Below are 144,179 nucleotides of genomic sequence, written 5' to 3'. Positions count from 1 at the left end.
ATATCTCATAATCATAGTATGCGGCAATTGCTAACATGATTCAGACGGACTTCAGCTTCGCTACGGGAGAGAAAGTCTCGTCATAGTCAATCCCTTGAACTTGTCGATAACCCTTAGCGACAAGTCGAGCCTTATAGATTGTAACATTACCATCCGCGTCCGTCTTCTTCTTAAAAATCCATTTGTTTTCTATCGCTCGCCGGGGCGCAAGGGTGGGACATGGCGTGGGATCCGAGGAGGGGTGGGGCGGGTGGCGCAGTGTGGTTGAGCCGATCCGCGCGGATCCCGCGGAGGATCGCGGGTGGGGCTGGTACGAGGTAGGTACGGCGCGGGGCTCGGGAAGGATTTCCATGCCAGGATTTGCTGCGAAGGGACGAGGTGAGGGCCGAGGTGTGGCAGCAGCTGGGAAATAAGGAAATTGCGTCTCATCGAACGTGACGTGACGAGAAATAATGACCTTGCGGGTAGCGAGATTAAGGCAGCGATAGCCTTTGTGCTCGAGGGGGTAGCCGAGGAATACACAACCGGAGGACCGAGGGGAGAGTTTGTGTGGACTGGTGGCTAAGCTATTAGGAAAACATAGGCACCCCAAAACTCGTAGATGGTCATAGGTCGGGGTTTGGCCTAGGAGACGGCAGTGCGGGGTTCCGGAGTTAATGGTCGTGGAAGGGCGCCAGTTAAGGAGATGGGTTGCTGTATGAAGGGCCTCGACCTAGAATGGTGGTGGGAGATTGGCGTGGAGGAGAAGAACACGAAGGATGTCGTTCGTGGTGCGTATGAGGCGCTCGGCCTTGCCGTTTTGCGCAGATGTATGAGGGCAGGACAATCTAAAGGAAGCGCCATATCTAGAAAGGAGATCGCGGAGAGAGGTGGTAAGGAACTCACCACCGTTGTCACATTGTACGCATTGTATGCGGATGTGAAATTGCGTATAAACGTACATGTGAAAGCGGTGTAAGACATCCGCGGTGTCGGACTTGTGGCGTAGCGGGAAGGTCCAGGAGTAGTGGGTGTAGTCATCGAGTATGGCGAGATAGTATTGAAAACCCAAGAAACTACTAACGGGAGAAGTCCATAAATCACAATGAATCAATTGAAATGGTGCATTAGTTTTTGAATGCGAAGAAGAAAAAGGCAGCCGGGGCTGCTTGCCTAATTGGCACGAGGAACAAACGTGGCTCGTGGCCGTGCCTTTATTACATGATGGAAGGAAATCACGAGCTAAAACAGAAGTAGTCTTGGCGCTCGGGTGTCCCAAACGCTGATGCCAAACGTCACCGACCACCGAGAGAGCTGCTTGGATGTTGGAGCTGTTGAAGAACAAGTACAAGTCGCCGTGGCTACTGGACCTCATGATGATCCGTCGAGTGGCTAGGGCCTTCACGGTAAAACCAAAGGGGTCAAACTCGATACTACAAGAATTATCAATTGTAAAACGACGGACGGGTATTAAGTTTTTGATGATGGTGGGAGAGATGAGAACATCATTGAGGGAGAAGGAAGAAAGAGAGGTTGAGCCGACGACTGTAACAGGGAGACGGGAACCATCGCCAACAACTATGCCCTGAGATTGATGCCAAGACGGAGAGCAAAACTTAGTGAGAAGGTATGTCTTACCAGCCACGTGAGAAGAGGCGCCGGTGTCCAGGAACCAGTCCTGGCTGCCGCCGGCGTTGTGCTGCTGCGTCGACAAGTTCTAGAGGACGGCGTAGAGCTGGTTGTACTGCTCCCACGTGGGCCCGCTGCTTTGTGGTGAAGGAGTGGCGACGGGGTACGCCTGATGGGCGGGTGGTGGCCGCGGCCCGAGGACGCCGGCTGCGTTCGGCGCGGTCCAGGGCGCCCGTGGGTGGTGGAGCGTCGGGGCGGGAATCATGGCGCTGTAGGGGGCGAAGTAGCCCGCCTGGAGCGTCGGGGCGGGCAACTGTGGTCCAACACGGCCGATGGAGGAGCTACCGGCGTTGGAGGAGGAACCGCGACCACGACCACGCCCGCGCCCACGCCCGCGGCCACCTCTGTCGCCAGCACCGGGGGCGTCGGGGTCTTGCCCCGGTCGGAAGAGAGGCGATCGGGGGGTGCAGAGCCACCGCCAGCGCCCGTGGTGATGGTGAGAGCGGTGGCGGTGGCCTCTGGGCGCCCATCCAGATGGGCCCGCTCGTTGAGGGAGATCTCCTCCATGAGGAGCCGAGAGCGGGCCTGGACGAAGCTGGGGAACGGCGACTGCATCGGAAGCAGTGTCACCATGACATGGAATTTGCGGCCGAGTCCGCGGATGAGCTGCAGGGTTAGGGTTTGATCGGAGATGCGCTCACCCACGTCTTCGAGCGCGTCCGCCAGCGTTTTGAGGCGCCGGCTGTACTCAGCGATCGTGAGGTCGCCCTGGACGAGGTTTCGAAACTCGGCTCCGAGGACAACCGCGCGCCCGGGCAGGTTGTCCATGAAGAGGACGTAGAGCTGGGACCAGATGTCGTACGCGGAGCTGTCGGGGGACGCGACCACGTCCATGAGGTCCTCGTCGACCACACCATGCAGCCACAGGACGACGGTGAGGTCGTCGTTGCGCCACACGGCACTCTGCGCGAGCGGCTCGGTGGCGGCGTCGAGGTGGTGCTGCACTTCATGCTTGCAGGCGATAACATAAAAGAGCTGACGCCATCGAGAGTAATTACCGGACTCGAGCTGCAGCTTGGCGGAGAAGTAGTGCGCGACGGAGGGCGGCAGCCCGGCCGTGGAGGAGGGGCCGGCGTCGGAGGAGCCGGGACCGAGGCGAGGGACGATGGCGCCGCCCGCGCCGCCGAGCGCAAGGCGGCGAACGGGAGTGCTACCCGCGGTGCGGAGGATCCCCGCGGCAGGCGGAGGGTTGGGGAGGACCGTGCGCGGGGCCGAGGACGAGGAAGGAGTTGCGGCCATCTCGGGAACGTTGGCCTTGCCGCGGTCGGCGGCAGATGGACGGCGAGGCGCAGGCGGGGCGGAGATCGGGGTCGCGGCGGCCGGTGTGGTGGGCACGACGCGAGCAGGGTTCGGGGCGAAGGGGTTCGACTTCGGGGAGTCGAGATCCGCCGAGCGGGTGCGGCGGAGCAGGTGGTTCATAGCGGAAGCAGAGAGAGGATCGGAAGATGCGTCTGATACCAAGCTAGGTTTGGCAACTCTCACCCTAATTGTATGCACTGTGTGGGCGTGCTTATATACATGCACGAGAGAGAGTACAAGAGGGAGGGAGAGAGATTATAGCGGCACGATGGCCATGATCAGCTATACGTGCGGAACAAACGTGTACATGCAGTTGGCGATCCTAGAGACCAGGACGTGGAGAGTTATCCTCCTGTACGTGACGTGGCTCGTGGCGTGTTCCAACAAGATGTATGCTAGTACTAGTTTTTCATCTTTTCACGAAAACGCATTGCTCCGTGTTTGCTATAGTTAGTTTTTCCTTGAATTTTTGGAAGACACTAACAAGCCTCAAACGAGAAGTAGGACGGCAAGCAAATCGCCTCCAAGAGAGACGTTCAAGTTCGATCAAGCCAATGGTGTGCCATCTAACCTTGCTACCGGCCTACCGCAACCACGATTTTCACTAAATTCTGGAAGAACATTGTTAACACTGACACACTATGAGTTTATCGTGATATAACATTTTAAGCTTGCATCTTATGTACATGAAAGGTTTTGAATTCATGCTCCAACAATTTATCCCAAAGTATGAACTGGTGGAGAGAGACGGACAATATATTTCAACACTGTTCCTCTCGAGTGTTGTATTTTGAGTTAAAATCTTAGCATTACAAAATATATCAGTTTAAAGAATATCAGTTACATGTTTCAATTTGAAATTTTATGGTATGACAAGTGATGTATTATAATTCAAACTTTTGCAGTAGTTTGCTATAGTTAATTGGACCTCAGTTTTTTTTTTTGGAAAAACAAACAAGTCTCAAACAAGGAACAAGACGACAAGCAAATCGCCTCCAAGGAGAGACGTAAGTTCGATCAGCCACCAAAATCTTATCTGAATGTCTAGAAGAACATTGCTAGCGCTGACACAATATGTGTTTATCATGTCTTACATTTTAAGTTTGCATTTTAGTACAACTTTTAGTATTACAAAATATATCAGTTTAAAGAATGTCAGTAACATGTTTTGAATTGAACTTTTATAGCACACCAAGTGATGTGTTTTAATACGAACTTTTATATCTGGTGAACTTTTATAATAGATCCGAGTTTTTTTCATAAGAAAATCATGTTATAATCTCTCTAGAATCAGATGTTTCGACAATCTTAGTAGCTATCATGCGCTTGGTACTATGCATCACCTAAATACGTGCTACAACTAGAACTTCACTCCGTCACTAAGGGTGCCAGTAATGGGGATATCATAAACTAGTATTACCTCTATCAGGAATTATTAGTCCTCATCATATTTTGGTCCAAAGTTTGATCATATATTTGACTAGAAAAATGTTAATGTATGTAACCAAAACTATATTATTGGATGATTCGTATTTGAATGTTGTTTCCAAAGATATTATTTTTACCACATATAACCAATATTTTACTATTTAAGTTTCGGAATCAATAACGTCGCAAGTGGAAGCAGTGGTGCGCTTCCGGAAAAGTAGGATCGCACGAGGCGATCAAAGGAGGCGACGAGGGTTCTCTTGCGTGCCGCCGGTTCCCTTTCTCTCCATCGGCCGTTCCGGCGGCGGGAGGGAGGGGGAACCCCGGGTCCGTCTGTCTAGGATCGAAAGTATGTCTAGAGAGGGGTTGATTAGACTACTTGACCAAATAAAAACCTAGCCTTTTTCTAATTTTAATTCTTGGCAGATTTTAGCAACTTAGCACTAGTCAAACAATCAATCTACACATGCAATTCTAAGAATATAGCAGTGAAATGTAAATCATTGCATATGAAGGTAAAGGGGAGGAGTTTGGAGGGAACAAACGCAATGTTGACACGGAGATTTTTGGCGTGGTTTCGATAGGTGGTGCTATCGTACATCCACGTTGATGGAGACTTCAACCCACGAAGGATAACAGCTGCGCGAGTCCATGGAGGGCTCCACCCACGAAGGGTCCACGAAGAAGCAACCTTGTCTATCCCACCATGGCCATCGCCCATGAAGGACTTGCCTCACTTGGGTAGATCTTCACGAAGTAGGCGATCTTCTTGCCCTTACAAACTCCTTGGTTCAACTCCACAATCTTGACGGAGGCTCCTAAGTGACACCTAACCAATCTAGGAGACACCACTCTCCAAAAGGTAATAAATGGTGTGTTGATGATGAACTCCTTGCTCTTGTGTTTCAAATGATAGTCTCCCCAACACTCAACTCTCTCTCTCAGATTTGGCTATGATGGAAAGATGATTTGAGTGGAAAGCAACTTGGGGAAGGCTAGAGATCAAGATTCTTGTGGTTGGAATGTAATGTCTTGGTCTCAACACATGAGTAGGTGGTTCTCTCTTAGAAAATGAATGTTGGAAGTGTAGGCATGTTCTGATGGCTCTCTCAATGAATGAAGAGTGGGTGGAGGGGTATATACAACCTCCACACAAAACCTAGCCGTTACACACAGATTTCCAAACTTGATGAGACCGAATGGTGAAACTCGGTCAGACCGATCCAGTTCAAAATGTGGACGTTAGGCTTTTTGGTGGGACCGATATGATCAACTCGGTGGGACCGATGTACTAGGGTTAGGGCATAACTTTATCTCGGTGAGACCGATCACATGAACTCGATGTGACCGATTTCAGTAATAGGCAAACATAGATTTGGTTAGCCAAACTCGGTGAGACCGATCGCTCATTTCGGTGAGACTGAAACATTACGAAAAGGAAACAGGGAGTTTGCATTGCGAACTTGGTGGGACCTTTCGCTCATTTCGGTGAGACCAAAACGTTACGAAGGGAAATAGGGAGTTTGCAATCCCATCTCGGTGAGACCGAGATCCCTATCGGTGAAACCGAACTGATTAGGGTTTGTGGCAGTGGCTATGTCAAATGAACTCGGTGGCGCCGGATGGATCAAATCAGTGGGGCCGAGTTAGACTTTTAGGTTTAGGACATATGTGAAAATGAGAAAGTGGCCGAGGGTTTTGGAGCATATCACTAAGCATTTTGAGCAAGTAAGCCATTAAGCAACAACTCATCCCCTTTTAATAGTATTGGCTTTCCTATGGACTCAATGTGATCTTGGATCACTAAAATGAGAATGTAGAGTCTTGAGCTTGTTGCCAATATGTGTCCTTAGCATTTTGAGGGGTCCACATCTCTAGTCCATGCCATGCCAATCATTCAACTTCCTGAAATGATCATCTTGAAAGAGTATTAGTTCAATGAGCTATATGTTCTTAAGAATTACCAAAACCACCCAGGGATTAGTTGCACTTTCAATCTCTCCCTTTTTGGTAATTGATGACAACATATAGATCAAAGCTTCGACAAATGATAATAAGAATGAAATACATCATCGCTTTGAGAAGTATGTAATAAGCAAGAGCTCCCCTAAATTTGTGCATTATTTAAGATATGCTTTTGAATGCAAATGAACAAACAATTAGGATCATGGGTTACTCTTCCACGTCACATACATCTTGGTGGAGCGCTCAAAATGATAGAAAGAGGAACATGCACTCATCACCAAGGCAAAGTGAATGATCATACAAAAGAGATAGAGAATATCATTTGATTCTAGAAACTTTTGTAGTAGTTTGCTCTATGTTTGCTATAGTTAATTGGACCTCAATTTTTTTTGGAAAAAGAAACAAATCTCAAACAAGGAAAAGGACGACAAGCAAATCACCTCCAAGGAGACACGTAAGATCGATCAAGACAATGACACTACCGTAAGCTTGGTAGAGCTACCAGAATCTTACCTAAATTTCTAGAAGAACTTTGCTAGCGCTGACACAATATGTGTTTATCATGCCTTACATTTTAAGTTTGCATTTTAGTACAACTTTTAGTATTACAAAATATATCAGTTTAAAGAATGTCAGTAACATGTTTTGATTTGAACTTTTATAGCACAACAAGTGATGTGTTTTAATACGAACTTTTATAATAGATCTGAGTCTTTTCCATAGGAAAATCATGTTATAATCTCTCTAGAATCAGATGTTTCAACAATCTTAGTAGCTATCATGCGCTCGGCATCATGTTACAACTAGAACTTCACTCCGTCACCAAGGCTGCTAGTAATGGGGAGTATCATAAACTAGTATTACCTCCGTCCGTAATTATTAGTCCTCATCATATTTTGGGTCAAAGTTTGATCATATATTTGACTAGAAAAATGTTAATGTATGTCACCAAAACTTATATTATTGGATTCATATTTGAATGTTGTTTCAAATGATATTATTTTTACCACATATAACCTATATTTTACTATTTAAGTTTATGTTCAACATATGACCCAAAATACGAGGGGGGCTAGTAAATTCGTACGGAGGTAATACTAGTATATAGTAATATACTACTTTCATAGTGCATAGTGTCATAAGTTAGTATTCCCTCATTTTTATTTACTCAATATATTAGCTTTGACTAAGTCAATATTTATTAAATTTGATCAAGTTTATAGAAAAAAATTCTAAACTTTCACAATAACAAATATACATGATACAAAAATATATTCTTTTTTGCGAAAATAGGGAGATTTGTTCCAAAATACTAGTGTCGCAATCAAGAGGCAAACAATCATCAATACACAGGGGTCTGTGGTTGAGCCACACTGTCATGACACAATGAAAGCACAAGTGCTCCCTGGGTGATTTTGGTAATTAATGTCAACATATCTCTTCTTGGACTAATGCTGAAAGAAATATGCCCTAGAGGCAATAATAAAGTTGTTATTTATATTTCCTTATATCATGATAAATGTTTATTATTGATGCTAGAATTGTATTAAACGGAAACTTAGTACATGTGTGAATACATAGACAAACATAATGTCAGTAGAATGCCTCTACTTGACTAGCTCGTTGAATCAAAGATGGTTAAGTTTCCTAGCCATAGACATGCGTTGTCATTTGATTAACAGGATCACATCATAAGAGAATGATGTCATTGACTTGACCCATTTCGTTAGCTTAACACTTGATCGTTTAGTTTGTTGCTATTGCTTTCTTCATGACTTATACATGTTCCTATGACTATGAGATTATGCAACTCCCGAATACCGGAGGAACACTTTCTGTGCTACCAAACGTCACAACATAACTGGGTGATTATAAAGATGCTCTACAGATGTCTCCAATGGTACTTGTTGAGTTGGCATAGATCGAGATTAGGATTTGTCACTCCGATTGTCGGAGAGGTATCTCTGGGCCCTCTCGGTAATGCACATCACTATAAGCCTTGCAAGCAATGTGACTAAGGAGTTAGTTAAGGGATGATGCATTACGGAATGAGTAAAGAGACTTGCCGGTAATGAGATTGAACTAGGTATGGTGATACCGACGATCGAATCTCGGGCAAGTAACATACCGATGACAAAGGGAACAACGTATGTTGTTATGCGGTTTGACCGATAAAGATCTTCGTAGAATATGTAGGAGCCAATATGAGCATCCAGGTTCCGCTATTGGTTATTGACCGGAGACGTGTCTCGGTCATGTCTACATAGTTCTCGAACCCGTAGGGTCCGCACGCTTAACGTTCGGTGACGATTTATATTATGAGTTATGTGATTTGATGAACGAAGTTTGTTCGGAGCCCCGGATGAGATCGGGGACATGACGAGGAGTCTCGAAATGATCGAGCCGTAAAGATCAATATATTGGAAGGCTATATACGGACATCGGAAAGGTTCCGAGTGATTCGGGTATTTTTCGGAGTACCAAAGAGTTACGGGAATTCATATCGGGCCTTAATGGGCCATACGGGAAAGGAGAGAAAAGGCCTCAAGGGTGGTCGCGCCCCTCCCCATGGACTGGTCCGAATTGGACTAGGGAGGGGGGGCACCCCCTTCCTTCCTTCTCCTTCTCCCTTCCCCTTTTCCTACTCCATGTGGGAGGTGGAATCCTACTAGGACTAGGGAGTCCTAGTAGGACTCCACACTTTGGGTGCACCCTATGAGGGCCGGCCGCCTCCTTCCTCCCTCCTTTATATACATGGGCAAGGGGGCACCCTAGGAGACACAAGTTGATCATTGATCTATTAGCCGTGTGCGGTGCCCTCCTCCATCATAATCCACCTCGGTCATATCATAGCGGTGCTTAGGTGAAGCCCTGTGTCGGTAGCTTCATCAACACCGTCATCATGCCGTCGTGCTGACAGAACTCTCCCTCTAAGCTCTACAAGATCGTGAGTTCGTGGGATGTCACCGAGCTGAACGTGTGCAGATCGCGAAGGTGATGTACATTTGGTACTAGGATCGGTCGATCGTGAAGACGTACGACTACATCAACCGCGTTGTCATAACACTTCCACTTACGGTCTACGAGGGTACGTGGACGACACTCTTCCCTCTCGTTGCTATGCATCACCATGATCTTGCGTGTTCGTAGGATTTTTTTTGAAATTACTACGTTCCCAACAGTGGCATCAGAGCTAGGTTTATGCGTAGATGTTATATGCACGAGTAAAACACAAGTGAGTTGTGGGCGATACTAGTCATACTGCTTACCAGCATGTCATACTTTGATTCAGCGGTATTGTTGGATGAAGCGGTCCGGACTGACATCACGCGTACACTTACGCGAGACTAGTTCTACCGATGTGCTTCGCACACGGGTGGCTGGCGGGTGCCAGTTTCTCCAACTTTAGTTGAATCGAGTGTGGCTATGCCTGGTCCTTGTGAAGGTTAAAGCAGCACATACTTGACGAAATATCGTTGTGGTTTTGATGCATAGGTAAGAACGGTTCTTGCTTAGCCCATAGCGGCCACGTAAAACTTGCAACAACAAAGTAGAGGACGTCTAACTTGTTTTTGCAGGGCATGTTGTGATGTGATACTATCAAGACATGATGCTATATTTTATTGTATGAGATGTTCATGTTTTATAACGGAGTTATCGGCAACTGGCAGGAGCCATATGGTTGTCGCTTTATTGTATGAAATGCAATCGCCATGTAATTGCTTTACTTTATCACTAAGCGGTAGCAATAGTCGTAGAAGCAATAGTTGGCGAGACGACAACGATGCTACGATGAAGATCAAGGTGTCGCGTCGGTGACGATGGTGATCATGATGGTGCTTTGGAGATGGAGATCAAAGGCACAAGATGATGATGGCCATATCATATCACTTATAATGATTGCATGTGATGTTTATCTTTTATGCATCTTATTTTGCTTTGATTGACGGTAGCATTATAAGATGATCACTCACTAAATTTCAAGGTATAAGTGTTCTCCTTGAGTATGCACCGTTGCCAAAGTTTGTCGTGCTGAGACACCACGTGATGATCGGGTGTGATAGGCTCTACGTTCACATACAACGGGTGCAAGCCAGTTTTGCACATGCAGAAATACTCGGGTTAAACTTGACGAGCCTAGCATATGCAGATATGGCCTTGGAACACTGAGACCGAAAGGTCAAGCATAAATCATATAGTAGATATGATCAACATAGTGATGTTCACCATTGAAAACTACTCCATTTCATGTGATGATCGGACATGGTTTAGTTGATTTGGATCACGTGATCACTTAAATGATTAGAGGGATGTCTATCTAAGTGGGAGTTCTTAAGTAATTTGATTAATTGAACTTTAATTTATCATGAACTTAGTACCTGATAGTATTTTGCTTGTCTATGTTGTTGTAGATAGATGTCCCGTGCTATTGTTCCGTTGAATTTTATGTGTTCCTAGAGAAAACTAAGTTGAAAGATGATAGTAGCAATGATGCGGACCGGGTGCGTGATCTGAGATTTATCCTCATTGCTGCACAAAAGAATTATGTCCTTGATGCACCGCTAGGTGACAGACCTATTGCAGGAGCAGATGCAGGCGTATAAACATTTGGATAGCTCAATATGATGACTACTTGATAGTTTAGTGCACCATGCTTAACGGCTTAGAATCGGGACTTCAAAGATGTTTTGAACGTCATGGACCATATGAGATGTTCCAGGAGTTGAAGTTAATATTTAAAGCAAATACCTGAGTTGAGAGATATGAAGTCTCCAACAAGTTCTATAGCTAAAAGATGGAGGAGAATAGCTCAAGCAGTGAGCATGTGTTCAGATTGTCTGGGTACTACAATCGCTTGAATCAAGTGGGAGTTAATCTTCCAAATAAGATAGTATCACGCCCAATATGCGACCCTATCCAAAAGGAACTCGAAGGTCCCACCAAGGATAGACCCACATATTGAAACGCTTTTGCAAGGTGGATATCATTACATCAACATTACATAATAGATGGGGATACATACAAGAGGCATACAATGCCACACGAATACAACATCACAATACATAAGACCACCATCCGACTACGGATGAAACACCAACCGAAACTCAAACGACATCCACCCTGCTAGCCCAGGCTGCCGACCTAGAACCTATCCCCTGATCGAAGAAGAAGCAGAAGAAGTACTCCAAAACAAGCAAACATCGCTCTCGCGTCACGATCATCGCAAAACCTGTACCTGCAACTGTTGTTGTAGTAATCTGTGAGCCACGAGGACTCAGCAATCCCATTACCATGGGTATCAAGACTAGAAAAGCTTAAAGGGGAAGGAAGGGGTAAAGTGGTGAGGTTGCAGCAGCGACTAAGCATATATGGTGGCTAACATACGCAAATAAGAGCGAGAAGAGAGCAAAAGGAACGGTCATGAAGCTAGCAATGATCAAGAAGTGATCCTGAACTCCTACTTACGTCAAACATAACCCAAAGACCGTGTTCACTTTCCGGACTCCGCCGAAAAGAGACCATCACGGCTACACACACAGTTGATGCGTTTTAGTTCGTATCTGGTGTCAAGTTATCTACAACCGGACATTAACAAATTCCCATCTGCCTATAACCGCAGGAACGGCTTTCGAAAGATTATACCCTGCAGGGGTGTCCCATCTTAGCCCATGATAAGCTCTCGCGATCAACGAAGGATATACCTTCTCCCAGGAAGACCCGATCAGACTCGGAATCCCGGTTTACAAGACATTTCAACAATGGTAAAACAAGACCAGCAAAGCCTCCCGCTGTGCTGACAAATCCCGATAGGAGCTGCACATATCTCGTTCTCAGGGCACACCGGATGAGCCAGACATCGGGTTGGCATAGACCCTGGTTGCCCAGGGGGCGCCGGACATCGCTCGGTTTGGACCAACACTTAGACAAGCATTGGCCCAGGGGGAGGGGGCTAAAATAAAGATGACCCTCGAGAGGGTGACTCCCAAGGGAAAAGTAGGTGGTGGTGAGGCAAATGGTAAAAACCAAAGTTGGGCCTTGCTGGGGGAGTTATATTCAAAGCGAACTGTCAAGGGGGTCCCATAAATCACCCAATCGCGTAAGGAACGCAAAATCCGGGAATATAACACCGGTACGAGGGAAACTAGGGCGACAAGAGTGGAACAAAACACCAGGCATAAGTCCGAGTCTTCCACCCTTTACCAAGTATATAGATGCATTAATAATATAAGAGATATTGTGATATCCCAACCAAAATCCTGTCCACCATGGAGCAATCTTCAACTTCACCTGCAACTAGCAACGCTATAAGAGGGCTGAGCAAAGCGGTAACATAGCCAAGCAATGGTTTGCTAGGAAGGGTGTCAAAGGTTGGAGGTTCATGGCAATTTGGGAGGCTTGAAGAGCAAAAGATAGGTAACGCAGTAAAGCGATAGAACGAAGCAACTAGCATAGCAATGATAGTATTGAGATCCAGGGTAGTGGTCATCTTGCCTGAAATCCCGCAAGTAAGAAGAACGAGTCCATGAAGAAGATGAATCCAGGAAGACGAACCAAGCATAGACGAACGAATCCTCACGATCGCAACGGAAACAGGAACTATCGAAAAGAAGCACACAACATAGTAAACACACCACACATAGACAAGACATGATGCACAACCAAGCATGATGCATGACCAGGCTACATGAAGCTACTCATGGCAAGAGATGATGCAAACAAGAGCAACACATCAAGGCAAGTTTAAATGAGGCCGGGAACAACATATAACAATTCCGGTAAGTCCTCATATGCAAATTTCGAAATTGGTCCAGATCTGAATAAACATTATGTTCAAGTTGTTAAATAGCAAGTTAAGATGCACCAAGATGATCTACACGAGAGTCTAGTCAAGTTAAATGTAAACTTCATTTAATTCGGAGCTACGGCCTAGAAGATATGAGCAAAACAAGTTAAACATGGCATTGATGCAAAATGCATACAAACATCAAGCAAACATGTCAAAACATGGATGCAACATGATAATATGAAACTACATGCAAAACTAAGCAAGTTTCATATAGAGCACACTCAAAACGGAGCAACGGTTCAACACACACACTCTATGCAAGTTATAACAACAATCTGCCCAAAATAGCAACTAGGCATCTTGCACGCATCAAAACAACATGCTATAGGACCTCAACAAGAAAACAAAAGGCATGGGAATGATGTAAAGGTAAAGCATAACAAAACATGAACACTGAGCTATCTCCAGAAACTACTAGAACATGATCAAACACACATGGCAAGATTGCAAATAATAACAGTTCAGACTTTGCAGAAAATAACATCAGGTTGCAATGTTTAGAGCTATCAAACAACATGTTACAGGAACTTATCATGGCAAAAACAGGCATGGCATGAATCTACTAATTGCATAGAACAAAAGTCCCTTACTGACCATGAGCCAAAAACGATCAGAAGATATGATGGCACCCATGTAAACATAGCAAGTTATATTACAGATTCGTACATGGCAGGAACAACAATAAGTAGGCATGTAGATATGCTTGTACCACTCACCACAGAGCAATAAATGGCATGGCAAGGCAACCAACAGTAAGAAGGCATGTTTATGAAGCTAAGCATGGCAATAGCAAGTTCATAGGGTACATGTAACACTAGCAACAATCATGGCAACAAATGAACTTAATGTTAACAGGCTGACAGCAACATTACTTAGCAACTTTGGAGCAAGATTACAACAAACTACAGCAGGCTATAAATACAACCAGGGACATGGATGGATAGAGCATGACATGTATAACAAAACACCCTTAGTGAACATCTCCAGATTATGCATAGAATGACTAGTAGCATCAGGTTTACATAGCATCACGAAATAACAGATTCAGCCTAGCAAAACAGCAACATCAAGTACACTACTTAACAAGCTCGATTCACTCACCACAAGTCATTGCATGACAAGATAAGCATAGCATCAGCAAGAAGACATGTTTATGAAACAAACCAAGGCAAGAACAAGTTCATAGCATGCAAGGATCAACTACAACAACCTTGGCAAAATTGAATAACATGTAAACAATCTGCCAAGATGTGACGCCCGGATAATTAGGCTACAGTAATCTCGCGTTAACAATGCCACGTTACCTCGGTTACTGTTGCTAACCTCGTGTTAGTTCAAAACCAATTCAATTCAAATTCAAAATCAATCTAACAATAAAAGTTTTCAAAAATTAAAACAAAAATGTTCGGTGGTTGCCGAATATTACAAAGGTAATTGTAGTGAAGTAAACACATTTTTAGAAAATGCCTAAGTAATTTAAAGTGATTTAAAACAGAAAAGAAAATAAATAAAAGAAGAAAAGAAAAAGGACCCCCCGGGCCAGCCGACCCAACAGGCCGGCCCATTCGGCCACCGGCCCAACCAGGCAAAGGCCCAGCCGGCCACTCCCCCTCCATATCCCCCACCCCGAAACCTTATCCACCCCCACTCCACCGACACTCCCCCCCGCCCCCAAAATATCTCCTCCCTCCTCTGCCCGATTGGATCGAGATCGAGGAGGAGGTCGTCGACGCCGACGCCGGCGCCCGGAGCTCCCCGCCACGGGACTGCTTCGCCCTCCCCCGCCGGACTGCCCCCCTACGCACGTCGTCCCCCTCGTCCCCCTCGATCGTCCCCGAGCCCGCTGCCAGTTTCCCTACCCCCCCGACGTGAGCTCCCTCCTCTCCCCCTTTCCCTCTGTCGCCGGCGCCGTCCGCACCCAGCCGCGGCCCCGCACAGCGGTCGCCACGCCCGACGGCGCGCGCCGTGCGCCCCTCGCGCGTCCGGCCACCGCACTCGCCCCGCGCGACGCGCCATCGTGCGCGAGCACGCGCCCGCCTTCCCTGCGTCGGCCGCGCTCACCGCGACCCAGGGCCGCCCTGGCCACGTCCACCGCTTGCCCTGGCCGCGTACGCACACGCCGGCCGCGTCCATGGAGCGCCCCCCCCCCCCCCCCCCCCCCCCCCCCGCGCTCCCTCTCGTCCTCTCCCCGCGCCCGACCACGCCTCCCGACGCCGTTGGTCACCGCGCCCGGCCCCATGGCGTCCCAGTTCGCCCCTCTCCGCCCTGCACGTCGTCGCCGGCCCCGTCCACCATACCCCCCTCGTCGCCGGCCCGGCCTCCAACCACGGCCCCGCCGTGCCGCTGCTCCGGCCAGGGTCGCCGTGCGCCCGCGCTGCACCCCTGGGGGCTTCGCCCGCATCCACGCCCAGCGCCCGTTCGGGCATGCGCCCGTTCGGGCGACAACCGTCGCCTGCGCCCGAAACCCGCAAGGCCCCCCTGTGGGCCAATGATAGTGGGGGCCCACGCCCAGAACATTAAAAAAAAGAGAAGGAGAATTAAAAATAAAAATAATAAATAAAAATAAAAATTATTTAATAAAATTAATTATTAATTAATTAATTATCTAATGAATTAATTAAGTTAAATTAATCCGGTTTAATTAATTCAATTAACTAGTTAGGTTAATTAAATAGTAATTAAATGAACTAATCTCTAGTTAATCTAAACAGTGTATGACATGTAGGTTCCACTGGACCCACTGGTCAGGTTGACCAAGTCAACTCTGTTGACTGCTGATGTCAGCATGACATCATACTGATGTCATAATTCCATTTTCGAATTAATTTAAATAAATAATTAAATTCCAGGAATTAATAAAATCTTTAGAAAATCATATCTTTTAATCCGTAACTCGGATTAAAATATTTTCAACATGAAAGTTGCTTAGAATGATGAGACGAATCCGGATACGCAGCCCGTTCGTCCGTCACACACCCCTAACATATCAAACTCGCAACTTTCCCCCTCCGGCTCCTCAGCTCGAAAACACGCAACACCGGGAATACTTTCCCGGATGTTTTCCCCCTTCGCTGGCATCACCTCATACTGCGTTAGGACACACCTAGCACCGCTCTTTGTCATGTCTTGCGTCGTCTTGCTTATCTTTGCACTGTATTTATTGTTTCTTCCCCCTCTTCTCTTCGGTAGACTACAAGACCGACGCTGCTGCTGCCTAGTTCGACTACGGAGTTGACGACCCCTCTCTCTTGCTAGAGCAACCAGGCAAGCCCCCCCTTTGATCACCAGATATCGCCTATTCTTCTCTATACTGCTTGCATTAGAGTAGTGTAGCATGTTACTGTTCGGTTACTCCTATTCTGTTGCATAGCCTGTCATTGTTGCTACAGTCATTGATACCTTACCCGCAATCCTAAATGCTTAGTATAGGATGCTAGTTTATCATCATTGGCCCTACATTCTTGTCAGTCTGCCTCGCTATACTATTGGCCCGTGATCACTCGGGAGGTGATAATGGGTATATACTATACATACATACATACTATACAGATGGTGACTAAAGTCGGGTAAGCTCGATGAGTACCCGCAAGTGATTCTGATGAGGGGGCTGAAAGGACAGGTGGCTCCATCCCGGTAGAGGTGGGCCTGGGTTCCCGATGGCCCCCGACTATTACTTTGTGGCGGAGCGACAGGGCAGGTTGAGTCCACCTAGGAGACAGGTGGGCCTGGCCCTGTTCGGCGTTCGCGGATACTTAACACGCTTAACGAGATCTTGGTATTTGATCTGAGTCTGGCCATTTGGTCTATACGCACTAACCATCTACGCGGGAGTAGTTATGGGTATCCGGGCGTCGTGGTATCAGCCGAAGCCTTCGTGACGTCAGCGACTGAGCGGTGCACGCCGGGTTGGACTGCGTTAACGCAACTTCCTTTGTAATGGAGGTTGCTAGGTCTGCTCACCGGCCGCGTACGCAACATGCAGGTGTGCTAAGGGCGATGGGCCCAGACCCCTGTGTGCTTAGGTTTAGACCGGCGTGCTGACCTCTCTGTTGTGCCTAGGTGGGGCTGCGACGTGCTGATCTTCCGAGGCCGGGCATGACCCAGGAAAGTGTGTCCGGCCAAATGGGATCGAGCGTGTTGGGTTATGTGGTGCACCCCTGCAGGGAAGTTAATCTATTCGAATAGCCGTGATCTTCGGTAACAGGATGACTTGGAGTTGTACCTTGACCTTATGACAACTAGAACCGGATACTTAATAAAACACACCCTTCCAAGTTCCACAGACAACCCGGTGATCGCTTTTCCACAGGGCAACGAGGGGAGGATCGCCGGGTAGTATTATGCTATGCGATGCTACTGGAGATGCTACTTGGAGATGCTACTTGGAGGACTTCAATCTACTCTCTTCTACATGCTGCAAGACGGAGGCTGCCAGAAGCGTAGTCTTCGATAGGACTAGCTATTCCCCTCTTATTCTGGCATTCTGCAGTTCAGTCCACTGATATGGCCTCCTTACACATATACCCATGCATATGTAGTGTAGCTCCTTGCTTGCAAGTACTTTGGATGAGTACTCACGGTTGCTTTCTCCCCCCTTTTCCCCCCTTTCCTTTCTTTCTGGTTGTCGCAACCAGATGCTGGAGTCCAGGAGCCAGACGCCACCGTTGACGACGACTCCTACTACACCGGAGGTGCCTACTACTACGTGCAGCCCGCTGACGATGACCAGGAGTAGTTAGGAGGATCCCAGGCAGGAGGCCTACGCCTCTTTCGATCTGTATCCTAGTTTGTGCTTGCCTTCTTAAGGCAAACTTGTTTAACTTATGTCTGTACTCAGATATTGTTGCTTCCGCTGACTCGTCTATGATCGAGCACTTGTATTCGAGCCCTCGAGGCCCCTGGCTTGTATTATGATGCTTGTATGACTTATTTATGTTTTAGAGTTGTGTTGTGATATCTTCCCGTGAGTCCCTGATTTTGATCGTACACATTTGCGTGCATGATTAGTGTACGATTGAATCGGGGGCGTCACAAGTTGGTATCAGAGCCAACTGCCTGTAGGAATCCCCTTCGACACTCCCTGGCCGAAGTTGAGTCTAGTCGATGAAAACTGTTTTACTAACATGGCTGTGCGGCCCATGGGCCCATGTCGCCATTGGGTGGTATTAGGATCTTTTACTCCTCGATCTGTACTCTGGGAATCTGATCTCTCTTCTATTCGGGTTAAACAATTTTTACTAACTCTGACTCTAGGTTCTCGATAATACTTTCTCCCGGAGAGCCTCTTCAGTCCAGATGATTACCTTGTGCACCGAAGGATTCCGAAGATACCTTTCGATATTCTCTCGAGACCTTGTGCCCGTTGCTTTTTCAATTCCCTACCATTGCAATATCCCTATGGATAAATACTTACACCCGTCGTTCTTACTTTATACCCAGTCAATCTTGTTATTACAAGATACCTCGAAATTCTATCTAGTGTTCCGAGAATACTTTATGACTATTGCCTTGCAGTTCTTTGTTACATGAATACCCCTACAGATAATTTCTCGCACTTACCAAGTATCCACTCATCCCTAGTTGATTCATTTATGTCACCAATCCTCGAAATACCATTCGATCTTCCGAAAATCCTGAGCATCCTATTGCTCTTGAAATTCTTGATTGCTTGCATTATGGTTAATCCCATAAGTCTAGTAATCTTGTTGACATCCATTGTCATTGTCATTTTGAGTCCGTTGTTTCGATTTGTTGCAAATGCTCGCAATCCTCAAACAGATCCTAGAATTCATCCTTCCGGCTCAGACGTTGTTTTAATCATGAACTGGTTCTCGCCAATTAAATTGTCGTCGATTGTGCCCCTAAGTCTATTGAATTTATCCATCCTTGATCATAGCATCCGCTTCTGATCCTTCGCTTTGTAAATCATAATTCCTTAGCAATTGAGCTCTAAGTTATTCAGTTGTTTCTATAATCCAATTTCTTGCATTGTTACTTCCTCTGATTGTGTGCCGATGCTCACATCAGCTCTGTTATGGACCGACAGATCCTTTAATGGATTTTATCCGACATTGTCCTTCATATTCAATAACCTTGTGAGCATTCCCTTGGATACATAATGCCTTTGGTAAATTGTATCATCTACTTTCTCAACCTTGCTCTAGTTTCGAGCTTGTGATATTTACTCTTGAAACTTGTGGTATATGTTTCGAAGAAGCCCCTATGGGTTGAACCTATACCTTCCTTAAAAACCATATGAACCGGAAGGTTTTGACAAGTCAAACTTTCTAGTGTTTAGCAGATAATTTTCTACCATACAACTTCTTTGAGAACGAGAAGTGAATGGAAGGTTATGCATTATGGAAGTGGGAGTCGACCTTGAACTTTGTGTTCATGCCCATGGACACGATGTAGATCTTATCATTAAAGCTTCTCTTAAATTAATTATTCCCTTGGTATAAGTACATCTTATATCTGGGATCTGGCCTTTTGCAATCGTGGTTCCGACCATGATCTCTTTTAAATACCATTTCTCGTGCATGTTTAAGCACTTATCTTCTTTATAGCAATACCCCAGTCCAAGCTCTACTTTGGACTGTCGTCGACTATTACCCCCTGGTATCTCGAGATTATCTTGGAACTGCATAACTCCTTATGAGTTCTTCATCAAGTACTACATTCTCATTGATTCCAACTTTTCACAGGCTCTGAGTTATTTAACACTCAAAGACACCGATAACTGAACCGAGTCCGCATCGCAATTAAGCAACTCTTGGTAACCTTCATTTCTTACAAGTTTAATACTCCATCACGTAACTCCTAGCCTGATCGGCTATACCATTATCATGCTAAACCTTAACTGTGCTACCTGGTCCTTAATCTCGGAGCACAACTTTCGATGATGAGCTAAGCTTACGTCGAGCTTCCTCGCCCTATCAATTCTCCTTGAACAACAAACTTGATTCCAAGTTTGTGTCGTACCCTTGGTTCCAATAACCTTTCGCTTCACCATTCATTTGACTTGATGTCATCGCCGAGCGATTATATCTTCATGAAACCTCTCTACAAATGTGTCATGATCATCATCAACATTTTGAGCTCTTCCAGGATATCGATTGAATTCATGAAGAGAAATACCATCCTTGCCCTCGATGATTTGTGTTATATCGACCACTTTATTGCCTTTCGTTCAACACAATCTTGTTAGTGTTTCGTGTTATACCTTGACATCCATGCTATCCAGCAATTGATCTTCTTTACCTTGGAGTATTACCATCTTTTATGTCAATAATGTCATGAGAATTTCACCACCTCTTATGCATTCTTGGTACAATTGATACTTCCTGCCATCTTCGTTCATTCCTTGGTCCCTGTGTTGTTTCTAAACGGAAAACCGACAATTGAACTATGATGTGTGAATTCAAAACTTCTAGCGACCCTATTGCTTTCAAGTAAATGGTCAACCGTTCATTCTTAGACTATTGTTTATTGGATCACCATTCTAACTTGATCATGCACCCGAAGCCCATATTTCGGGTGCAACTTTCAAACAAATGTTTAGGTGTATATGTTTTTCCTCGAGAATACATCATTATATCATTTGATATGACAAATGTTATCTCCTTGTTCAAATAACTGTGGAAATCCATCTTTTGAAAATCTCAATGAATTCTCGCTAAGTCAATCAGCCACCTCCTCACCTCTCCTTGGTTTAATGATGAACTATTGTTTCAGGAAACCGCTTCCATAGTTCATTTCCCAAGAATCTTGCAATGCCATTTGAACGATTTGTGTTGCACCTTTTCTTCTCGGACATCCTGAGTCTGAGGTATCGTGACACCAATTGGATCTGAATCTCGGTCAGATATGATGGTTGGGACAACTTTCCAGGAGTTATGTTGTTGGTCCTTTGATGACCCGGTAATATGATGTCATGCCTAGCACCCCCCCTAGCTGGAGGACCTATCATTATAATTTCTTTTGCAAGGATAACCATTCCTCCTGGAGGAAATTGTAGGACTTATTTTATAAGTTACTCCTGACGGATCATTGGTGTATCCAAAGTCTGGCCCCTGATTGAAACGCCATGTCAGTGCTATCTTGAAGCATGTCTATGGTACTCCGATTATCAATAAAAACATTTGAAGCCCAATGCTAAATGTTTTCTTGCTCAATTATCCAAACACCGTTCTATGGGTAATGTCATAAAATTTCTCTCCCCTTACCTAAAGAGTCTTCTACATTATATCCTGTCATGGATATCATGCTCTGTTTGTCTTTGGGAAGGATATACCCCTGAAATATGTGTTTAAACACATTTTTCCTTTCCATTGTTCTGTTTAAACCTGATAATCACTTTTCCTTCCCATTGGTTTGTTTAAACCTTCTTGTGATTTTATATAATAAAAGAAGTAATATTCCCTGCTTATGTAAACACCTCGTTGTACCACTCTGTCAGTAAGACCCTGTTACTATTGTTGCTGACATTCCGGTAGCCACCGATGGACGAGAACCTTGCCTATTGGTCCGCCTCGTTCAACGAGCAAGAAAATGGTTCTCTTCGTCCCTCGCCCTTGGTACTGATGTTGTGGCCGACATAACTGATAGGCTATCCTCTGGCATGCCTTGCTATCATAACCGTGCAAGATGTCACCGCTCTTTCAACGTTTAACCCACATGGTGGGCCCATAACCCATAGTTTCACAGGATCAAAACCTAACTCTCCTGTACACCCTAGTGTCAAAGTTATTCCTCACACTTGGCTTCATATGTAATTCACGGGTCACCTTCCTAATGCTCTATTCTGGTATCAGACGCACTACTTACTCTCGTTGCTCTGAACCCCTTTCTCACTCCGGTTCAGACTTCGAGCAACTATCTATCCGCTTGGAACCTCTTATTGAACCTTCGTACCTTACTCTCGACATATTTTATTGGTTCAACTCGAGAGGTACTCTTATGCTCATTCATGGGTTAACCCCAGATTGTTTCCCTCATAAGCATTCTGTCGTAGCCGAGTTCCCCCTTACCTACCCATAAGTACGTTGGAGTTCCCGAAGAAAAGGACGACTTCGCCATGATGACCTGAAGCAGAGAAATAAAGACGTCAATGTAACGGATTGACCTCTTCGAGAAGAGCAACCAAAGACAAGAAGAACCGTTAGAATTTCGTAACCAAAACTTTCCCCCTTACACCCCTCTTAAATCTCGGGACGAGATTTCTTGTAGTGGAGGAGAATTGTGACGCCCAGATAATTAGGCTACAGTAATCTCGCGTTAACGATGCCATGTTACCTCGGTTACTGTTGCTAACCTCGTGTTAGTTCAAAACCGATTCAATTCAAATTCAAAATCAATCTAACAATAAAAGTTTTCAAAAATTAAAACAAAAATATTCGGTGGTTGCCGAATATTACAAAGGTAATTGTAGTGAAGTAAACACATTTTTAGAAAATGCCTAAGTAATTTAAAGTGATTTAAAACAGAAAAGAAAATAAATAAAAGAAGAAAAGGAAAAGGACCCCCCGGGCCAGCCGACCCAACAGGCCGGCCCATTCGGCCACCGGCCCAACCGGGCAAAGGCCCAGCCGGCCAATCCCCCTCCATATCCCCCCACCCCGAAACCTTATCCACCCCCACTCCACCGACACTCCCCCCCGCCCCCAAAATATCTCATCCCTCCTCTCCCCGATTGGATCGGGATCGAGGAGGAGGTCATCAATGCCGACGCCGGTGCCCGGAGCTCCCCGCCACCGGACTGCTTCGCCCTTCCCCGCCGGACTGCCCCCCTACGCACGTCGTCCCCGTCGTCCCCCCCGACCGTCCCCGAGCCCGCTGCCAGTTTCCCTACCCCCCGATGTGAGCTCCCTCCTCTCCCCCTTTCCCTCTGTCGCCGGCGCCGTCCGCAACCAGCCGTGGCCCCGCACAGCGGTTGCCACGCCCGACGGCGCGCGCCGTGTGCCCCTCGCGCGTCCGACCACCGCACTCGCCCCGCGCGACGCGCCATCGTGCGCGAGCACGCGCCCGCCTCCCCTACGTCGGCCGCGCTCACCGCGACCCAGGGCCGCCCTGGCCACGTCCACCGCTTGCCCTGGCCGCGTACGCACGCGCCGGCCGCGTCCATGGAGCGCCCCCCCCCCCCGCTCCCTCTCGTCCTCTCCCCGCGCCCGACCACGCCTCCCGACGCCCTTGGTCACCGCGCCCGGCCCCGTGGCGCCCCTGTTCGCCCCTCTCCGCTCTGCACGTCGTCGCCGGCCCCCTCCACCGTACCCCCTTCGTCGCCGGCCCGGCCTCCTACCACGGCCCCGCCGTGCCGCTGCTTCGGCCACGGTCGCCGTGCGCCCGTGCCGCACCCCTGGGGGCTTCGCCCGCATCCACGCCCAGCGCCTGTTCGGGCGACAACCGTTGCCTGCGCCCGAAACCCGCAAGGCCCCCCTGTGGGCCAATGACAGTGGGGGCCCACGCCCAGAACGTTAAAAAAAGAGAAGGAGAATTAAAAATAAAAATAATAAATAAAAATAAAAATGATTTAATAAAATTAATTATTAATTAATAAATTATCTAATGAATTAATTAAGTTAATTAATCCGGTTTAATTAATTTAGTTAACTAGTTAGGTTAATTAAATAGTAATTAAATGAACTAATCTCTAGTTAATCTAAAAAGTGTATGACAGGTAGGTTCCACTGGACCCACTGGTCAGGTTGACCAAGTCAACTCTGTTGACTGCTGATGTCAGCATGACATCATGCTGATGTCATAATTCCATTTTCGAATTAATTTAAATAATTAATTAAATTCCAGGAATTAATAAAATCTTTAGAAAATCATATCTTTTAATCCGTAACTCGGATTAAAATATTTTCAACATGAAAGTTACTTAGAACGACAAGACGAATCCGGATACGCAGCCCGTTCGTCCGCCACACACCCCTAACATATCAAACTCGCAACTTTCCCCCTCCGGCTCCTCTGCCCGAAAACACGGAACACCGGGAATACTTTCCCGGATGTTTTCCCCCTTCGCCGACATCACCTCATACTGCGTTAGGACACACCTAGCACCGCTCTTTGTCATGTCTTGCGTCGTCTTGCTTATCTTTGCACTGTATTTATTGTTTCTTCCCCCTCTTCTCTTCGGTAAACTACGAGACCGACGCTGCCGCTGCCCAGTTCGACTACGGAGTTGACGACCCCTCTCTCTTGCCAGAGCAACCAGGCAAGCCCCCCCTTTGATCACCAGATATCGCCTATTCTTCTCTATACTGCTTGCATTAGAGTAGTGTAGCATGTTACTGTTCGGTTACTCCTATTCTGTTGCATAGCCTGTCATTGTTGCTACAGTCATTGATACCTTACCCGCAATCCTAAATGCTTAGTATAGGATGCTACTTTATCATCATTGGCCCTACATTCTTGTCAGTCTGCCTCGCTATACTATTGGATCGTGATCACTCGGGAGGTGATCACGGGTATATACTATACATACATACATACTATACAGATGGTGACTAAAGTCGGGTCAGCTCGATGAGTACCCGCAAGTGATTCTGATGAGGGGCTGAAAGGACAGGTGGCTCCATCCCGGTAGAGGTGGGCCTGGGTTCCCGACGGCCCCCGACTGTTACTTTGTGGTGGAGCGACAGGGCAGGTTGAGTCCACCTAGGAGACAGGTGGGCCTGGCCCTGTTCGGCGTTCGCGGATACTTAACACGCTTAACGAGATCTTGGTATTTGATCCGAGTCTGGCCATTTGGTCTATACGCACTAACCATCTACGCGGGAGTAGTTATGGGTATCCCGGCGTCGTGGTATCAGCCGAAGCCTTCGTGACGTCAGCGACTGAGCGGCGCGCGCCGGGTTGGACTGCGTTAACGCAACTTCCTTTGTAATGGAGGTTGCTAGGTCTGCTCACCGGCCGCGTATGTAACGTGCAGGTGTGCTAAGGGCGATGGGCCCAGACCCCTGTGCGCTTAGGTTTAGACCGGCATGCTGACCTCTCTGTTGTGCCTAGGTGGGGCTGCGACGTGTTGATCTTCCGAGGCCGGGCATGACCCAGGAAAGTGTGTCCGGCCAAATGGGATCGAGCGTGTTGGGTTATGTGGTGCACCCCTGCAGGGAAGTTAATCTATTCTAATAGCCGTGATCTTCGGTAACAGGACGACTTGGAGTTGTACCTTGACCTTATGACAACTAGAACCGGATACTTAATAAAACACACCCTTCCAAGTTCCACAGACAACCCGGTGATCGCTTTTCCACAGGGCGACGAGGGGAGGATCGCCGGGTAGGATTATGCTATGCGATGCTACTGGAGATGCTACTTGGAGATGCTACTTGGAGGACTTCAATCTACTCTCTTCTACATGCTGCAAGACGGAGGCTGCCAGAAGCGTAGTCTTCGATAGGACTAGCTATTCCCCTCTTATTCTGGCATTCTGCAGTTCAGTCCACTGATATGGCCTCCTTACACATATACCCATGCATATGTAGTGTAGCTCCTTGCTTGCGAGTACTTTGGATGAGTACTCACGGTTGCTTTCTCCCCCCCTTTTCCCCCTTTCCTTTCTTTCTGGTTGTCGCAACCAGATGCTGGAGTCCAGGAGCCAGACGCCACCGTTGACGACGACTCCTACTACACCGGAGGTGCCTACTACTACGTGCAGCCCGCTGACGATGACCAGGAGTAGTTAGGAGGATCCCAGGCAGGAGGCCTACGCCTCTTTCGATCTGTATCCTAGTTTGTGCTTGCCTTCTTAAGGCAAACTTGTTTAACTTATGTCTGTACTCAGATATTGTTGCTTCCGCTGACTCGTCTATGATCGAGCACTTGTATTCGAGCCCTCGAGGCCCCTGGCTTGTATTATGATGCTTATATGACTTATTTATGTTTTAGAGTTGTGTTGTGATATCTTCCCGTGAGTCCCTGATTTTGATCGTACACATTTGCGTGCATGATTAGTGTACGATTGAATCGGGGGCGTCACACAGGAAACATTTTGTAGCCAAAGTAGAGCACTAAAATGACATGCTAGACTACTCCATAATTGCAACCAGGGGCATTAATGGATAGACAATAACCATATGTTCAAAACATCCTTACTAAAGTATCTCAAAATATGCATGGATCTCTCTGTAGCATCAAGTTTACATGGCATCAAAATAACAGCAGAACAGGGACTAAAATCAGCAACATCACGAAGCCTAGTTTACATGCTTGTGCTAGTCACCACATTGATCACAAAAATACATGGCATACACCACTGTAAAGATGGCATGACATAGATCAAAACACATGGAGACATCAACCTCATAAGATGCACACGTCAAACATGGCAAAAATGACAAATGAGCATGTTCTGTTAACAAACAGCAGACAACATCACCTAGCACTCTTGCAACAAAGATTCACGCATCAAGATGGACTCAAATGAATATGATGCAATGGAATGAAATGAAGTACTCGTTGAGACGAACAATTGACATATTACATGCACGAAACGGAGCAGTATGCATGGAGATATGATGCGATGAACAGGGCAACAAAATGCACAAACCTTAGGGACTTAGCAGAAAATCACCTCCGGGCAAAGTCAACCCGGGACGGAGGCGTGCGGGACGAGGAGATCTAGGGCAGGGACGGTGTTTGGTTGGATGGGTGGGTGGATCTCATCCACCCCGGCTGGATCCGGCCGGAGGGAGCTCTGGCGAGCGGTGGTGCGTACTTCGGCGAGGCGGAGGAGGACTGCGGCGGCCGGCGGCGGAGGCGAGCGTGGAGGCGCTCGGGCCGCAGGACCGACGGCGGCGGCACGGGGCCGCACCGGTGCGGTGGCGGGGCGGCGCCGGTGGAGGATGGCGCCGGCGGGAGGTGACATGCGGCGGCGGGGCAGCGGGCGCGGCGGCGGCGAACTCGTTGGCGGGAGGCGGCGCGAGGCTCCGCGAGGCGCGGGAGCCCGCAGGAGGCGGCGGGGCGACGAACCGGGCCGGGCGGGCCGCGCCTGGGCCCGGCGGGCCAGGGCGGCGGTGGGCGGCAGAGCGCCACATGGCGGCTTGCGGTAGGGCGACGGGCGGCGGCGGACATGTCCGGGCGCGGTGGGAAGAACGTCCGGCGGCGCGAGGGGAAGGAGGCTAGGGTTAGGGGGATTCATCCGCGAATTCGGGGGAGGGGGCTATTTAAATAGGTAGAGGGAGCTAGGAGAGTCCAAATGAGGCACGGTTTTCGCCCACATGATCGTGATCGAACGACCAAGAGCATGGAGGGGAGTTAGATGGGTTTTGGGCCACTTTGGAGGGGTGTTGGGCTGCAAATAGAAAGGGGGTTTCGGGTTACGCGGTTAACTGTTGGAGTATCAAACGAACTCCAAGTGGCACGAAACTTGACAGGCGGTCTACCGGTGCTATACCGAGGCCGCTTGGCAAGCCTCGGTCCATTCTGAGAATGTTTAACACCCGCTCACAACGAGAGACAAAAGGGGGACGCCGGAGGGCATAGGAGTGCCGGATTGCAAAACGGACAACGAGGAAAATGCTCGGATGCATGAGATGAACACGTATGCAAAATGAGATGCACATGATGACATGATAAAATGCAACACGCAAGCAAATGACATGGCAATGACGGTGAATAACTGGCAGACACCTGGCGCATCGGATCCGGGGCGTTACAACACTCCTCCACTAACAAGAGATCTCGTCCCGAGATCTTAGGACCGAGACGGAAGGGAAAAGGGATGAGGTAAAGCAAGAACTCAAGAGAAGAAGCAAAGAATCGAGAGCAATTGAGAAGAAGAGAGGAACGACGAGAATGACGAGAATCGAAAGCTCATGGAATCAGATAGACTATGAAACCACTCCCGTTAGAACGAGATAAGAAACGAATAAGACTGAAAGGATTTAGGCAGCACTCCGGCTGAACAATGGAAGGAACAGGACACAAGCTTGAGAGGATGGAATGATACTTGATGAAGACATGACACAAAACCTCTGGAAAGAATTGAAAGAATGGAATGAAAAGAACTTAGAAAGAAGGATTGAATGGAGTTGTTGAGAAAATCAACAACGAAAGAATAAGCTTGTTATGGACTTATGGGTAACATCTCAAAATTATGAGATGATCACCGACCACGGGCGGAAAAGATTAAATGACTGGGAAGAACGAAGAAATATAAAACTCCACTTCAAAAGAATACGAAGAATTAATTGCACTTTGAGACGCGAGAAGAACAGATATTTGAACTCCACCAACAACAATCTTGATGAACTCTTGAAAGATGAATTAAATCATGAAGAACCACCATGAAGAACTCCGGTGACAAAAAGGATGATGAGATAGAATGAAGGATGAAAGAATAAGATGAGCCTTGCGGTGATTTAGATGGAGGTTTTGACGAAGTGGCCGATGAAATTTGAACTCCGGAAAAGAAAAGATGAAAACACTTGGAACTAGAATTTATTCCTCACGAACAAACTCCGAAGAAAAGGATTATTTACTTGAACGCAATAAGAATAAGATTTATTGTATGCTTATCCTTCATCAAATTAAATTGATGACAAACAATGGATTTTTGCATACTACTTATTCTTCTTGAAAAGGATTGAGAAGTGACATATCGCAAACTTGAGAAGGTCTTCATGAACCACCCGTAAGAATTCGAAAATTGAATGACGAAAGAGAATGAATCGCCGGGAAGAATTAGAAGAACAAATATGTTAGAGGGGATTTAAATGCAAAAGAACAAAGAGACAATGAGCTGATCAAAGAATACTTGAAAGATGCACCGGGATAATTGGATAACGGTAGCTGAAATATGAGGACGAAGAATTCTTCTGGAACGATGGCCTCCGGTGAAAAGAAATGGAAAAACAACTCCTGACATACTCCGGATGGATGCAAAGAATATCTGACAAATGGAATAATTCAAGATGATAGCATGAAACTAGAACCACGAATCTTCAGGAGAACAGGCAAGATTTAGAGGAAAACTCTTCTTCGATCTTCAAATGACGACGAGAAACAACACCAAAATTACTGAGATACTCCGGGAGAATGAAAAGCAAAGAGGTTGAGCCAACAATGAAAAGAATTTGAACGAGATCCTGGAAAAGCATCTGACTGATGAAATTCATTCTTATGTCAAACTTGAGAAGAATTGAGAATAACTCCGGAGGAATTAGAAGAGTCAGGTAAGATCCTGGGAAAAAACCTGTGGGTTAGGGCCCACTAAAATAGAACACCGTTGGAAAGGATTGTTGAACAGATAGATGAAGCACCAAAACAATTGAAATGTTTGAATGAGGTGACAACCTTGAATTAATTGGAACACAGACAAATCTCCTGAAGGATAAACTGGCGAGAGGCGAACGAGCAAGGAAAACACTAGATCCAAGGAAAAGAATGTGTTCACCCGAAAAACATGACTTGAATCCACCGGAGAGAAAAAGAGATGAAGAATGTCCACCGAGACGAGAATTCACTGGTAGAAATGATTGAGGGAAGACTAAAGAGGCTCCGTACGAATGAAAATCAATGGTCGAGAGAGAGTCAGACTCCGGGAAGAAAAAGGGTGGGAGGGCGGGAAAACAAAATCAACTTGGAAGGGGAAACCGACGAGTAACTTGAAGAGAAAGCACCGGTTGAAGTCATTGAGGAAAGAAAGAAAAGACTTCGCACGAGTAGGATGGATACTCGATTACGAACTCCGGTTCCGAGAAGAAGAAGGGAGGGCGGGTGGGAAAAGAAAACAACCGAGGACAGAGAAACAACTTCGTTGAGAGCGAACTGAGGATTGAACTTGGCAAAGGCGAAGAGGCTCGAGTCAACATGACGAGAAATGCACCAGATGAAAAGAGCTGAGAACCAACGATCAGAAAACCAACTGCGTGATCCTAAATAAAAATTTTAAGGGCAAGAGAAGTAATTCAAAACACCTATGTCAAGATTCCTTACCAGAGCGACGAAGGGGCTGAGGAGTAAAAAGAATTCCTACTCTCCGATATAACTAGACTCCGAAAACAGTTTTCTTCTAGACTCAACATCGGCCAAACTACACGATCAATCAAGGGGGCTCCTAAGGTCGGTTGAGGCTCTGATACCAACTTATCACGCCCAATATGCGACCCTATCCAAAAGGAACTCGAAGGTCCCACCAAGGATAGACCCGCATATTGAAACGCTTTTGCAAGGTGGATATCATTACATCAACATTACATAATAGATGGGGATACATACAAGAGGCATACAATGCCACACGAATACAACATCACAATACATAAGATCACCATCCGACTACGGATGAAACACCAACAGAAACTCAAACGACATCCACCCTGCTAGCCCAGGCTGCCGACCTGGAACCTATCCCCTGATTGAAGAAGCAGAAGAAGTACTCCAAAACAAGCAAACATCGCTCTCGCGTCACGATCATCGCAAAACCTATACCTGCAACTGTTGTTGCAGTAATCTGTGAGCCACGAGGACTCAGCAATCCCATTACCATGGGTATCAAGACTAGCAAAGCTTAAAGGGGAAGGAAGGGGTAAAGTGGTGAGGTTGCAGCAGCGACTAAGCATATATGGTGGCTAACATACGCAAATAAGAGCGAGAAGAGAACAAAAGGAACGGTCATGAAGCTAGCAATGATCAAGAAGTGATCCTGAACTCCTACTTACGTCAAACATAACCCAAAGACCGTGTTCACTTTCCGGACTCCGCCGAAAAGAGACCATCACGGCTACACACACGGTTGATGCGTTTTAGTTCGTATCTGGTGTCAAGTTATCTACAACCGGACATTAACAAATTCCCATCTGCCTATAACCGCAGGCACGGCTTTCGAAAGATTATACCCTGTAGGGGTGTCCCAACTTAGCCCATGATAAGCGATCAACGAAGGATATACCTTCTCCCAGGAAGACCCGATCAGACTCGGAATCCCGGTTTACAAGACATTTCGACAATGGTAAAACAAGACCAGCAAAGCCTCCCGCTGTGCCGACAAATCCTGATAGGAGCTGCACATATCTCGTTCTCAGGGCACACCGGATGAGCCAGACGTCGGGTTGGCATAGACCCTGGTTGCCCAGGGGGCGCCGGACATCGCTCGGTTTGGACAAACACTTAGACAAGCATTGGCCCGGGGGGGCTAAAATAAAGATGACCCTCGAGAGGGCGACTCCCAAGGGAAAAGTAGGTGGTGGTGAGGCAAATGGTAAAAACCAAAGTTGGGCCTTGCCGGAGGAGTTTTATTCAAAGCGAACTATCAAGGGGGTCCCATAAATCACCCAACCGCGTAAGGAACGCAAAATCCGGGAACATAACACTGGTATGACGGAAACTAGGGCGGCAAGAGTGGAACAAAACACCAGGCATAAGGCCGAGTCTTCCACCCTTTACCAAGTATATAGATGCATTAATAATATAAGAGATATTGTGATATCCCAACCAAAATCCTGTCCACCATGGAGCAATCTTCAACTTCACCTGCAACTAGCAACGCTATAAGAGGGCTGAGCAAAGCGGTAACATAGCCAAGCAATGGTTTGCTAGGAAGGGTGTCAAAGGTTAGAGGTTCATGGCAATTTGGGAGGCTTGAAGAGCAAAAGATAGGTAACGCAGTAAAGCGATAGAACGAAGCAACTAGCATAGCAATGATAGTATTGAGATCCAGGGTAGCGGTCATCTTGCCTGAAATCCCGCAAGGAAGAAGAACGAGTCCATGAATAAGATGAAGCCACGAAGACGAACCAAGCATAGACGAACGAATCCTCATGACCGCAACGGAAACAGGAACTATCGAAAAGAAGCACACAACATAGTAAACACACCACACATAGACAAGACATGATGCACAACCAAGCATGATGCATGACCAGGCTACATGAAGCTACTCATGTCAAGAGATGATGCAAACAAGAGCAACACATCAAGGCAAGTTTAAATGAGGCCGGGAACAACATATAACAATTCCGGTAAGTCCTCATATGCAAATTTCGAAATTAGTCCAGATCTGAATAAACATTATATTCAAGTTGTTAAACAGCAAGTTAAGATGCATCAAGATGATCTACATGAGATTCTAGTCAAGTTACATATAAAGTTCATTTAATTCGGAGCTACGGCCTAGAAGATATGAGCAAAACAAGTTAAACATGGCATTGATGCAAAATGCATACGAACATCAAGCAAACACCTCAAAACATGGATGCAACATGATAATATGAAACTACATGCAAAACTAAGCAAGTTTCATATAGAACACACTCAAAACGGAGCAACGGTTCAACACACTCTATGCAAGTTATAACAACAATCTGCCCAAAACAGCAACTAGGCATCTTGCAAGCATCAAAACAACATGCTACAGGACCTCAACAAGAAAACAAAAGGCATGGGCATGATGTACAGGTAAAGCATAACAAAACATGAACACTGAGCTATCTCCAGAAACTACTAGAACATGATCAAACACACATGGCAAGATTGCAAATAATAACAGTTCAGACTTTGCAGAAAATAACATCAGGTTGCAATGTTTAGAGCTATCAAACAACATGTTACAGGAACTTATCATGGCAAACAAAGGCATGGAATGAATCTACTAATTGCATAGAACAAAAGTCCTTACTGACCATGAGCCAAAATGGATCAGAAGATATGATGGCACCCATGTAAACATAGCAAGTTATATTACAGATTCATACATGGCAGGAACAACAATAAGTAGGCATGTAGATGAGCTTGTACCACTCACCACAGAGCAATAAATGGCATGGCAAGGCAACCAACAGTAAGAAGGCATGTTTATGAAGCTAAGCATGGAAATAGCAAGTTCATAGGGTACATGGAACACTAGCAACAATCATGGCAACAACTGAACTTAATGTTAACAGGCTGACAACAACATTATTTAGCAAATTTGGAGCAAGATTACAACAAACTACAGCAGGCTATAAATACAACCAGGGACATGGATGGATAGAGCATGACATGTATAACAAAACACCCTTAGTGAACATCTCCAGATTATGCATAGAATGACTAGTAGCATCAGGTTTACATAGCATCACGAAATAACAGATTCAGCCTAGCAAAACAGCAACATCAAGTACACTACTTAACAAGCTCGATTCACTCACCACAAGTCATTGCATGACAAGATAAGCATAGCATCAGCAAGAAGACATGTTTATGAAACAAACCAAGGCAAGAACAAGTTCATAGCATGCAAGGATCAACTACAACAACCTTGGCAAAATTGAATAACATGTAAACAATCTGTCAGGAAACATTTTGTAGCCAAAGTAGAGCACGAAAATGACATGCTAGACTACTCCATAATTGCAACCAGGGGCATTAATGGATAGACAATAACCATATGTTCAAAACATCCTTACTGAAGTATCTCAAAATATGCATGGATCTCTCTGTAGCATCAAGTTTACATGGCATCAAAATAACAGCAGAACAAGGACTAAAATCAGCAACATCACGAAGCCTAGTTTACATGCTTGTTCTAGTCACCACATTGATCACAAAAATACATGGCATACACCACTGTAAAGATGGCATGACATAGATCAAAACAGTAAGATGCATACATCAAACATGGCAAAAATGACAAATAAGCATGTTCTGTTAACAGACAACAGACAACATCACCTAGCACTCTTGCAACGAAGATTCACGCATCAAGATGGACTCAAATGAATATGATGCAATGGAATGAAATGAAGTACTCGTTGAGACGAACAATTGACATATTACATGCACGAAACGGAGCAGTATGCATGGAGATATGATGCGATGAACAGGGCAACAAAATGCACAAATCTTAGGGACTTAGCAGAAAATCACCTCCGGAAAAGTCAACCCGGGACGGAGGCGTGCGGGACGAGGAGATCCAGGGCAGGGACGGTGTTTGGTTGGATGGGTGGGTGGATCTCATCCACCCCGGCTGGATCCGGCCGGAGGGAGCTCCGGCGAGCGGTGGTGCGTACTCCGGCGAGGCGGAGGAGGACTACGGCAGCCGGCGGCGGAGGCGAGCGTGGAGGCGCTCGGGCATCGGCCCCGACGGCGGCGGCGCGGGGCCGCACTGGCGCGGTGGCAGGGTGGCGCCGGCGGAGGATGGCGCCGGCGGGGCAGCGGGCACGGCGGCGGCGCGAGGCTCCGCGAGGCGCGGGAGCCCGCGGGAGGCGGCGGGGCGTCGAACCGGGTCGGGCGGGCCGCGATGGCGGTGGGCGGCGGAGCGCCACGTGGCGGCTTGCGGTAGGGCAACGGGCGGCGGCGGACATGTCCGGGCGCGATGGGAAGAACATCCGGCGGCGCGAGGGGAAGGAGGCTAGGGTTAGGGGGATTCATCCCCGAATTCGGGGGAGGGGGGCTATTTAAATAGGTAGAGGGAGCTAGGAGAGTCCAAATTAGGCATGGTTTTCGCCCACACGATCGTGATCGAACGACCGAGAGCATGGAGGGGAGTTAGATGGGTTTTGGGCCATTTGGAGGGGTGTTGGGCTACAAATAGAAAGGGGGGTTTCGGGTTATGCGGTTAACCGTTGGAGTATCAAACGAACTCCAAATGGCACGAAACTTGACAGGCGGTCTACCGGTGCTATACCGAGGCCGCTTGGCAAGCCTCGGTCCATTCCGAGAATGTTTAACACCCGCTCACAACGAGAGACAAAAGGGGGATGCCGGAGGGCATAGGAATGCCGGATTGCAAAACGGAAAACGGGGAAAATGCTCGGATGCATGAGACGAACACATATGCAAAATGAGATGCACATGATGACATGATAAAATGCAACACGCAAGCAAATGACATGGCAATAATGGCGAATAACTGGCAGACACCTGGCGCATCGGATCCGGGGCGTTACAGATAGTGATTGACAGATTTCTCTAGTCACCATCACCAAGTTAGTAGAACTTCATGATGAACAATAGTATGCAAGGGATGCCGAAAACGATTCCCGAGCTTTTCTTGATGATGAAATCGATGAAGGTAGAAATCAAGAAAGAGCATCAAGTGTTGATGATTAACAAGACCACTAGCTTCAAGAAAAGGGTAAAGGGAAAGAAAGGGAACTTCATGTAGAATGGCAAGCAAGTTGTCACTTCCGTGAAGAAGCCCAAAGCTAGACTAAAGCCTGAAACTCAGTGCTTCTACTGCAAAGGAAATGGTCACTGGAAGCGGAAATGCCCTAAATATTTGGTGGATAAGAAGTGTGGCAAAGTGAACAAGGGTATATTTGATATACATGTTATTGATGTGTAACTTACTAGTGTTTATAGTAGCCCCTGGGTATTTGATACTTGTTTGGTTGCTAAAAATTAGTAACTCGAAATAGGAGTTACAGAATAAATAGAGACTAGAGGGTGAAGTGACGATGTGTGTTGGAAGTGGTTCCAAGACTGATATGATCATCATCGCAGACTCCCTATACTTTCGGGATTAGTGTTAAACCTAAATAAATGTTATTTGGCGTTTGCGTTGAGCATGAATATGATTTGATCATGTTTATCGCAATACGGTTATTCATTTAAAGTGAGAGAATAATTGTTTTTCTGTTTACATGAATAAAACCTTCGATGGTCATACACCCAATGAAAATAGTTTGTTGGATCTCGATCGTAGTGATACACATATTCATAATATTGATGCCAAAAGATGCAAAGTTGATAATGATAGTGCAACTTATTCGTGGCACTGGCGTTTGGGTCATATCGGTGTAAAGCGCATGAAGAAACTCCATAAAGATGGATTTTTGGAATCACTTGGTTATGAATCATTTGATGCTTGCGAACTGTGCCTTTTGGGCAAGATGACTAAAACTCCATTCTCCCGAACAATGGAACAAGCTACTGACTTGTTGGAAATAATACAAACCGATGTATGCGGTCCAATGAGTGTTGATGCTCATGGCAGGTATCGTTATTTTCTAACCTTCACAGATGATTTGAGCAGATATGGGTATATCTACTTAATGAAACACAAGTCTGGAACATTTGAAAAGTTCAAAGAATTTCAGAGTGAAATGGAGAATCATCGTAACAAGAAAATAAAGTTTCTACGATCTTATCATGGAGGAGAATATTTGAGTTACGAGTTTGGCCTTCATTTGAAAACAATGTGGAATAGTTTCACAGCTCAAGCCACATGGAACACCATAGCGTAATGGTGTGTCCAAATGTCGTGACCGCACTTTATTGGATATGGTGCGATCTATGATGTATCTTACCGATTTACCACTATCCTTTTGGGGTTATGTATTAGAGACAGCTGCATTCACTTTAAATGGGGCACCATCAAAATCCACTGAGACAATGCCTTATGAACTATGGTTTGGCAAGAAACCAAAGTTGTCATTTCTTAAAGTTTGGGGCTGCGATGCTTATGTGAAAAAGTTTCAACCTGATAAGCTCGAACCCAAATCGGAGAAGTGGGTCTTCATAGAATACCCAAAGGAAACTGTTGGGTACACCTTCTATCACAGATTCGAAGGCAAGATATTCGTTGCTAAGATGGATCCTTTCTAGAGAAGGAGTTTCTCTCGAAAAAAGTGAGTGGGAGGAAAGTAGAGCCTGATAAGGTAATTGTACCTTCTCCCGAATTGGAAAGTAGTTCATCACAGAAATCAGTTCCAGTGATTCCTACACCAATTAGTGAGGAAGCTAATGATGATGATCATGAAACTTCAGATTAAGTTACTACAGAACCTTGTAGGTCTTCCAAAGTACAGTCTGCACCAGAGTGGTATGGTAATCCTGTTCTGGAAGTCATGTTACTAGACCATGATGAACCTATGAACTATGAGGAAGCGATGATGAAGCCAGATTCCACGAAATGGCTTGAAGGCCATGAAATCTGAGATGGGATCCATTTATGAGAACAAAGTGTGGACTTTGGTGGACTTGCCGGATGATCGGCAAGCCATAGAAAATAAATGGATCGTCAAGAGGAAGACAGATGCTGATAGTAGTGTTACTATCTACAAAGCTCGACTTATCGCAAAAAGGTTTTTCAACAAGTTCAAGGTGTTGAATGTGATGAGATTTTCTCACTCGTATCGATGCTTAAGTCTGTCCGAATCATGTTAGCAATTGCCACATTTTATGAAATCTGGCAAATGGATGTCAAAATTGCATTCCTTAATGGATTTATTAAAGAAGAGCTGTATATGATGCAACCAGAAGGTTTTGTCAATCCTAAAGGTGCTAACAAAGTGTGCAAGCTCCAGTGATCCACTTATGGACTGGTGCAAGCATCTCGGAGTTGGAATATACGCTTTGATGAGTTGATCAAAGCATATGGTTTTATACAGACTTGCGGTGAAGCCTATATTTATAGGAAAGTGAGTGGGAGCCCTACAGCCTTTATGATAAGTATATGTGAATGACATATTGTTGATCAGAAATAATGTAGAATTTTCTAGAAAGCATAAAGGAGTGTTTGAAAGGAGTTTTTCAAAGAAAGGCCTCGGTGAAGATGCTTACACATTGAGCATCAAGATCTATAGAGATAGATCAAGACACTTGATAAGATTTTTCAATGAGTACATACCTTGATAAGATTTTGAAGTAGTTCAAAATGGAACAGTCAAGGAAGGAGTTCTTGCCTGTGTTGCAAGGTGTGAAGTTGAGTAAGACTCAAAACCCGACCATGGCAGAAAATAGAAAGAGAATGAAAAGTCATTCCCTATGCCTCAGTCATAGGTTCTATAAAGTATGCTATGCTGTGTACCAGACCAATTGTATACCTTGCTCTGAGTTTGGCAAGGGAGTACAATTTTGATCTAGGAGTAAATCACTGGACAGCGGTCAAGAATATCCTTAGTGAGGACTAAGGAAATGCTTATCGATTATGGAGGTGATAAAAGAGTTCGTCGTAAAGAGTTACATCGGTGCAAGCTTTTACACTGATCCAGATGACTCTAAGTCTCAATCTGGATACATATTCAAAGTGGCAGCAAGTAGCTAGAGTAGCTCCGTGCAGAGCATTGTAGACATAGAACATTTGCAAAATACATACGGCTTTGAATGTGACAGACCCGTTGACTAAACTTCTCTCACGAGCAAAACATGATCATACCTTAGTACTCTTTGGGTGTTAATCACATAGCGATGTGAACTAGATTATTGACTCTAGTAAACCCTTTTGGGTGTTGGTCACATGACGATGTGAACTATGGGTGTTAATCACATACATATGTGAATATTGGTGTTAAATCACATGGTGATGTGAACTAGATTATTGACTCTAGTGCAAGTGGCAGACTGAAGGAAATATTCCCTAGAGACAATAATAAAGTTGTTATTTATATTTCCTTATATCATGATAAATGTTTATTATTCATGCTAGAATTGTATTAACCGGAAACTTAGTACATGTGTGAATACATAGACAAACATAATGTCACTAGAATGCCTCTACTTGACTAGCTCATTGAATCAAAGATAGTTAAGTTTCCTAGCCATAGACATGAGTTGTCATTTGATTAACGGGATCACATCATTAGAGAATGATGTGATTGACTTGACCCATTCCGTTAGCTTAGCACTTGATCGTTTAGTTTGTTGCTATTGCTTTCTTCATGACTTATACATGTTCCTATGACTATGGGATTATGCAACTCCTGAATACTGGAGGAACACTTTGTGTGCTACCAAATGTCACAACGTAACTGCGTGATTATAAAGGTGCTTTACAGGTGTCTCCAATGGTACTTGTTGAGTTGGCATAAATCGAGCTTAAGATTTGTCACTCTGATTGTCGGAGAGGTGTCTTTGGGCCCTCTCGGTAATGCACATCACTATAAGCCTTGCAAGCAATGTGACTAATGAGTTAGTTGCGGGATGATGCATTATGAAACGAGTAAAGAGACTTGCCAGTAACGAGATTGAACTAGGTATGGTGATACCGACGATCGAATCTCGGGCAAGTAACATACCGATGACAAAGGGAACAACGTATGTTGTTATGCGGTTTGACCGATAAAGATCTTCGTAGAATATGTAGGAGCCAATATGAGCATCCAGGTTCCACTATTGGTTATTGACCGGAGACGTGTATCGGTCATGTCTACATAGTTCTCGAACCCGTAGGGTCCGCACGCTTAACGTTCGGTGATGATTTATATTATGAGTTATGTGATTTGATGACCGAAGTTTGTTCGGAGTCAGATCGGGGACATGACGAGGAGTCTCGAAATGATCGAGCTGTAAAGATCGATATATTGGAAGGCTATATTCGGACATCGGAAAGGTTCCGAGTGATTCGGGTATTTGTCGGAGTACCGGAGAGTTACGGGGATTCGTATTGGGCCTTAATGGGCCATACGGGAAAGGAGAGAAAAGGCCTCAAGGGTGCCGCATACCTCCCCATGGACTGGTCTAAATTGGACTAGGGAGGGGGCGCCCCCTTCCTTCCTTCTCCTTCTCCCTTCCCCTTTTCCTACTCCACGTGGGAGGTGGAATCCTACCAGGACTAGGGAGTCCTAGTAGGACTCCACACTTTGGGCGCACCCTATGAGGGCCGGCCTCCTCCTCCCTCCCTCCTTTATATACAAGGGCAAGGGGGCACCCTAGGACAGACAAGTTGATCATTGATCTATTAGCCATGTGCGGTGCCCCCCTCCACCATAATCCACCTCGGTCATATTGTAGCGGTGCTTAGGCGAAGCCTTGTGTTGGTAGCTTCATCAACACCGTCATCACTCCTCGTGCTGACAGAACTCTCCCTCTAAGCTCTACTGGATCGTGAGTTTGTGGGACATCACCGAGCTGAATGTGTGCAGATCACGGAGGTGCCATACGTTTGGTGCTAGGATCGGTTGATCGTGAAGACGAACGTCTACATAAACCGCGATGTCATAATGCTTCCTCTTATGGTCTACGAGGGTACGTAGACGACACTCTTCCCTCTCGTTGCCATGCATCACCATGATCTTGCGTGTGTGTAGGAATTTTGTTGAAATTACTACGTTCCCCAACAAATGCTTCTACCTAGTATATTTCAGATGAGTTCAACATTGGAGTGTAGGACACGACGATGTGGACCCCCTTCAAAATGATAAGGACGCATATTGGCAAAGGCTCAAGACTCTACATTTTCATTTTAGTGATCCAAGATCACATTGAGTCCATAGGAAAGTCAATACTATTAAAAGGGGATGAAGTGTTGCTTAATGGCTTGCTTGCTCAAAGTGCTTAGTGATATGCTCCAAAGCCCTCAACCACGTTCTCATTTCCACATATGTCCTAAACCTAAAGTCAAACTCGGCCCCACTGATTTGTTCTATCTGGCGCCACCGAGTTCACCTGACATAGCCATATCCACAAACCCTAATCAATTCAGTCTTACTGATAGGGATCTCGATCTCACTGAGATGGGACTGTAAACTCTCTATTTCCCTTCGTAACGTTTCGGCCTAACCGAGATGAGCAATCGGTCCCACGGAGTTTGATTGACCAAGTCTCTGTTTGCTTATTGCTGAAACCGGTCTCACCAATTTCACGCAATTGGTCTCACCAAGATGAGGTTTTTCCCTAACCCTAGTGCACCGGTCTCACCGAGTTGATGTTGTTGGTCCCACCAGAAAGCCTAACATTCATATTTTGAACCAGGTCGGTCTCACCGAGTTAGCAAATTGTGTGTAATGATTAGATTTTGTGTGGAGGCTATATATACCCCTCCACCCCTTCTCCATTAGAGAGAGACATCAAAACGTGCCTACACTTCCCACTACTCATTTTCTGAGAGAGAACCACCTACTCTTGTGTTGAGACCAAGAAATATCAATCCAACCACAAGAATCTTGATCTCTAGCCTTCCCCAATTTGCTTTCCACTCAAACCATATTTCCACCATAGGCAAATCTATGAGAGAGAGTTGAGTGTTGGGGAGACTATCATTTGAAGCACAAGAGCAAGGAGTTCATCATCAACACACCATCTATTACCTTTTGAAGAGTGGTGTCTCCTAGATTGGTTAGGTGTCACTTGGGAGCCTCTGTCAAGATTGTGGAGTTGAACCAAGGAGTTTGTAAGGGCAAGGAGATTGCCTACTTCGTGAAGATCTACCTAGTGAGGCAAGTCTTTCGTGGGTGATGGCCATGGTGGGATAGACAAGGTTGCTTCTTCGTGGACCCTTCGTGGGTGGAGCCCTCCGTGAACTCGCGCAACCGGTACCCTTCGTGGGTTGAAGTCTCCACCAATGTGGATGCATGATAGCACGACCTATCGGAACCACGCCAAAAATCTCCGTGCCTCTAATTGCGTTTGCACACTCCAATCCCATCCCTTTACTTTCTTGCAAGTTGCATGCTTTACTTTTCGTCGCTCATATACTCTTTGCATGCTTGCTTGAATTGTATTGTGAATGCTTGAAATTGTTCTAATTTCCAACCTCAACTTGAAAACCTAAAAACTGCTCTCTTTACTTGTTGAGGGTCTAATCACCCACCGCCCTCTAGACACCTCTTATTGATCGTTTCAATTGGTATCAGAGCATTGGTATCCATTGCTTTGGTTTAAACACCATTGAAAGAAGATGGATGAGTCTACGATTGGGACTATTCGACGTAGAGTGCCTATGCTTGATGGAGAGTTCTTTATTGCTTGGAAAAATGAGATGCTTGAGATTTTCAATGAAATTATCACTTGAACAAGTACATTACTACTCCTTGTGTGCCCCTTGTTGACCCCTTGCATCCTACCCCTAATGAGTCTCTTGATATGATTTGCAATTTTAGAACTATCAATCTTATCACTAGAGGATTACCTAGAAACTTGATTGCTCGCTTGCCAACTCTTGAATGTGCTTACACTATATGGAGATTTCTTGAGGAACGATTTCCAAATTATTCCTTGAAAAACTGAGATGAGATTCTTCACAAGTCTATTGCTTTGAATAAAATGAGTCCCAATGACCCTAAGTTTGGTGATTGTCTATTGAGCTTCGTGACCTGATACATCTCCAACGTATCTACTTTTCCAAACACTTTTGCCCTTGTTTTCGACTCTAACTTGCATGATTTGAATGAAACTAATTTGGACTGACGCTGTTTTCAGTAGAACTGCCATGGTGTTATTTTTGTGCAGAAAACAAAAGTTATCAGAATGACCTGAAAATCCACGGAGATAACTTTTGGAAAATATAAAAAATACTAGCGAAAAGGCTAGGGGGCCCACAGCCTGTCCACGAGGGTGAGGGGCGCGCCCCTGCCTCGTGGGCCCCCTAGAGCTCCACCGACCACAACTCCAACTCTATATATTTGCTTTCATGTAGAAAAAATCAGAGAGAAAGTTTCATCGTGTTTTACGATACGGAGCCGCCGCCAAGCCCTAATCTCTCTCGGGAGGGCTGATCTGGAGTCTGTTCGGGGCTCCGGAGAGGGGGATTCATCGCCGTGATCATCATCAACCATCCTCCATCACCAATTTCATGATGCTTACCGCCGTGCGTGAGTAATTCCATCATAGGCTTGCTGGACGGTGATGGGTTGGATGAGATTTACCATGTAATCAAGTTAGTTTTGTTAGGGTTTGATCCCTAGTATCCACTATGTTCTGAGATTGATGTTGTTATGACTTTGCTATGCTTAATGCTTGTCACTAGGGCCCGAGTGCCATGATTTCAGATCTGAACCTATTATGTTTTCATGAATAATGTGAGTTCTTGATCATATCTTGCAAGTCTATAGTCACCTATTATGTGTTATGATCCGACAACCCCGAAGTGACAATAATCGGGATACTTCTCGGTGATGACCGTAGTTTGAGGAGTTCATGTATTCACTATGTATTAATGCTTTGGTCCTGTACTTTATTAAAAGGAGGTCTTAATATCCCTTAGTTTCCACTAGGACCCCGCTGCCACGGGAGGGTAGGACAAAAGATGTCATGCAAGTTCTTTCCCATAAGTACATATTACTATATTCGGAATACATGCCTACATTACATTGATGAACTGGAGCTACTTTTGTGTCACCCTATGTTATAACTATTACATGAGGAATCACATCCGACATAATTATCCATCACTGATCCAATGCCTATGAGCTTTTCACATATTGTGCTTTCCTTATTTACTTCACCATTGCTACTGTTACAATTACTACAAAACTGCTATCATTACTTTTATCACTGTTACCATTACTATCATACTACTTTGCTACTAAATACTTTGCTACAGATACTAAGTTATCCAGGTGTGGTTGAATTGACAACTCAACTGCTAATACTTGAGAATATTCTTTGGCTCCCCTTGCATCGAATCAATAAATTTGGGTTGAATACTCTACCCTCGAAAACTGTTGCGATCCCCTATACTTGTGGGTTATCAAGACTATTTTCTGGCGCCATTGCCACGGAGCATAGCTCTATTCTTTGAGTCACTTGGGATTTATGTCTGCTGATCACTATGAGGAACCTGAAAGATGAAAGAACTAAGTTTTTTCCCTCAACTACGAGGGGAGGTAAGGAACTGCCATGTAGCTCTGCACTAGATTCTCCTTCTATTTTAAGTAAGTTTGCGACACCTAAACATGCTACTGCTATGAATTCTGATATGTCGCATGTTATTTATGATGCCACTTCTGCTATGCATGATACTTATGATGAAACTACTTCTATGCTTGATACTACTTTGCCGTTAGGTGAATTTCTTGATGAACAACTTGCTAGGGTTAGAGAGAATGAAATTATTGAAGATGAAATTATTGATGATAGTGATGATGAAGGTTCTCCGCCTAAGTATGAATTAACTGTTGTTCCTGAGGGTTATGTTATGGATGAAGAAGCTGCTAGAGCTATTCTTGCTTGCAATGATAGATATGATCTTAAGAAGTTATTAGCTAAATGGAAGCAACAATCTCTGAATGCTAGAATGAAATATGACCCTGGTTTTGCTACTTCACCTATCTTTGTTACTGATAAGGATTATGAATTCTCTGTTGATCCTGAGATAATTACTTTGGTTGAATCTGATCCTTTCTATGGCAATGAATCTGAAACTGTTGTGGCACATCTTACTAAGTTAAATGATATAGCCACCCTGTTTACTAATGATGAGAAATCTCGCTGTCGGTGTCAAAACCGGTGGATCTCGGGTAGGGGGTCCCGAACTGTGCGTCTAAGGCTAATGGTAACAGGAGGCTGGGGACATGATGTTTACCCAGGTTCGGGCCCTCTAGATGGATGTAATACCCTACTTCCTGCTTGATTGATCTTGATGATATGAGTATTACAAGAGTTGATCTACCACGAGATCAGAGAGGCTAAACCCTAGAAGCTAGCCTATGGTATGATTGTTGTTGTGTCCTACGGACTAAACCCTCCGGTTTATATAGACACTGGAGGGGGCTAGGGTTACACAGAGTCGGTTTACATAGGAGGAGATCTACATCTGAATCGCCAAGCTTGCCTTCCATGCTAAGGAGAGTCCCATCCGGACATGGGACGAAGTCTTCAATCTTGTATCTTCATAATCCAACAGTCCGGCCTAGTCCGGCTGTCTGGATACCCCCTTATCTAGGACTCCCTCAGTAGCCCCTGAACCAGGCTTCAATGACGATGAGTCCGACGCGTAGATTGTCTTCGGCATTGCAAGGCGGGTTCCACCTCCGAATACTTCAAGATAAATTCCGAACACAAGGGGCATGTCCGGCTCTTCACATACTGCCGTAGAGAGAACAATAATCCATAAATCTAATCTGCTGACAGTCCTTCATAGCATAACAGCACGCTGTGGCCTGGTAATTATTCGAACCGTTTTTCACATCCGGCTCCCGCAAACATCACGAGGCGGTTTCCTTGGCACATCTTGCCAAAGCAGAGATTGTGTCCCCTTATCGCGGGATATCCATCAATACGGGTATGGGTAACCCAACCAGCGCCATCAATCGAGGCGCTTGGAAAATAAATGATTTAGAGAGGCAAGTGGGGAGGCGCACATTCTGCATCGCCTTTATAAAAGGACAAGGATCCCCCATTTTCACCCACGCCTTCTTTCTCCTTTTCTCATCCGTTCTCGCATCCTCGAGCTCCAGCATCCAAGTTCTCACCTTCTCCGTAGGATCGCAGCATGTCCGGAGCGGGAGGCAAGTGGATGGCCTCCTCTGTCACAGAGAAGGACATCACCAAGCTTCGGGAGGCCGTATACTTGGCCGAGAGTATCGCGCACAGGCTTCCGGCAGAGGGACAGATCACCCCCACCCCAATGTCTCGGGAGAGAGTAGTATTTCTCCCTCATTTCGTCCGCGGACTAGGATTTCCACTCCACCCATTTGTTCGCGGGCTCATGTATTACTACGGGCTAGATTTTCACGATCTAGCCTCGAATTTCGTCCTCAACATCTCGGCGTTCATCATCGTGTGCGAGGCCTTCCTCTGCATCAAGCCTCACTTCGACCTATGGCTGAAAATCTTCTGCGTGCAGCCGAAGATCGTGAGCGGCCAACAGGTGGAGTGCGGAGGCGCCATGGTGGGCAAGATGCCCAACGTCACATGGCTTGATGGCTCCTTCGTGGAGACCATAAAAGGGTGGCAATCAGGGTGGTTCTACATCATCGAGCCACGCAACGCCAACTGGGTGGCGGCCCCCAAATTCAGATCTGGAATCCCCATGCGGCTCACTTCTTGGGAGAAGAAGGGCTTGGCCTGGGGCGAACCCACGGAGCTGCCCGGACTCGAGACCTGCATCAGAAGTATGAGGCACAAGAAGATCAAGCTCGTCAACATGGTCCATGTCATGCTCATTCGCCGGATTCTCCCGTGTCAAAGACGGGCATTTGATATGTGGGAGTTCGACCCGGCCGAACACCAGATGCTACTAGAGCTCTTCGACACAATGCACAAAGAAATCCGAAAGGTGCTTTTCAAGACCGGCGAAGTTCCTCCTCCCCTTTCCGAGGGCCGTGGGCTCAGTGCAAAGCGCCTCGCCAGTCCGGTAAGTCCTCTGATTATTACAAGATGTTCCCTTCCTAGTACATTCGTGGGAGGATTTTTAAGTCACCATGCTGACCGAACAGGATTGGGTGGAGATGGCAGTGCGGATTGACTGTCTGGCTCCATTTCCTGAGGACCTAGTAGACGCACTCCTGGCGGAGATGCTGGTTCTGGCGCCTTACAAGGTGTCGGAGAAAAAGGCCGAAAAGAAGGCCGTGGGGACCCTGAAGGGTCTCCAGCGTGAAGCTGCACCAGACGCCTCGCCAGAAGATGACGAGGTGCACTCCTCCCACGAAGGGGAGGAGAGAAAGAGGAAGGCCGCCTCAACTGAGGGGGCCGAAGGGTCCAAGAAGGTGGCTGTGGGGACCAAAAAAGGTCTCCGGCGCAAGGCCGTAATAGAATCGTCATCCGAAGATGACGAGGAAGACCCCCCCCCCCCGAAGACAGGGGAAAACATGAAGAAATGCCCCCTCCCCATACTAGGGAGGAGAAGAAAAGGAAGGCCGCCCCGTCGGGGGAGGCCGGGACACCGAAGAAGGGAAAAGCGTCCCTTCCCGATCACTCAACCGCTGCTTATAGCGACGAGGAGTGGTTGCCTAGGGGCAAGCCCCGGGCGAGGTCGTAAGTATCCGCATTCTGTAGTATTCTTTTGGTGCGGTTTTGACCTCACAGCTTTCAATAACGCCGAACACGTATATGCAGTCCGACCGGGTCCAATCTCGGGGTGTCCTCTTCGGAGGAGTCTTTTGGCGAGTCGGAGATGAATTCACTCCAGATGGCCACCTCCCCGCGACCTGCGGATGACACTGAGGTGTTGTCCTGAAGGATACCCGAGCAGGAGACGACGGCTCCGGAGACGCCCCAAGGCGAGATCCCAGACGCCGGGTGCATGGGGGGTAAGACCCCCATGGATTATGCTGACGGGAGCCACAGCAAGTCTGGGTCCCAGCCGGTTACTGCGTCGGAGCCTCCAAAGGTTCCGGATTCTAGAAGGCAGCCCCTCGCGTAGGAGAGCGAGCCGGCCGTGCCGATGACCTCCGCCCAGCCGGAGGCAACGGATAATTTGTTGGAAGTGCTTCGAGGCGCTTCCATTGATGATGAGCACCGTACTCTTATGAGTGCGGTGATTGAAAAGGTTCGGTCCGCCAAGAGCGGATTGACCGAAGCCTGCACCAGCCTACTAACATGCTTTGAGGTAAGTAACGAAAAAGTGTGAGGAAATATCACCCGATAGACAGTAGCCCTTGATACTCCAGTTGGTGTTCGGGAGAAAAAGCCAAATGGAGGGTCAATTAAAAAACCACAGGAAGCTAATAGTACTTGTCGTTGTGAGCAAACATGCATTGCTACTGACCGCCGCTGCGCGCACAGCTGAGGTTGCCGGACTCAAGCGTGAACTGGGGCAGGCCGAAGAAGAGCTCGGCCTCGTAAAGAAGCAGCTCGAGGAGAACAAAGGTAAGTGAAACCCTGTCTGTGTGTCATATAGAGGAGAAAAAAGTAATGATGCTAACAAAAAGCATCATGGATTTTGATAGGAGCCGCGACCGAAGTGGCGGCCCTGAAGAAAGTGCTGTCGGCGGCCGAAGCCAAGGTGGCTACGGAGCGCACCGAGCGTGAGAAGCAAGACGCTCGGGTGGGAGAGGTACAGCAAGAGCTCCAGGAGCTCGGCAAGAAGTTCGAGTCCTTGGAGCATGACTTCAAGACGCAAGAGTCTGAGCTTGCGAAGGCCCTCCAGAGTGCGACAAACGCCAAGGCCGAAGCCCAAAAGGCCCTCCAGGAGATCCAGGTGGCCAAGAAGATAGCAGAGGCTAAGGCATTCTTTATGCAAAGCAAGCATGTGGAGGAGTCATTTTTGTTACTTACACGAATTCGGAGCTCTCCAGGAGCTTTCACAGATCTGCCACGCAGCATTTCGGATGTCGCGGAGTTCTATCGTGCTGAAGAGGGGAGCTCAACAGAGAAGCTGTTCAGGTCCCAATACCTTGGAACCGAACACCCGATGCCTCTAAGCGACCAACTGAAGCAACTAGTCGAACTCCACAATGCGGCTGAACGGGCCATGAAGGACCTCACAGTCTGGATGCGGCCTAGCGAGCCCCTACCCCGCAGCTATTTTGGCCTGATAAAGCGGATGGTGAATGCATGTCCACGGATAGAAGTTATCTAGTAGTCCGTCTGTATTGAAGGTGCCCGGCGGGCCTTTGCCCGCGCGAAGGTGCATTGGGCCAGACTGGATGCTGAGAAGCTCATGAAGGATGGACCCCCGGAGGGTAAGGAGCATCGCTACCCCGAGAAATATTATGATGGCGTTATGAAAGCCACTCGGCTTGTGGCAAATGAATGTCCTAAGAACATAATTTTTGAGTGAATGTACTCATGTCATCCTTGTAACATGAGAACGGGTTTGTTTGTTCTCTATAACACTTTGCTTGATTTAAAATATTACCTTCTCTGCGGCCTTTATCAAAATCTGAAAGTAGGCCACTCCTCGGCTTCCACCCCCTTGTAACTAGTACTGGGGTGTTCGTGGAAACCCAAACACTCTTTATTCAAATTCTTGGTCCTTTAAGGTGGTGTTTAGTGTAGCGAACAAGGCAATCGGACTATTCGGCTTTATAACTCTCACTTGGCCATATAAGTCTATAATTTTAAATTTCGGCGAAGCCCCTAGTATTTGGAAGGCCGAACTGGGGCGCTATACACGCCTAAATCGGGCAAGGCCGATTCCTCACCTTAAGCGGAAAAAATCTCTAAGGATTTAGTACCTCGCGAACAGCGACCAGCTCTCTCCGCATCATGACAGTTAGTTTTCGGCTTTCTCTACTGAGGTGCTCGTCCGGAAGAACCGGGACACAATCACAGTAGTTCTCCCTGCACTACCTTAGCCGATATAACGGAACGTAAGGTACCAAAACAAGGGAGATGGGCTAACCCAACTATTTGACCCAAGACATGATTCGGAGCTGATGCATATAATGCTATAAGTTCGGGGTGCCGCACTGTCGAAAGTGTTCGGACTTTTCTTGCCATGTTATGGGGCTCGAAAAGAAGCCCCTGGCAAATTGAGTGTACCAAAATGTACGGATGCAATATTAAATAAATATTCCAGGGAAAATATGAAGATATTAGTAAGAAGCTGATGCTGGTATATCGTTTCCCACTGTTATTTGTATAATACGTCGAGGCGTATGTTTACAATTAATGCATTAAGCGAAAACAAACAGGGCCATTTGACATGTCCTATCCAAGGGCAGGCTGCATGCAGGTGTGTAAAACAGGTATAACAATCATTAATAGAGATCACCTGGGTACTCCCTTGTGTGCAAAGCCGCTTGCCTCCTTGGTGTTCCCTCCTGTGATGAGTCCGATTACCCGATCTCTCTGAAGGGGCTTCCCGAAAGTAGGGTCCCGAAAGAAAGAAAGAAAAATGGTGTGCGGGCCTCATGGCGGCTGAACCGCACTGCAGGCCACATGGTCGTCTCGCCTCCACCTATGCCCATGGTGACGAGGACATATATCAGGGGTAGGGTAACAGGCCTGACCTAAAGACCCTACCCATGGACACCGTACACTTTGTACTGGGCCCCTGGGCCAGATCGCCGTTCAGATGTACCACAACTTGAAAGTCACTCGGACGATAACGACCACTCGGATGGCACTCCACTCGACGAGCTCATTCCACTTGGACGTGTAACTCACTCGGATATGTGAAGACCAATAGTGAGCATGAAGGTTTTGTAGTGGGCAGGCATTATAGCATTGATGCTCCACTTTGTAACATAGTAGGTGAGGGGGTGGCACACTCTATATAAGCCACCCCCACCACTAGACTAGGGGCCTTTTTCTTCTACTACTTCTCTCTTTCTCTCTAGTCTCAGGACTTAGCTCAGGCATGGGGATCCGTTCCTCTCTCTCTCATACACATTGTAATCTCCGGATACATACTAAGATAAAACAAAGCCTCTCCGGAGCATGAGATGTAGGGTTGTTATCTCCACCGTGAGAGGCCTGAACTCGTAAAAACCACCGTGTCACCCATATGCATCTCGATAGATCATGCTCCTTTATCCTACCCATCTCTTATTGTCGGAATCATTACCACGACAGTTGGCGCCCACCGTGGGGCATGGCGTTTACCGAGCCATGATGCAAATGGTTTTCTTTCTTCAATGTTCATCCGCCGATCAGCAATCATCAATGGAGGATCTGACCCAGGATGTTTCGGACATCACTCCATTCACAGGGGAGTCATGATACTCTTTGTATAGAAGGATCAGGAAGTTCCATTCCATACTATCTTATTCTTTACAGTCGATCTTTAATCTAACAATGGTTGTTTTTCTTCTGTATGTACATGTACTCATGAGGAGGATGGTCGCATCATCTTCTTCACATCAACCAGAAAGCGCGAACAACAGCAGCATGGAGGCCGAGATCCCGACATGGCCGGTCCACCTGAGTCAACTGCCGCCTGTCCGGCTTCACCGACCTCTGGCGCGTCATCTGCGTCGGAACCGCCCTCCAGCAGTGTTCCTGAGTCGCACGGCCAGCATAATGCGATGGTGCAGCACCCCTCCCTTTCTGCTCAGTAGAGACACAAGCCTGGCCGGCAGCGCGGAACTCCTCGGTCCGGTCGCCCGCTCGGCAGTGATCTCCATGGTGGAGGCGCCTCTCCCGCTGGCGTCGCAGGCGCGATGCACTCCTCCCTCATTAGCTTCTCAGGCGTGGTTGTTGCGGCGTACGCGCAGACCCTGTGTGGTGCGGAAATAGGAAGCCGGTCAGGCCTCCGGGCGCGGCGGTTCTTCCTCCGTCGCTGTCTGCTTGCCATGGCCATTTTTCCTTTAACCATGCAAGGTGAGTGGGCCACCTTCCCCTTGATTACCTGCATGCAGGTAAATGCCCGCAAGTATTATAGGAAACCAAAGGACATGGTGATCTTTAATGTCAGATTAATTGGTTGCCTCATTAAGCGGCCAATTGATGAGGATTACTAACGCCACTTAATTGCTGCGGCCAGAACCAGGAAACTGTTTCCACGACTTCCATAGTGCTAGCTTGTAGGGTCACCCGATGGATCTTCCACTCGGACAGCTGCGAACCAGATTCGCTCATAGTTCAGACAGATGAATCCACTCGGTGACTCGGACACAGACTCAAGTTCATTCGGTCAACTACTAATATGCAGGGTAACTCGGATGGAGTTTGCGTCCAGACGACTAACTTGTAGGGACATTTTTGATCCAGCAGAAAATATATTTGTCGGCGTTCTGGGAACGGGGGTACCCAGACTTGCCTGCCTGTGGCCTGTGGCGTGGATCAAGGAGTGGCCCGATACGAGCCATCTTCATCAACACAAGCTCAAGACCCTCGTGAGGGGCCAAGCCTCGTGGGGCGGACGATGGGAAGCTTCCTCAGACACGGCCTCGTCAGGCTAGCTCGCGAGGAGGCGGAGAGATCAAGGCGGGGTACCTCATGAGGTGCCCGTGATGCAAGCCATGACGACCAAAGCCAGGCGGGCGCCAGGAGGGCGCCAGGCAGGCGCCGACCTGCGCAGAGTCCTTGTTTCCTCTTTGGTGCAAAGGGAGCAAGCGCAGGCAAGAGTATCAAGCAAAGGCAACCATTTCAGTGTAACAAGATCAAGACCAGCAGAACGGCAGGATGGAGGTCATCGTGGAGCCCAAGCCGGCGTCATCGTTAGAGTCTTTGGCAGGCGAGGACCGACTTTAGTCAGGATAAGTGTACTAGATGTTCCCCTTCAAAATGGCCAATTGTTGGCGCCCTTCCCGCTCAATATTTGGGAAGAGGACCAGGGCCTTGCTCTATAAATAGTGTTGGAAATATGCCCTAGAGGCAATAATAAATTGGTTATTATTATATTTCCTTGTTCATGATAATTGTCTGTTGTTCATGCTATAATTGTGTTATCCGGAAATCGTAATACATGTGTGAATATATAGACCACAACACGTCCCTAGTGAGCCTCTAGTTGACTAGCTCGTTGATCAATAGATAGTCATGGTTTCCTGACTATGGACATTGGATGTCATTGATAATGGGATCACATCATTAGGAGAATGATGTGATGGACAAGACCCAATCCTAAGCGTAGCACAAAGATCGTGTAGTTCGTTTTGCTAGAGCTTTTCCAAACGTCAAGTATCATTTCTGTCGTGGAAATATCACGTCAGATGTCCTCGTGTAAGGACTTAGTCGTGGAGCCATCGCGACGGGTTAGCTTAAAGGGGTTAAACCGGACTAAAGACACGAGGGATTTTATACTAGTTCAGCCCCTTCGATGAAGGTAAAGGCCTACGTCTAGTTGTGATGTGATTATTGGGGTCTCGCTAACCAGGGAGCTAAACAAGCTATGCCTGGCTATCGAGTTGTGTTTCTTGTGCCTGAACCGCCGCCGGGTAGTCCCCTTATATACACGGGTTGACGCCCAGCCGGTCTACAGAGTCCCGAGGCCGACTCATACAAGTGTTCGGCTCGGTCTCTCCTTTCCTCATCTTACAACACAAGTTACATGACTATGGCGGTTTACCACTACGGGCCCTAATCCGCCCTTGGGCTCCGGGCCTCTAAGCTTCATAGTAAAGCGCCACCTCCCGAGTCTTCGTGAGGCTTCAATATATTTGAAGGTGAACCGGCCCCTCCTGGGCGGTTTACTCTTAGTAGTTATATCCCCAACATTAGGCCCCAGATTGATTTGAACTTGTTCATGTCAACCTTCAGTACTTTTAGAAAAATCATGTGATCCTCCTTCATCACTTCTCGTAAACCGCCATGATGTCTTCCTTGAGATTTTATTAAACCACCGTGACGTCATCTTCTGGACACAGCAACAGATCATCATGACGTCATCTCTGTAAAAACGAATAAAAAGATTCCTCTTATTAATGCCATCCCGGAAATCGAGGCGAGAGCTATGCCACTCGCCGCTTTTGACTCCTTGATTTTCACGCTGGTCTTTATTCATTTTCCTTATAAATAGACCCGAGGGCCCTTTCTTTTCATCCCCTTCCGCCCTTCTTCTTCTTCCTCGCGACGCCTCAGCTCTGAAGCTCCGCCGCCGCCCTCGACCTTCGAACGCTGCATTACCAGAGGTTGCTGCATCAACCTGGTTGTACCAGATACCTTCGATGTTCGTCCACTGTCCTGCACATCCGGTAAACCTTCTTCCTCATAACCCTAGATCTATCTCTTAGGGCTCCTATTTTCATCTGTGTTCATAGGTGCTCATCCCTAGTCTCTTCGTATTCACTTCTGTCGTAGCTTTTTGGACTCAACTGTAGCATAAATCCCGTGCGGTAGTTGTTCCGCATCCAGTTTAGTACTTAGTAGGTCTCCCTCTTTATACAGATTCCCTTAATAGAGCGTACGAACTTCTCTGCTCTGTTTAGCACTTTTATAGATCGCAGAAAATTTTCTTACTGAAACTTTGGTAGATCCAAATTAATTCCGTCTCTGTGTGAAACCTGTTTCTGCCAACACTTAGCAGATTTTGAACCCAGGCCCTTCTACCTACGGGCGGTTTAACTTTTGATGACAATCCGCCATATACCATTAGCCCTCTCTTAAACCACCAACCGATCTTATCAGCAACTTGCTGGGTTAACACTGAAAAATACACTTAAACCGCTTAAATTGTGAACCGGCATTTATTCTTCCTTGCAGCTTTTTCCTCCGGAATGACCAAACAATTCTTTGCCTATAATTGGGTTCTGTCCAAGATTACTGATACTCAAATCAATGGATATGTCACCACTGGCGCTTTAGCCTCAAAGAGGGTGCTTCACTGGCGAGTTCCAGGCTCTGAATGCCCACCTACGCCTCAGGATGGAGAAGTGATTGTTTTTATGCAACACCTAGACCGGGGATTCAGCCCGCCCGGATCAAAAATTTTCCGGGATGTCCTCGCAAGCTTCGAGCTCCATCCACAAGACATTGGACCGAACTCCATGTCCAATATATGCAACTTTCAAGTCTTCTGTGAAGTTTACCTCCAAGAAGAGCCATCTGTGGAGTTGTTCCGGGATTTCTTCCACTTGAACCATCGCACAGAGTTCTCTGATGGTCCCAACACAGAGCTTGGTGGCGTCTCAATTCAGAAACGGAAATAAGTTGACTTCCCACATGCCAAACATCATAGCCATCCTAAGGATTGGAACCAGACTTGGTTTTACTGCTGAAACACTGCCCGTGACGGAGAAAATCCTCTGCCGGGTTACCGTCCACACCGGCTTAGCAACAACCACCCATTACCTTCACGCTTATCCGCCGCAGAGCAAAGAGCGTTTGCTCCTCAAATAGCCAAGGTCCGGGCCCTCATGGCCAATGGCTTAACTGGCATTGACCTCGTCCGCTGCTGGGTATCTTGGGGTATTTTGCCCTTAAGCTGCCGCCCCGGATTGATGCATGAATACACTGGCAACGTCAAAGACCCTCAATGCTATCATGAAATAGTAATGACGGACCTTGAAGTTACTGAATCTGCAAAGAAGATGCTTGATGAAACAATCTCTGCATGCAGTCAAACCGGATTGGCACCTTTTTACGTCTCCAATCCTCCACCAACTGTAAAGTTTATCTTAATATTTCTTGATTCGCCTCTGCTTTAACTGTGTGCTAACATTTCTTTGCCTTAATGTTATAGGCTAACAGCTCCTTCTGGAAGGGACTAAACCGGCCAAGGCTCGTCCAAAAACCAAGGTTATCAAGAAGGTTCCCAAGAAGAAAACTGCCGAGTCTTCTGATCCGCCAGAAGACGAGGAATCAGACGCAGAGGTAAAATTTGACTTACTTGGTTCCTTTATTCATACATCCTATTGACAATGATTGTTCCCAGGAGGAAGTTGAAGCCAGCCACACCGACAATGCTGAGGTAATCACCCTTTCTTGCGATTCTGATCTTGTGCCGGTTCAAAAAGTTCGCCGCACAATCCGGAAAGTAAAACTATCTCACCCTCTTGCTCATTTGGATCCCCACTTTTCTGTGAAGACACAACAAGCTGCAGAACGTCGCACAACCCGGCATAGTGGTCAACAAATCACCTCATCCGGTTTACCAGATACACCAACCCGGAAACATCGTCCAGAGGTGACTTATTCTCCTGAAAAGCTTTATCCTTTGAAGGGTTTCTTCTGATGCCCACTCAATCCGTCTGATCCAAATTATCAGGCATCTTCCAACTCGTCTGGCGGTTCGTCAACCACTCAGTTGCCTCCCCTCAAGGTCGTCGCTGGGTAAGTACACTTTCTCAAGCTGTTTGTTCACGCGTCGGTTTATCATATTTTAACTTTGGATGTTTGTAGCGCCAAGGCCCGATTGAGTAAAAAGGCCAAGACCAGCGGCCATGCTAACGAAGTTGATCCGGAGAAGATTCCTGAAGACGAGGGCGAAAATCCTGAGATTGCCACAGACCACTCTGCTCTGGAAAATCCAGGTGCTGATGCTAATCCGCCAGAGGCTGAACCGGAGATACAGGCTGATACATCAACTCCTGATGCCACCCTCCAAATCCAACTGCTGATCCGCCAACCCCTGCTACCAGGCCGCCGAGCCCTGCCACCAAAGCGCCAAGCCCTGCTAAGGAGAATATCAATCCGTCAAGCCCCTCCAAGGACGATGACGTTGTTGTTACTGGTATGGCATATACCGCCCCAAGAAATCCAGTTGTTTTATCCAAGCATACCGCCAAGGATGAATTTGCGTTTATGAATAAGGGGAAGAGCAAAACTGATTTGTCAGACTATGCTGATTTATCTGCCCAAGACCTTCATTCCGGCTTCTTAAACCATCTCTTCACCAGCCGAGACTATGAGTCCGGTTTGGTAAATTTGATGAAAGAGCGCTATGAGGTAAACCGTTGAATCCTTTACTCTACCTTCATTGCATTGTAGCCCCCAAGGGCCGGTTTGCCTTTAGAAAGTCAAACCGGGACTTTGCTTATTCCAAACTGTACCTTGTTAATTTCCTTTGTGCATTTTTGATCAAATACACATTAGCCCCCAAGTGCCATGGTTAAAACTTGTATTAATCCGTGGGACTTCAATAATAAGTAGAAAAAAGTAATCCTCACCCCCAAGTGTCAAGTGTATAACTGGTTATATGCTTGGGACTTTCAAAAAAGGTATTGATCTGCTCTCCTTACTGTTGCAGAGTGAGATAAATCAACAAGTCTCTTAGATTGCCGATCTTCAAGAAAATTTGAAAACCCAACAAACAGAAACCACCAAGGCCAGGGAGGAATTGAAAACTCCCTTAACCACCAATGAACATCTGAAAGAGTGGTTCAAGTCCGAGCAGACCAACAGGGATTCCGAAAAAGTCGGTTTACTGAAGCGGGCAGAAGATGCTGAATCAGTTCTTAAACCGGTGATAGAAGAGCTTACTGGATTAAAGCGCCAAATCAGTGCCATGACCTCTGCAATATTTGGTAAGTACTGTTTGCCAATGTTTTATGAATACTCCGCTTTGAAATTTTGTTGGTTTAACTTGACATCCTTAAACCGTTGTAGGTGGCCGCATTGCTCAGCTGGGCTCTGATATGTGGAAGAAGCTCAAGGCCGCCTATACGCTGATTGAACAGTTGTATGCCGGTGCCCAACAAGTTATCTGCGCAACTTCTTACGACAGTGCAGCTCCGACACTAATCAAGGACACTCTGGCTAAGTTATCTATGACGCCAGCTCAGATAGAAGAGATGAAGCGATCCACCGTCAGGGCTGGCGCTTTGTTAGCACTGACCCGAGCCAAGGCATGGATAGCCGACCTTGATCCGGTTGATATCGCCAAGGGCTTTCCTAGTGAACAGGAAAATGGGGCAATATTTGACAATGACGCCCTTAAACGTGTAACAAGGGAGATGCGTCCTCTGGCGAGTCAGTTGGCTGAAGAAGCAAACTTGATGGTTCACCGGTCTTTCTATGATGCTGACAACAAATGGATTGAGGCTGTCATTCCGGAAGTGCAAAACTTGCTGCTGTGTCAAAGTTATTTGAAGAAGATCCCTGGCCCGCCGTGTCTCAACCACTGCCGGCGATTCACCTTCGATCAGAATAGCAGCCAACCGGGATGCTGCTGCTATCATATTATCCAATGGGGTAGAAAAGTGACCCGACGGCGATGTGGTGTACCGCGGCGGGTTGTCCGTACACTGAGGCGGCCCCATCATCTGAGGTTGATCCAGAGCCCTGGTCCTTGGATCGGTATTCCGGTTTACTGCTGGCGGGTTACTAGTTCCTGCCCCCGGCGTTCCAAAGAGATTCATTGCATTGTAATCCACTGGCAAGCGAGATTGATCTTTCCTCCTAGACACTTGATTTAAAGTGTTCTGATCCATCAAAAGCCGATAATTCTCAGCTTGAATTCTTTGCGCCTGGGCGTCTAAGGAGGCCCGCTCCTCAGCCATCCTGGTTTCCTCAGCTGCTAAGTCCGCTTCGGCTTGTGTCATGTGTATTTGATCCTTCAGGCTAGCAATGTCCGCATTGTGCTGATCCTGCGTTGCTGGTGTAACTGTGGTGGTTAGCAAGACCACCCAGGCATCCATCAAACCAGAGAGAACTTGAGCCGGCCGGTGCACAAAGCCTCCTACCCCTGCTACTGGTCCAGATGCCGCTGCAGTAGAGTTTTGCAAAGTTGGTTGTGTTCCAGCCATGAAGATTCCAACGTGGTTCGGCGTTTCAAGGACCTCCAGAATACCGGTGCCATCGGAATACCCTTCAAACACGCCATCCTGAACTTGGTAAAAGGATTCGGCTTCACCAGATGATTCTCCGTCGGAATAAGCGATCGTGTCACCCTCAGACACCGGTTCAGATCCGATCCCGTGGACACATCCTATGAACGCACGCTTCATGGGAGTCTGAACCCGGGCGGGACTTGCACGCTGAGCCGTCTCGACGAGGTCGGTGCAGATGTCCGGCTCAGGGCCCGGTTCTCCGATCTTACCAATGAAGACGTGAATTCCGCCGAAGGGGACCCGGTACCCGTACTTGATTGAGCCGGCCTTGGGGCCCCAGCCTGCATCATCGATGTAGAGCTTGCCGCGACGACTCTTGGTCATCCGGCCCATCACGTATCCCTTGAGTCCTTCAAAGCTGCCCTTCAAGAACTCGAAACCATCGTGCGATAGCCCCACGGTGGGCGCCAACTGTCGTGGAAATATCACGTCAGATGTCCTCGTGTAAGGACTTATTCGTGGAGCCATCACGACGGGTTAGCTTAAAGGGGTTAAACCGAACTAAAGACATGAGGGATTTTATACTAGTTCGGCCCCTTCGATGAAGGTAAAGGCCTACGTGTAGTTGTGATGGGATTATTGGGGTCTCGCTAACCAGAGAGCTAAACAAGCTATGCCTGGCTATCGAGTTGTGTTTCTTGTGCCTGAACCGCCACCGGGTCGTCCCCTTATATACATGGGTTGACGCCCGGCCGGTCTACAGAGTCCCGAGGCTGACTCATACAAGTGTTCGGCTCGGTCACTCCTTTCCTCATCTTACAACACAAGTTACATGACTATGGCGGTTTACCACTATGGGCCCTAATCCGCCCTTGGGCTCCGGGCCTCTAAGCTTCATAGTAAAGTGCCACCTCCTGAGTCTTCGTGAGGCTTCAATATATTTGAAGGTGAACCGGCCCCTCCTGGGCGGTTTACTCTTAGTAGTTATATCCCCAACATTTTCCTTAGACCATGAGATTGTGCAACTCCCGGATACCGTAGGAGTGCTTTAGGTGTGCCAAATGTCACAACGTAACTAGGTGACTATAAAGGTGCACTATGGGTATCTTCGAAAGTGTCTGTTGGGTTGGCACGAATCAAGACTGGGATTTGTCACTCCGTCTGACGGAGAGGTATCTCTGGGCCCACTCGGTAATGCATCATCATAATGAGCTCAATGTGACCAAGTGTCTGGTCACGGGATCATGCATTACGGTACGAGTAAAGTGACTTGCCAGTAACAAGATTAAACGAGGTATTGGGATACCGACGATCGAATCTCGGGCAAGTAACGTACTGATTGACAAAGGGAATTGTATACGGGGTTACTCGAATCCTCGACATCGTGGTTCATCCGATGAGATCATCATGGAACATGTGGGAGCCAACATGGGTATCCAGATCCCGCTGTTGGTTATTGACTGGAGAGTCGTCTCGGTCATGTCTGCATGTCTCCTGAACCCGTCGGGTCTAGACACTTAAGGTTCGCTGACGCTAGGGTTGTAGAGATATTAGTATGCAGTAACCCAAAAGTTGTTCAGAGTCCCGGATGAGATCCCGGATGTCACGAGAAGTTCCAGAATGGTTCGGAGGTGAAGAATTATATATAGGAAGTCAGGTTTCGGCCATCGGGAAAGTTTTGGGGGTCACCGGTATTGTACCGGGACCACCGGAAGGGTCCCGGGGGTCCACTGGGTGGGGCCACCTATCCTGGAGGGCCCCATGGGCTGAAGTGGGAGGGGAATCAGCCCCTGGTGGGCTGGTGCGCCCCCCCTTAGGCCCCCTTGCGCCTAGGGTTGGAAACCCTAGGGGTGGGGGCGCCTCCACCTGGCTTGGGGGGCAAGTTTCCCCCCTGGCCGCCGCCCCCCTTGGAGATTGGATCTCCTAGGGCCGGCACACCCCCCTAGGGGCCCTATATAAAGTGGGGGGGGGGGAGGGAGGGCAGCCTCACCCCAAGTCTCTGGCGCCTCCCTCTCTCTCCCCGACACCTCTCCCTCTCGCAGTGCTTGGCGAAGCCCTGCCGAGATCGCTGCTGCATCCACCACCACGCCGTCGTGCTACTGGATCTCCATCAACCTCTCCTTCCCCCTTGCTGGATCAAGAAGGAGGAGATGTCTTCCCAACCGTACGTGTGTTGAACGTGGAGGTGTCGTCCGTTCGGCACTAGGATCTCCGGTGATTTGGATCACAACGAGTACGACTCCCTCAACCCCGTTCTCTTGAATGCTTCCGCTCGCGATCTACAAGGGTATGTAGATGCACTCCTCTCTCTCGTTGCTAGATGAACTCCATAGATCGATCTTGGTGAAGCGTAGATTTTTTTTATTTTCTGCAACGTTTCCCTACAGTGGCATCATGAGCTAGGTCTATGCGTAGTTTCTATGCACGAGTAGAACACAAGTTGTTGTGGGTGTTGATTTTGTTCAATATGCTTACCATTACTAGTCCAATCTTGTTTCGAAGGTATTGTGGGATGAAGCGGCCCGGACCGACCTTACTCGTACACTTACGTGAGACAGGTTCCACCGACTGACATGCACTTGTTGCATAAGGTGGCAAGCGGGTGCCAGTCTCTCTCACTTTAGTCGGATCGGATTCGATGAAAAGGGTCCTTATGAAGGGTAAATAGCAATTGCCATATCACATTGTGGTTTTTGCGTAGGTAAGAAACGTTCTTGCTAGAAACCCATAGCAGCCACGTAAAACATGCAAACAACAATTAGAGGACGTCTAACTTGTTTTTGCAGGGTATGCTATGTGATGTGATATGGCCAAAAGAATATGATGAATGATATGTGATGTATGAGATTGATCATGTTCTTGTAATAGGAATCACGACTTGCATGTCGATGAGTATGACAACCGGCAGGAGCCATAGGAGTTGTCTTAATTTATTGTATGACACGCGTGTCATTGAACCACACCATGTAATTACTTTACTTTATTGCTAAACCGTTAGCCATAGTAGTAGAAGTAATAGTTGGCGAGACAACTTCATGGAGACACGATGATGGAGATCATGATGATGGAGATCATGGTGTCATGCCGGTGACGATGATGATCATGGAGCCCCGAAGATGGAGATCCAAAGGAGCAAAATGATATTGGCCATATCATGTCACTTTTCGATTGCATGTGATGTTTATCATGTTTCTGCATCTTATTTGCTTAGAACGACGGTAGTAAATAAGATGATCCCTCATTAAAATTTCAAGAAAGTGTTCCCCCTAACTGTGCACCGTTGCGAAAGTTCGTTGTTTCGAAGCATCACGTGATGATCGGGTGTGATAGATTCTAACGTTCACATACAACGGGTGTAAGCCAGATTTACACACGCGAAACACTTAGGTTGACTTGACGAGCCTAGCATGTACAGACATGGCCTCGGAACACAAGAGACCGAAATGTCGAGCATGAGTCGTATGGTGGATACGATCAACATGAAGATGTTCACCGATGATGACTAGTCCGTCTCACGTGATGATCATACACGGCCTAGTTGACTCGGATCATGTAATCACTTAGATGACTAGAGGGATGTCTATCTAAGTGGGAGTACATAAGATGAACTTAATTATCCTGAATATAGTCAAAAGGTCTTTGCAAATTATGTCATAGCTCGCGTTTTTAGTTCTACTTTTTTAGATTTGTTCCTAGAGAAAATTTAGTTGAAAGTTGATAGTAGAATTATGCGGACTGGGTCTGTAAACCGAGGATTGTCCTCATTGCTGCGTAGAAGGCTTATGTCCTTAATGCACCGCTCGATGTGCTGAACCTCGAACGTCGTCTGTGGATGTTGCGAACATTTGACATACACGTTTTTGATAACTACGTGATAGTTCAGTAATGTTAAACAGTTTAGAATTGAGGCACCGAAGACGATTTCGAAACATCACGAAACATATGAGATGTTTCGAGGGCTGAAATTGGGATTTTAGGCTTGTGCCCATGTCAAGAGGTATAAGACCTCCGACGAATTTTCTTAGCCTGCAAACTAAGGGAGAAAAGCTCAATCGTTGAGCTTGTGCTCAGATTGTCTGAGTACAATAATCACTTGAATCAAGTGGGAGTTGATCTTCCAGATGTGATAGTGATGTTTCTCCAAAGTCATTGCCACCAAGCTGCTAGAGCTTCGTGATGCTTGAAATATTCGCGATGTTCGACACCGCGAAAGTAGAAATCAAGTAGGAACATCAATTGTTGATGGTTAGTAAAACCACTAGTTTCAAGAAGGGCAAGGGCAAGAAGGGATACTTCATGAAACGGCAAAACAGTTGCTGCTCTAGTGAAAAACCAAGGGTTGAACCCAAACCCGAGACTAAGTGCTTCTATAATGAGGGAACAGTCACTGAAGCAGAACTACCCAAGATACTTGGTAGATGAGAAGGCTGGCAAGGTTGACAGAAGTATATTGGATATACATTGAATTAAATGTGTACTTTACTAGTACTCCTAGTAGCACCAGGGTATTAAGATATCGGTTCGGTTGCTAAGTGTTAGTAACTCGAAATAAAAGAGCTACGGAATAAACGGAGACTAGCTAAAGGTGAGATGACGATGTGTGTTGGAAGTGTTTCCAAGGTTGATGTGATCAAGCATCGCCTGCTCCGTCTACCATTGAGATTGGTGTTAAACCTAAATAATTGTTATTTGGTGTTTGCGTTGAGCATAGACATGATTGGATTATGTCTATCGCAATACGGTTATTCATTTAAGGAGAATAATGGTTACTATGTTTATTTGAATAATACCTTCAATGGTCTTGCACCTAAAATGAATGGTTTATTGAATCTCGATCGTAGTGATACACATGTTCATGCCAAAAGATATAAGATAGTAATGATAGTACCACCTACTTATGGCACTGCCATGTAAGTCATATTGGTATAAAACGCATGAAGAAGCTCCATGTTGATGGATCTTTGGACTCACTCGTTTTTGAAAAGTTTGAGACATGCGAACCATGTCTATTGGTATGTACGCATGAAGAAACTCCATGAAGATGGATCATTTGGACTCACTTGATTTCGAATCACTTGAGACATGCAAATCATACCACATGGGAAAGATGACTGAAAAGCCTCGTTTTCAGTAAGATGGAACAAGAAAGCAACTTGTTGGAAGTAACACATTTTGATGTGTGCAGTCCAATGAGTGCTGAGGCATGCAGTGGATATCGTTATGTTCTTACTTCAAAGATGATTTGAGTAGATGTTGAGTATATTTACTTGATGAAACACAAGTCTGAATTTCAGAGTGAAGTTGAAGACCTTCGTGACACGAGGATAAAATGTCTATGATATGATCATAGAGATGAATATCTGAGTTACGAGTTTGGTACTCAGTTGAGACATTATGGAAATTATTTCACAACTAACAGCGCCTGGAACACCATAGTGTGATGGTGTGTCTGAACATCATAGATGCACCCTATTGAATATGGGGCATACCATGATGTCTCTTATCGAATTACCACTATCGTTCATGGGTTAGGCATTAGAGACAACCACATTCACTTTAAAAAGGGCACCACATAATTCCGTTGAGATGACACCGTATGAACTATGGTTTAGAGAAACCTAAGTTGTCGTTTTTAAAAAGTTTGGGGCTGCGACGCTTATGTGAAAACGTTTCAGGCTGATAAGCTCGAACCCAAAGCAGATAAATGCATCTTCATAGGAGACCCAAAAACAGTTGGGTATACCTCCAGTCTCAGTTCCGGAAGCAAAAGGGATTGTTTCTAGAATCAGGTCCTTTCTCGAGGAGAAGTTTGTCTCAAAAGAATTGAGTGGGAGGAAGATAGAACTTGATGAGGTTGTCGAACCCTCACTTCAACTGGAGAGTAGTGCAACACAGAAAGATGTTTCTGTGGAATCTACGATTGTTGAAGAGGAAGCTAATGATAGTGATCATGAAGCTTCGGATCAAGTTGCTATCGAACCTCGTAGGTCGACAAGGATATGTACTACTCCTGAGTGGTACGGTGATCCTGTCTTAGAGGTCATGTTGTTGGACAACAATGAACCTACGAGTTATGGAAAAGCAATGGTGGGCCCATATTCCGACAAATAGTTAGAAGCCATGAAATCCAAGATAGGATCCATGTATCAGAACAAAGCATGGACTTTGGTGGACTTGCCCGATGATCGGCAAGCCATTGAGATAAATGGATCTTTAAGAAGAAGACAGGCGTGGACGGTAATGTCACCATCGATGAAGCTCGACTTGTGGCGAAGAGTTTTTCACAAGTTCAAGGAGTTGACTACAATGAGATTTTCTCATCCGCAATGATGCTTAAGTCCGTTGGAATCATGTTAGCATTAGCTGCATTTATGAAATCTGGCAGATGGATGTCAAAACAAGTTTCCTTACCAGTTTTCATAAGGAAAGGTTGTATGTGATAAAATCAGAAAGGTTTTGTCGATCCTAAGGATGCTAAAAGGTATGCTAGCTCCAGCGATCCTTCCATGGACTAGAGCAAGCATCTCAGAGTCTGAACATACGCTTTGATGGAGTGATCAAAGTTTTTGGGTTCATGCAAAATTTGTTAGAAACTTGTATTTACAATAAAGTGAGTGGGAGCACTACAACATTTCTGATAAGTATATGTGAATGACATATTGTTGATCCAAAATGATGTAAAATTTCTGGAAAGCATAAAGGGTTGTTTGAAAGGAGTTTTTCAAAGGAAGACCTGGAAAGTTGCTTACATATTGGGCATCAAGATCTATATAGATAGATCAAGACGGCTGATGATACTTTCAAAATAACACACACCTTTGACATGATTTTGAAGGAGTTCAAAATAGGTCAGTCAAAGAAGGAGTTCTTACCTGAGTTATAAGGTGTGAAGTTGAGTAAGACTCAAAGCTTGATCGCGACAGAAGAAAGAGGAAGGACGAAGGTCGTCCCCTATGCTTTTGTCATAGGCTCTATACAGTATGCCATGCTGAGTATCACACCTGATGTGTGCCTTGCCACATGTCTGGCAAGAGGGTACAAAGGTAATCCAGGAGTGGATCACTAGATAGCGGTCAAAATTATCCTTAGAGGAATAAGGAAATGTTTCTCGGTTATGGAGGTGATAAAGAGTTCGACGTAAAGAGTTACGTCGATGCAAGCTTAACACCTATCCGGATAGCTCTGAGTAGAGATACCGGATACATATAATGGAGCAACAATTTGGAATAGCTCCAAGTGGAGCGTGGTAGCAGCATCTATGATATGACATAAGGTTTTGCAAAATACATAGGGATCTGAATGTTGCAGACCCGTTGACTACAACCTCTCTCACAAGCATAACATGATCAAACCCAGAACTCGTTGAGTGTTAATCACATAGTGATGTGAACTAGATTGTTGACTCTAGTAAACTCTTTGGATGTTGGTCACATGGCGATGTGACCTGTGAGTGTTAATCACATGCTGATGTGAACTAGATTATTGACTCTAGTGCAAGTGGGAGACTGTTGGAAATATGCCCTAGAGGCAATAATAAATTGGTTATTATTATATTTCCTTGTTCATGATAATTGTCTATTGTCCAAGCTATAATTGTGTTATCCGGACATTGTAATACATGTGTGAATATATAGACCACAACACGTCCCTAGTGAGCCTCTAGTTGACTAGCTCGTTGATCAACAGATAGTCATGGTTTCCTGACTATGGACATTGGATGCCATTGATAACGGTATCACATCATTAGGAGAATGATGTGATGGACAAGACCCAATCCTAAGCGTAGCACAAAGATCGTGTAGTTCATTTTGCTAGAGCTTTTCCTAATGTCAAGTATCATTTCCTTAGACCATGAGATTGTGCAACTCCCAGATACCGTAGGAGTTCTTTGGGTGTGCCAAACGTCACAACGTAACTGGGTGACTATAAAGGTGCACTACGGGTATCTCTAAAAGTGTTTGTTGGGTTGGCACGAATCGAGACTGGGATTTGTCACTCCGTATGACGGAGAGGTATCTCTGGGCCCACTCGGTAATGCATCATCATAATGAGCTCAATGTGACCAAGTGTCTGGTCACGGGATCATGCATTATGGTGCGAGTAAAGTGACTTGCCAATAACGAGATTAAACGAGGTATTGGGATACCGACGATCGAATCTCGGGCAAGTAACGTACCGATTGACAAAGGGAATTGTATATGGGGTTACTCGAATCCTCAACATCGTGGTTCATCCGATGAGATCATCATGGAACATGTGGGAGCCAACATGGGTATCCAGATCCCGCTGTTGGTTATTGACCAGAGAGTCGTCTCGGTCATTTCTGCATGTCTCCCGAACCCTTAGGGTCTACACACTTAAGGTTCGGTGACACTAGGGTTGTAAAGATATTAGTATGCAGTAACCCGAAAGTTGTTCGGAGTCCCGGATGAGATCCCAGACATCACGAGGAGTTCGGGAATGGTCCGGAGGTGAAATATTATATATAGGAAGTCAGGTTTGGGCCATCGGGAAAGTTTCGGGGGTCACCGGTATTGTACCGGGACCACCGGAAGGGTCCCACGGGTCCACCGGGCGGGGCCACCTATCCCGGAGGGCCCCATGGGCTGAAGTGGGAGGGGAACCAGCCCCTGGTGGGCTGGTGCGCCCCCCTTGGCCCCCCATGCGCCTAGGGTTGGAAACCCTAGGGGTGGGGGCGCCTCCACCTGGCTTGGGGGGCAAGTTTCCCCCCTGGCCGCCGCCCCCCTTGGAGATTGGATCTCCTAGGGCCGGCACCCCCCTAGGGGCCCTATATAAAGTGGGGGGGGGAGGGAGGGCAGTCGCACCCCAAGTCTCTGGCGCCTCCCTCTCCCTCCGTGACACCTCTCCGTCTCGCTGTGCTTGGCGAAGCCCTGCCGAGATCGCTGCTGCATCCACCACCACACCGTCGTGCTGCTGTATCTCCATCAACCTCTCCTTCCCCCTTGCTGGATCAAGAAGGAGGAGACATCTTCCCAACCGTACGTGTGTTGAACGCGGAGGTGCCGTCCGTTCGACACTGGGATCTCCGGTGATTTGGATCACGACGAGTACGACTCCCTCAACCCCGTTCTCTTGAACGCTTCCGCTTGCGATCTACAAGGTTATGTAGAGGCACTCCTCTATCTCATTGCTAGATGAACTCCATAGATTGATCTTGGTGAAGCGTAGAATTTTTTTATTTTCTGCAACGTTCCCCTACAAATAGGACTAGCCACCACGAGAGTAGGGGAGAGATCAATTAGTCCAGCGGCATCTAGAGATCCACCACCACAAGAACTCCTCCCCTCACGAGGTAGTTCTTCCTTGTTTTGTTCATCATCAACCCCTGAGGCAATCCACCACACCACAAACTAGAGTAGGGTATTACACCACAATGGTGGCCCGAACTAGTATAAACCTCATGTCCCTTGTGTTGTTCTTCGTGTAGTTTAGATCTTTGCAAGGCGACGAGACATAGGTAGGTAGGAGGTGCGATCTCCACGTGCACCTGAGAGTTAGAACCTAGAGGGTCTGCTGGAACCCGAAATCCAACATTTGGCGCGCCAGGTAGGGGTGCGTCGGAGCTTTCCCTTCCACCGACCCGCTCTCCGCCAACACCGCGATTCGCCCTCATGATGGGCAACACGCCGCCCGCTCCGGCTGCCAGCGCCAGCGCAGGGGCCAGGGGGCTCCGAGCCTTGGCCCCCGCCTTGCGGCAGGTGCAGTGGCCGAACAAGTTCAAGCCGGAGATGCCACCGTGCTACAACGGCGCGACCGACCTGCTGGCCTTCCTACTGGCATACAAGGAGGCCGTCTTCAAGGCCGGGGGCGACGATAGGGTCATGGCTAACTGGTTTCCCATGGCCCTCACTGCGTCCCACGCATGTGGCTGCTCCACCTGCCAGCGGCTTCCGTGGCCTCTTGGGGGGAGCTGCGCGGCCTCTTCCTCGCCCAGTACGCTGCACCGGCGCCCCCGGTCGTCGCAGCTCTCCTGGGTGGCTCGCAGGCGCCACCTTCAGGCTGCCACATCAAGCCATTCGTCCGCCATATTGGCGCTGCTTCCGCGCAGCATGGGGCTCCTCCGGGTTGGGCGTCGCCTAAAGCCGATTTGGCCTTCAGCTCGGATGATCACCCCTCCAACTCAGCCTGCTTGGGCGCGCTCCCAATGTTGTGCACCCCCACCATCTGCCAGGTGGCCGTCACCAGGACCCTCATCAACGGCGGTGCTGGCCTCAGCGTGCTCTCGGTTGAAGCCTTCAGCCTCCTCCATGTATCGCCGGAGCGGCTTCAGCCCAGCAGGCCCTTCTTGGGCGTCGGAGGCGGCTCCACCGGCTCCCTGGGGCAGATCCATCTTCCGGTGACCTTCGGCACCTACGACAACTTCCGCACGGAGCTAATCGACTTTGACATCGCCCCCATCGGCCTCCCATACAATGCCATCCTCGGCTACCCAGCACTAGCCTGATTCATGGCCACAACTCACCCAACGTACAACCTCATGAAGATGCCCGGGAGCAGCGGTGTCCTCACCGTATCCGGAGACACCGGGGATGCGTTGCAAGCGCTCAAGGTCGCCTTCAAGACTGCGGCGGTGGCGCAGCCTGCCGACTCAAATGCCCTTGAGCCCAAGGGGGCTGCACCGGCCAAGAAGAAGCAACTCTTCACCCAAGACAAGGCAGAAACCAAGCAGATACTGGTCGACGAGGACAGATCCACTAATGCCACCTTCACCATAGGCGCCAACCTCGAGCCCGAGCAGGAGGAGGCCTTGGTAAAGTTCCTACACGCGAACAAGAAGGTGTTCGCGTGGGAACCTGATTAGCTGGCAGGGGTTCCGAGGGGCGTACTTGAGCACCACCTCAACGTGTGCCCCAATGTGCGCCCCGTGAAGCAGAAAGTGAGATGGTAGTCCACTGAGAAGCAGGCCTTCATCGTCCAAGAGACCCACAAGCTAGAGGTAGCAGGGGTCATTCGCGAGGTCTGCTACCCAGATTGGTTGGCTAACCCGGTTGTCGTGCTGAAGAACGGGGGAAAGGAACGCATGTGTGTCGACTTCACCAACCTCAATAAGGCCTGCCCGCAGGATCCGTTCCCGCTCCCTCGTATCGACCAGATCGCTGACTCCACTGCCGAGTGCAAACTGTTATGCTTCCTGGATGCCTTCTATGGCTATCACCAGATCAAGATGGCGGTAGAGGACGTGGAAAAAACGGCTTTCCTGACCCCGTGTGGAGTGTACTGCTACACATGCATGCCGTTCGGGCTGTGCAACGCAGGTGCGACCTTTGAGCGGCTGATGCACATCGCCCTGGGTCGGCAGCTCGGGAGGAATGCTGAGGCTTACATTGATGACATTGTGGTGAAGTCTCGGGAGGCAAAAACCTTGATACAAGACTTGGAGGAAACCTTCACGAGCCTCAACGAAGTGGACCTGCGGCTCAACCCGGAGAAGTGTGTGTTTGGAGTCCCCTCGGGCAAGCTCCTGGGCTTCCTCGTGTCCCGTCGGGGCATCGAGGCCAACCCAAAAAAGGTCAAAGCAGTTGAGGACATGAGCCCGCCAAAGACCCTCAGAGAGATGTAGAAGCTCACTGGGCGCGTGACCGCACTAGGACGCTTCATCTCCAAGTTGGGGTAATGAGCGTTGCCCTTCTTCAAGCTGATGAAGAAAAAGGGCCCCTTTGAATGGACTGAAGAGGCCGACAAGGCGTTCCAGGATCTCAAAAGGTACTTAACCAGCCCTCTGGTGATGGTGGCTCCACGTCCTCAAGAGCCTCTGGTGCTCTACCTTGCAGCCACCCCTACTCTGCCAGCGCGGCCCTGGTGGCGGTTAGGGAGGAGCGTTGGACCAAGGCCGCGGAAACCGCCTGGGTCGAGGCGAAGCAGGACCAAAAGGGCCTCACAGAGATCACGGCCACAGCCGAGAAGGATCGGCCGCCGCAGGGAAGCACACTCGGAGCAGAAGAGGCCCCTCCCCCAGGCGACCAGTCACTGGGGGCTCCATTGTCTCAGGAGGCGCCCCGGCCTTTGGAGGACGCTAGCAGCACCAGCACTCCCAGCCTCGTCGAACACCCTGTGTACTTCATCAGCACAGTGTTACGGGACGCGAGGGCACGGTACCCCATGCCCCAGAAACTCCTCCTCACGCTATTGGTAGCCTCGCGCAAGCTGCGACACTATTTTTAGGGCCATCCCATCAAGGTCGTCTCAGCGTACCCCTTGGAAAGGGTGCTCAGGAGCCCCAATTCAGCTGGAAGAGTCACTGAGTGGAACATCGAGCTATAAGCGTTTCAGCTAGAATTCAGCACAACCAGAGTCATCAAGGGGGCCGCGCTTGCGGACTTCGTGGCGGAATGGGCAGAGGCGCCTGGCCTCAAGGCTGGTGAGGATCGATCCCTCTTCCCGGGAAGCGAGGCACCAGACGGTTGGGTCATGTACTTCGACGGGGCGTTCTCCCGACACGGCGCGGGGGCTGGCGCAGTGCTCATATCTCCCACTCAAGACAAGCTCTACTATGACGTGCAACTATGTTTCCAGCATGGAGAAAAGGTCTCCGACAACATAGCAGAATACGAAGGCCTGATAGCAGGCCTGAAAGCTGCAGTCACCCTGGGGGTGAAGCGCCTCACCATCAAGGGTGATTCACAGCTCCTCGTCAACTTCTCAAACAAAGTATACGAGCCGAAGGACGAGCACATGGAAGCCTACCTCGCGGAGGTCCGCAGGATGGAGAAGCAGTTCTGGGGACTGGAGTTGTAGCATGTGCCTCACGACACCAATCAAGAGGCTGATGACATCACCAAAAGGGCATCCAGGCGACTACCTCAGGAACCTGGCATCTTCGAGGAGCGGCTCTTCAAGCCCTTGGCGACGCCATCGCTGCCAAGCATGGTGCAGCCTCGGGAGGAGCTCCCCCAGCCACCTGCCTCGGGAGCCCCGGTCTGCGGCCCGGCCTCAGGAGCGCGCCTGCTCCTGGCGCTGGAGCCTCAGGAAGGGTGCTAGATCACAGAGCTCAGGAGTTACCTGACGCAAGGGACCTTGCCGGAAAAGGAGGAGGAAGCGGAGCGTGTGGCACGGCAGGCCATGGCATACTGCAGCAAGGATGGAGAGCTCTACCGGAGACGACTGAATGATGTGTCCCTATGTTGCATTTCTAGGGAGCAAGCGAAGGAGCTGCTGGCAAATATACCCGATGGAGACTGTGGGCATCACTCGTCGTCACGGACCCTCGTTGGCAAGGCGTTCCGCAGCGGGTTCTATTGGCCCACGGCACTCAATGACACCGTGGAACTGGTGAAAGCTTGTGATGCCTGCCAATTCCATGCCAAGCAGATCCATCAGCCGGCGGGAGGTCTGCAGACTATACCCCTCTCATGGCCATTCGCAGTCTGGGGGCTGGATATCCTAGGCCCGTTCCCTCGGGCGCTGGGAGGCTATCGCTACCTCTACGTCGCCATGGACAAATTCACTAAGTGGGCTGAGGTGGAAGCTCTCCACACCATCCCCGCAGGTTCCGCGGTCAAGTTCATCAAGGGCATCGTGAGCCGGTTCGGGGTGCCGAACCGCATCATCACCGACAACGGTTCGTAGTTCACCAATAACCTCTTCAAAACATACCGTGCTAACCTTGGAACGCAGATATGCTACGCTTCGGTAGCACACCCGCGGAGCAACGGTCAGGCCGAGCGAGCCAACACAGAGGTCCTGAAGGGCCTGAAAACCAGGACCTTCAAGAAGAAGCTGGAAGCCTGCGGCAGGGGTTGGTACGATGAGCTTCAGTCTGTGTTGTGGTCCATCCGCACGACCGCAACCAAGCCGACTGGTGAGACCCTATTCTTCCTAGTTTATGGAGCTGAAGCCGTTCTCCCTCACAAGGTTAGACGTCGTTCCGCATGGGTCCTGGCGTTCGACGAGGCGCAGCAGGACACCATGTGGGGGGCGGATCTTGTGCTGGGGGAGGAGCATCGTCGAGAAGCCGCGCTACGAGCAGCAAGGTACCAACAAGCACTGCGGCGATACCACTGCTGCAACATCCACCCCAGGACTCTTGAGGTAGGGGACCTCGTGCTCAGACGGGTTCTCTCCAGGGAGGGACTGCATAAGCTCTCTCCCATGTGGGAGGGCCCGTTCAAGGTTGTTCATGTTTCCAGGCCCGGTTCCGCGCACTTGGAGATCCAGGAGGGGGTGCCCGTCCAGAACGTGTGGAACATTCAACATCTCCGAAGGTTTTACCCCTAAAAAGGCCCGGTGCGTGTGAAGAAGGCGAATGCCTGTGAAGTTGTCGCGTTTTGGAAAAGGCCCGGTGCCTGTGAAGAAGGCGAATGCCTGTGAAGTTGTCGCGTTTTGAAAAAGGCCCGGTGCCTGTGAAGAAGGCGAATGCCTGTGAAGTTGTCGCGTTTTGGAAAAGGCCCAGTGCCTGTGAAAAGGCGAATGCCTGTCAAGTTGTCGCATTTCGGAAAAGGCCCTGTGCCTGTGAAGAAGGTGAATGCCTGTGAAGTTGTCGCGTTTTGGAAAAGGCCTGGTGCCTGTGAAGAAGGCGAATGCCTGTGAAGTTGTCGCGTTTTGGAAAAGGCCTGGTGCCTGTGAAGAAGGCAAACGCCTGTGAAGCTCGCCGCCCGCGACACTCTCACGTAATAATGAGTGGGGCTGTACACGCCCCGGAGTCTCCGGAGTGCCGCCCTCGGGCCTCGGGGGCTCCCGCCCACGCCCAGTGGCAGCACTTAGCTCTGCGCTGCTGAGAAGACATCGAAGACTAGATTAGGTGCCGGACGCGGCTTCTTTCATTTGCTTTCCGCAGTTGGTTTGATTGTTTCTATTTGAAGTTTTACTGAAGCTGTTACCATTTCGAGCTCGCGACCCTTCGTTCGTTTCACTTATTCGATTCGTTTTCTTTCGCGTAAAGTCTCACGAGGGAGGAACTTGGGCACCCTCGCGAGTGTTTTCTGCCCTGGTGGTTTGGAACTCCCCTATCCGAGCCCGCTGCGGGAGGACCCCTCCCAGTCCATGCCCCGCGGGCATCGCGACGCGATCATACAATTTCGGTTGGTTGTCCCTGCTACCAGGGCTGGAGACTACCCCAACTGACTAACCCCTGCAGGACACAAGGCGCACAACAAGGCCCTTGCCTCGGGAGGCGAGGACCACAACGGGCTTCCCCCCCAAGTTAAGTGATTCCCACGCATAAACACGAGGACGAAAACAGAGCGCAGAAACAGTAGAAATAGCACGCCAATTAAACATCAACAGTTCGATACGCCCCCTTGGGGCACCAGACTGCATTCTTTTTGCGCAGGAAAGAAGGAAAAGCAAAATGGGCATGACTTGCCCGACATTAACTCTCGGCAGGGGCTCGTGCTGCCTCCGGAGCTCAGCTGGATTCCGCCTCCCGCTTCACCAAGGCACGGTGCCGGGCCGACCCGACGCCCTCTCCCAGGCGAGCGCGACGACGAGGGGGCTGGTCGCGACCACCGCTGGAGGAGCTGTCGTCTGATGGGGAGGCACCGAAGCTTGGCGAGCCTCGGGCGCCACTACCCGCGCGCCTCACACCACCTTCATACCGACCGACGCCAGGGTTGGGCGCGCGGCCACGGTCATCGTCTTTGGGGCAGCATCCGGAGCGGCGGCCATCTTGCCCGAACACCCTCATGTAGAGGGTGGCATCGCCGTCGAACTTAAAGTGTAGAGTGCACTGTCGGCTCAGGCCGCGCGCGCGGGCAAACGTTTGCCAGCCGCGGGTCAGAGCCGCCTCCTCGGCGGTGGAGACCTCCAGAGTAGCCCAGGAGGCCCTGCTGCAGCAACCGTCAGCCTGAAGCCAAACGCCGCCCGGGGCGCCAGTCGGAAGTTCTCCTACAAAGAAGCGGGGGAGCAGAAGCCAGGTGCCGGTCGGGTCTGCCAACCACACGACAAACTCCGGCAGCACCTCCGCCGAGCGAGAACGCGGCCTTAGTGATCGCGCAGCCCCGGCGTACCTCTCGTTGGCAATCGAGCGCTCACCGCCGCACAGAGGGGGGCTTCCACGGCCACGGGAGGTGGCATCAGGGGCCGTAGGGTGCTTGCGAGGGCGGCCCCGTCCACGCTTGGCCGGCGGAGAGCCGGGCCCTTCCCGGCGAGCCTTTCCTTTCTCCGCGACCGAAAACCTCTTCGGCGGGGCTATGGGATGGCGAGAGGCCAATAAGAAGGAAGGAAGTAGCAGTAAGAGATGAACTGGAGGGGGCTCATGCTGTTCCGTACATATAGTCGGGGGAGGCCAACCGCCGGCCTCCACGATCACAGGTAATCATGACCCATTTAGCGTGTAGGGACTTGTCAAGTCGTGCAGTTACCAAGGCGTCGTGAGGGAGCAATGACGCCCATGTCCAATCAACCGCCACGCGACACCCAAGGCCGCAGGCTGTTGGGGCCCGCGGCGCTTCGCACTTGCCCCTTCGCTTCTCTGCTAAGCCAAGTCCAGGCGCGCCTTGCGCCCGGGGGCTACTGTCGGTGTTCTGGGAACGGGGGTACCCAAACTTGCCTGCCTGCGGCCTGCGGCGTGGCTCAAGGAGTGGCCCAGTACGGCCAATCTTCATCAACACAAGCTCAAGACCCTCGCAAGGGGCCAAGCCTTGCGGGGCGGACGACGGGAAGCTTCCTCAGACACGGCCTCGTCAGGCTGGCTCGCGAGGAGGCGGAGAGATCAAGGCGGGGTACCTCACGAGGTGCCCGTGACGCAAGCCATGACGACAATAGCCAGGCGGGCGCCAGGCGGGCGCCGACCTGTGCAGAGTCCTTGTTTCCTCTTTGGTGCAAACGGAGCAAGCGCAGGCAAGAGCATCAAGCAAAGGCAACCATTTCGGTGCAACAAGACCAAGACCAGCAGAACAGCAGGATGGAGGTCATCGTGGAGCCCAAGTCGGCGTCATCGTCAGAGTCTTTGGCAGGCGAGGACTGACTTTAGTCAGGATAAGTGTACTAGATGTTCCCCTTCAAAATGGCCAATTGTTGGCGCCCTTCCCGCTCAATATTTGGGAAGAGGACCAGGGCCTTGCTCTATAAATAGGACTAGCCACAACGAGAGTAGGGGAGAGATCAATCTATCCAGCGGCATTTAGAGATCCACCACCACAAGAACTCCTCCCCTCGCGAGGCAGTTCTTCCTTGTATTGTTCATCATCAGCCCCTGAGGCAATCCACCACACCACAAACTAGACTAGGGTATTACACCACAATGGTGGCCCGAACTAGTATAAACCTCATGTCCCTTGTGTTGTTCTTCGTGTAGTTTAGACCTTTGCAAGGCGACGAGACATAGGTAGGTAGGAGGTGCGATCTCCACGTGCACCCTAGAGTTCGAACCTAGAGGGTCTGCCGGAACCCTAAATCCGACAATATTTGTAGCTATACTTGCTACTAACTTGCAGGGTCACTTGTCCCATCGTTGTCCATCGACAGCAGTTCGCTCAGATGGGCGTTTCATTCAGACGAATAACACGATGAAAGGCAGATGCGTTTTTCATTGGGTTACTAAACATCCAGATTCATTCGGATGCATTTTTTATACGACTAACGTGAAGTGAAGTGACTTGGCCACCTGCACACCGTCGCTCAACTGGTCACACCAGCATCACGTGGTAGCGCGCGCATCATCACCCGACGTCCCGCGCGTCACCACTCCGCTGCCTGTATGCGTCTACTTCATCTGGACGCCCTGCGCATCATCACTCCGCGACACGTGCCTACTTTGTCCGGGCGCCCCGCGCATCACCACTCCGCGGGACGGGTCTACTTCACTCGGCCACCCCGCGCATCGCTACTCCACAGGATGAGTCTACTTCACTAGGACGCCTCGCGCATCGCCACTCCACAGGACGGGTCTACTTCACTCGGACGCCCCGTGAGTCGCCACTTCGCGGGACAGGTCTACTTCACTCGAACGCCCCACGCATCGCCACTCCGCGGGACGGGTCTACTTCACTCGGCCACCCCGCGCATTGCTACTCCACGGGACGGGTCTACTTCACTCCGACGCCCGATGCATCGCTACTCCACGGGACGTATCTACTTCACTCGAACGCCCCGCGCATCGCTACTCCGCCGGATGAGTCTACTTTACTCGGACGCCCCGCGCGTCGCCACTCCGTGGGACGCATCTACTTCACTCAGACACCTCGCGCGTCGCCACTCTGCGGGATGGGTCTACTTCGCTCGGATGCCTCATGCGTCGCCACTCTGCGGGACGAGTCTACTTCACTCGGACGCCCCGCGCATCGCTACTCCGCGGGACGAGTCTACTTCACTCGGACACCTCGCGCGTCGCCACTCCGCGGGACAGGTCTACTTCACTCGGACGCGCCGCAGGTCGCCACTCCGCGGGACGGGTCTACTTCACTCGGACGCCCCGCGCATCGCCACTCCGCGGGACGGGTCTACTTCACTCGGACGCCCCGCGCATCGCCACTCCGCAGAACGGGTCTACTTCACACGGCCACCCCGCACATCGCTACTCCGCGGGACGAGTCTACTTCACTCCGACGCCCCATGCATCGCTACTCCGCTGGACGCATCTACTTCACTCGGACGCCTCGCGCGTCACCACTCCGCGGGACGAGTCTACTTCACTCGGACGCCCCGCGCATCGCTACTCCGTGGGACGAGTCTACTTCACTCGGACGCCCCGCGCGTCGCCACTCCGCGGGACGCATCTACTTCACTCAGATGCCTCGCGCGTCGCCACTCCGCAGGACGAGTCTACTTCACTCGGACGCCCAGCGCATCGCTACTCCGCGGGACGAGTGTACTTCACTCGGACGCCCCGCGCGTCACCACTCCGCGGGACGCATCTACTTCACTCGGACGCCTCGCGCGTCGTCACTCCGCGGGACGGGTCTACTTCACTCAGACGCCTCGCGCGTCACCACTCCACGGGACGAGTCTACTTCACTCGAATGCCCCGCGCATCGCCATTCCGCGGGACGAGTCTACTTCACTCCGACGCCCCATGTGTCGCCACTCCGCGGGACGAATCTACTTCACTCTGACGCCCCATGCATCGCCACTCCGCGGGACGCATCTACTTCACTCGGATGCCTCGCGTGTCGCCACTCCGCGGGACAGGTCTACTTCACTCGGACGCCCCACGTGTCGCCACTCCGCGGGACGGGTATACTTCACTCGGACGCCCCGCGCATCGCCACTTCGCGGGACGGATCTACTTCACTCGGACGCCTCGCGCGTCGCCACTCCGTGGGACGAGTCCACTTCACTCGGACGCCCCGCGCATCGCCACTCCGCGGGACGAATCTACTTCACTCCGATGCCCCATGCGTTGCTACTCCTCGGGACGCGTCTACTTCACTCTGCCGCCCCGCGCATCGCCATCGGTTGGTCACCTCATAACCACTCGGCCGTCCCGCGCGTCACCGTCGGTTGGTCACCTTATCACCACTCGGCCGCCCCACGCGTCACCATCGGTTGGTCACCTCATCACCACTCGGCCGCCCCGCGTGTCACCATCGGTTGGTCACCTCATCACCACTCGGCCGCCCCGCGCGTTGCCATCGGTTGGTCACCTGATCACCACTCGGCCGCCCCGGGCGTCGCTATCGGTTGGTCACCTCATCACCACTCGGCCGCCCCGCGCATCGCCACTCGGTTGGTCACCTCATCACCACTCGGCCGCCCCGCGTGTCACCATCGGTTGGTCACCTCATAACCACTCGGCCGCCCCGCGCGTCGCCATCGGTTGGTCACCTCGTCACCACTCGTCCGCCCCGCGTGTCGCCATTGGTTGGTCACCTCTTCACCACTCGGCCGCTCTGCGCGTCGCCAGTCGGTTGGTCGCCTCATCACCACTCGGCCACTCGTGCGCCTTCAGACAGGTAAGTCATTTTACATTCTTTTATTTCCGTCTTCCCGAGTATGCTGTAATTGACACATCACGTTCACTCGGAGGCCACGCCACCGAGCGTACCTCTACGCTCGGCTGCTTATTTTCACATACTTGCTTAGTACTGGTTATGTGACTCACGAGTCCAATTTCCAATTTTTTCGCATACATCATTCACGAACGCCATGCGTCGTTCTTAATTTCGAGTTTGCATCGGTCCTCTGGGGCTGCAACTCAGTCGAAACACTACACTTCCGTTTTATTCGAGCCAGTATTCCAATGAGTTCAGTCGGATCTGCCGCTTCAACAAGTTCGAACGGATCCTTCGCTCTTTCAGACTCTTGCTGGTTAACCAGCAAGCCCTTTGCACTCCCAGCGGGTGTCTATGGGTGTTATTCACACAAATCATTTCAGCACACATCAAATTTCCTCGAGAAACTATTTCGTTGGCTTGTGCCATTGTTTACACAAGTTGCGCGATCACTCGATGACAGTATGGACCAACTTCGTCGCTGCTCAGACTTGGTCACCATACCGGTCCCAGCGCACCACAACACCGACCTCGTCGCTCTGTTCACTTCAAACACATCCGGCCAACCACTCTGGGGAATCCTTTTCATCGTATCAATGATATAGACCTTGTTAGGCATGAGACAGATAAGTCCCTTTTATAATTAAACTTCACACTTCACTCTTTTTGCGAGTTTGCCTCTTTCAAGTATCACTCGGAAGCTTCTCCTCATCATTACCCGAGTCTGACTCGATGAATTGCAAATCATCCATTCAAAACTATATTTTCTCGTATTCCGACATGCCCGTTGTCGAAGCCTGTTGTACGCTCGGGGGCTACGCTGCACTTGGGGGCTGCATCTCATTTGGAATGACACTCTCCTAAGTAGTCAAGTACTTCATCACCAGTCAGATCCTTCATTTCAACAAGTGCATTCAATCCGCCACTTTGACAAGTTTTATAATCACCCAGATGCTCTGCACGCCATCTTCATTCTTATTCAGACTCGGTTGTCACGCCGGTCTTGTTTTGTCGCAAGCAAACTACACCAACCTCATTGTTACATTAGCTTCGAGAGCATCTGGCTAAGTCCTTCGAAGACCATTTCAGCCACTTGGCTAGATACGCAATATGTCACTCGACCACCCCGCACATCCTCACTCGGCCGTCCCGCACCACACCACTCGGTTGTGCATGTCTTCACCACTCGCCCGCTCTGTGCGTTGCCACTTGGTTGTGCACGTCTTCCGCATTTGGCCACCCTGCGCATCGTCACTCGGTTGTACACATCATCACCCCTCGGCCGCCTCCGCGTCACCATCAGTTGGACATGTCTTTACCTCTACACCCCCAACACGGGAACGACTAAGTTACTCGTATGATCAAACCTCATATCACACTCTGTAGCAAGCTTACCTCTTTCGAGCATCACTCGGGGGCTACACCCATGCCTCCCTCAGGGGTTACGCCCATTCAATCAACTCATTGATCACATCAGGAATATCTTTCTGACCATACATGCTCGGTCCACTGAAAATCTATAAGGGTAGTATTGTCCACTCGGACGATCGCCCAAATCATTACCTAAAGTCATCTTCAGTACTACAAAAGGGTGAAAACAACGCTCCTCTACGGATATACTTGGCCCTATCCTAGGCTCCAAGGCGTCAGTTTCACAAACTTGGACTCAGAGATGGCATGTGCTGGTTTTCCCCCGGGATAATGAGTGGCCTCTCTCTGGAGAGTCAGTCCACACACTAGCCTCGTCACTCAGCCTTCATGGCACGTCCATGTCAGACCACTAGTCTATCTCCTCCAGGAGACATACAAGTGCCAACAAGTTTTTCCTTGCAGTCAACATACTCCGAGCAGTCGGGAACATTGTTGAGGAAATCATTAACTGATAGCTGCTCGGTTGGCTAGCAAGTAGGGGATTAATAGGCTAACCGGCAAGTTAATCGGCCATTTAATCAATTAATCGGCCGATTTATCAGTTTATTAGCTACTCGCTGACCCTGTGAGTAGGGATTAATCGGCAAGTTAACTGATTCATCGGACGAATTCTTGAACAGGGGTCGGGAAGTACGTCCACTTGGATAAATACCCCTTTCATGCAAAAGGGTAAAAATGAAGCTCCATCGCTGAATCGTACAGGCGGCCTTACTCGTCGAACGTCGTTCGTACAACCACCTCGCTACGCATCCATCCGATTGATTCGATTCCAGATAAAGATATTTTACAGTCTTCCAAATGATTGTTCTTCATTTTTTACATGTTCTAAAATCCCCCAGTGGGTGCCTTAGTTGCGAATCCGTTTCGCCTAAGTCGAAGAAAAAATCCTACCGAGTGGTGAGCTTGCCTCTCACTCGGGGGCTTAGCTGCAGTCCAGTACTCGCCTAAGTGAAAAAAATCCTACCGAGTGGTGAGCCTGTCTCTCACTCGGGGGCTTAGCTGCAGTCCAGTACTCGCCTAAGTGACAAAAATCCTATTGAGTGGTGAGTCTGCGTCTCACTCGGAGGCTTAGCTGCAGTCCAGTACTCGCCTAAGTGACAAAAATCCTACCGAGTGGTGAGTCTGCCTCTCACTCAGGGGCTTAGCTGCAGTCCAGTACTCGCCTAAGTGACAAAAATCCTACCAAGTGGTGAGTCCACCTCTCACTCGGGGGCTTAGCTGCAGTCCAGTACTCGCCTAAGTGACAAAAATCCTACCGAGTGGTGAGTCCGCCTCTCACTCGGGGGCTTAGCTGCAGTCCAGTACTCGCCTAAGTGACAAAAAATCCTACCAAGTGGTGAGTCCGCCTCTCACTCGGGGGCTTAGCCGCAGTCTAGTACTCGCCTAAGCGATAGAAATCCTAACGAGTGGTGAGTCCGCCTCTCACTCGGGGGCTTAGCTGCAGTCCAGTACTCGCCTAAGTGACAAAAATCCTACCGAGTGGTAAGTCCGCCTCTCACTCGGGGGCTTAGCTGCAGTCCGGTACTCGCCTAAGTGACAAAAATCCTACCGAGTGGTGAGTCCGCCTCTCACTCGGGGGCTCGGCTGCAGCCCAGTACTCGCCTAAGTGACAAAAATCCTATCGAGTGGTGAGTCCGCCTCTCACTCGGGGGCTTAGCTGCAGTTTAGTAGTCTCCTAAGTGACAAAAATCCTACCAAGTGGCGAGTCCGCCTCTCACTCGGGGGCTTGTTGTGGACTTATGGATAACATCTCAAAATTATGAGGTGATCTCCGACCACAAGCAGAAAAGATTGAATAGCTGAGAAGAACGAAGAAATGCAAAACTCCACTTCAAAAGAAAATGGAGAATTGTTTGCACTTCGAGACGCGAGAAGAAAGATACTTGAACTCTACCAACAAGAATCTTGATGAACACTTGAAGAATGAATTAAATCATGAAGAACCACCATGAAGAACTCCAGTGACAAAAGGATGATGAGATAGAAAGAAGGAAGAAATAATAAGATTAAAGCTTGCAGTGACTTAGATGGAGGTTCCGACGAAATGGTCGAGGAAGATTTGAACTCCGGAAAAGAAAAGATGAAAACACTTGGAATCAAGAATTTAATCATCATGAACAAACTCCGGAGGAAGGGATTACTCATTTGAATGCAATAAGAATAAGATTTATTGTATGTTTATCCTTCATCAAATAAAATTGATGACAAGCAATGGATTGCGTACAACTTATCCGCGTTGAAAAGGATTAAGGCGGGATATAGCGCAAAACTTGAGAAAGTCTTCATGAACCACCGGTAGATTGGAAAGAACGAATGGATTGAATGATAATCAATGAAAAAGAATCTTGAACAAACCACCGTGATAAATAGAGAACGTTAACTGGAATGATGGCCTCCGGTGAAAAGAAACAGGAAAACAACTTCTGACATACTCCGGATGGGTAAGAAAGAATATCTGACAATTGGAATAATTCGAGAGGATGACATAAAGCTAGAATCACGAATCTTCGAGAGGACAGACAAGATTTAGAGGAAAACACTTCTTCGATCTTCAAATGATGATGAGAAACACCACCAAAATTACTGAGATACTCCGGGAGAATGAACAGCGAAGAGGTTGAGCCAGCAATGAGAATGGTTTGAAATCGATCTTGGAGAAGGCATGTGACTGATGAAATCCATTCTTATGTCACACTTTGAAAAGAATTGAGAATAACTCCGGGGGAATTAGAAGAGTCAGGTAAGATACTGGGAAAATACTTGTGGGTTAGGGCCCACTAAAATAGAACACCGTTGGAAAAGGGATGTTGAACAGATAGGTGAAGCACCGGAACAATTGAAATATTTGAATGAGGTGACAACCACGAATTAATTGTAACACAGATAAATCTCCTGAGATGTCTTCCGAACTCCGGAATGATTGAATGGCGAGAGGAAAACGAGCAAGGAGAACAATTGATCCAAGGAAAAGAATATGATCAACCCGAAAAACTTGAATTGAGTACACCGGAAAAAGAAAGGGATGAAGAATGACGAACGAGACGAGAATTCACCGGTTGAAATAATTGACGGAAGGCAGAAGAGGCACCACACTTATGAAATTGATGGTCGAAACAGACTCAGGCTCCGGGAAGAAGAGGGTGGGAGGGCGGAAAAACAAAGGGCGACTTGGAACATAGAACCGATGAATAACTTCAAGAGGGAACACCGGTTGAAATCATTGAGGAAAGAAAGTAAAAACTTTGCACGAGTAGGAAGGATACTCGATTACGGACTCTGGCTCTGAGAAGAAAAATGGGGGGCGGGTGGGAAAAGAAAACAACTGAGGATTGAACTTGCAAAGATGAAGAGGCTCAAGTCAACTTGACGCGAAATGCACCGGATGAAAAGAGATGAGAACCAACGACCGAAAAACCAACTGCGTGATCCTAAAGAAAAATTTGAAGGGGAAGAGGAGTAAGTCAAAACACCTACGTCAAGATTTCTCACCAGAGCGACGAAGGGGCTGAGGAGTAAAAATAATTCCTACTCTCTGATATAACTAGACTCTGAAATTAGTTTTCTTCTAGACTCGACAACGACCAAACTACACGATCAATCAAGGGGGCTCCTAAGGTGGGTCGAGGCTCTGATACCAACTTGTCACGCCCAATATGCGACCCTATCCAAAAGGTACTCGAAGGTCCCACCAAGGATAGACCCGCATATTGAAACGCTTTTACAAGGTGGATATCATTGCATCAACATTACATAATAGATAGGGATACATACAAAAGGCATACAATGCCACATGAATACAACAACACATCATCCATAAGAGCAACATCCGACTACGGATGAAACATAAACAGAAACTCAAACGACATCCACCCTGCTAGCCCAGGCTGCCGACCTAGAACCTATCCCCTGATCAAAGAAGAAATAGAAGAAGAACTCCAAGACAAACAAGCATCGCTCTCGCATCATGATCATCGCATAACCTGTACCTGCAACTGTTGTGGTAGTAATCTGTGAGCCACGAGGACTTAGCAATCCCATTACCATGGGTATCAAGACTAGCAAAGCTTAATTGGAAAGGAAGGGGTAAAGTGGTGAGGTTGCAGCAGCGACTAAGCATGATATGGTGGCTAACATACGCAAATAAGAGCGAGAAGAGAGCAAGCGGAATGGTCGTGAAGCTAGCAATGATCAAGAAGTGATCCTGAACTCCTACTTACATCAAACATAACCCAAAACCGTGTTCACTTCCCGGACTCCGCCGAAAAGAGACCATCACAGCTACACACACGGTTGATGCGTTTTAAATCGAATCAGGTGTCAAGTTATCTACAATCGGACATTAACAAATTCCCGTCTGCCACATAACCGCGGGCACGGCTTTCGAAAGTTTATACCCTGCAGGGGTGTCACAACTTAGCCCATGATAAGCTCTCGCGGTCAACGAAGGATATTCCTTCTGCCAGGAAGACCCGATCAGACTCGGAATCCCGGTTACAAGACATTTCGACAATGGTAAAACAAGACCAGCAAAGCCGCCCGATGTACCGACAAATCCCGATAGGAGTCGCACGTACCTCGTTCTCAGGGCACACCGGATAAGTCAAGCTATGAGTAAAACCAACCCTCAAGTTGCCCTGAGGTGGCCCCGCAGGTTGCTCGGTTCGGAGCAACACTCGAAGGAGCACTGGCCCCGGGGGGGGGGGGGGGTTAAATAAAGATGACCCTCGGGCTCCGGAAACCCAAGGGAAAAATGGCTAGGTGAGGCAAATGGTAAAACCAAGGTTGGGCCTTGCTGGAGGAGTTTTATTCAAAGCGAACTATCAAGGGGGTCCCATAAATCACCCAACCGCGTAAGGAACACAAAATCCAGGAACATAACACCGGTATGACGGAAACTAGGGCGGCAAGAGTGGAACAAAACACTAGGCATAAGGCCGAGTCTTCCACCCTTTACCAAGTATATAGATGCATTAATTAAATAAGAGATATTGTGATATCCCAACATAATCTTGTCCACCATGGAGCAATCTTCAACTTCACCTACAACTAACAACGCTATAAGAGGGGCTGAGCAAAGCGGTAACATGGCCGAACAACGGTTTGCTAGGAAGGGTGAAAAAGGTTAGAGGTTGACATGGCAAATTGGGAGGCTTGATGAGCAAAAGATAGGTAGCGCAACAAAGCGGTAGAACGAAGCAATTTGCATAGCAATGATAGTAGTGAGATCCAAGGTGACAGTCATCTTGCCTGAAATCCCGCAAGGAAGAAGAACGAGTCCATGAAGAAGATGAAGCCACGATGACGAACCAAGCGTAGACGAACGAATCCTCACGATCGCAACGAAACGGGAACTATCGAGAAGAAGCACACAACATGGTAAACACACCACACATGAACAAGGCATGATGCACAACCAAGCATGATGCATGACAAGGCTAAATGAAGCTACTCATGGCAAGATATGATGCAAACAAGAGCAACACATGAAAGCAAGTTTAAATGAGGCCGGAAACAACATATAACTATTCCGGCAAGTCGTCATATGCAGATTTCGAAATTGGTCCAGATCTGAATAAACCTTATGTCCAAGTTGTTAAACAGCAAGTTAAGATGCACCAAGAGAATCTACATGAAATTCTAGTCAAGTTACATATAAAGTTCATTAGATTTGGATCTACGGCCTAGAAGATATGAGCAAAACAAGTTAAACACAACATTGAAGCAAAATGCATACAAACATCAAGCAAACACCTCAAAACAAGGATGTATCATGATAATATGAAGCTACATGCAAAATCAAGCAAGTTTCATATAGAGCACACTCAAAATGGAGCAACGGTTCAACACATACACTCTATATAAGTTTAAAGGACAAGCTGTCCAAAACAGCAACTAGGCAGATTGCAAGCATCAAAACAACATGCTACAGGACCACAACATGAGAACAAAAGGCATGAGCATGATGTACAGGTAATGAATTACAAAACATGAACACTGAGATATCTCCATAAATCACTAGAGCATGCTCAAAAAGACATGGCAAGATTGCAAACAATAACAGTTTACAGGCTTAGCAGAAATAACATCAGGTTGCAATGTTTAGAGCTATCAAACAACATGTTACAGGAACTTATTATGGCAAACAAAGGCATGGAAAGCTACTACTAAATGCATAGAACAAAAGTCCTTTACTGACCATGAGCCAAAAGGGATCAGAAGATATGATGGCACTCATGTAAACATGGCAAGTGATATGACAGATTCATACATGGCAGGAACAACAATAAGTAGGCATGTTGGTGAGCTTGTACCACTCACCATAGAGCAATTCATGGCATGACAAGGTAACCAACAGTAAGAGCATCTCACAACAAACATTTTGATATTTTACACACACGAAACGAAGCAGTATGCAACAAGTTATGATACAATGAACAGGGGACCAAATTGCAAATATTACGGGGACTTAGAAGAAAACGGGGTCAACCTCTTTGGACCGGATCTGTATCTGGGCTCGGCACGGGAACCGAGGTTCGCCGGAGTTGAGGAGAGGAGGTGGCTGGAGACGGGGCGCCGGCCGGATCTGGCGGCGGCGGGGGTCGGGGGTCGCCGGAGGAGGCGGTGCCGGCGGGCACTGGCGCGGGGGCGAGCAGCTCGGGCGGCCGGTGGCTGGGCGGAGGAGCGGGCCGGGGGGAGGCCGAAGCGGGGGGAGGTCGAGGCGGGGCGGCGGAAATCGCCGGCGAGGCGGCGGGCGCCGGCGAAGGTCGGCGCAGTGGCGGACGGGACAGGGGCGGGGCGCGGGGAGCCGGGCTCGCGGGCGCGGCGGCTCTCGAGCGCGGGCCGGGGAGGGCCGGCGATGGGCCTCGCGGGCTTCGGCGGCGCGCGTGACGGGCAACGGAGACGTGGCGGCGCGGGAGTGGCTCAGGCGGCAGAGGAGGTGACGTGGCGCGACCTGATTGGTCCGGGTGATGTGGAGGCGGCGGTGGACATGTCCGTCGAGGGGACGGACGTGTCCGGTGGCGGCGGGGAAGGATTTTTAGGGTTCCGTCTGCGAATTTCGGGGGAGGTGGCCTATTTATAGATTCTGGGAGCTAGGAGAGTCATGCGATCGTGATCGAACGACCAAGAGCATGGAGGGGTTTTTGATGGGTTATTAGGCCACTTTGGAGGGGTGTTGGGCTGCACACAAAATAGGGCTTTGCGGTTACCCGGTTAACCGTTGGAGTATCAAACAGACTCCAAATGGCACGAAACTTGACAGGCGGTCTACTGGTGCTATACCAAGGCCGCTTGGCAAACCTCGGGCCATTCCAAGAAAGTTTAACACCCGCTCACAATAGGAGACAAAAAGGGGGACGCCGGAGGACATAGGAGTGTCGGATTGCAAAACGGACAACGGGGAAAATGCTCGGATGCATGAGACAAACACGTATGCAATGCAATGCACATGATGACATGACAAAATGCAACATGGAAGCAGATGACATGGCAACGACGGCGAATAACTGGTGGACACCTGGCGCATCGAATCCGGGGCGTTACACCCTTGGCCGTAGTGAACTGGCGTGGGGGTGCGGGCTGGTATCCGGCCTTATATGCCGTTTTACCCCGGCCACGGGGTGGGCGGTCAGCCTCATCTTGCGCTGGAAGGTCATGCTCTTCGGCCTCTTCTTCTAGCGATTTGTGATTTGGGTATCCCCTGATAGGGGGCTCGAGTCTGTATTCTTCGGCCGCCAGGACCTCGGTCCATCTGTCTATGAGCAGATCTTGATCAGCTTGGAGCTGCTGCTCCTTCTTTTTTAGGCTTCTTGAAGTGGCTATAAGCCGGCGCTTGAAGCGCTCCTGCTCTATGGGATTCTCTGGTACGCCGAATTCGTTGTCACCAAGGCTCACCTCGTCTTCGGAGGAAGGCATATAGTTGTCATCCTCCAAGTATCCATCCATCGCCTGTTCGTCTGGGCTGACCTGCCCGTGTTCCTGTTCGGCCTGCTCGAAGGTGGGATGATCAGGATTGTATTCCTCTTTGGCGCCATCTGGATTTTAGTTTCCAGTGCCGGTGTTGCTATGGCGGGGCTTGGAGTGGCGCCAATGACGCCCATGCTTTGATTTCGTCCTTGAGGGGTTATCTCCTGTTGCCTCATTGCCATTGGTTTCTTTGGGAGTATCCACCATATATATATATCATATGAAGAGGTGGCAATCCACCGCCCTGTGGGCGGTGGTTCCTGTTCTCCTCCCGCATCATCGTCTACACCGTCGATATCTTCGGAGTCAAAGTTAAGCACGTCAGTCAAATCATCGACCGTGGCTATTAAGTGGGTGGTGGGTGGGTAACGAATTTCTTCGTCGCCAGCTTCCCATTCAAGCCGGACATATTTCGGCCAAGAGTCTCCTGACAGAGAGAGAGATACCTGAATGAATCTAGCACGTCTCCGAAGGGTGAGTGCTGAAAGATATCCGCGGCGGTGAACTCCATAACTGGAGCCCAGTTAGACTCGATGGGCACGAATGTGCACGGTCTGGAACATACGGCCGGAGACAAGTCTGGGGGTCCGGAGATACAGATTTCCTTAGGAGAGGAGTCTGTGTTCATCTCCGACGCCGATGAATGTGCGGCCTTCAGGGCGGGGTCCAACCACCCATTCTCGAAAGGCATGACCTGCTCTGGAGCGAAGTCCAGAGCTGTAGCAGGTGCGATGTTCCGAATACTGTCCGACTGCAGATCTAGGTCATGCAAGTCGTGATCGTTCGGCGCTCCTGACACGGGCCCGAATCCGTCAAGATCAAGTCTCCGCGGATGTCGGCAGTGTAGTTAAGGTCTCCAAACCTGACCTGATGGCCAGGGGCGTAGCTATCGATCTGCTTCAGATGGCCAAGCGAGTTGGCCCGCAGTGCGAAGCCTCCGAACACGAAGATCTGTCCGGGGAGAAAAGTCTCACCCAGAACGGCGTTGTTGAAGGTTAGAGAAGCCATCGAGCCTTATAGCGACGACATAGAGGAACTCTCAATGAAAGCACCAATGTCAGTGTCAAAACCGGGGGATCTCGTGTAGGGGGTCCCGAACTGTGCGTCTAAGGCAGGTAATAGGAGGCTGGGGCCATGATGTTTACCCTGGTTCGGGCCCTCTCGATGGAGATAATACCCTACTTCCTGCTTGATTGATCTTGATGATATGAGTATTACAAGAGTTGATCTACCACGAGATCAGAGAAGCTAAACCCTAGAAGCTAGCCTATGGTATGATTGTTGTTGTGTCCTACGGACTAAACCCTCCGGTTTATATAGACACCGGAGGGGGCTAGGGTTACACAGAGTCAGTTTACAGAGGAGGAGATCTACATCCGAATCGCCAAGCTTGCCTTCCACGCCAAGGAGAGTCCCATACGGACACGGGACAAAGTCTTCAATCTTGTATCTTCATAATCCAACAGTCCGGCCAAAGCATATAGTCCGGCTGTCCGGATACCCCCTTATCCAGGACTCCCTCACTCGCTACTATTATATCCTTAAGATATTTCCGTTTTCATTAAAGGGTGATGCTAAAACTTGGTTTAATTCTCTGGATCCTGGTTGTGTGCGTAGTCCCCAGGATATGGTTTATTACTTCTCTGCTAAATATTTCCCTGCTCATAAGAAACAAGCTGCCTTGCGGGAAATATATAATTTTGTGCAAATTGAAGAAGAGAGTATCCCACAAGCTTGGGGGAGGCTTCTCCGATTAGTTAACGCTTTGCCTGATCATCCTCTTAAGAAAATGAAATACTTGATATTTTTTATAGTGGACTAACTGATGCTTCCAAGGACCACTTGGATAGTTGTGTTGGTTGTGTTTTCAGGGAAAGAACAGTCGACCAAGCTGAATTTTTATTGAATAATATGTTGACTAATGAAAATAATTGGACTCTTCCTGAGCCAATTCTTGAGCCAACTCCTGAGCCTATTCCTAAACCAACTCCGAAGAAGAGGGGAGTTCAATTTCTCAGTCCTGAAGATATGCAAGAGGCAAAGACGTCAATGATGAAAAAAGGTATTAAAGCCGAAAATGTTAAGAATTTACCTCCTATTGAATAAATACATGGCCTTAATATACCGCCTGTTGAAGAAACACATTGTATTGATAACCCGACACAGGTAGTAAAGGTAAATTCTCTCTATAGATATGATAAGGTTGAAATCCCGTCTACTACATTTCCTAGCCAATGTTTAGATGAATTTGATGAATTTATGGCTAGACAAGAAAGTTTCAATGCTTATGTTGGTAGAGAATTAAAGAGTAATGCTCACATGATTGGACGCTTGAGTGATTATATGGCTAGAGTTAAAGGTGAACTTAAACTCATTAGCAAATATGCTTCTATGGTTACCACTCAAGTAGAACAAGTACTTAAAGCTCAAAGTGATTTGCTCGATGAATTAAATAATAAACATGACTTTGCTGTTAGAGTGGCTACTAGAACTGGTAGAATGACTCAGGAACCTTTGTATCCTGAAGGCCACCCTAAGAGAATTGAGCAAGATCCTCAGAGAAATAATTTAAATGCACCCAGTCCTTCTAAAAAGAAGAAAAAGAAAAATGATAGGACTTTGCATGCTTCTAGTGAACCTGGTGTAGACACACCTAAGAATACCAATGATATTTGTATTTTCGATGCTGAAACACAATCAGGTGATGAACATGAACATAGTGATAATGTTTATGATAATGTTCATCTTGATGATCAACCTAGCAATAATAATGATGTAGAGATTGAACCTGCTGTTGATCTTGATAACCCACAATCAAAGAATCAACGTTATGATAAAAGAGATTTTGTTGCTAGGAAGCACGGTAAAGAAAGAGAACCATGGGTTTAGAAACTCATGCCTTTTCATCCGAAGCCATCCAAGAAAAAGGATGATGAGGATTTTGAGCACTTTGCTGAAATGATTAGACCTATCTTCTTACGTATGTGCTTAACTGATATGCTTAAGGTAAATCCTTATGCTAAATCCCTCAACATTGGAGTGGCAGGACATGAGGATGTGGAACCCCTTCAAAATTATAAGGACACATATTGGCAAAAGCTCAAGACTAAATTTTCATTCTAGTGATCCAAGATCACATTGAGTCCATAGGAAAGCCAATACTATTAAAAGGGGATGAGGTGTTGCTTAATGGCTTGCTTGCTCAAAGTGCTTAGTGATATGCTCCAAATCCCTCAACCACTTTCTCATTTCCACATATGTCCTAAACCTAAAGTCAAACGCGGCCCCACCGATTTGTTCTATCCGGCGCCACCGAGTTCACTTGACATAGCCATATCCACAAACCCTAATCAGTTCGATCTTCCAATAGGGATCTCGGTCTCACCGAGATGGGACTACAAACTCTCTGTTTCCCTTCATAACGTTTCAGCCTAACCGAGATGAGCTATTGGTCCCAGCGAGTTTGCTTGACCAAGTCTTTGTTTGCTTATTGCTGAAACTGGTATAACTGATTTCATGCAATAGGTCTCACCGAGATAAGGTTTTGCCCTAACCCTAGCGCATCGGTCTCATCGAGTTGATGTTGTCGGTCTCACCAAAAAGCCTAACGTTCACATTTTGAACCACGTCGGTCTCACCGAGTTTCACTATTCGGTCCCACCGAGTTTGGAAAATTGTGTGTAGCACTTAGATTTTGTGTGGAGTCTATATATACCCCTCCTCCCCCTTCTCCATTAGAGAGAGAGCCATCAAAACATGCCTACACTTCCACTACTCATTTTCTGAGAGAGAACCTCCTACTCTTGTGTTGAGACCAAGAAATTTCAATCCAACCACAAGAATCTTGATCTCTAGCCTTCCCCAAGTTGCTTTCCACTCAAATCATCTTTCCACCATAGCCAAATCTGTGAGAGAGAGTTGAGTGTTGGGGATACTATCATTTGAAGCACAAGAGCAAGGAGCTCATCATCAACACACCATCTATTACCTTTTGGAGAGTGGTGTCTCCTAGATTGGTTAGGTGTCACTTGGGAGCCTCCGTCAAGATTGTGGAGTTGAATCAAGGAGTTTGTTAGGGCAAGGAGATCGCCTACTTCGTGAAGATCTACCCTAGTGAGGCAAGTCCTTCGTGGGCGATGGTCATGGTGGGATAGACAAGGTTGCTTCTCCATGGACCCTTTATGGGTGGATCCCTCCATAGACTCGCGCAACTGGTACCCTTCATGCATTGAAGTCTCCACCAACATGGATGCACGATAGCACCACCTATCGGGACCATGCCAAAAATCTTCGTGTCTCCAGTTGTGTTTGCACACTCCAATCCCATCCCTTTACTTTCTTGCAAGTTGCATGCTTTACTTTCCACTGCTCATATACTATTTGCATGCTTGCTTCAATTGTATTGTGAATGCTTGAAATTGGGCTAATTTCCAACCTCAACTTGAAAAACCTAGAAACTGCTATCTTTACTTGTTGAGGGTCTAATCACCCCCCTCTAGACACCTCTTCTCGATCCTTTCACACATTCCGTATGACTATAGTTCGCCAAACAATATGCTGCATGATTTTGTTCATGTCAAATCTTCTGAGGAATAAACTCCCTGTCAGAACACAAAGCATTTATCTCCAAGACGAGATGCCCATAAGCAGAGCAGGAAAGAGCTCACCCAAGAACATAGCTAACGCCTCCGACGAGTTGGACTGAACGACGGAGATGTCCGTATCTTGGATAGCCAATGCCATACCTTCCATGATTTCATATAGCTTGACCTCCAGTGCATCATTAGAGCAACTCCAACGGGATGACCCATTTTGTCCGCCTGCGTCCGTTTGGGTCAGTGCGGACAAAAGTGGAGGCCCAACACACTGACCCAAACCCAAATCTCGTCCGCCTAGCGTCTGCGCCGACCCATTTCCGTCCCACAATTGCACCTGAAATGTGTCGGCACAGAAGCAAAGCGGATGCGCCGCGTGTATCCTCGTCGTCCGCCGCATCCCCACCTATAGGCCACCCAAATACCGCCCGTCGTCTTATTTATGATGACCGCTGATAGCGGCCCACTAGTTAGCCACTGGAAGCGTCTTTTTTAACCACGCGTGTGGCGGGGGTTGGCCTCATCCACTTCCGTCCACATCTGGCCCCACACCACTCCCTTTGCTTCCTCGCTGGCGACAGCAAACCCTAGAAAGTGATGTGCCTCTTCGGCAGCAGCAACGGCTAGGGCAAGGGCACCCCCGGCGCCTCGTCCTCCCGTGCTCCTCCTCCCCCTCCTTCTCCAGCGCCGGTGCGTTTCCGCCCAGGTCATCGGTGCCTACACATCTTGGTGCACCAAGCGCGGTGGCACTGTGAGTATAGGCAGCCGCTGCCCTACCCCGACGTCATGCTGCCGCACCACCTGCACCTGGATCCGCACCGGATCCCGGTGCCGGTGGTTCCGCAGACCTAGCGGGCGCACGACGAGGAGGTGCGCAGGCGCCACGTGCAGCTCACGCTAGAGCAGTGGCGGATGCCCAAGTACGCCGCCGACTCTCCTAACTGGGAGGCTTGGTTTGCCCTCGAACACGAGGAGCAACGGCGTGTAGGCGTCGACGCCTTCCCGCCGCCTGTTTCCACCGCCACCCCCGCGGGTAGAGCCGAATGAAATGGAGGAGGAGGCGGAGTACCAAGCTGCCCTCGAGGAGGCCCTACAACATGCGCTGGAGGCTAGCCGGCTCGAGGAGGATGCGCAGTGGGATGTGCTGGAGCAAGCCCTTGCCTTGTCGGCGGCGGGGTCTTCGTCCACACCCTGCTCTTTGTCTCGCCTCCACCGCCGCCGCCGCCCGTCGAGCCCAAGCAAGAGCCGGAGCTAGAGCCGACGCTGAAGCGTTCCTCGCCTCCACCCACCTAGCGGGAGAAGGCCTACACGTGGACGGGCCAGTACCGTGAGTGGGTGAGCATGCCTCCTATCCAGCACGCCGCGACGCTGGCATAGGAGGCGGCCCACCTTGACCACTGGAAGGCACATTGGCTCTGCCAAGAGCAAGCCGATGGCGAGCGGCAGATGCGCTACGACGTGATGCTGCAACACGACGCGGAGGCGCTCCGGCTTGAGGAGGAGGAGGTGGAGCGTGCGTGGCGGTCGGTAATGCCGCCACCCCAGGAGTCGTCGGAGAAGGCTGCCCTGGTAGCGTACCACGCGGCGTTCAGGTGGGCTGGCCCTGCTCTCGTCTTCATCGACCTCACCAGCGGCGATGGCGATGGGGACATAGACTTCAAGGGCACGGGCAAGGTCGACAACGTCTAGGGCAGCATGCGGGGCGGCATCGTGCGGGCTTTAGTCTTTTTTTATGTTTTAATTAATGTTTAATTTGGTTTAAGTGGACTTTTGCTGGCGGTTGACCGACCACTTATGTTTAATTATGTTTATTTCTACGAGCTTGTTTTTTTTCACGCCGGCACATTTTGGTCTGCCTTCATGTCGCTCGAAGCTACGTCGGTATTTCCCCGAAGAGGAAGGGATGATGCAGCACAACGGCGGTAGATGTTTCCCTCAGATATGAAACCAAGGTAATCAAACCAGTAGGCGAACCAAGTAACACTGTCGGATTTCGGGTTCCGGCAGACCCTTAAGGTTCGAACTCTGGGGTGCGCGCGGAGATCAAACCTCCTACCTACTCACGTCTCATCGCCTCGCAAGGATCTAAACTACATGAAGAACAACACAAGGGACATGAGGTTTATACTAGTTCGGGCCACCATTGTGGTGTAATACCCTACTCTAGTTTGTGGTGTGGTGGATTGCCTCAGGGGCTGATGATGAACAATACAAAGGAAGAACTGCCTTGTGAGGGGGGAGTTCTTGTGGAGGTGATGCCTCTTGGGAAGGATTCAATCCGGATCCTTTCTTCTGTGGTGGCTAGCCCTATTTATAGAGCGAGGCCCTGGTCCTCTTCCCAAATATTGAGCGGGAAGGGCGCCAACAATTGGCCATTTTGAAGGGGAACATCTAGTACACTTATCCTGGCTAAACTCGGTCCTCGCCTGCGAAAGACTCTGACGGTGACGCCGGCTTGGGCTCCACGATGACCTCCATCCTACCATTCTGCTGGTCTTGGTCTCCTTGCACCGAAATGGTTGCCTTTGCTTGATACTCTCGCCTGCACTTGCCCCCTTTGCACCAAAGAGGAAACAAGGACTCTGCGCAGGCCAGCGCCCGCCTGGCTTCGGTCTTCATGGCTTGCGTCATGGGCAGCTCTTGAGGTACCCTGCCTTGATCTCTCTGCCTCCTCGCGAGCCAGCCTGACGAGGCTGTGCCTGAGGAAGCTTCCTGTTGTCTGCCCCATGAGGCTTGGCCCCTCGCGAGGGTCTTGAGCATGTGTTGATGAAGATGGGCCGTACTGGGCCACTCCTTGAGCCATGCCACAGGCCGCACGCAGGCAAGTCTGGGTACCCCCATTCCTAGAATGCCGACAGTAGCCCCCGGGCCCAAGGCGCGCGTGGACTTGGCTTAGCAGAGAAGCGAAGGGGCAAGTGTGAAGCGCTGCGGGCCCCAACAACGTGCGACCTTGGGCACCACATGGCGGTTGATTGGACGTGGGCGTTCCTGCTTCCCCATGATGCCTTGGCAACTGCATGAATTGACAAGTGAGCGGTACCTGGCCATGCTTACCTTCTTTTCCTTCTCCAGTTATTGCCCAGATCCCCTTTCTCGCTCTCCTCCTTCTTGCTTCTGCAATCCCCAGATCTACTCCAACCCTGCATCGTAGTAAGGCATGGCGCCTCGCCAGACCCCGATCGGAGCTTGGTACTCGCCCGCTCTGGACCCTCTGAACGTGTCGGAGAAGAACCTTGCCCAGATGCGCCAGATGATGGCGGCACAAGGCAACGACGTGGCGGCCGCGCTCAAGGTTGGTTCCGCCCTTCCCGAGGACAAAGGAAGCACCTTCTACCCGCTCTTTGTGAGCGCCATCGCCGCCGGTCTGGTGCCTCCCTTTTCTGAGTTCTTCCTTTCTGTTCTCCGCCATTACAACCTGCAAGCTCTGCACCTCCATCCCAACTCTGTTCTTCTCCTGGCGATTTTCGCCTACTACTGCGAGGCTCATGTTGGAGTAAGGCCCTCGGTGGCCTTGCTGCACCATTACTTTTACCTCCGGGTTTCCCGCGGCCCCATCACTGCGTGCGCGAGCTTTATTGCGTACTCCAGTTCCAATGCTATCTCGAAGCCCGGGGAGAGGATCGAAGGCTTCCGGAGCAAGTGGGTCATGGTGGATGCTGGGCGCATCCACCCCCGACTGATCCTGCCTACGAGGCAGCCCGAGGCCGTCGACGCTTGATCCCGTGCGGAGCTCATTGATCCCCGCGTGAAGCGAGTGCTGGAGAGGATGGACGCGGACCTGTGGCCGGGCAACATGGCGATGATGAAGCTGACCGGGGCGTCGCTCCTGAGGGAGTTCCTGGAGCACCGGGTGGCTCCGCTTCAGGAACACTCGCTCCCGCTGTGGAGGCTCGGGGGGGCCAATGCCGCCCTTCGCCCGAGCTCCGTAGTCTTGGCCGACGGAGATCTGGCCGTGGTCCTCCAATCCTTGGTTGGGGGAGACATGGCGTGATTGGAAGGCGCTCCTGTACCCCTATTCCTTCGGGATGATTGGGAGCAGGTGGTAAACTCCATGCCTGCTTTCGACGGGGATGGGCCCGTGCCCGCGGAGGTTCCTGAGGACCTGGCAGCCCTGGCGACGGTGAACGTATCCTCCGGCGACTCCGACAGAGAGGAGGAAGAAGAGGGGCAGGAAGAGGAGCCCGACTCCGAGGCGACCGACGGGGAGTCGAGAGAGCCCCTCCCTCGACACAGGTCCCGCGCTCTTCGCCTCATGCCGGACGATGACGAGGATGGCGACGAGCGAGGCGGTGAGTGCTCACCCCTGATCCCGAAGATGGACAGGACGGGGCTGGTTCTCTGTGGGCATGCTCCGGCTTCAAGGCGATCTGCAGATGTGCCTCCTGCTCCCGAGTCTCCTGAGGTTGACCCCAGCAGCCGGCTCTCGGGCTTCAAGTTCAGCCGGAGGTTGCTTGAGCCCTCGGGCGATGACCAGTAAGTGCTTGATTCTCATTTTGCTTCTTGTTTTGTTGCAGAGGCTTGACGTCCATATTCCTTGGCTAGGCCGGTGTCTGCGGCAAAAAGGCTGAAGGGGGCCCCTGAGGCCTCGTCCGGGGCAGCACTTCCACTCGCGGGAGAAGGGGGCGGCAAAGCCCGGGCCTCTCCTGCCCAGTCATCCTCGCGAGGCCAGGCGGGGCGTGCTGGGGCGAGCTCAGCCCCCGTGGCCCAAGCGGCTCCCGAGGTGTCCTCGCCTGATGCCACTGCTGCAGTCATCGGGGCTCAGAAGGTCCCAACTCATGGTGTTGTGATCACGCTGCCGTCTTCTCCTCCTACTCCGCCAACTGCCATTTCTCCGGCTCCTTCTACCATCCTGGATTGTGCTGCTACTGAGCTGGACCGGCTGCGAGGAGACCTTCAGGGCACCGACCCTCGCTTGGTGGCCGGGCGCCTGGAGCTGGCCTCCGGCTGGATCCGCTCTGATGCTTCAGTTCAAGCGGCGCTGGTTCAGGCCACAACGGCTTGCGACGAGGAGAAGCAGGCCATCCTTCAGGCCAAGGCCGCTTGTGACGCCGCCTTGGGTGAGGTTGCAGATGTCCAGGGCCACTACAAGGCGCTGGAGAGCGAGCTGCAAGGCCTGCGCGACCAGCTCGCCAAGGAGGCCCGTGACCGCCAGGAGAAGGAGGAAGAGATGAAGACTCGTGAGACTGCCGCCAAGGACCGGGATGCCAAGCTTGCTGAATGCCATGGACACTTAGATAGGCTGGAGCAGGCGTTGGAGGCGAAGAGGATCGAGATGGACGGCAGGGTTGGTCCTGGCCGAGGACCGCGTGGCCTTTGCGAAGCTGGAGGAGAGGGCCCGCGCCTTGCTGAAGACGCTTTATGATGGCAGCCTGGAAAAACCGCTGGTCGGCGCCGAGGACGGCCCCGTCAAGTTTCTTCCCTTCCTAGTCCGTGCCCTCGAAGATGTCGCCATCGGCCTTGGCCCCATGGCTGAGGCTGAGGCGCGTGTCCTTTCTTTTGCAGTGCTGACGCGCGTCTTCACCCATGTCTACCTTCATGACCCCAACATTGACCTTGACAGCCTACTGGAGCCTGCGAGCGGCGAGCTTGCCGCTACCGCTGCTGAGGCCGTGAAGGGTCGAGCAGAGGCTCTGCAGGCAAGGTTCCGCGCCTTCAGCACCAAGCCAAGGCGAGATGCTGCCGATCCTGAGGCTCCGCGAGGCAAAGCCGCCCAGCGCAACTCCACCACCAGCGATGGCACTGCTGGAAAGTGACCCCTTCGCGGATACTGTCCTGTTTTTAGCTCCTGCAACATGCATCATGCCTCGGGGAGGCATTTAAACTTGCGTTTGGCGTTGTGAAAACAATCCATGGACTGTAATATTTGCTTTTGAATTCCTTGAGGTTTGCGTTTTTCCTTCCTACTTGCTTGTGTTCTACGTCGGCAGAGCCCGGCCACGCGCATACCTCAGCCGCCGTTAGCCCCGACCGGAAACCAGGACGGGACCAAGGAGTGAGGGGCTATGTGACCAGTTAGGCTCCTGAGTCGCGATGCTCAGGAGTCCCCCTTGACGCACGAATAGCAAGTAGGGAGGGGAGATGCATGAGCAAATCTACCGTTCTACATCGACTGGGCCCGGCCCCGCGCATACCTCAACCGCCGTTAGCCTTTCGGAACTAAGGGGTGAGGGGCTACGTGACCAGTTAGGCTCCTGAGTCGCGATGCTTAGGAGTCCCCCTTGATGTTCAAACGGCCTTCGTACCTTGGCTCCGCTCGGGAGAGACATGCAATGAACCAGGCCCGAGGGGCCTGGCTGGGTGGCGTGCGCCTGGGCGTGACCCAGGCGTAGCCCCCGTGCCCAGCCCCCTCGTGCGGCACTCCCGAGGGGAGGCGTTACGATGGGGCCAGACACTAAGCTCTGGGCTCCCTGAGGTTGATGCGGCTGGGGGCCACCCTCAGGTGTTTATCACCAGCGCGGAGCATAGCGCTTCCGTATGTGTACGGGCATAGCCGCTCCTCGGCAGTGTCATCAGCCAGCATGGAGCATGGTGCTTCCACTGGTGCATGGGAGGGGGCTCCCCTCTGGGAGGAGCCCCCGGGGCGTGTACAGCCCCGCCCTGACACGTGGCTGGCACGGTAGGGCCTGACGAGGTGTATCTGGGCACTCGTGAGCCATCGCGGGACTCACGAAGCCCTACCTCAAGGCGGGCTGCGCCTGGCTCTGGGCCTTTACTTGTAATGTGCTCTTGCAAATTTGGTTAGATGCCGACGCTCTACGTCCTCAGGTCCCGGCCCTCGAGCAAGCTCAGCCGTTGCTGGTATGCCAGGTCGCAATGTCGTGGACAAGGCCAGGAGGTGAGGGCTGAAGAGCCAGTAAGAGTCCATGAGTCGTGATGCTCAGGTACCCCCCCCCTTTAACGTGAAAGCGGCCGGCATGAGGGAAGAAGGGTGCCACCACAGGCATCAAGTAATGATCATGGTGGGTCAAACGCCTGACCCGAATAAATGCGAGAGGGATACATGCCGCTGGGTCAGGCCCGAGTGGCTTGGGGATAATGCAGCCCGAGGGGCGCCCCCAACAAAGTAAGCTAAAAACATGAACAAAAGGGATACATGCCGCAGGGACGGACCCACGCGGCCTGGAAATGATGCAGCCCTGGGGGTGCTCTCAGCTGAAAATGAAACTCGAAAGATGTCACCTGATGATGTTGAAGACGAAGGGATGCTGAAGTAGAGAACGGCGTGCGCTGCGGAAGCTGATCTTTATGAGCCCCCAGGCCCAGGAGCCTCGGGAGGCTCCGGAGGCGCTAGCGGCTCCTTGCAGACCATCTCCATCTCTGCCAGGACTGTGGAATGCCTAGCCGCTTGAGCCTCCAGGATGCTCCTCATGAGGTGCTGACGCACAGTGGTCGCGTTCGGCAAGCCGTAAGGCATGCGAACATAGCTGTGGGGTGGACCTTCGCAGCGTCCCACGCGTGAGGGCCAGAGGCGCTCCTGAGAGGCAGCTCGGTTGAGTCCTGGTATGTCGATGCAGACGCGCAGCCCACCATCCTCGCCCGAATGGGGAGCTACGGTGGGTAAGCGGCGGCTGCCACTGATGACTCTTGACTCCTGCAGCTCCTGAATGATCTCGTTGACGAACTCCTGAGTGTTTGGCCCTCCTTGCCTTGCTCCTTCCTGAGGGAAACGTGCTTTGAAACACGCCTCCAAGTGGTGCCCGAGCGCCTCCCTCGTGATCTTAGCAAAGTCGATGGCCCTCCAGGAGAGAGCCCCCGAGCCTTGCTCGAGGAGGGCACCGGGCACGCCTTCCTATGTGACAGAAGGAGGCGCCCCCTGAACGGGCGCGGATCCTGAGGGGTTCGGATCCTGAGGGTTCGGACCAGGCAATGTCTTCTTCTTCTTCTTAGGGACTGCCTCGGGAAGCCTTCCGCTCCTGTGATCTGGGTCTTCGATTGATGCGGCTTGAAAAGCATGCTCCAGAGAACACACAACATCTCTCTCTTCACAAGGCACCGTGATGACTCCACCGCTTCCTGGCATCTTGAGGACATTGTAGCCGTGATGAGTCACGGCCATGAACATGGCCAGAGCTGGGTACCCAAGGATGGCATTGTACGGCAGGTGGATGTGGGCGACGTCGAAGTCAATGAGCTCGGTGAAGTAGTTGTCGCGCTTCCCGAAGGTAACAGGAAGGCGGACCTGCCCTATTGGAACAGTGGAACCATCAGTGACTCCTGAGAAAGGCTTGGTTGGCTGAAGCCAATTGTATGGCACTTCGAGATTGTTGAATGTCTCGACGGATAGGACATTGAGCCCTGCTCCGCCATCAATGAGGGTCCTAGTGACTTGCACATTGCTGATGATTGGGGAACAAAGCATCGGGAGGACTCCTGCTGTGGCCACGCACTTGAGCTGATCCGCTGAGCTGAATGTGATGGCGCATGCTGACCACCTGAGAGGGCGTGTGGCCTCGAGCTTGGGGAGGACTGCATTCACTTCGCGAGCAAACTGCTTGAAGATACGCTGAGAGGCCGGGGCCTGAGCGTCGCCCAAGATGCAGGCGATTGTGCACGGCTCCTGGAAGCCTCCAGCCCCTTCGTCCTGATGATGGTCTTCATTCCTCCTCGGCTGTGGTGGCAGAGGAGGGAGGCCCGCGTTGCCTTGTGGGCTATCCTCGCGAGGTTGATCCCTCCAACCTCCCTCGCGAGGCTGGTCCTGCCAGCGGTCCTCGCGAGGTCGGTCACGCCACCCTTGGCGAGGGCCACGGTCTTCCCATCGTCCTCCACCTCTTCCTCCTCCTCAGCCATAGCCCCGGTCGCTCCACTCAGGGCATCGGCCGGCACGCATGTCCCGCACGGCCCTGAGCTCTTGGCATTCGTTGGTGTTGTGGGTGTGGAGGTCGTGGTACACGCAGTACCGGCTACCCTTGGATGACTCAACTTGATCCCTGCCTCGCTTGGTGTCCGCTTCCTCTGCAAGCACGGCAGCCCCCTTGCGCTTCACGTCCTTGACCTTGGGCTTCTTTTCTTCTGGGTCGGCAGCCGGCAGCTCAAGGAGGGAAAGGCGTCCTTCCTCAGCCCTGGCACACTGGGTTGCCAAATTGAAAAGCTCCAGGGAGGTGCACAGGTCTTCATGGATCGCAAACTCCTCTTTCATCTTGACGTCACGCACGCCGTCGGAGAAGGCTGAGATGATGGATTCCTCAGACACCTTGGGGATCTTAAGGCGAGCGTTGTTGAAACACTGGATGAACTTTTGCAGGGTCTGTCCTAGCTGCTGCTTGATGCGGCGCAAGTCGCTCATGGCCGGGGGCCGGTCGTGGGTGCCTTGGAAGTTGGCGATGAAACGGGTGCGCATCTCGTCCCAGGAGGAAATCGTGCCAGGAGCCAGGTTCAGGAGCCAGGTGTGGGCATCGTCCTTGAGCGCCATGGGAAACTAGTTCGCCATGACCTTCTTGTCCCCGTTGGTGGCTTCAATGCCCAGCTCATAGAGCTGGAGGAACTCCACAGGGTCAGCCGTGCCATCGTAGCGTGGGGGCAGGTCTGGCTTGAACTTGCCCGGTCAAGCCATGCTGCGCAGCTCGGCGATGAAGGCACGGCAGCCTGTAGTGGCCACGGGAGGCCTTTGGTGACGGAGAGCTTGATCTTGGAAGTTTCCGTGCGCTGCCGCCAGGAGCAGCGCGGGGTCTTGGAGCGCTGGAGTAGGAGCGCGGTCGTGACGAGCCGGTGCAGGGAGCACACGGGCAGCTTCTTGGGGACGAGGGATCTCTTGGCAGCTCTTCTCTTGCTGTGCTGGCGCCGGACGGGGCGGGTCCCATCCAGGGGCCATGTGCCTTGGGCCCAAGGCGCCTTCTTGAGGGGGAGCCGGCTGAGGCGCCCCCGGAGCTTCGTTGCCCGCACAGGGCGGGGCGCGGTGCAGGGAGAGGGATGGCACAGGGGAGCACCCAGCGGCGCTGACGAGCTTGGTGATGCGGGCGAGCCACTCGTCGTAGAGGTCGTCGATGGGACGGTAGTGCAGGAGCTCCCGCGCCAGGAGAAGCACGGTGTGCACGTCCACAGGAGCGCGACGGGCGTGGGACGAGGAACCGGCTGGAGTCAGCGACGGGGTGGTGGTGTGGCCTTCTCGCCGCACCGATGGATGCAGGGACGACGCCTGCTGCTCGTTCCCCGCCGGGCCGGTGGTGGAATTGACGGCAGGCGACGGGGAACGGCGGGGGCATCCGCCAACGGGGGCCATCTGGGCGACGTGAGTGGCGAGAGCGGCCGGGCTCTCGGCGCGGGCTCAACGAGCGTCTGACATGGATGTGGCGGGCGGCGAAACACAGGGCGGCGGAAGGCGGATTCCGGTGCACCCCTACCTGGCGCGCCAAATGTCGGATTTCGGGTTCTGGCAGACCCTTAAGGTTCGAACTCTGGGGTGCGCGTGGAGGTCAAAGCTCCTTCCTACTCACGTCTCGTCGCCTCGCAAGGATCTAAACTACACGAAGAACAACACAAGGGACACGAGGTTTATACTAGTTCGGGCCACCATTGTGGTGTAATACCCTACTCTAGTTTGTGGTGTGGTGGATTGCCTCAGGGGCTGATGATGAACAATACAAAGAAGAACTGCCTCGCGAGGGGGGAGTTCTTGTGGAGGTGATGCCTCTTGGGAAGGATTCAATCCGGATCCTTTCTTCTGTGATGGCTAGCCCTATTTATAGAGCGAGGCCCTGGTCCTCTTCCCAAATATTGAGCGGGAAGGGCGCCAACAATTGGCCATTTTGAAGGGGAACATCTAGTACACTTATCCTGGCTAAAGTCGGTCCTCGCCTGTGAAAGACTCTGACGGTGACGCCGGCTTGGGCTCCACGATGACCTCCATCCTACCGTTCTGCTGGTCTTGGTCTCGTTGCACCGAAATGGTTGCCTTTGCTTGATACTCTCGCCTGCGCTTGCCCCCTTTGCACCAAAGAGGAAACAAGGACTCTGCGCAGGCCGGCGCCCGCCTGGCTTCGCTCGTCATGGCTTGCGTCATGGGCACCTTGTGAGGTACCCTGCCTTGATATCTCCACCTCCTCGCGAGCCAGCCTGACGAGGTTGTGCCTGAGGAAGCTTCCTGTCGTCCGCCCCGTGAGGCTTGGCCCCTCACGAGGGTCTTGAGCATGTGTTGATGAAGATGGGCCGTACTGGGCCACTCCTAGAGCCACGCCGCAGGACGCAGGCAGGCAAGTCTGGGTACCCCCGTTCCTGGAACACCGACAAACACAACGTAAACAGCCCCTGCACACAAATAACAACACCTCGCAACCCGACGTGTTAAAGGGGTTGTCAATCCCTTTCGGGGTACGGCGCCTCAAGATAGGCAAAGGACGTGGGGTAAATTTGTAGTAGATTGATAGATCGAACGCCAAATAAAATAAATAATAATAAATTGCAGCAAGGTATTTTTGTTTTTTTGGTTTAATAGATCTGAAAAAATACGCAAGGAAAAAGTAGATCGCAAGGCAAATATATGAGAAAGAAGACCCGGGGGCCGTAGGTTTCACTAGTGGCTTCTCTCGAGAAAGATAGCAAACGATGGTTAAACAAATTACTGTTGGGCAATTGATAGAACTTCAAATAATTATGACAATATCCAGGCAATGATCATTACATAGGCATCACGTCCAAGATTAGTAGACCGAAACCTGCCTGCATCTACTACTATTGCTCCATACATCGACCACTATCCAACATGCATCTAGTGTATTAAGTTCATGAAAAAACGGAGTAATGCAATAAGAACGATGATATGATGTAGACAAGATCCGTTTACCTATTGCAAAGATATAGGTCCCATATTTTTATCCTTAGTAGCAACGATACATACGTGTCGGTTCCCTTTCTGTCACTGGGATCAAGCACGGTAAGATCGAACCCACTACCGGGCGCCTCTTCCCATTGCAAGATAAATAGATCAAGTTGGCCAAACAAAACCCAAATAGATCAAGTTGTCATATTTTGGCTCTATCAAATAGGCGTGTCCAGCAAGGACTGATGACTTAAAACACAAAATAAAACAAGCAAAGACACATATCATACAAGACGCTCCAAGCAAAACACATATCATGTGACAAATAAAAATATAGCCTCGAGTAAAATACCGATGGTCGTTAGAAGAAAGAGGGGATGCCACTCGGGGGCATCCCCATGCTTAGTTGGTTGCTCATTCTTGGATAATAGCTTGGGATGACGGGGCATCCCCAAGCTTTAGGCTCTTCTATCCTTCTTTCATCCATCGTAAGATAACCCAAAACTTGAAAACTTCAATCACACAAAACTCAACAAAACCCTTGTGAGATCCGTTAGTAAAAGAAATCAAACCACTACTATAAGTGCTGTGTCAAACCAATTCTTATTTTGTTTTTGTATTATATCTACTGTATTCCAACTTTTCTATGGCAAAAACTCATCAAAGAAAACCACAGAGCCATCAAAATAAGCACACAACACAAAGAAAACAGAATCTGTCAAAACGGAACAGTCTGTAGTAATCTGGAACTTTCAAATACTTCTGGAACTCCAAAAATTCTACCAAATTAGGATGACCACTGTAATTATATAATTCTTCTGCAAAATAATCAGGGAAAAATCTCTTTTCTATGATTTACAAAAATTATTTTCATGAGCGCAAAGTTTCTGTCTTTTTCAGCAAGATCAAACAACTATCACCCGAGAATATCCTAAAGGCTTTACTTGGCACAAACACTAATTAAAACACAAACAAACACAATCATACCAGTAGCATAATTGTGTTAACACACAAGAACAGAAAGCAAAATGCAAAAATAAATTTTATTCATTGGGTTGCCTCCCAACAAGCGCTATCATTTTACACCCCTAGCTAGGCATAATATTTCAATGATGCTCACATAAAAGATAGTAATTGAAATACAAAGAGAGCATCATTTAGCATATGGCAAACAAATTTAAGTCTAACATACTTCCTGTGCATAGGAATTTTATAGGAAAACAAAGTAGCAAGACAAGCAAGGTCTAGCATATGCAAGGAAGAAGAAACAAACAATAACAATCTCAACATGAAGAGAAGTAAGTTAGTGACATGAAGATTTCCACAACCATATTTCCCTCTCTCATAATAATTATATGTGGTATCATATTCAAATTCAACAATATAGCTATCACATAACATATTTTCTACATGATCCACATACATGCAAAGTTGACACTCTTCCAAAATAGTGGGATTAACATTAACTAAAGTCTTGACCTCTCCAACCCCACTTTTATCAAAAATTTCATAAAATTAAACATTCTCCAAGGTAGTGGGATCTAAAGTTGACACTCTTCCAAACCCACTTTCAATATTATTGCAAACACTATTATCAATCTCATATTCATCACGGGGCTTAAAGAAATTTTCAAGATCATAACAAGAATCACCCCAATCATGATCATTGCAATAAGTAGTGGACATAGCAAAATTAGCATCCCCGGGCTTGGGGTTTTGCATATTATTAGCAAAATTGACATTAATATAATTAATAGTAAAATCATTGCAATCATGCTTTTCGTTCAAAGAGCTATCATGAATCACTTCATAAATTTCTTCATCACAATTTTCAGATTCACGAATCTCAAGCAAAACTTCATAAAGATAATCTAGTGTACTCAAATCACTAGCAATTTGTTCATGATAATTGGATCTCTTAAAAAGATTAGCAAGTGGATGAGAATCCATATTAAGAGATATTTAGCAAGCAAAGATGCAAGCAACTAGAAGACACATTGCACACAAGCAAAGAAGAGATCTGACGAGAAAATGGCAGACGAAAAAGAGGGCGAATAAAACGGCAAATTTTTGTGAAGTGGGGGAGAGGGAAACGATAGGCAACTGGCAAATAATGTAAATTGTGAGGAGATGATATTTGTGATTAGGAACCTAGTTGGTGTTGAAGATCCTCCCCGGAACGGCACCGGAAATTCCTTTTGATGTCGCTTGAAGCTACCTCAGAATTTCCCCAAAGAGGAAGGGATGATGCAGCACAACGGTTGTAGGTATTTCCCTTAGATATGAAACCAAGGTTATAGAACCAGTAGGAGAACCAAGCAGCACAACGTAAACAACCTCTGCACACAAATAACAACACCTCGCAACCCAGTGTGTTAAAGGGGTTGTCAATCCCTTTCAGGGTACGGCACCTCAAGATAGGCAAAGGACGTGAGGTAAATTTGTAGTAGATTTATAGATCGAACACCAAATAAAACAAATAAGAATAAATTGCAGGAAGGTATTTTTGTATTTTTGGTTTAATATATTAGAAAATAAACGCAAGGAAAAAGTAGACCACAAGGTAAATATATGAGAAAGAGGACTCGGGGGCCGTAGGTTTCACTAGTGCCTTCTCTCGAGAAAGATAGCAAACAGTGGGTAAACAAATTACTGTTGGGCAATTGATAGAACTTCAAATAATTATGACGATATCCAGGCAATGATCATTACATAGGCATCACATCCAAGATTAGTAGACCGACTCCTTCCTGCATCTACTACTATTACTCTACACATCGACCGCTATCCAGCATGCATCTAGTGTATTAAGTTCATGGAAAACAGAGTAATGCAATAAGAACAATGACATGATGAAGACAAGATCCGTTTATCTATTGCATAGATATAGATTCCATCTTTTAAACCTTAGTAGCAACGATACATACGTGTCGGTTCCCTTTCTGTCACTGGGATCAAGCACCGTCACATCGAACCCACTACCGGGCACCTCTTCCCATTGCAAGATAAATAGATAAAGTTGGCCAAACAAAACCCCAATATAGGAGAAGAAATACGAGGCTATAATAGATCATGCATATAAGAGATCAAAGAAACTTAAATAACTTTCATGGATATAAAAAGATATAATTGATCATAAACTCGAAGTTCTCGGATCCCAACAAACACACACAAAAAGAGTTACATCATATGGATCTCCAAGAGTCCATTGTATTGAGAATTCAGCGAGAGAGAGAAAGCCATCTAGCTGCTAACTACGGACCCGAAGGTCTACAAAGAACTACTCACGCATCATCGGAGAGGCACCAATGGAAGTGGTGAACCCCTCCGTGATGGTGTCTAGATTGGATCTGGTGGTTCTGGACTCTGCGGCGGCTGGATGAATATTTCGACGACTCCCCTAGGGTTTCTAGAATTATGTGGTATTTATAGAGCAAAGAGGCGGTCCGTGGGGCACTCGAGGTGGGCACAACCCACCAGGGCGCGCCTGGGCCTCCCAGCGCACCCTGGTGGGTTGTCCCCTCCTCGGGACTCCCCCCAGGTGCAACCAGGACCCAACTTCTTCCCTTTGGTCCATAAAAAATCATAGTAAAGTTTCGTGGCATTTGGACTCTGTCTGATATTGATTTCCAGCAATGTAAAAAACATGCAGAAAACAACAACTAACACTTGGCACTATGTCAATAGGTTTGTACCAAAAAATGATATAAAATGACTATAAAACGATTATAAAACATCAAAGATTGACAATAAAATAGCATGGAATAATAAAAAAAATATAGATACATTGGAGACATATCAGCATCAGCAAGCTTAACTCCTGCTCGTCCTCGAGTAGGTAAGTGATAGAAACAGAATTTTTGATGTGGAGTGTTGTTTATCATGTCATATCATATTCTTTTCTTTGTAGCATGGACTTTTGGACTTTTATGTGATTCAGAGCAATAGTCTAGTTTTGACATAATAATTTAGATACTCAAGCATATCAACAAGCAACCGTGTCTTTCAAAATATCAATGCTAAAACAAGTTATCCCTAGCCCATCATGCTCAAACATTGATCCAATCATGAAACACACTAGAATATTAGCTACACCCAATACTTAAGTAAGATCATATTGCCTCCTAGTTGGTGCTTTTATAAGAGAGGATGGAGACTCAATTTCAACAATAAAAATTGCATATAGTAAAAGAAAGGCCCTTCATAGAGGGAAGTAGGGATTTGTAGAGGTGCTAGAGCTCAAAGTGAAAAATTAGAGATAAAAACATTTTGGGAGGTGTATCCATCCCACCAACGAAAATGACTCAGAGTTCCCAACACTTTCCATCCTAGATATGCCATAGGCGGTTCCCAAACAGAAAATAAAGTTTATTCCTTTTTCCACCATACTTTCACTTTCCATGGCTAGCCATATTCACGGTTGCCCTCCATACCAACACTTTCCAAGGAATTTATTATTTGACAACATAAAGTAAATTCATTTTTGCATTTTGGGACTGGGCATCCCTAAAACCTTTGCCTTACTCTCGTGCATGACAAGTGAATAAACACTCATCATGAGAATAACACATCCAGCATGGAAAATATTAGCCACCCGTTACCGTTCCGCAAGTGAAAGATCGTGGATGTCGCCTAGAGGGGGGGTGAATAGGCGCTTTTAAAATAATTATGGTTTAGGCTTTAACAAATGCGGAATAAACCTAACGGTTAATGTCGTGGTGGGCGCACGACAGATGCCAAGGGATGGCTAAAGAGAGGAGGAGGCTCAAGGGCGCTGGTGGGCTCCAGAGGCGAGGTTAGCATGCGCGGGCGTGGGACGCCGGACATACCCATGTTCGGGGCTCTCTGGAGAGATAATACCCCTAGTCCTGCCGAGTGTAGTTTGGATGGTCGATAGTACAATGTTGCTCCTAGAGCTGTATGGAGGAGGAAGGAAGTTGGCCAAGGCTTGGGCTGCTCCTTCTCTCCGGTGTTGCCGTTGGGTGGCTAGTCCTATGCTTGCTTGCTTTTCTCTTGTGTCTGTTTCTTTTCCTGCTTGCCTCGTCTCTCATACATGCCCCTGGAGGCGTGGGTTCCTGGGGGGTTTTATAGATCAACCCACCCAGGGTTACAATGGTAATACGCCGAGTCGGTGGGTCCGTATTGTCGGTGTCCGGGATACCGGGCTGGGTCCCGCTTGAGGGCCTGTGGTTCGTCGGGTTCCCCTAGGTGCGGGCCCCGCGTGCCTAGGAGGACTGTGCGCCGTCTTGTCAATCGTTAGGGTGTGGCCGAGTCGAGTCGTGTACAGTGCTCTCCGTCAGGTTGTCGCTTGCTGTCGTCAGCGGTGAGGGCGGGAGCACTGTTGCCACGCCAACCCCGGTTAGCGGGTAGGTAAGGGGCACTGTTGCGACGCTCCGGCTGACCATAGGCATGGGCGGAAGCATTGTTGTCTTGGTCATCGGTGATTGAAGTCTCGTCCCATTGTACGACCTGGATGGGACGGAGCTGACCCGTGGCTGGGTTGCCGTGCACGCCATGGGTGGGGTCGGCTTGTCGAGGAAGCCTTGGTTGCGCCGGGTTGAGTCGTCTTGCGCCAGCTGCTGCGGCCGGGTCGACATACCTTGCCGGGTCAGAGAGCTTGGCCGGGTTGCGGGCCTTGCCGGGTCGAGCGACTCGGCCAGGCGCGTGACGGTTTGAAAAGGATCCGGGTTTTGTTGCCTGCCTGGGGTTCATCCCCCCGACAGTAGTCCCCAAAGCTCTGAAGGTCCGTCGTCTTCGGATGAGTGGGCCTTCGCAGTTTCCCCCTTGAGCAAGGCGGATTCTGCGAGCGCCGGGTCCAGCAACACCCACTATGTGCCGGTTTTCTCGGAAACTGGATCGTGGCATCCCGGCCGTGGCGGGAACCGAGGAGTCCGTCGAATCTTGAGGCAATCCTTCGGGCTTCGCGTAGGCTCCACATGGTGCTCAGAAGTCGGAGGGGCCTGACAGGCCACTCACGTGACGGGACCGGGCGACGGGCCGGGGCCCATCGCCGCGCGCCCTTGGTCCATGCTCATGGATTTATTGCGGCATCCGGGGGTCGGTTGCTCTTCCCCGGGAAGTTACTGCGTGTGTACGTGCGCACTTATTGCGGGGTAGTGGAACGGGTGCGTGCAGACGATGCCACTCCCCCACATTTGAACCGAGGGTTATAAATTGAGGGGGGCAAGGGGGCGGCGGACATCACTCTCCCTCACCCCCTCTTGTCCTCCTGCTCTTGCTCTGCTCTACGCCACCAACGCACAGTTGTGCCTGCCGCCCCAAGTAGAGCTTACTCCGTTGTCCATCTTCTTTCTTCCTTCTTCTGTCCATGGCGCTGCCGTCGGGCTCCTGGATGGGCTCCAACGTCACCACCGAGGACATCACCCATCTTCGAGCTTCGCGGCGCCTGCCGCGGGAGACGGACGTCAGCGTCCGCCTGCCGCGCGGCGAGCAGAGGCCCCGGCCCGAGGGGCAGGAGCGCGTGGTCTTCCTCACGCGCTTTGAGCGTGGGTTTGGGCTGCCGACGAGCACCTTCGTTCGCGCGTTCTTGGAGTTCTTCGGGTTCCAGCCGCACCATCTTGGTGCCGGCGCCATCGTCTAGCTTTTCGGCTTTGTCACCCTCTGCGAGGGGTACCTGGGGGTCGAGCCCACGATCGACCTCTGGGCGCGCTTCTTCTCCTTGAACCAGCAGGGCCCATCGGCCGGGGAGTTCGCCGACTGCGGAGCCGCCGTCATCTTGAAGCGGTCGGGGGCGGATTTCCCCAAGATCCCACTCGAGGATTCTGCCAAGAAGTGGCAGAACTCCTTCTTCTATGTCCACAACCTCGGCGCGGATCATATCAACCTTCCGCTCTTCGCCATTGCGCCGCCACGGGCGAAGACGAACTGGGGCTACTCGCTTCAGTGCTCATTGCAGGAGATTGTCAACCTCTGCGAGCAGGTGACGGTGATGAGGATGCAGGAGGGGCTCACCGGCACCGACCTCCTTGCCGCGTTCATCACTCAGTGGGTCCTTCTGCTTCAGAGGCGCTCCTGCCTCATCGGTGAAATGATCGGCCTTCAGGACCCCAACCCCATGGGGTCGACACAGCTGTCCATCGAGCAGGTCTCGCGCGGCGTGAACGACATCTCCAAGGCAACCCTTGGAGAGGACTGGCGGTTCGGCAAGGCGCCGTACAACCAGTCGAACCCGGTGCCGCAGGTGAGTGTCTGGTCTTCTTACTTAGCTTCCGCGCATCTTCTCATTCGTCCCGACGCAACGTGGGAGATACTTCTAAATGCGATTCGGCATCCTTACGCCCGTGCTCCATCGCAGGTGGCGTCGGTGGTCCCAGAGGAGCCCGCGGCCCATGGCGGCGAGGAGGTGGCCGAGTCTGACGCTGGCGCTGGGCGTCGTGCGGGTAAGTCTTGTATCTTTCTTTCTTCATTTGTCTTGAATTGTTGATCATGTCATGGTGCGGGCGACGCTGACGCGGGTTGTTGGTGTAGTGGCGTTGGGCGGGGGAGGCGGCGACGCGGGCGGAGCCGGGTCCTCGCATGGGGCGGCGTCGAGCCGCTCGCATGGAAAAGACAGCGTCGCGCCATGACCCTGGGCCCTGAACCGCACGATAGACCCGGCAGGGGCTGGGAGGCCGACCAAGAAGAAGCGTGGTGGCGGGCACGGGAGGCCAAACCCGGTCCCGGTGTTGACGGGGTAAGCTTCATTTCTTGTTTGCGCCCAGATTTTTTTAGCTTGTCTTGTTTCTTTTTTGCTCATTCTGCCTTCTTCTTCAGGTTGCCAATCACGCTGGCGAGGACGGCGGCGGAAGCCACCGCCGCCGAAGGGGCCACGTTCCGCAGGAGCCGGTCCGACCTCGCCGGCCAGGCCAAGGAGGAGGGATGGGGTGACTCGGACCTTGGCCTGGATCCGAACGACGCCGAAGCCTTGGCCTGGCGGGACAGGAACCGGGCCGAGGCGGAGCTGGAGGCGGCGTCGGTCCAGGCTTGGACTGACGTGGCAGCGGTATGGGCGCGAGCCGGCACGGAGCCGGCCTGGCGCAAGATGCTGGAGGGCACGATGGTGGCGGCGACGGTCTTTGAGCCGTCGTCGGTGAGGGTGCGCGGCCGGGCAGGCTGGCTGAGCTGGTGATCCTCGACCAGGAGGTCGTGGAGGTGGGGGGTGATACTCCGCCGCGGGCCGATGTGGTCGTGCGTGCGGGGGATGATGGTGGTTGAGGCGACGCCGTTTTGGAAGAGGCGCCGCGGGTGGCGGTTCCGGAGGCGCCGCTGTTGTTGGAGGATGTGTTGCGGATGGCGGTGCCGGAGGTCACCCCGGGAGCTGGGCCGGACGCGGCGACGCAGGGCGTCCCGGCGTTCTGGTCGTCATCGGCGCCGGAAGGGGCGTTAGAGGAGGTGCTGGCCGCGTCACAAGCGGCCAGCGGGGGGGCACACCTTGGTGCCCCGGCAGGGAGGGCGCCGAGTTGCCGTGCCGCAGCCCGCGCGGAGTGGGGTCGCCGCCGTCTTCGGGCCTCAGACCGAGGAGGAGGCGGTGTTGGACACCGTCAGCGCCGCCTGCGAGGCCGGACTGAGCGGCTTGAGGCCTTCGCCCAGGCCAAGGTGGAGTGGACACGCGACCTGGAGCGCGCCGTTCTGGTAAGTCTTCTTTTTTCTTGTAATTTCTTCTTTGTGGGGGCGCGCCAGCGCACCCACTGGGTGTAGCCCCCGAGGTTCGGGCCAACTACGTAGTAGTTGGGTTGAAAATCTTTAGAGCGTTGGCTTTTTTCTGACTTCTGTCTTTTTCAGCATCTTGACGCCTTCTGGGTTGCCGCTTTTAACCACCTTCTGAGCAAGCACCGAAAGCTCAAGGAGCAACTTGCCGTCAAGGAGGAAGAGCTTCGCGTCACCGCAGGTACTCTTGTGCTCTTTTCTAGTGGGGGGGTGCTAGCGCACCCACTAGGTGTAGCCCCCGAGATTCGGGCCAACTGTGTAACAGTTGGGCCAAATCTTAAGTCTTGCCTTTTTTTCTGCATAATCCTTCTTTTTCACAGCTGAGGTGTTGTCCTGGCGGACTCGGTTGCTCCAGGCCGGTCATCATTATGACCGACTTGTTGCCGATATCGACCGTCTTGGCGTCGAGGCGGCGCAGGCGAGGGCGGAGGCGGCCGTGGCCCGACGGTCTCTTGATGAGGCCAACCGGCTGCATGAGCAGCTTGCGGGTCACAAGAGCCGCCTCGAGGCCGAGGTGGAGCTCCTTAAGGCGGAGGCTGCCAAGGTGGTGGAGACGCAACAGGCCCTGGTCGAGGCGGACCAGCAGCGGGCCAGCTGGCCGATGACAAGGGCCGGCTCCAGGCCGAGGTGGATCGCCTGCGGGAGCAGGCCACCGCGGCTGAGGGGGCCCGTCAGGACGAGGCCCGTCGCCGCGAGGTGGCCGAGAAGGCGGCCGAAGACAAGGATGTCAAGCTGAAGGCGGCCCTTGCTAAGGCGGCCAATCTGGATAAGGCACTCGGGGAGCGCGACCGCGCCATGGAGCGGGAGTGGCATGGTATGTTGCTTGAGGCGCAACACCTGGAAGAGTCCTTCTCCAGTAAGTGTTGTTTCTTGTAGTTTGCCGGGTCGGGACCCGGCCTTTCTTCCTTGTTGTTATTCTTCTAACTTGCTTTTTCCTTTGTGACAGGGGCCTTCCCGGAGACGCAGCGGCTGGTGGAGGAAGCCGTCTGCTATCAGTGCGACCCGACCGACGTTGCTGGGTCTGGGACGGATCCGTGGACGGCCTGGACCTTCACAGAGATCATCGCCGCTGCTGAGGCCCGCCTGCAGGTCCTGGGGACGCAGATGGAGAGGCTGTCCTGGGCCGGCACCACAATAATGGAGGCCCTGTGGCCGGACTCCGTCCATCTGCGCAACTTCTCGTGCATGGCGTGTTGGTTGGAGATGGGTCCGGACCGTCGTGGCGTGTTTCCGCCGCTCGTGCCGGTGCTGAGATGGCGCTCCGGTTCGCGCTGTCTTGGCATCCGGATCTTGAGATTGGATGCGCTGATGGGCCAGCGCACCGGCTCGGAGCAGTTGCTACAGGAGCAAGCCGGCCGGATCGCCTCCCGGGCCAGCTACATCGCCGAGTTCGCCTTGCACGACGAGTTCCATCCGGAGCGGACGGAAGACGGCAGCGGAGGCCGCCAGGGGAGAGCCATCAACGTCGCGACGCGGCGCTGGAGATGCCTGAGACACTGTATGTAGAATCTGTTAAGTAGCAGGTCCACCCACCCACTGGGGGTTTTAGGGTGTAATGAACTCGGGCCGTGGGCCTTTAAATATTTGTGTGTAAATGTCATGAGTGCTTTTTTGCTCTTTGCCTTCCGCTTTTCTAAACCGATTTCATGCGTTTTTCCTCTCTCAACCCCCCCCCCCCCCCCCCCCCGCAAGTCAGACGGCCAAGGCTCCGGTCCGTGACAAGGAGTTCGATTCTTCAAGAGGGGCACGTAGGATTTGGGTCCTTAGAAGCATTGAGCGCAAGCGAAACACCCACTGGGCCGGCTGACGGCAATCCAGCTTAGCCAGTTGGTGAGCAGACGGTCGTGCGGCTACTCATTTGATGAGCGACGGGCCGGGTTGATCGACCTGGCAGCCTTGGACTTAGTGTATGAAGCGTAAAGGAGCTTTGGCTCGTTGTGCTTGCCCACCGACAGCCAAAACTGGATTTGGCGGTTTTAGGGCGAAGTGGGGGACCATGGCATCCCAACTTTATCAGGAATCACTAAGTAAGGCGGCGTGGTGGCGACCGAGCTGGCCTGCCCCCGAGCCCCCGGGTCGAGCGAGTCGTACCGGTGGCCGGGTTCAGTGGTAAAGTGATGCAGAAAAATAAGGACGCAATAAATTGGTCGACAAAAGGCAGCCCCCGAGTCTCGTTCGGGGACGCCATAGTTTCGTGCGTTTACAAAAGGCGACAATACATACACTCGTGCCGCTAACTGTAAAACGAGCGGAGGAGTTCCGTGTTCCACGGCCGGGTCGTTTCTTCACCGATGGTGTCCTTCTTGCGCTTCTTTGACTTGCGTGCATCGATGAGGTAGTAGGCATTGCGATCACGCAAGACCCTGCTCATGATGAATGGGCCCTCCCATGGAGGGGACAGCTTGTGTCGGCCTGCCTGCTCTTGGACGAGTGGAGGACGAGGTCGTCCTCGCGGAATGCGAGGGGCTTGATCTTCTTGTTGTGGTAGTGCCTCAGGCCTTGCTGGTAGATGGCCGAACGGCTGAGCGCCAGAAGGCGCGCTTCTTCGAGCAGCTCGACGCCGTCTTCGCGTGCCTCTCTGGCTTCGGCTTCGGTGTACATTGCGACGCGTGGCGAGTCGAACTCGACGTCGGTCGGGATGATGGCTTCGGCCCCATAAACGAGGAAGAACGGGGTGAGCTCGGTCAACCGGTTCGGCATGGTGCATAGACTCCAGAGAACTGCCGGCAACTCATCAAGCCAGCTGCCAGGTGAGCGGATGAGTGGCTCGACGAGTCGTGGCTTGATGCCGGACAGGATGAGTCCGTTCGCCCGCTCGACCTGCTTGTTGGAATGCGGATGTGCCACGGAGGCCAGGTCGAGGCAGATGCCGGAGACGGAGCAGTATTTCTCGAGCGCGCCCTTGGCGAAGTTGGTGCCGTTGTCGGTGATGATTTTGTTCGGCATGTTGTAGCGTACTGCTATGTCCTTGATGAACCGGGCGGCTGTTGGCCCGTCTAGTTTCTTGATTGGTCTTTCCTCGATCCACTTGGTGAATTTGTCCACTGCCACCAGCAAGTGCGTCATGCCACCTCGAGCGGTTTTGAAGGGTACCACCATGTCGAGTCCCCAGACCGCGAAGGGCCAGGCGATCGGTATGGAGCGGAGTGCTGACACCGGCTTGTGGCTGCGTTTGCTGAAGTATTGGCACCCTTCGCATTTGAGAACGAGTGACTCGGCGTCTTTGTGGGCCGTGGGCCAATAGAAACCGTGGCGGAACGCCTTGGCCATCAGGGATCGTGATGCAGCGTGGTGCCTGCACTCGCCCTGGTGGATGTCGAGGAGGATGTCAATGCCTTGTTCCTGCTCGATGCAGTGCTGGAACACGCCGATGGAGCTGCGCTTGACGAGCTCGTTGTTGATGATGCTATAGGCGGATGCCCGGTGCTGTACTTGCCGAGCTTCGGTCTCATCCATGGGGAGCGTTCTCCAGAAATTATGATATTGGGAGGGCCCAAGATGGAGCTGTAACCACGGCGAAGACGGCCACCAGGGTGGGTTCCGGGTCAGTAGTCCTCGAGCCGGGTTGAGCAGCCCCTGGGTCAGGGATGGCGATGGCCGGGTCCGGGTCGACGGTGGCCGGGTTGAGCTGAGAAGCCCCTGGGCCGGGTTCAGCAGTCCCCGGGCGGCTTTAGGTGCGGCCGGGTCTTCTGGAACATGAATGAACTCGGATTCCGATGATGGCTTGACGGATGGCTTGCGCAGGTGCTCGAGGGAGACGCCGGACGGGATGGCTTGTCGTGACGAGGCAATCTTGGCGACCGTGTCAGCTGCTTCGTTATACGCGTGCGAGACATGGAGGAACTCGCATCCCTCGAAGGATCTAGACAGCTTCTGGACAACGAATCAGTAGCTTGCCATGTTGGAGTCGCAGGCGTCCCATTCACCGGAGCGCTGCTACACCACCAGGTCTGAGTCGCCATAGCACAGAATGCGCCGGATGCCGAGTTCCTTGGCAAGGCGGAGGCCGTGCACAAGGGCTTCATATTCGGTGATGTTGTTGGAGGCGGCGAAGTGGATGTGGAGCGCGTAGCGGAGCCTGTCGCCCTTCAGATATGACAGTACGATGCCGCCCCCCAAGCCGAGCCGCATCTTGGACCCGTCGAAGTGCATGCGCCAATGCGTCGACTCTGGAGGCGGTGGCAAATACTGGGTCTCAGTCCAGTCAATGAGGAAGTTGGCCGGGGCTTGAGACTTGATCGTGGTGCGGGGCTCGTAGAGGATGGTGTATCCGGCTAGCTGGATCGCCCACTTGTCGACCCGGCAGAGGCGTCCCGGCACCTAATGATTTCTCCGATAGGCACTATGCTGATGACGGTGACGACATGCTCTTGGAAGTACTGCTTCAGCTTCTTGGCGATGAGGTACAAGCTGTAACACATCTTCTGGTAGTGCGGGTAGTTCTGCTTGGAGATGGAGAGCACCTTGCTCACGTAGTAGACTGGACGCTGGACGGCTTGGATCTTGCCCTTCTGTGGTCACTCGACCACCAGCACCGTGTTGACCGCCCGCGAGGTCGCGGCAATGTAGAGCAACAGCGGCTCCTTGTCGGTCGGTGCGGCCAGGACTGGTGTGGTGGAGAGCATGCGCTTGAGGTCTTAGAAGGCCCCGTCTGCCTTGTCGTTCCATTCGAACAGGCTTGTCTTGTTCATCAGCTGGTACAGGGGTAGAGCCCTCTCGCCCAGCCGGCTTAGAAACCGGCTGACCGAGGCCAAGCACCCGGTGAACTTCTGGACGTCGTGCAGCCGAGCCGGCTTGCGCATGCGCTCAATGGCCTTGATCTTCTCCGGGTTTGCCTCAATGCCACGTTCCGAGACGAGGAAGCCGAGTAGCTTTCCGGCTGGGATGCTGAAGATGCACTTTTCCGGGTTAAGCTTGACCTTGTATTCGCGGAGGTTGGCGAATGTTCCTTCAAATCGTCGAGGAGCGTGAGGTGCTGCTTGGTCTTCACCACGATGTCGTCCACGTACACGTGGATGTTGCGGCCGAGTTGCGGCAGCAGGCATTTCTGCATGCAGCGTTGGAAGGTGGTGCCGGCATTCTTCAAGCCGAACGACATGGTGATGTAGCAATATGCCCCAAAGGGCATGATGAAAGACGTCTTCAGGGCATTGTCCAGGTCCAGCTTGATCTGGTGGTAGCCGGAGTAAGCGTCCAGGAAGGACAGGAGCTCGCACCCGGCAGTCGAGTCGATGACTTGGTCGATCCGCGGGAGAGCGAACGGATCCTTGGGACAGGCCTTGTTAAGGCTGGTGTAGTCGATACACATGCGCCAGGTCTTGTTCTTCTTCAGGACGAGGACTGGATTGGCCAGCCACTTGGGGTGAAACACTTCCATTATGAAGCCAGCCGCCAAAAGCTTGGCGACCTCTTCACCAATGGTTCTTCCCTTCTCTTCGGAAAATCGTCGGAGGGGTTGACGGACAGGCTTGGCGTCCTTGCGAACGTGAAGTTTGTGCTCGGCGTACTTACTCGGGATACCCGGCATGTCCTTGGGGGTCCATGCGAAGATATCCCGATTCTCACGGAGGAAGTCGATGAGCTCGCCTTCCTATTTGTTGTCGACGCGAGCGCCTACGACAACATACTTGCTGCAGCTGGGGTCTTCTGGGTTGAGCTTCACTTTCTTGGTCTCCTTGGAGGGCTTGAAGGCAGCCTCGTCGGCCGGGTCCGGGGTCGGGATTGACACTGCGGAGGCCTCGCCTGCCAGGGCGACGATTCGGTCGAGCTGGCGCCGCTCCTCGGCAATGTCCAGCGACTCGGCCAACTTGGCACCGTCTCGGGCGCACTCCAGGGACTTGCAGTAGTCGCCGGTGACGGTGATGAGGCCCTTGGGGCCCGACATCTTCATCTTCAGGTACGCGTAGTGGGGAACCGCCATGAACTTGGCGAGCGCGGGCCGACCCAGCAATGCATGATATGCGCTGGACAGGTCCACCACCACGAACCAGATCGGTTCATGTCGGAAGTGGCTGCTGTCACCGAACAGGACATCGAGCCGGACCTGGCCAATGGGAGAGCAGGACAGGCCGGGTACGGTGTCATGGAAGATTGTCCGAGTCGGCTCCAGGTCCTCGGCCTTGAGGTTGAGCTTGGTCATCATGTCGCGGTAGAGGATGTTGATGCTCCTACCGCCGTCGATGAGGACTCGGGAGAACTTGCATGTGCGCCACGCGATGATGGTGGGGTTGAGGACGAGGGCGTATCCACTCGGACTCGGCATGATTGCCGGGTGATCCTCCCGGGTCCAGGTGATCGGGCGATCCAACCAGTGCATGAAATCGGCTTGGCCGGGACGACGGTGTTCACCTCCTGCCGAAGAAGGCGCTCGCTGCGCTTGTCGTCGTTGAGGCTGGTGAAGACGACGTAGGCCGCGTTCTGGTCCGGGTAGGCGTCATTCCGCATCACGCCGCTAGCAGGAGGCGGCGGTGGAGGCGGAGGCGGCTGTCCTGCGCCTGGAGCTGGAGCCGGAGCCGGAGGAGGCGGGACGTCTCCCCTCATGATGCGCTTGGTGATGGCACACTGCCGAAGCGTGTGCGTGGAGGGTCTTGCGCCGCTGTGGTGCTTGGATGGGGCGTCGAGCATCTCTTCAAAACTCATGGCGGGTTGCCATGCCATCTTGCCGGTCTGGCGGTGCTTCGCCGCCGGGTCCGCCGCGGGCTCAGCGGCCGCGACAAGCCGGTTGTCGTGACGCTGCGCCGGCTGGTCGGCCTTGCGCTTGTTGTTCTGGTGATGCTGCTGCCGGCTGCTTTCGCCGGCCGGCTTCGGGGGAGGAACCGGCTTCGCCTTGCCGGCTTCATCCAGCGCCACCTGGATCTTCATGGCGGAGTCGGTGTTGGCGTACTTGTCCGCCGTCACCATGAGCGCGGCCATGGTGGCCGGCTCGGAGCGTAAGAGCTTGTGCTTGAGGAGGGTGCCGTCTCGGCACCCGCTGACGAAGTACTGGATCGCCTGGACTTCATGGACGCCCTCGCAGCTGTTTCGGAGCTCGGTCCAGCGTGCGAGGTACTCGCGCCCGGTCTCCGTCGGCCCCTGCACGCACATGGCGAGCTGGCTAGGGCGACCAGGTCGCTTGTATGTCCCCGTGAAGTTGCGGACAAAGGCCTCCTCGAAGTCGACCCACGCGTTGATGCTGCCCATCGGCAGACTGTTCAACCACGTGCGGGCCGACCCCTGGAGCATGAGCGGTGCGTAGTGCACGGCGAGACGGCGATTGGCACCGGTGATGCCAATGGCCGTTGTATAGTCGGTGAGCCAGTCTTCTGACTTCACGGTCCCGTTGTACTTGGGGGTGTCGCGGGGGAGCACGAACCCTTTGGGAAAAGGCTTCTCCCGGATGCGTGGGCCGAAGCACGCCGGCCCGATAGCGCCGCTCTCCTCCACCTCCAGGGAGCGAGTGAGCTGATTGAGGCGGTGGCGCGCATCGGCGTCGTCAATGGCGCGCGGGCCGAGTTGACTGGCAGCCAGGCCCCGAGGGGCCGGGTCGGTTGGTGCCGGACGCCGGCCATGCTGGCTGGGTCCGTGCTGGTTCTCTAGGGCGGGCTCATTGCCCAGAACGTCGGCGGCTGTGGCGGCCAGGTTGCGCCAAGTCCGGGCTTGGCCGGAGTGCGCCTCGCCGGGCGGCGAGGAAGCCGTGTGCAGAAGTTCGCCGGGTCCGCCAAGACGGGCGGAGCCGGACCCCGCCGGCTTGGCGAGCTAGTGGAGGCGATCCTGCTGGGTGTTGGCGGCATGGAGGAGCTCGGGCATCCGCCTGATGCGCTCTTTAAGCTCCTGGCCCGTGAGTTTGTCGAGGCCGACCGCGGCTGCCTCTGCAGCGCGCATATTCTTCACCGGGGTCTCGTAGACGGTTCGGACGGCGCCGAGGGCCCGGACGATCGCTCCTCCCCGGGTACGCACGTCGGCAACCCAGCTTGGCTCGACTGCAGCGGGCGCGAATCTGTGGGCGGCGTCGTGCTCCATCTGAGTGGCCTCTAGGCGACGCTTGGTGGCGGCGAGCGTCTCGGATAGATCCAGCATCTGCTGGCGCCTTTCCTCGAGCTGAGATCGGGCCTCGGCGATGTTGGTGGCGTCAATGTCCGTGCCGATGGGGATGCGGAGGCTCTGCATCGCAGCGCGCAGCGGATCAGACAGCTCAGTCCGTTCCGCAGCGGCCCTGGCTTCCACGGCCTTCCTCGTCTTGCTCGACAAGGAGGATGCACCATCGCCGGTGACGTAAACCTCCACATGGACGTCCATCGCCCTGGCGGCAATGCCACCGCCGAGGGAGAGGGGAGAGTCAGAGTAGCTGAGCACCTTGCTGGGGTACTCGTCGGTCGTGAATGCATCGGAGATGCGCAGCGCAGAGAAGGAGGCGGCAAGCGCACCGACAACGTCGTCCGCCAGCGCGACAGACTCGTCGGTGTAGGAGAAGGGCCCCGTCTGAAGCATGCTCCCGACCAGCTCCTCGAGATGCCCCACGGTGGGCGCCAACTGTCATGGTGGGCGCACAGCAGATGCCAAGGGATGGCAAAGAGAGGAGGCGGCTCGAGGGCGCTGGTGGGCTCTAGAGGCGAGGTTGGCATGCGTGGGCGCGGGACGCCAGACATACCCATGTTCGGGGCTCTCCGGAGAGATAATACCCCTAGTCCTGCCGAGTGTAGTTTGGATGATCGATAGTACAATGTTGCTCCTGGAGCTGTATGGAGGAGGAAGGAAGCTGGCCAAGGCTTGGGATGCTCCTTCTCTCCGGTGTTGCCGTTGGGTGGCTAGTCCTATGCTTGCTTGCTTTTCTCTTGTGTCTGTTTCTTTTCCTGCTTGCCTCGTCTCTCATACATGCCCCTCGAGGCGTGGGTTCCTGGGGGGTTTTATAGATCAACCCACCCAGGGTTACAATGGTAATATGCCGAGTCGGTGGGTCCATATTGTCGGTGTCCGGGATACCGGGTTGGGTCCCGCTTGAGGGCCTTTGGTTCGCCGGGTTCCCCTAGGTGCGGGCCCTGCGTACCTAGGGGGACTGTGCGCCGTCTTGTCGATCGTCAGGGCATGGCCGAGTCGAGTCGTGTACAGTGCTCTTCGTCAGGTTGCCGCTTTCTGTCGTCAGCGGTGACGGCGGGAGCACTGTTGCCACGCCAGCCCCAGTCTGCGGGTAGGTAAGGGGCACTATTGCCACGCTCCGGCTGACCATAGGCATGGGCGGAAGCACTGTTGTCTTGGTCATCGGTGATTGAAGTCTCGTCCCATCGTACGGCCTGGATGGGACAAGAGCTGACCCGTGGCTGGGTTGTCGTGCACGCCACGGGTGGGGTCGGCTTGTCGGGGAAGCCTTGGTTGCGCCGGGTTGAGTCGTCTTGCGCCAGTTACTGCGGCCGGGTCGACATACCTTGCCGGGTCAGAGAGCTTGGCCGGGTTGCGGGCCTTGCCGGGTCGAGCGACCCAGCCAGGCGCGTGCCGGTTTGCGGGGTGATGCGGGCCACGCGTTTTTGAAAAGGATCCGGGTTCCGTTGCCTGCCCGGGGTTCATCCCCCTGACAGTTAATTTGTCAAGCACAAAACCTACAACAACTAGGCTCACCTATGTGCACCAACAACTTAAGCTAAGCTAGATAAACAACTAAGTGATAGCAAGATATATGACAAGAAACAATATGGCTATCACTAAGTAAAGTGCATAAGTAAAGGGCTCGGGTAAGAGATAACCGAGGCACGCGGAGACGACGATGTATCCCGAAGTTCACACCCTTGCGGATGCTAATCTCTGTTTGGAGCGGTGTGGAGGCACAATGCTCCCCAAGATGCCACTAGGGCCACCGTAATCTCCTCACGTCCTTGCACAATGCAAGATGTCGTGATTCCACTAAGGGACCCTTGAGGGCAGTCACCGAACCCGTACAAATGGCAACCCTTGTGGGCGGTCACCGAACCCGTACACTTTGGCAACCCTTGGGGGCGGTCACTGGTACCCGTCAAAATGCTCGGGGCGATCTCCACAACCTAATTGGAGACCCCGACGCTTGCCCGGAGCTTTACACCACAATGATTGAGCTCCGAACACCACCAACCGTCTAGGGCGCCCAAGCACCCAAGAGGAACAAGCTCAAGGGTACCAAGCACCCAAGAGTAATAAGCTTCTCAACTTGAAACTTCCACGTATCACCGTGGAGAACTCAAACCGATGCACCAAATGCAATGACAAGGGCACACGAAGTGCCCAAGTCCTTCTCTCCCAAATCCCACCGAAGCAACTAATGCTAGGGAGGAAAATGAGAGGAAGAACAAGAAGGAGAACACCAAGAACTCCAAGATCTAGATCCAAGGGGTTCCCCTCACATAGAGGAGAAAGTGATTGGTGGAAATGTGGATCTAGATCTCCTCTCTCTTTTCCCTCAAAAACTAGCAGGGATTGAGAGTTAGCAAGCTCGAAGAAGGTCAACAATGGAGGAAGAACACTAGCTCAAAAGATAAGGTTCAATGGGGAAGAATACCCCCTTTTATAGGTGGAGGAAAATCCAACCGTTATGCTCACAGCCCGCACAAAGCGGTACTACCGCTCCAAGGAGCGGTACTACCGCTAGGGCGGTAGTACCCCTTTGAAAAACAACAGCGAGGAGGCAAAAGGACAGTAGAACCGCCGGAGCGGTACTACCGCTCGTCCTCACGGTACTACCGCTCGACCTCACAGAACTACCGCAAATGGTAGCGGTACTACTGCTTGCGAGCGGTACAAAAAAAATACTTCCGTGCCTACCTCCGCAGGACTTGGGACAAGTTTTTTGGTCCGGAGCGGTACTACCGCTGTAGAAGCCGCGATAGTACCGCTCTCGAGCGGTAGTAAAAAATTACATCCGCTCCAATTCAAGGTAGTACCGCTGGAGCCTTTTCAAAACACCAAAACTGCCACAACTTTTGCAAATGGACTCCGAATTCGATGAAACCAAGTTTGTTGGAAAGCTCGAGACAAGTGCTAACACAATATTGAAAGAAATATCAATAAGAAGCAAAATATAAAAGTCCCATAATAAAATGGTGAGAACCCTTCCTCGGATAAGACTGGTAAAACCTCCAACACAGAAAATGTCATAGAAGACGCATGCGAACTCCATTTTCGATGAACTCAAGCTTGTCATCAAGATGACCATAAGCTCTAAGACTCGCAAATAGAACCAAACAAGAAGCAAGAAACATGATGCAAGGATGCAATGGTTTGAGCTCTCTACTAATGATATGATCAAGCTACCAACTTGAGAGCCCCCCTTGATAGTACGGCAAACGATCCTATAACCCGGTCTCCCAACTACCACCACGAGACCGGTAAAGTAGAAAACCTATCAAGGGCAAACCTTTGCCTTGCACATGGTCCACTTGAGCTAGATGATGACGATCTTGACTCCCTCAAGTTGGACAACCTTTCTTGATAGCGTTGGCTCGATGAAGACTAGATGATTGCTCCCCCATAGTCCACTATGGGTGAGCCACTCTTCGACACATCTTCACAAGTCCATTGACACCATAATGGATGGCAAGATTAAAGAACTTGATCTCTTTGTGATGCTCCACTTGAACTTGCACACGGCAATCTTGATGACGATCACCACTTGATGTCATCCTTTCCATGGGTTGTATGATATCTTCCTCTTGACGCAAGCCCATGGACACGTACCTAACCCGAGATAGAACTCTCACATAAACCATGGGTTAGTACACAAAGTGCAATGGACAATGCTTACCAAACCATGGGATCACTTGATCCCTCTCGGTACATCTTCTACGCTTTGTGGGTTGATCAACTTGATTCACTCTTGACTTAGTCTTGATCAACTTGATTCACTCTTGAATTAGTCTTGATCAACCTTGAATCTTTCCAACTCTATTCATTTGGATGATGCCTTCAAGGTAAACATTAATGATCACACAATGTTCTTCTTCAAGACATGCTTGCAATAAGCTCAACGCTCACATGACCAATCTTTGGATAATTCCTTAATAGCACCTTGGTCAACTCATAAACTCCTTGAAACCAACACATGGACTTCAAGAAAAGTCTATGGACAAATCCTTCAAATATAACTCAAGACAACCATTAGTCCATAGAGATTGTCATCAATTACCAAAACCAAACATGGGGGCACCGCATGTTCTTTCAATCTCCCCCATTTTGGTAATTGATGACAATCACTTTCAAGAGAGTTTATATAATGTATTATGCATCACCATGCAATGCAACAACCAATAGTGCATGCGAATGAGATGCAAATGCTAAGGAACAAAACCAAAGCAAGAGGAGATAACTGTCTAAATTTCTCCACAAAACTCTTTGAAACTTCTCCCCCATTGGCATCGATTGCCAAAATGGGCAAAAATCTAAGAAGGCCAATATAAATTGTGGTCCTCCATAAATTGTGTATTTATCAACAAGAGAGTGGAATGCTATACACATACCCAAAGGTAAATACTTGGAGGAACACAAACTATATTGAGGCACAAAGATTGCTAAAGAATGATATGCCAGAAAGACATAACAAAGAGAGACACAAGCAATGAAGCAGTCAAAATATACCAATTGAAGCAAGCAATCAAAGGATATCAACTGAACCAACTAGACCAAGGATCCTATGAGCCACAAGAATAAATGATATTATATATGAGTAGAGGAGTGTTCTAAAGAAACTAGAGAAGGTCCCCATGATTTGTGCACAAATAAGAATATTTGTATTGGATACAAAGTGCACAAAATATGATCATAGCTCCCCCAAAATCAGTAGAAACTCACAACCAGTGCAAGTGAGCATATAGGAAACAAAGTCTGACACTTACAACAAGCACATGGTTGAGCAACATGTAAAAGAGGCAACTTAAGAATAGGCTCAACCAAAATGATGTGTGTGAGTCATGAGAAAGCACTTAAGAAGACTAATATAAGGATGAGCATAAAGCATCAACATAGTCTTGGGTAAATGAGATACACGGTGCATGACATGTCCTCCCCACACACACCAAGCAAAAGGGTTCACAAGCACACTAAAAATGTAAAAAGAATAACCAACACTTGTGACAACCTATGGTGAAGATAGAAGATGAAAGCCTCATCAAGACGAGGGATACCAAGATGGCAAAAGCCTCATCATAACAAGCAAGAGGGAAATAATCTTCAGCACACAAGAGTGCAACAAGATGCAACGAGAAATGGCCCGCACTCAAGATAAATCCTTTCACGAAACCACCAAGGAAAAAGGTGGACGTGAAAGAATAAGGATATCAACTAGATATGTAACTTCTCTCAAGTGTATAAGACTCTCGGTAGATCAAAATCATGATGATATCAATCCACAAAGAAGGATGTACACATGAAATAGTTACAACAAGAAATGAACAAGATATCCACAAGGAAGTTATACATATACCAATAAGATATTTGCTTGGAAGTAGAGCACATGGCTAGATATGGTCTTATTGTTTATAAATGAATTCCTACCACACAACCATCAAAGACATCACAACTAGCAACATGAGATCATCGTTGAGATGCTTTGAGAAAGTAAACACGTATCACAAGAAAGAATTAATTACATTCCATGATACAACCTACACAAGGTTGATGCAAGAAATGTGTGCATGAAGTAGATGATGATACTTGTTACCGAGATACCATTGGAAGGATGTAGTAGATACCAAATGAAGGTAGATGGTAGTTCATTGATCATCCTAGCTTGACTCCAATAAGCACGTGGTGACAACACCTTCCTTGTGAGTGAGCCGAGCATCCAATGCATCTCCAGCCGTTCCTAGAAGAACAACACAAACTAAACGGTACCCAAACTCATTGGGATAAAATAGTTAGAAACACCAGTACATAGGACAAACTCCACATAAATATGTGCATATAGATATGGAAATAAATTTCATGCACATCTCATCCAATTTGAGACTTGGTGGAGTGTCCCCTATATATTGGGTCAAAGAAAGAAAGCATGGCAAATAAAATACATGAAGTAAATATGCATGCTCAAAACTTTCAAGAACCGAAACCAAATGAAAAAGAAATGCCAAGAGAAAAGGATACCAAATGGAGAAATCATCACTTGGAAGATATCATTAAAGATACATCAAGAAGTGAGATATCCATTGATACACACTAAATTCAAGATGTCAAACTCCCAAAGAGAGGATGGTTCCAAAAAAACCAGGCTCTCAACAAAGTTTCATGATGGCACAAAGTACCAACAAGAAAACGGCTTGCCTTCCACCAACACACACTTGATAAGGATCACAAGAAGAGTGTTCTAAAGAAAATAGGATAGCTCCCCCATGAGTTGTGCATTCTAGAGATTTTGCATTTGAGTACAAAATGCACAAGGTGGGATCACCACTTTCACTATATCTAGAAAATACTAGACAAGAACAAGAAATTAACAAGGTCCACAAGTGGTATGGAAGACAACGGGAGTTGACACAATCCTTGGCAAGAGAAAAGGCAAATAAAAACAAAAACCAATGTAAAGATGATCAATAGATTCTACCACACATAAGTGAATACCAATTGTCAAAAGACAAGAAGTATTTGGAAATAATTCCCGGTGGTAGATAACAAGGATATCCAACATCATCTTCACAACAAACACAAGCAAGCTGCAACTTGTAGAGCTAACATGTCACCTAGGAACAATATAATTACAATATCAACTCTAAGTGACAATATCTGAAATGTACACATTTTCTAGGCTTGTAATATGCCCATAGCTCCCACATAATGTGATACCAAAGAAAACTTAACAAGAGGCAAAAGAGGATCCAACGAGAGATAATTAATGGACTTTTAGAATTTGAATTTCTCATGAGAGATATACCACCTAGCGACAAGATAATCTTGTAAGATCAATACTAGATGGTATTCCTCATGTACACACATTTATAGGATTGTGAGGTGCACAAAGAAAATCACTCCCCCAAAATGGGATGTTCCATTAATCTCTCACACGAGCCAACTAGGATACAAACGAGAAGCATAAAGGCTCAACGTATGACACACACGTACATGATTTTCAACCCAACACACACATACTTGATTGCTCAAGATAAGCAAGTTGGAAGCACAACATATACAAAGACATGCAAGGAACAAAACCAAAACATGCAAAGGGACAAGTAACTTTCAATGTAAACAATTAAAGTACAAGTTACCGCAAGGAGGCACATTGGATATAAGATAGAAAATTGATAATCCAATTGACTTGGCTTGAGACAAAAGGAATGATGAAGTCCTCTTAGTTCTTCATAATGTAGCCAAGTCTCTAATGCCCTCCAGACAACACCTATTGATCAAGTTTGAGCTTGGTGGTCCCCAACCAAGTTGGGTCCTAAGAGGTTAGTCACAATAGGCTTGGCTACCCAAGTGGTTCTTTTCTTGACACCACTTTGAGTACCAACAAACTTGACAAACACATTGCCAACCTTATCATTGCCAAGAGAATAGATATCATCAATAATAATTGGGTTGGATAAGTTAGCACTAGTGCATGAAGAAACGACGTGGCCTTTCACACGACATAAGTAGCAACGTCTACTCTTCACTTTCTTCTCACTCGATTTCTCTACAAGAGAAGCATTAACTTGAGTCTTCGTGGGAAGTGGCATTTCTTCAACTTGAGGTTGACCATGAGATTGAACTTGTGCCCTCTTCCCTTGTTGCTTGTCACTAATGGCCTTTTAGGGAGTCCCATATTAGGGGGTGTCCGAATGGCCGGACTATGACCTTTGACCGGACTCCCGGACTATGAAGATACAAGATTGAAGACTTCGTCCCGTGTTCGGATAGGACTTTCCTTGGCGTGGAAGGCAAGCTTGGAAATTTGATATGAAGATCTCCTCCAATTGTAACCGACTCTGTGTAACCCTAGCCCTCTCTGATGTCTATATAAACCGGAGAGTTTTAGTCCGTAGGACGAACAACAATCATACCATAGGCTAGCTTCTAGGGTTTAGCCTCTCTGATCTCATGGTAGATCAACTCTTGTACTACCCATACCATCAATATTAATCAAGCAGGAGTAGGGGTTTACCTCCATCGAGAGGGCCCGAACCTGGGTAAAAACATCGTGCCCCTTGTCTCCTGTTACCATCCGCCTAGACGCACAGTTCGGGACCCCCTACCCGAGATCCGCCGGTTTTGACACCGACATTGGTGCTTTCATTGAGAGTTCCTCTGTGTCGTCACCTTTAGGCCTGATGGCTTCTTCGATCATCAACCACGACGCGGTCCAGGGTGAGACTTTTCTCCCCGGACAGATCTTCGTATTCGGCAGCTTCACACTGCGGGCCAATTCGCTTGGCCATCTGGAGCAGATCGAAAGCTACGCCCTGGCCATCAGGTCAGGTTTGGAAGTTTGAACTACACGGCCGACATCCGCGGGGACTTGATCTTCGACGGATTCGAGCCGCCACCGAGCATGTCGCACTGTCACGAGGGGCATGATTTAGCTCTGCCGCCGGACAACGCCCAGAGCGTCGCTCAGGCGCCTTCTCCGACCATTAGCTCGGAGCCGACTGCGCCAATTGGGGATGGACGGTTGGACGCCGCCCCAGGAGTCGCAATCTCTACGGCGATAGAGCCGAACACCAGCCTAGTCCTTTGCGAGGCCTATGACTCCAGGGTGCCGGACTCCGCTCTAAACTCCGAATCTCCTGCACCCCTTCCGATCGAACCCGATTGGGCTCCGATCATGGAGTTCACCGCCGCGGACCTCTTTCAGCACTCGCCCTTCGGCGATATCCTGAATTCACTAAAGTCTCTCTCTTTGTCAGGTGAGCCCTGGCCGGACTATGGTCAGCATGGTTGGGACACGGACGACGAAGAAATTCGAAACCCACCCACCACCCACTTCGTAGCCACTATCGACGATTTAACCGACATGCTCGACTTCGACTCCGAAGACATCGACGGTATGGACGCCGATGAAGGAGACGACCAAGAACCAACACCTATAGGGCACTGGAAAGCCACCTCGTCATATGACATATACATGGTGGACACCCCCAAAGCAGGGGATGGCGATGAAAAAACAGAGGACGACCCCTCCAAGAAGCAACCCAAGTGCCGACATCAGTGGCGCCGCTCTAAATCCAGCCAAAACAAAAACGGCGAGTCCGGCACCGGAGATAACAACATGCCGGACAGTGCCGAAGACAACCCCCTCCAGCAGGATTCAGTGTAGGAGAACGAAGGAGCCAACCCGCATGAGAAAGCTGCGGACAGGGAGGTCGAGGACGACAATTATATGCCTCCCTCCGAAGACGAGGCAAGCCTCGACGACGACGAATTCATCGTGCCAGAGGATCCCGTTGAACAAGAGCGTTTCAAACGCAGGCTTATGGCCACGACAAGCAGCCTCAACAAAAACAGCAGTAGGTTAGAGCTGACCAAGACTTGCTAGCCGACAGATGGACCGAAGTCCTGGCGGCCGAAGAGTATAAACTCGAATGCCCCTCCAAGAGCTACCCAAAGCGCAGGCTGCTACCCCAACTTGAGGAGGAAGCAACTAAACCTACATCACCAGCGTATGATGCGCCCGATCGGCCATCCCGTGGCCGCGACAGAGAGGCCTTCCGGCCCTCGATCCAAGCCGCACCCCGGCACTGCTCAAAAAATACCAGAGCACGGGGAGACGCAATAGACCTGTGAGACATATTGGAGAATAAGGCAAGGCAAACAAGATCGATCTACGGATCGCGTGGGCGCCCCACGTCACGTGACGATAACCGTCACGCCGGATATGATAAATATAGCCAGGCCGAACACAAAAGACAAAGCTCATTTGAGCTGCGTCGTGATATAGCGCAGTACAGAGGCGCCGCACACCCACTATGCTTCACAGACGAAGTAATGGATCATCAAATCCTCGAGGGTTTTAAACCCGTAAACATCGAATCATACGATGGCACAACAGATCCCGCGGTACGGATCGAGGATTATCTCCTTCATATCCACATGGCCCATGGTGATGATCTGCATGCCATCAAATACCTCCCGCTCAAGCTTAAAGGACCAGCTCGGCATTGGCTTAATAGCCTGCCAGCAAAGTCAATTAGTTGCTGGGAGGACCTGGAATCCGCGTTCCTTGACAACTTCCAGGGCACTTATGTGCGACCACCAGACGCCGATGACCTCAGCCACATAATCCAGCAGCCAGAGGAATCAGCCAGACAATTCTGGACACGGTTCCTAACAAAGAAAAATCAAATAGTCGACTGTCCGGACGCCGAGGCCCTTGTAGCCTTCAGGCACAACATCCGAGACGAATGGCTTGCCCGGCACCTAGGACAGGAAAAGCCGAAATCTATGGCAGCCCTCACGACACTCATGACCCGCTTTTGCGCGGGAGAAGACAGCTGGCTAGCTCGTAGCAATAACATAACCAAGAGCCCTGGCAATTCGGATACCAAGGACAACAACGGCAGGTCACGTCGCAACAAGCACAAGCGCCGCATTAACAGCGACAACACTAAGGATACGGCAGTTAATGCCGGATTCAGAGGCTCTAAACCCGGTCAGCGGAAGAAGCCATTCAAAAGAAACCCCCCGGGCCCATCTAGTTTAGACCGGATACTCGATCGCTCGTGCCAGATACACGGCACCCCTGAACAACCAGCCAACCACACCAATAGGGATTGTTGGGTGTTCAAGCAGGCAGGCAAGTTAAGTGTCGAAATCAGAGACATGGGGCTCCATAGCGATGACGAGGAGGGGCCCCGGCCGCCGAACAACAGAGGACAGAAGGGTTTCCCCCTGCAAGTGCGGACGGTGAACATGATATACGCAACCCATATCCCCAAAAGGGAGCGGAAGCGTGCTCTCAAGGATGTCTATGCATTGGAGCTGGTCACCCCGAAGTTCAACCCATGGTCCTCCTGCCCGATCACTTTTGATCGAAGGGACCACCCCACTAGCATCCGTCACGGCGGATTCGCCGCATTGGTCCTAGACCCAATCATTGACGGATTTCACCTCACTAGAGTCCTCATGGACGGCGGCAGCAGCCTGAACCTGCTTTATCAGGATACAGTGCAGAAAATGGGTATAGATCCCTCAAGGATTAAACCCACAAAGACAACCTTTAAAGGAGTCATACCAGGTGTAGAAGCCAGCTGTACAGGCTCGGTTACACTCGAAGTGGTCTTCGGATCCCCGGATAATTTCCAAAGCAAAGAGTTAATCTTCGACGTAGTCCCATTCCGCAGTGGCTATCATGCCCTGCTCGGACGAACCGCATTCGTGAAATTCAATGCGGGGCCGCACTACGCATATCTTAAGCTCAAGATGCCAGGCCCTCGCGGAGTCATTACGGTAAATGGAAACACCGAATGCTCCCTCCGAACGAAGGAGCACACGGCAGCCCTAGTGGCGGAAGTTCAAAGTAGCCTATCAAGGCAATTCCCCAACCCGGGTGTTAAGCATCCGTACAATGTCAAGCGCGCCCGAAGTAACCTACAACAAAACCGGCTGGCACGCTCCGAGAAAGCATAGCAGTGCGGCCCCAACCCCAACCCTCGCTAGATGGCGATAGCGGTACCACGCGTACATAACTACGCTCTAGAAATACCATGGGCGTAAGGGGCGGGGCACAACTACGGCACTCCCAGAATGCGGCTTAACCGCACTAAGGGCTCCCTATTCTTTCATTTCCTTTTTTATTTATTTCAGGACCCAACTATCCGGAAGGCCTGTCCGGCAATACACTCGCCGAACACATGATGCAACAGCCAGGGAGAGCACAAGGCACGTCAAATGTCCAGGTGGTCTCTGTCACGAGCTAAATACCCGTTTTACTTAAAGGTCTGACAGCCTGCCCTTGGAGGGGGGTATGTCAAATAAACCCACCCCTTGCTTACCGCACTATTTGTATCGTTCTACTTTCATAGCAGTCCCCTTTAATAAACAATATATAGCTCTTATCTATTATTGTATTCATCTATTTTTATACAGATATGTTCAGTCATGACATTTTGCAACCGTACACTCTGGTACGGCCAATACACCAGGGGCTTCAGCACCCCATAATACAGTGTGAGAAGACTGAACACTCTCATGAGTGCGGCACCCCAAACTTATAGCACTATATGCATCGGCTCCGAATCATGGCTTGGGTCAATAGTTGGGTTTTCCCGGCTCCCATGTTTTGGTACCTTATGTTCCGCAATGTTGGCTAAGGTAGCGCTGGAAGAACTACTGCGATTGTGCCCCAGTTGAGCTGGGTTAACACCTCACTAGAGAAAGCTAAAACTGACCGTCATGATAATGCGAGAGACCGGTCGCTGTTCGTGAGGTTTTTCGAGTCCTTAAAGACTTATGCCTCTTCGAGCGAGGAGCCGGATTTATCCGGCCCAGGCATGGATAGCGCCCCGAACTCGGTCTTCCGAATACTAGGGGCTTCGCCGAAATTTAAAATTATAGAATTCTATGGCTAAGTGAGAGTGATAAAGCACTATAAGCCCGATGGCCTTGTTCGTTGTGCTGAGCGCCTCCCTAGATGGACCCAAGAATGGGAACAAGAGCGCTCAGGTTTATCCCGAACACCCCAGCACTCGTGGCATGGGGGCAGAAGCCGACGACTTGCATCTCTCAGATTTAATAAACGGCCGCACAGAAGGTAATATTTTAAATTAACAAGCGTTGCTTAGCGCATATGAACAAAGTTTTCAGCGCATAGGATAACAGACGCGAGTCTACTCAAAAATTACATCTTTGGAGCATTCACCCGCTATAATGCAGGCACCCTTCAGGACGCCCTCATAATACATCTCGGGCTTGCGATACTCCTTACCCAGCGGTGGCGGGTCTGTCACAAGCTTCTCGGCATCCATCTTCCCCCAGTGCACTTTAGCACGGGCAAGGGCCCGACGGGCACCTTCAATACAGACGGAGCGCTTGATGACTTCAATCCAGGGACAAGAGTCCACCAGCCGCCGCACCAGACCGAAGTAGCTCCCAGGCATGGCTTGTCCTGGCCACAGCCGAACTATGAGGCCCTTCATGGCCTGTTCGGCCACCTTGTGGAGCTCGACCAGCTGCTTCAGCTGGTCGCTCAGGGGCACCGGATGTCCGGCCTCAGCATATTGAGACCAGAACACCTTTGCCATCGAGCTCCCCTCCTCAGCGCGGTAGAACGCGGCAGCATCAGACACACTACGGGGCAGATCAGCGAACGCTCCTGGAGAGCTCCGGATTCGGGTAAGTAACAGATAATTCACTTTTATATGCTTGCTTTGCATAAAGAATGCCTTACCCCCGCTATCTTCATTATCGCCTCGATCTCCTGGAGGGCCTTCTGGGCTTCGGCCTTAGCGGTTTTGGCACTCTCAAGAGCCAAGGCAAGCTCAGACTCTCGAGTCTTCGAGTCACGCCCCAAACTCTCGTGTTTCTCCATGAGAGCCTGGAGCTCTAGCCGCACCTCCGCCACCCGCGCTGTCACGCCCAATATGCGATACTATCCTAAAGACACTCGATGGTCCCACCAAGGATAGAACCGCATATTGAAACGCTTTTGCAAGGTGGATATCATTACATCAACATTACATAATAGATGGGGATACATACAAAAAGGCATACAATGCCAAATGAATACAACATCACAATACATAAGGGAACCATCCGACTACGGATGAAACACAAACAGAAACTCAAGCGGCATCCACCCTGCTAGCCCAGGCTACCGACCTTGAACCTATCCCCTGATCGAAGAAGCAGAAGAAGAACTCAATGCAAGCACGCATCGCTCTTGCGTCATGATCATCGCACAACCTATACCTACAACTGTTGTTGTAGTAATCTGTGAGCCACGAGGACTCAGCAATCCCATTACCATGGGTATCAAGACTATCAAAGCTTAAACGGGAAGGAAGGGGTAAAGTGGTGAGGCTGCAGCAGCGACTAAGCAAGTATGGTGGCTAACATACGCAAATAAGAGCGAGAAGAGAGCAAGCGGAATGGTCGTGAAACTAGCAATGATCAAGAAGTGATCCTGAACTCCTACTTACGTCAAACATAACCCAGAAACCGTGTTCACTTCCCGGACTCCGTCGAAAAGAGACCATCATAGCTACACACATGGTTGATGCGATTTAATTCGGATCTGGTGTCAAGTTATCTACAATCGGACATTAACAAATTCCCATCTGCCTATAACCGAAGGCACGACTTTCGAAAGATTATACCCTGCAGGGGTGTCCCAACTTAGCCCATGATAAGCTCTCGCGATCAACGAAGGATATACCTTCTCCCAGGAAGACCCGATCAGACTCAGAATCCCGGTTTACAAGACATTTCGACAATGGTAAAACAAGAACAGCAAAGCCGCCCGTTGCACCGACAATCCCGATAGGAGCTGCACATATCTCGTTCTCAGAGCAACACCGGATAGGTCAGCCTACGAGTAAAACCAGAGCTCGAGTTGCCCCGAGGTGGCCCCGCAGTCTGCCCGGTTTGGAGCAACACTTAGACAAGCACTGGCCCGGGGGGCTAAAATAAAGATGACCCTCAGAATGCGCGACTCCCAAGAGAAAAAGGGGGTAGGTGAGGCAAATGGTAAAACCAAGGTTGGGCCTTGCTGGAGGAGTTTTATTCAAAGCGAACTGTCAAGGGGGTCCCATAAATCACCCGACCGCGTAAGGAATGCAAAATCCGGGAACATAACACCGGTATGATGGAAACTAGGGCGGCAAGAGTGGAACAAAACACCAGGCATAAGGTCGAGTCTTCCACCCTTTACCAAGTATATAGATGCATTAATAATATAAGAGATATTGTGATATCCCAACATAATCCTGTCCACCATGGAGAAATCTTCAACTTCACCTGCAACTAACAACACTATAAGAGGGCCTGAGCAAAGCGGTAACATAGCCAAACAACGGTTTGCATAGGAAAGGTGTCAAAGGTTAGTGGTTCATGGCAATTTGGGATGGCTTGATAAACAGGTGATAGGTAGCGCAGCATAGCGATAGAACGAAACAACTAGCATAGCAATGATAGTATTGAGATCCAGGGTAGCAGTCATCTTGCCTGAAATCCCGCAAGGAAGAAGAACGAGTCCATGAAGAAGACGAACGGATGAAGCCGAACCAAGCATAGACGAACGAATCCTCACGGTCGCAACGGAAACAAGAACTATCGAAAAGAAGCACACAACATAGTAAACACACCACACATGAACAAGGCATGATGCACAACAAGCATGATGCATGACAAGCTATATGAGGCTACTCATGGCTAGAGATGATGCAAACAAGAACAACACATCAACGCAAGTTTAAATGAGGCCGGGAACAACATATAACAACTCCGGTAAGTCCTCATATGCATATTTCGAAGTTGGTCCAGATCTGAATAAACCTTATGTTCAAGTTGTTAAACAGCAAGTTAAGATGCACCAAGAAGATCTACACGAGATTCTAGTCAAGTTACATATAAAGTTCATTTAGTTCGGAGCTACGGCCTAGAAGATATAAGCAAAACAAGTTAAACATAGCATTGATGCGAAATGCACCCAAACATCAAGCAAACACCTGAAAACAAGGATGCAACATGATAATATGAAACTACATGCAATTCTAAGCAAGTTTCATATAGAGCACACTCAAAACGGAGCAACGGTTCAACACACACTCTATACAAGTTATAGCAACAATCTGTCCAAAACAGCAACTAGGCATCTTGCAAGCATCAAAACAATATGCTACAGCACCTCAACATAATATTAAAAGGCATGGACATGATGTACAGGTAAAGCATAACAAAACATGAACACTGAGCTATCTCCAGAAATCACTAGAACATGCTCAAACACACATGGCAAGATTGCATATAATAACATTTCAGACTTTGCAGAAAATAACATCAGGTTGCAATGTTCAGAGCTATCAAACAACATGTTGCAGGAACTTAACATGGCAAACAAAGGCATGGCATGAACCTACTAATTGCATATATCAAATGTCCCTTACTGACCATAAGCCAAAAAGGATCAGAAAATATGATGGCACCCATGTAAACATAGCAAGTTATAATACAGATTCAAACATGGCAGAAACAGAATTATGAAGGCATGTTGATGAGCTTGTAACACTCACCACAAAGCAACAAATGGCATGGCAAGGCACCCAACAGTAAGAAGACATGTTTGTGAAGCTAAGCATGGCAAGAGCAAGTTCATAGGGTGCATGGAGCACTAGCAAAACACATGGCAACAACTGAACTTAATGTTAACAGGCTGACAGCAACATTATGAACCAATTTTGGAGCAAGGAAACAACAAGCTACAGCAGGCTATAAATGCAACCAGGGGCATGGATGGATATAGCATGACATGTAGAACAAAACATATTTAGTGGACATCTCCAGATTATGCATAGAATGACTAGTAGCAGCAGGTTTACATAGCATCACGAAATAACAGATTCAGCCTAGTAAAACAGCAACAGCAAGTACACTACTTAACAAGCTCGAATCACTCACCACAAGTCATTGCATGACAAGATAAGCATAGCATCAGCAAGAAGACATGTTTATGAAACAAACCAAGGCAAGAACAAGTTCATAGCATGCAATGATCAACTACAACAACCTCGGCAAAATTGAATAACATGTAAACAATCTGCCAGGAAACATTTAGAAGCAAAAGTAGAGCACGAAAATGACATGATAGACTAATCCATAATTGCAACCAAGGGCATGAATGGATAGACAAAACCCATATGTTCAAAACATCCTTACTAAAGTATCTCAAAATATGCATGGATCTCTCTGTAGCATCAAGTTTACATGGCACCAAAATAACAGCAGAACAGGGACTAAAATCAGCAACATCACGATGGCTAGTTTGCATGCTTGTGCTAGTCACCACATTGATCACAAAAATACATGGTTAGCACCTCTGTAAAGAAGACATATCATAGATCAAAACACATGTAGACATCAACCTCATAGGATGCACACATCAAACATGGCAAAAATGACAAAAGAGCTAGTTCTGTTAACAGACAGCAGACAACATCATGAAGCACTGTTGCAACAATGATTCAGACATCAAGATGAGCTCAAATGAATATGATGCAATGGAATTAAATGATGTACTCGTTGAGACGAACAATTTGACATATTACACGCATGAAACGAAGCTACGGATGCAGAGATACGATGCAATGAACATGGCATGATTATGCAAAAATATTCGGGACTTGGTGGAATTTTCAGAGGGGGAAAGTCAACCTTCGAGATCCAGATGTCGCACGGATTACGAAGATTGCCGGAGAGCTTGCCGGAGTCGAGGAGGGAGAGGCCAGGGAGGCGCGGGACGGGCGAAACCGGGGCGGAACGGGGCGGATCCGGCCGGATCTCGTCGGATCCGGCGCAGGACGGCGAGGAGGCGGCACCGGCGGGCACCGGCGCGGGGCCGAGAAGGCGCGGGCGGCGCGCGGCAGGGCGCGACCGGGCGCGGGATGGCGACGGGGCCGGCCGGGGACGCTCACGAGGCGGCGGCGGGCTTCGGCGGAGGGCGACGAGGGGCACGGGCGTGCTCGGGCCCGGCGAGGCGCGCGGTGGCTGGAGGAGATACGGCGGCGGGGTGGAGGCGAGAGCCGGTGGCGACTCAGGGCGGCACGCGCCCGGGCGAACGGCGGCGGAGGGCGCAGCTGGCGGCGGAGCCGATCGGGCCCGCGCGGGCCCCGGATGGGCTCCGCGGGCCGGCGGCGGCTGGCGGCGGGGATCGCCACGTGGCGACGCAGGATTCGCTGCGGCGGGTGGCGCAGTGGAGCGGACATGTACGGCCGTCGGCGGACATGTCCGGCGGCGCGGAGGGGAATTTTTAGGGTTAGGGTGGAAATGATCCACGAATTTTGGGGGGAGGGGCATATATATAGATTCTGGGATCTAGGAGAGTCCAAATGAGGAGCGGTTTTCGCCCACACGATCGTGAACAAACGAACGAGGGCATGGAGGGGAGTTTGCTGCGTTTTGGGCCACTTTGGAAGGGTGTTGGGCTGCAAAGAGAAGGGGGGGTTTCGGGCTACGCGGTTAACCGTTGGAGTATCAAATGACCTCCAAATGGCACGAAACTTGACAGGCGGTCTACCGGTGTTATACCAAGGCTGCTTGGCAAGACTCGGTCCATTCCGAGAAAGTTTAATCACCCGCTCACAACGAGAGACAAAAGGGGAACGCCGGAGGACATAGGAGCGCCGGATTGCAAAACGGACAACAGGGAAAATGCTCGGATGCATGAGACGAACACGTATGCAATGCAATGCACATGATGACATGATAAAATGCAACACGCAAGCAAATGACATGGCAACAACAGCGAATAACTGGAAGACACCTGGCGCATCGAATCTGGGGCGTTACACGCGCCTCCTGTTTCTCTCGCTCGGTACGCTCCAAGGCCGCACTGTTTTCGGCCTTGGACAACGCCTCCTTCAGGGTAGCCACCTCGGTCGTGGTCCCTGCAACATTCACATTGGTCCTGTCATTATTTGCAACCAGGTATTTCTGTATACATTTACATAAGGTATTACGTACCCTCCTTGTCCTCGAGCTGCTTCTTGGCATGGCCGAGCTCGTTCTCGGACCGCTCGAGTCTCTTCTTTAATGTATCGACCTCTGCAGTCAGTGCGGCAGAGGTCAGCAGCGTAGCCTGCATTCCCATATTGACACATTTATGTTAGACTCCTGCGTATATCCTTTTAGATCCTCAGCTCGGCTTTTCTTTTTGAACGCCGAACTGAGCGTCAGGGGCTACTATCTATGCGGTAACATTTTTATATGTTTTACATACCTCAAAGCCTGTTAGCAGGCTGGTACAGGCTTCTGTCAGTCCGCTCTTGGCGGACTGAACCTTCTGAATCACCGCACTCATAACAGTGTGGTGCTCCTCATTGATGGAGGCGCCGTTAAGCACCTCCAGCAAGTTGTCCGGCGCCTTCGGTTGGACGGAGGCTGCCGGCGTCGTAGGCACGCCTTTCTTACGAAGGTGCCGCCTGCCGGTCTCTGGAACCGTTGTTGGTTCTGGAGCGGTGTCCGGCCCAGAGCCGGACTTAGATCCCTCTGGGGTTTTACCCCATTTGGGCCTGGAGTCCGGGAGGTCGTCTTGTGGCGCCTCCAGGACCACCTCCTCCTGGTTTAGCCCCTTTTGGGACTCCACCTCAGCGTCGTTTGTAGGGAGAGGGGAGGAGGTCGTCGGAAGTGAGGCGCTATTCACATCCGACGAGTCCAGGGAGCCGCTCGACGAATCGCCGAGCTGAGCCCGGGGCGAACTGCATAATTGAATTCAGCGTCAGAAGGTGCCATACATCAAAGGAGCGCCATAAGTTATTCTGGTATCCGGATACTTACGATTTTGCCAGGGGCTTGACCCTGGATGGCCATTCCTCCCCAACGTCTTCGGCGTCGGAGGCGTAGTCCGGCAGAAGGGTCCTCCCCTTCTTGGACCCTCCGCCCCCCCAGTTGGGGCGGCTTTCCTTTTCTTTCCTCCCCTCGCTGGAGGGGGAGAGGCTTCTTCTTCTTCGTCGTCCTCATCGTCCTCAGAGGCGGAGGGTGCTTCGGGGTTGTCGGGCGATGAATCCGACACCACCATGCGCCGGGAACTCTTTCGGGTCCCCGTGGCCTTCTTCTTGGCCTTCTTCTCCGGCACCACGTGAGGTGCCGGAACCAGCAGCTTCGTCAAGCGCGCGTCTGCTGGGCCTTCGGGCAAAGGGCCGGGCAGTCAAACTGTCCGGATGTCCTCTTCCAGTCCTGTTAAAGGAGCAGGAGTTTAGATCCTGCATGGAATCAAACCATGAAAATCAAGTGTCCCGAGAAAGACTAATGGTGAGCTTACTTCGGTGGCTTGGCGCTTGGCGTAGAATCCGGGATCCTCGGTGACGGGTGGGGAGACCTCGGAGCTCTTGAATAGCACCTTCCAAGCATCCTCGTGCTTTGTGTCGAAAAGCCGGGACAGAGTCTGGTGCTGGGCCGGGTCAAACTCCCACAAGGTGAAGGTCCATCGTTGACACGGAAGAATCCGGTGGAAGAGCATGACCTGGACTACGTTGACAAGCTTAACCTTCTTGTTCACCGGGTCTCGGACGCAGGTTTGGAGTCCGGTCACCTCTCCCGGACTACCCCATGACAGGCCCGTCTCCTTCCAAGATGTGAGCCGAGTGGGGATGCCGGACCGAAATTCGGGGACCGCTGCCCATTCAGGGTCACGCGGCTCAGTGATGTAGAACCACCCCGATTGCCATCCTTTGATGGTCTCTACGAAGGCGCCCTTGAGCCATGTGACGTTGGCTATTTTGCCCACCATGGCGCCTCCGCACTCCGCTTGACGTACGCCCACGACCTTCGGCTTGACGCTGAAGATCTTCAGCCATAGGCCAAAGTGAGGATCGATGCGGAGGAAGGCCTCACATACGACGATGAACGCCGAAATGTTGAGGATGAAGTTCGGGGCCAGATCGTGGAAGTCCAGGCCATAGTAGAACATGAGCCCCAAGATGAACGGGTGAAGGGGAAAGCCCAGTCCGTGTAGGAGATGGGGGAGAAACACGACCTTCTCATGGGGCCCAGGGGTGGGGACGAGTTGCCCCTCCTCGGGAAGCCGATGCGCGATGTCGTCGGAGAAGTATCCGGCCTTCCTCAACTTTTTGATTTGCCCCTCCGTGACGGAGGAGGCCATCCATATACCTCCCGCTCCGGACATGATTGGAGAAGGGTCGAGGTGGGAAGTGCGGACTTGGGCACTGGAGTTCGAGTGCGCGGATGAACAAGCAAGGGAGGAAGAAGGTGTGAATGGAAAGGGTGGATCCTTATCCCCTTATATGGGTGGCCGAGATTATGAGCCCCCACCAGCCTAATAAAGCTCGCTTATCTCCCAAGCACCACGGTTAATGGCGCGGTTGGGTTACCCACGCCCGTATTGATGAGAATCCTGGAATAAGGGGACACGATCTCTGCTTTGACAAGACGTGCCAAGGAAACCGCCTCACTAAACGCACGAAGGTGGAACAGTAAAACGATTCGAATAAAGGCCTGGCCGTGGCGTGATGTCACACTGTGGAGTACGTCAGCAGATTGGATTTGTGCAGATATTATTCTCTCTACGGTGGCATGTGGAACTTATTTTGCAGAGCCGGACACTATCCTTGTGTTCAACATCTTCTATGGAATATTTGGAGGAGGAACCCGCCTTGCAATGCCGAAGACAATTTGCGCGCCGGACTCGTCGTCATTGAAGCCTGGTTCATGGGCTACTGAGGGAGTCCCGGATTAGGGGGTGTCCGGATGGCCGGACTATGACCTTTGACCGGACTCCCGGACTATGAGGATACAAGATTGAAGACTTCGTCCCGTGTCCGGATAGGACTTTCCTTGGCGTGGAAGGCAAGCTTGGCGATTTGATATGAAGATCTCCTCCAATTGTAACCGACTCTGTGTAACCCTAGCCCTCTCCGGTGTCTATATAAACCAGAGAGTTTTAGTCTGTAGGACGAACAACAATCATACGATAGGCTAGCTTCTAGGGTTTAGCCTCTCCGATCTCGTGGTAGATCAACTCTTGTACTACCCATACCATCAATATTAATCAAGTAGGAGTAGGGGTTTACCTCCATCGAGAGGGCCCGAACCTGGGTAAAAACATCGTGCCCCTTGTCTCCTGTTACCATCTGCCTAGACGCACAGTTCGGGACCCCCTACCCAAGATCCGCCGGTTTTGACACCGACAGCCTTCTTCTTCATTGGTCAAGATCTAACATGATGCCCTTCAATTTTGCACTTGAAGCAAAAAAATCTTGGCCGAATTCTTGACTTGTTCTTGGCCCTTCTTCTTGATTCTCTTGGACTTCTTCTTATTGGAGTTGAATCCAAGTCCACTTTTTTCATTGGGGGATTTTTGCACATTCAAGATATTGTTGAGTGTGGATTTCCCTTCATGACTCTTTTCCAAGTCTTTCTTCAAAGAAGTGACTTGGGCCTTGAGCTCTTTGATTTCCTCTACATGGTTAGTCTCAACACAAGTACTAGAGGAAGTATAAGCTTCATCGTTAGAGCAACAAGGCAAGGAAAGCAATACATCACAAGATGTACCAGCATTGTGAGTAGATGAATTACAAGGACTAGCACATGGCAATATAGTATTTTGACTAGAAGTGGTGCTAGTATCCACATGAGGCTCACTTGATGTTACCTTAGCAATCATGGCCTCATGAGCTATCTTTAGCACATTATGGGATACTAGAAGATCATCATGAGAGCTTGAGAGCTTTTCATGGCTTTCTTCCAATTTTCCATAATTGCTAGATAGCAACTCAAGTTGAGCCCGTAGCTCAACATTCTCCTTCAAAATGGATGCTTCACAAGTAATAGAGTTAGTAGCACAAGCATCATCATTTACAACAATAGGAGATGACAACTTGGCAAGCTCTTTTAAATAATAAGCTTCAAGTTGGGCATGAGACTCGGTGAGTTTGATGAGCTCACCCTTGATGACCCTTGAGCCATTTTCGAGATGCTCAAAATCCTCAAGGAGTCTAGCATGAGAAACTTCAAGCTTGGCATTTTTAGTTTTGACATCATTGGCCACCTCAAGAGATCTATCGTGAGATTCCCTCACTCTAGATAATTCTAGAGCAAAAGTCTCCTCAAGAGATTCGGAGGTGGTTTGTTCATGTTCAAGAACTTGAGATAGCTCCATGATTTCATTTGCGTAATCATGTTCATGAGCTTCCATTTTCTCAATGGTGACCTCATGCTCCTCTAGATGAGATTCCAACTCCTCAATGTATTTCTTGCCATCAATTGCAATGGACATTATTTGCATGAAGTTGGAATGAGCAATTTTATTTTTATGAAAAGCTTTAAAAATCATTTCCCCCTTAGTTTTTAAGGAGGCAACATTATCATTCTCTTCATCATTATCCTCATCATCATTAGCATCAACATCATCATCAAGAGACATATTGGGGTACAAAGTAGGAGATACCTTTGACGCCTTGGCCATAAGGCAAAAAGCAATAGATGATGATGTAGGATACCTTGAGGCACCATTAAACACCACATCTTGTTCCATGGAGTGTTCGGTTTCCTCTACATTGTTAGTACAACAATTCGAGTGTCAGGACCCCGATCCTGAGTCACACCGATCTAGCATGTAACACATCATATCACTTTGCGGCCTCACGCACGGTATTCCCACGGGTGCCACCTTACCTGGCCCGGGACCGTTTGCGCCTTTTGGCTCACGTATATGATAGTGCCGCTAGCATCCATATGACAAAGAACCCGGGCTGACATGGCTAGTCGTGAACCCAAAGTGGCACTAACTTACAGGGACAGGCATACATGACCCAACAACGAATGTGTCGGTCATCAGCGAGTGAATCCGGGCTGTAGCAGCTGGGCTAGCAGGACTCCGGTAAACCGGGCTGTAGCAGGCTAACAGGACTCCGGTATTCATCGCATGACATTTCCCCGAAGGGACAGACACAGGAACGAAGAAAGACACATGCCGGCCAGCCTAAGTGTTCCGGAGCAGTAGCAAGCTACCATGGCTCAGTGGGAACACTAGGAGACATTTCCCGGTAAGAGAGGCTACCAAGGATAAACAACTAGGTTGTCAGATCCCACACATACCAAGCATTTCAATAACATACACACAATATGCTTGATATGTGCAAATACAACATGGCATCACAACATGACTCTACGACTCAAGTATTTTATTCAATAGGCTCCGAGGAGCGAGATATTACAAACATGGGTCTCATGACCCAACACTCAGAGCATACAAGTCAAAGCACATGCGGAAGCTTAACATGTCTGGGTACAGACATCTACATATGAAAAAGGCTGAGAAGCCTGACTATCTACCAGATCCTGCCGAGGGCACAAGATCGTAGCTGGGGTAACAAGCTAAACGTCGAAGTCCACGTGGAACTACTAGCGAGACTGAAGTCTCTCTGCAAAAACATAAAT

Source organism: Triticum aestivum, chromosome 6B (assembly GCF_018294505.1).
Source record: "Triticum aestivum cultivar Chinese Spring chromosome 6B, IWGSC CS RefSeq v2.1, whole genome shotgun sequence".
Classification (NCBI taxonomy): domain Eukaryota; kingdom Viridiplantae; phylum Streptophyta; class Magnoliopsida; order Poales; family Poaceae; genus Triticum; species Triticum aestivum.
This window is presented reverse-complemented; position numbering follows the sequence as displayed.